The 121896-nt window shown below is 52.3% G+C and overlaps 4 protein-coding genes across 5 annotated transcripts; 2 read left to right on the top strand and 2 right to left on the bottom strand.

Moving 5' to 3' along the window:
• Window positions 1-5056: 5056 nt before the first annotated feature.
• On the top strand, window positions 5057-10977 carry Tmem119 (transmembrane protein 119). The gene is made up of 2 exons (XM_026409228.2): window positions 5057-5122; window positions 8924-10977. The coding sequence occupies exon 2, from the start codon at window positions 8938-8940 to the stop codon at window positions 9775-9777; it is 840 nt and encodes a 279-aa protein (XP_026265013.2). The 5' UTR covers window positions 5057-5122; window positions 8924-8937; the 3' UTR covers window positions 9778-10977.
• A 15360-nt stretch (window positions 10978-26337) lies between these two features.
• Iscu (iron-sulfur cluster assembly enzyme) lies at window positions 26338-32709 on the bottom strand. The gene is made up of 5 exons (XM_026409195.2): window positions 32538-32709; window positions 31209-31322; window positions 30100-30210; window positions 28283-28361; window positions 26338-26856 (listed from the first exon to the last, which is right to left on the bottom strand). Exons 1-5 carry the CDS (start codon window positions 32649-32651, stop codon window positions 26774-26776), a joined length of 501 nt encoding a protein of 166 aa, XP_026264980.1. The 5' UTR covers window positions 32652-32709; the 3' UTR covers window positions 26338-26773.
• A 1264-nt stretch (window positions 32710-33973) lies between these two features.
• Sart3 (spliceosome associated factor 3, U4/U6 recycling protein) lies at window positions 33974-73547 on the top strand. The gene is made up of 19 exons (XM_026409225.2): window positions 33974-34350; window positions 41808-41934; window positions 43492-43596; window positions 49452-49636; window positions 50969-51020; window positions 52232-52356; window positions 56144-56299; window positions 57548-57686; window positions 58130-58237; window positions 58901-58978; window positions 59135-59193; window positions 60223-60332; window positions 63803-63915; window positions 64819-64895; window positions 65448-65613; window positions 68211-68665; window positions 69046-69198; window positions 70405-70595; window positions 72657-73547. Exons 1-19 carry the CDS (start codon window positions 34036-34038, stop codon window positions 72832-72834), a joined length of 2892 nt encoding a protein of 963 aa, XP_026265010.2. The 5' UTR covers window positions 33974-34035; the 3' UTR covers window positions 72835-73547.
• A 1739-nt stretch (window positions 73548-75286) lies between these two features.
• Ficd (FIC domain protein adenylyltransferase) lies at window positions 75287-80545 on the bottom strand. Of its 2 annotated transcripts, none has more exons than XM_026409206.2 (3): window positions 80459-80545; window positions 78705-79063; window positions 75287-77868 (listed from the first exon to the last, which is right to left on the bottom strand). In XM_026409206.2, exons 2-3 carry the CDS (start codon window positions 79003-79005, stop codon window positions 76793-76795), a joined length of 1377 nt encoding a protein of 458 aa, XP_026264991.1. In that variant the 5' UTR covers window positions 79006-79063; window positions 80459-80545; the 3' UTR covers window positions 75287-76792. The 2 variants fall into 2 exon arrangements, with proteins under 2 accessions (XP_026264991.1, XP_026264992.1); XM_026409207.2 differs by having other exon boundaries at window positions 80426-80494.
• Between the last annotated feature and the right edge of the window lie 41351 nt (window positions 80546-121896).

Here is a 121896-nt window from a genome sequence, read left to right as displayed (position 1 = left end):
AGTCTTTGCTAAATTACCCAGGCTGGCCTTGAACTTGAGATGCTCCTGCTTCAGCCTCCCGGAGGAGCGGGGATTAGAGGTGTGTGTCACAGTCCAGCCCTGCTAATTGACCTTATTTTTTGGGGGGAGGGGGGTACCAGGGATTGAACCCAGGGGCACTCAACCACTGAGCCCCATCCCCAGCCCTATTTTATATTTTATTTAGAGACAGGGTCTCCCTGAGTTGCTTAGGGCCTCGCTGTTGCTGAGGCTGGCTTTGAACTCGCCATCCTCCTGCCTCAGCCTCCTGAGCTGCTGGGATGACAGGCCTGTGCCACCGTGCCGTGTCTGGCTTAAGGGACCTTTTTCTTTTCTGACAGTCTCTCCTCTCACTAGAGCCAAGGGTCACAGGATGGGCGTCTCTATTTGGGCTGGGCTCTGCCTTGTCCCAGTGCCTGGAAAGCGTCTGGTCCCTGCTGAGCGCTGAGTGTTTGGAAAGTGAGAGAGGAGAGAGGGAGGGAGGGGAGGCCAGGGGAAGAAGGAGGCTGCGGGGAGGGTCACAGTGGGAAGCAGGGGACCTGCAAGATGGCTTCCTGAGAGTCTGGTAACTTGGGGCCCCTGGAGTGTAGCCCCGAGCGCTCCCCACTTCTCGCTCTGGGCCGGCCTCTCCCTGCTCAGAGGCCGCGGGGCCCTGGTTTCCAACCCTGTTCCTTTCAACAGCGGGGGAGGGAGGCCCGGGCTTGTGCGGGGGCAGAGGGAAACTGAGGCCAGGCCTGCAGTGTGGCCCCGGCTGTTTACAGTCTGGCTTCCCCTGGGGGCTCACACCGCCCTGGGGAAGGTGAATGTTTCCCAGGGAGAGTGCAGCCACCAGTCGACGCTGACACTCAGCCTGCGGGTGCGCCCCCAAGGCAGGAGGATGCAGGGCTCTTTTTAATTTTGTTTTTTAAACCTGGGCTTAACCACTCAGCCACACCCCTCGCCCTTTTATTGTCTTATTTTGGGACAGGGTCTTGGGTCTTGCGAAGTGGCTGAGGCTGGCCTCGAACTTGTGATCCTCCTGCCTCAGCCTCCGAATCTTGTAAACTTTTAATTGAGTCATAAACGAGGCGAAGGGCACAAGTCTGAAGTGAACAGCTCCGTTTCCCCCCACGTGTGCCTCCCCGGGTCACGACCCAGGTCTGGGCATCACGTGCTTCCAGTACCAGAAGGTTCCTTGGGCCCTCCCCAGCTGGTTCCCCAGGGGTCACTACTCCTCTGACTCCTGACCCCCTCGCTGAGCTGGGCCTTTGTTGGAGAACTTCGGGGACATCCCTCGCTCAGCGCTGTGGGACTCAGCCACGTGCCACCTTTCCACGGCGGGTCGTGGGCCACGCTGAGGACGTGGGGACCTCCATCAGTCCTCCTGCCGATGGCTGAGTGGGCTGTGTGGGGTCTGGGGCTATAGGGACTAAAGCCACGAGGGACAGGTCTGTTTGGGTGGGGACGCGTGCTTTCCCTTCTCTTGAGGAGGGAGTCAGCGGGGTCAGACGGGAAGGGTAGGGGTGACTTTATAAAAGCCACCAACCCGTTTTCCAAGTGACATCAGCGCGTGGAGGAGCCGCCTCTGACCCTTCCCCTTGTCGACTGGGAAACTGAGGCTCAGGTCACGTGGTGTGTGAGGGGCCGAGTCTGGAGCTAAGGTGAGGCCCCCAATTTACAGGTGAGAACCGGTCAGCGCCCAGTCTTCCTTCCCCAGAGGAGGTCTCCAGCGAAGCCCGTCCCTGCCCCAGGGCCTTTGCACATACTGCACCCTTGGCCTGGGAGCTCCTCATCCACCTTTGTACCCCTGCCTCCCCTTATCCCGCTGCTGTCCTGGTTCCTTTCCGGAGAGGCTGCTCCTGACCACAGTTGCAGAAATAGCTGCCCCTGCCCCTGCCCTCGTCCAAGCTGTCCTGTTTCACCCTCTTCTCCCCTGACGGCAGTTTGCAGTGTTGGGTGGTCCTCCCTGTGGGCTGGTTGACTTGTTCCCCTCTGTCCCCCCTGACAGCGGCCCCTGAGGCAGGGCCTGGTACCTTGTCCCCTCATTCTCCAGTGTCCATGCCGGAGATGGTGCAGAGCACGTGCCCAGGAAATATCCATCACGGGGACCCAGGGACAAGGCCATAGGCATCACCATATCCCAGTCCGTCCCGGCCTCCTGGCCTCCGTCCACCCCCCCACCCTGTGCCGTGGCCAGGTTGCCCGGCAGCCAGGGGTGGCACTTACTGAGCACCTACTGCACCCTGGGCCCAGGCGCCGGGGACGCTGGAAAGGCCTGGTTCTGTCCTGAGAGGCTCCGTCTGGAGACACCGAGGCCACAAGAGGCCAGCCAGGTGCTCAGGCCTCAGGTGGGGAGCCCAGGGCTGCGGGGCATGTTGGGGGGCTGCCTGGCTCCCTCCCTGGGGCTCCTGAGGGCTTCCTGGAGGTGGTGCCAAGTGGGAGGCAGGCCACCCCAGGGTGTCCCTCTGAAGGCCAGGCCTGCGCTGTGACGGGGCCAGGCCTCTCCAGCCACATGAAAGGCTCCGGCTATTTTTGCTCAGAGGGCAGGTCGCGGTGGCCTTGGGCGCTGTGTAATTAGAGGTGGCCCTGGGCCCTCGGGGGGCGGAGCGGGGCTGTGGTGGGCCAGGCGGCCGCAGGCTCGGCTCGGGAGGGTCCTGGCAGGGTCCCAAGCCGGGGTGGGCGCTCCCAGCCAGGCTGCCTGCAGGCTTGGGCTGCTCCTCGCTGCACAGTGGGGACAGGGTGGGGTCCCACAGTGGCTCCTGGGCTGGGCAGAGGGCCTGGCCCTGTCCTAGGCCTCGAAATGACAGGTTGTAGGACATCGGTCCAGCCCGCTCCAGGCCACAGGCCGCCACGCCCCTGGGAGCCACGGTGGTGCGGACCCGGGAGTGACCAGGCCGGGCCCCCACGTGCCCCAGAACCAGGAACACGGACCGTGAGACTCGTGGGACTCCTGGGAGGCCCGAGGCACGGCTGGAATGACCCCTCTGTGTTCGCTGGGCAAAGCCACGTGGAAATCACAGGGCCATTCACTGTCATCAAGCTTTAACGGAGCCCCGATTGCATGGTGCTCCCCGCCAGTGTTGGGAGAGCGCACAAGGCCAGCAAGACTCCTGAAGAACCGTCCACGGACCTGGCTCAGGGACTGGAGCAGGACAGTGATCTTTAGGAGCTGCCCTGAAGGTGTGGCCTTCCATGCACCTCAGGCCCTTTGCATCTGCCGTCTTTCTGCTGGAAGCTCTCCTGCATCTTTGTGTTCCTAAATACCTCCTCTTCACCAAGGGCAGCTGGACGGTCACTTCCTTCTGGAGGCCCCCCGTGAGGCCTGAGTTCACACCAACCGCCTTGGCCAGGGCTCCCGGCCCTGAGCTACCCTCCCGACTCGAAGCCCAGTGTGCAATGAGAGATTCATCTGTTTGTTTAGGGGCTTGTCACAGGTCCCCCACCTGTGCTGTGAGCTCCCGGCTCGTCACTGTCTCCCAGGGCCTGACTGTAGGCTGGGTGCAGAGCAAGGGCTCAAGAAATATTTGTAGAATGAATGAAATTCAGAGTGTTTCTGGGTAGGAGCCTGAGGGCTGGCCGGCTGGTGGCGAGTGTCCAGCCTGACCCCACGTTCAGCTGCGACCCAGAGACGGGCAGGGACGTGGGTCGGCAGTTTGTGCAGCTGCCCACAGCTGGTGCTTGAGCCGGGTGGGGACATGGGGCTCCTTTCGACAGGGTTGCTGTTCTGTCCCCGAATTGTTGGGGGCGGGGTGTGCAATTTAACAGGAAGCATCTGTGTGTGCGTGTCTTTGTGTGCGTGTGTAAGTATGTGGGTGAGCATGTCCGTGTGAGCCATGTATGTGCGGACACGTGTATGGGTGCATGCATCTGTGTGCGCGTGTGTAAGTGCATGTGTGTGCGCGTGTGTAAGTGCATGTGTGTGTGCGTGTGAGTACATCTGCGTGTGCGTGTGTTGCTGGGTCTGATGGCCTTCTAACCAGGCAGAGGGAGGCAGGACAGGGCCTCTACTTGCATCTGGGAGCCAGCGTGCCCACCAGTGAGTGGCCTGTCCATAGGTGGACGGTCCCCAGGGACCGCCCTTCCAGGGTCTCCATTAGCTCAGATCTGCTTCTCGCAGGGAGGTCATCTGGGACAATGTCCCCATGGACCAGCCTCTCTGCCTGGGTCCCCAAGCACTTGGTCAGGCCTCTGTCCTCCTGCACAGCCCCTTCTGTTTTGTGAAACAATTCACGAGGCTGAGGCGGGAGGATCGTGTTCAAAGCCAGCCTCTGCCACATAGTGAGGCCCCAAGCAACTCAGCAAGACCATGTCTCAAAATAAAATACGAAAAGAAAGAAAAAAGAAAGAGAGAAAGCATTTCACGCAGGAAGATTCTCCTGTGATCAGCAGGTGGGGGTCTGGGTGCCGGGTCCCCCAGGGCTGGATTGTGTCGGATCCTCTGGACCCCGGGGCGCAGGGCCTGGCGCTCTGTGGTGGTGCGCTGAGCTGGGCCGGCGAGGGCGTGAATGGAGGCTGCCTGCAGGGGCTGCGAGCTCAGGTCAGCGGACGTCCTGGTCCAGGGCCCTGGTGACCATTTGAACTCATCGGGCCTCTCGCTCCCCTCCGTGAAGTGGGTCCAGGACTCCTGCTCAAGCTGCCCTCATTGGGGTGTTGTGAGGTCACCGTTTCCAGAAGATCAGGGTCAGAGGGAGCTCAGGGGCTCCCCTCCCAAGCCCTATGAGGGGGCAACTGAGGCCCCGGGAGAGGATGGGGCGGCCCTGAGCAGGTGGTGGGCCTGGCTCCCCCGTGGGGGCCTGGACGGGCCATCGGGGCCTCCCCCCCAGTCACAGCTGGGATCCGGGAGGGGGTCTGCTGGCTCCTGCCCTGGGCCCTGGGAGCTGGGGACAGCGGGACCCGCTCTCAGTTCCCGGGCAGTGCTGCCTGTCCATCCGTCTGTCTGTCAGTCCGTCCGTCGAGGAAGGCGCCAGAGGCCTCCCTGAGCCCGGGCGGGGTGGGCCGTGTGTGGCCCGCGGCGGCCCCGCCCCTCCCTGTCCCCACCCCAACCTCCTAATGAAACCAAGCTGCCCGCGGCCAGCCGGAGGCGGAGGCGACGCGGCGGCAGAGCGGAGCGCCAGGCCGCGGGACGGTGAGCGCGGGGCTGGCGTCCTGCGGGTCCTGGGTCGGCGGGTCCCCGTCAGCGGCCGGGTGGTGACCGGGCGCCTGTCCTACGGGGCGCATCTGGGCTCTGAGGTCGCGCGGGCGCCTGGCGGGTCGCAGGGATGGCCAGGGGACGGGCCTGGGGTGTCCCGGGGGGTGGCGACCAGGATCGGGGCAGTGGAGGTGGTGGGGACAGTCCTGCGGGGCCCAGCACGCATGCGGTGGCCCGGTGGCCCGGCCGGGAGCCCTGGGGACGCCCCTGAGCGTCTGGGTTGTGTCTGGGCTGCGTGGCCGCGTCCTGTGTCCCCGCTGCTGTGCCCCCAGGAACTCCTTTTCATTCCAGGGGTCCCCTCTGCGGGGTCCAGGTCCTTGTCCTCGGCTGGCCCCGGGCAGAAGGGACTCGGTGCTTCAGCCCGACCCTCCCCCCCAGGGCCACTAATTGAAGCCAGGTTTCCCAGGGCCGCCCCTCCCCCTGGACCACGGGAGTCTGGATGGGGGTGGGGTGGCAGCAGCCCCTCGCCTCAAGCCTCGGGGTCCCCAGGCCCAGGGCTGAGTCTGCAGCATCCGCACATCCGTGGCCGCGTGTGGATCCCCTCGTTGTTTTAAAACAGCTAAGTCTGGGTGAGAGGGTCCCCAAGTGGGGGACTGGACAGTCTTGTGGCACGCTCTTGCTGACACCTACTGAGTGACGGGCACTGCCAGGTCTTATGCAGAGGGTGGCCCTTATCCCCACTGCACACGGGTGGAAACTGCAGCCCAGAGAGGTGATCTGCCTGGCCCTGGGTCACACAGCTGGGCAGTGCCTCCTGGCTCTTCTGAGCTGCCTCTCTGTTCAGGGCTGCCCAGGTCTTGGCCCTGACTTGCTGCGCCACCCTGGGGAGATCACTGCTAGAGCCTGGGCCCAGGTTTCCTCTTAGCTGAAAGGAGAGGCGTTGGGCCTGACCCCAGCTCCTAACGGCTTGAGATTCTGAGCCCCCAACAAGCAGGACCCACGAGGGTAGGCCCAGGTTCCCAGGAGATGAGGGGCAGCTGGTGGGCAGAGGGGTCATTTCAAAGCCAGTTCTTCCATTCCACAGACCAGAAATCAAGGCCCAGAGAGGGCAGGGGACCCACCCAGGGTCACACAGCCGTCTCCTGCAGAGCTGCTGGCTTCACACTGCTGTCCCCTTTATTAGAGAGCTGGGAGAAGTGGAGGTGGACACTGAGAGCCAGGGATAGTTTTGTGGCCTCCCTCCTTGTCCTCTGCGCCTAGCTCCAAGGCCCCGGGGGTGGGGTGGGGGGGGAGCCAGCCTTTCCTCTGTCTGGCTGCTGCCTGTGTGCGCATGTGCGTGCGCGTGAATGTGCGTCTGTGTCTTTGGTTCTGCATTCCTCTGTGGCCACAGCTGAGGAACTCTCACTTAAGGGTGTTAAAAACAAAAGTTGGGTCTTTTCCTGCGTGGCAGAGACCCTGAGCAAATGCCCGCATCAGGAGAGGACAGTCCTGTGTAGGCAGGAGAAGAATTCCACCTTTCCTGGGTGAGCAGCCCTCCAGGGCCAGGTGCTGTAAGAGTGTTCTCTCAGCCTCCTGACAGCTCTGCGAGGCTCCACCCATTTACAGATGGGGAGAGCGAGGCCAGAGGCTGGACACCATGGAGCCAGATGGCCACCCCTGACCAGCAGGTTTCCCAGCTGATGTCCTCGGCCTCAGTTAGGGGCTGCCTGGGGATTTCCTGGGTGCTCAGCCACCCGTGGTCACAGCACCCTCTGCAGCGAGAAGCTTGGCACCTTTACAAGTCTCTCCTTTTAAAGGGGCTTGAGGGAGGTGGGAGGGACGGAGGGGGCTGGTAGGACGAAGACCCCCGCCCGAGCTCAGGGGCCTGGAGGGACCTCCGTTGGCCAGCGAGGAGGGCTCCTGGTGACCTGCTGAGCAGCTCCACTCCTCAGCCAGGTTGGGAAGTGACACTTCCAGGGTAGGTTCCCGGGGCAGAGCAGGTGTGCGGGGCGTGGGGGCTCCAGGGTGGGACAGAGGAGGGTCCAAATCCCAGCCCCAGCACTGTGTGACCCTGGGTGGGTCTCTGTGTCCTGGGGCAAGTCATTGTTCTGCTGGAACCCAGTGAAGTGGCTTCTGTAGGGTGGACTTGGGACCACCAGCTGTTTTACAGGGGTCCTGAGGTTGGGACGAGTTAGGTTAGAGTTTTTGCGGGAGGCCCCACTCCATCCCCGGCCCTGCAGGAAAAAAAAAAAGAGAGAGTGGTTTTGCTTTTTTTAATAACTGGAATTATTAGCATGAGCATTATTCATTGCATTATTATTTATGCCATCTGAGCTGGTTTGACCAGATTTGTGTCAGGGCCCTGGCCTGGGTATCCTTGGGTCCTCCAGCTGTGGATTCCACCAACCGCAGATGGAAAATATTAAAACAAAACAAAAAACCCCACAAACACCGACAGCGACTTAAAACAGTCCAGTCCACGTAGATGGCGTTCCCAGGGCTCAGGGGCCGTCCGTCATGGGGATTCTAGGGTGTGGGAGGAGGTGGGCCGCCCCGTGGAAGCCCTGTGTCCCCTCATGGAAGGGCCTTGGGTGCACTACGTGGTTTTGGTGTCTGTGGGGACAGCAGTCCTGGGACTAAGCCCCCGGGGATACTGGGGGACACCCAGCCTCCTCCCTACCCCATCTCCTAAATTCGCAGTCCCCTCGGGGCAGGCAGGGTCCCTTGCTTTTAACAATGGCTGATCTGGACATGTGACCTGCAGCCAGGCTGCACCCCACCAGCCCCGGGAGCTTGCTGTGGGGGCTCAGGTCCACCCCTCACCCTCTCTGGGCCTCTTTTTCCTAAGAGAGGCCCTCAGCTGGGATCTCGGCCCAGGGCTCCCGGGACCTGCGCTGCCCACTGGTGGGAAGGCCTGGGGTTTGCCTGGAGCCAGGCCCCGATCACAGGGGCTGGGAAGCGGCTCGGCATGAGGAAAGCATTAATCAGTCGGGCTGTCTGGCCGAGGGGTCTGGGGGTTCAGCGGGAGCAGCAGTGGGAGGGAGGCCCGCTCATCTGGTTCCCATCTAGTGGTGGCCGTGGGGCGGGCGGGGCTCCAGCTTTGTCTCAGGCCCCGGGGTCCCCCAGGGCCCTGCAGCCCTGCTGGAGCCTCTGGTGTGGGGCAGTGGGTGACCCAGCGTCCAGCCTCCTCAGAGCTCAGAGACCCAGAGGCTTCCAAACAGAACCTTCTAGAGAAGGAGGAGGAGCTGAGCCGGAGGGTGAGGAAGACTCTGGCTGAGCTGCCAGCATGAGGCTGCAGAGCCACCCTGCCCAGGGATGAGCCCCAGGGCACCCAGGTCCTGGGGGGCTCTAGGTGGCCCTGGGCAGGGGTGTCCCTCGGCCCACCCCATCACTTCTCCTGCACGCCTGGATCCAAACCCCAGGTTTTTTGAACAAATCAGATCCCTCTGGGCCTCAGTTTCCTCACCTGGGAAATGGGGATGACCACAAGTACCTCCCCCACTAGGACTCGGCAGGATCCCGTGAGAAGTTCCCTGGAAGTAACTTAGCAATAAGCACCCGGCATCTAGCCAGCCATGGAAGTGCAAGTTATTAATTCACCCACGTCGTTTGGTTGCCTTTATTGAGCACTTACTGTATACCAGACATGGTGCTAACCCTGAGAATGCTGCGGTCAAGAAGACTCAGCCCTGCCCCCAGAAGGGCGTATCCCTCATGTGATCAGCCAGGTCCCTGGTGCAGTGGGGTGCAGGCCCCGGGGAGGAAGGTGACTTGCCAGGAGTCGCGCCCTGACCCCTTTCCTTCCTCCTTCCCCTGCAGGTCCCAGGGCCAACATGGCCTCCTCAGTGGCCCCCAGCTTCCTCCTGTGTCTGCTGCTGCTCCTGAGGCCGGTGCCCGCGGTGACCCACTCCGTGTCCCTGGCGGCCGCCTTCCTGGAGGACGTGGCGGGCAGCGGGGAGGCCGAGGGCTCATCGGCCTCCTCCCCGAGCCTCCCTCCGCCCCAGGCCCCAGCCCCCAGCGCCACGTCGGCTGCGGGAGCCCGGCCCACAGCCCGCGGGGCCCGGCCGCCCCCGACCAGCCTCCTGGAGGGGCTCGCGGACTTCTTCCGGCAGCACGCCATGCTGCTGGCCGTGGTGGGCTCGCTGACCTTCCTGCTGCTCTTCATCGTCTGCGCGGCGCTCATCACCCGCCAGAAGCACCAGGCCACCGCCTACTACCCCTCGGCCTTCCCCAGGAAGAAGTACGTGGACCAGAGCGACCGCGCCGGCGGCCCCCGGGGCTTCAGCGAGCTCCCCGACAGGGCCCCCGACGGCCGGCCCCAGGACGCCCTGGACTCCTCCCAGCAGCTGCGGGCCGACATCCTGGCGGCCACCCAGAACCTCAAGTCCCCCGCCAGGGCGGCCCCGGGCAGCGGGGAGGGGGCCGGGCCGGGGGACAGCGAGCCCGGGGCGGAGGCCGGCAGCCTGCAGGTGGCCGCGGTGGCCCAGGAGGTCCCTGCAGAGAGGCCCCAGGCCCCCGCGGAGCCGCGCCCCGCCCAGGCCGAGGGGACCCTGGCCGCCAGCGAGGGCCCAGGGCAGCCCGAGGGGCCCGTCTCCCCCGCCCGGGAGGCCCCGGGGCCAGCAGGTCCCCCCGAAGGTCCCTGCGCCTGCAGCAGCGTCTCCCCCAGCGACTGAGTCTCCATGGAGGCTGGCCCTGGCCTCGGACCGAGGTCACTTCCGCGGGCATCAAAGGCCATCAGCCCCGACGTCCCCATCCCCTTCCTGGCCACCCCCAGTGCCGACCTGCAGGCCCTGCCCTGCGGGGGGGCGGGGTGCTGACCCCTAGTCCCCCAGGAGCCTCACCAGGTCCCAGGTGCCACCCCGGGCTCCACCCCAAAGCATAGTTCCTGGGGAACATGGAGGACGTCTGTGTCCAGTTAGGAGTCATGAGAACACAGCCCAGAGTTCAGCGCCTTGGGCTGGGACCAGGTCCCAGGTCCCAGGTCCCAGGTCCCCTACCAGGGAGCCACTGCTGCCTTCCTCCCAGGGTAGCAAAGAAGAGGCCACGGAGAAGCTTCCGGAGAGGCTGACGGGGAGCAGGAGGCACTGGGGCTGGGAAAGGGGTACCCACTGCCACTGAGTGGCAGAGGGGCCAGTTGGTGGCACCTCCTCAGCCCTGAGCATTTTTAGCGTCCCTGTGGTGACCCAGGTGGCCCTGGTGGCCCTGAGAACCAGGCAACTCCTGGGAGGGAGCCCTGCGTCCATCAGGACAGTGCCTTAAGTGAGCGTTTCCCAAACAGGGTTCCCTGGGGTACTCCTTGGAAAGGAGAGTTCAAGGTCAGACGTGTTGAGGAAACTCTACCCCGGTCCCCCAGCCCCACCTGAGGGTCCCCAGTGTGAGCCCCACAGCACACAGCTCCTACGGGGTTATTAAACTGGGTTTGGGGTTGGCCTTGACCTTGGCTTGGTTCCCACTTTTTTTAATAGCTACAGAGTCAAATCCTGTGGCACCCACCCTGGAAAGACTGTAATGTCCCCAAAGGTCCCCCCCTGCCGTCCCATTTCTAGTTGGTCCATGGTTGGGGACACAGGGTGTGGGGACTGAGGTCCTCTGAAGAGTTGCCACACAACCTCAGCTGGGGGGGGGTCTCTCCTGTGGCGCTGATGGGCTCTGGTCCCCGAGCCCCCCTGCCAGACCCCCAGGGTGGCCTGGAAACTGAGGACCGCGTCCTGGTCCCGACGCCCAGCCCGGAGCAGGGCCCACAGCCCCGCTCCCCGTGGCCTGGCAGCCTGTCCCTCAGCTCTCCCAGGGCCCTGCCAGGAGCCGGCTCTGTCCTGCCCGGGGCCCTGGGTCCCCTCCCTCGTCCCCGGCTCCAGCCTCTGCCTGGGGCCCCGGGTGCGAGGTGACGCACACCAGCTAATAAACCCTGATTCTGGCCTGAGTTGTGCTGGCTTTTTGGGGACCGGGTGACTCTGCCAGGCAGGGGCTGCTCACGGGCTGCGGGGAGTCGGGTGGGGACACGGTGGCAGGCACCCGGGGCTGGAGGCAGGTTGGGGTGAGAAAGAGGGAGAATGGGGTCCTCGGGTGGGGGGACTCATGTCCCCTGAAGCGGAGCCGGGGCTGGGCGCACCTAGGTACTGTGCCTTGCTCTGTCGTGGGGACAGTCACCCACCATTTCCCCAGGACCAGGGAGCAGTCCCGGGAGCCTTGTGCCCTGCAGGGGTTGAGCCCTGGAGCAGGTCTCGGGGACAGGGCCACCCTGGCCACGCCCTCTGCAGGCCCCTGGGCTGGACACAGCCTGGCCCTGCAGCTGGCCTCGGCCTCTGTGTCCTTACCACAGGCTCCTTCCGCCCTGGGATGGCAAGGTCCTTGGGGACTTGTGCCCCTGCCAGCTGGAATCCAGATGTGGCTGGTCCCCAGGGGGCAGGTCAGGGAGGCTGAACCCTGTGCCCCTACCCCCGCCCGCCCCCCCCCAGCCAGCAGGAGCGGCCTGGTTTGGGTTCTGTCACACACAGTGGCTTCTGTCTGTCCCTCCCTCCCTCCCAACCCAGCCCCAGCCGAGGTTAGGGTCCAGCCGCCTGTGCGTGACCCAAGTACCTGTGTGCTGTGTGGCTCCGGCCAAGTGGCTCAGCTTCTCTGAACCTTGGGGGCTCCCTCCTTGTCCCTGTGCTCCTGTGGCGGGGAGGGCATTGGCTTCCTTGTGACAGACAGAAGCCAATGTTGGAGTCTTGGCCCCCCCATCTCTGGGCTTTTCTGGCCACTGTCCCTCCTGTCCTCTGACCCCTCACCAACGCCCCTTCCACCTTGGTCTAGATGTCCCCTCCGGGCTTCCTTCCCTGACAGTCCCCAGCTCTCTTCCCCGTCCCTGGACTCTGATGACGTGGTCACCGTGACCAGGCTCTGTCGTGGGCCAGGTCCTGTTTTAAGCACTGGACGTCAGAACTCACCGAGTTCACAACTCTCGAGCTGCGGTCCTTATTCCCCCTCCAGATGGGGACACTGGGGCCCAGAGTGGGGCCGTCGGGTGCCCAGGTCTCACAGCCAGGACGCTGGCTGGCAGCCAAGGGCAGCGTCTGGGTTCACACTTGAGGGGGAGCGGCGGGCTCTGCTGCTGCTCGGTGCCCCTCTCACATCTGCAGGGTCACCCACGGGAGGCCTTTCTGGGTCCACATCTGGGGGGCACGAGCCTCCAGAGGGCTGGGAAGGGTGACCCGGCTGGTGGGTGTGGGCTGGGCTGACCAGGGGCAGAGGGGGCTTGAGGGTAGGGGAGGTGGTGCCCCTGCTCCGGGGCCAGAGTCTGCCAGGGCTTGCCAAACCGCCCCTAGTCTGGAACTGGGTGAAGTCCACTAGGAGAGGGGCCTGGGATCTGTCCCCCGTGCCTCCCTGGCACTCACCACAGAGCCTGCCCACAGCCACGCCCAAGGGCTAAGGCTCCCCATGCTCCTGCAGAGACCCAAGCAACACCATTATACTCATGTATGGTGAGGAAACAGGCTCAGAGGGGTTCAGTGACTTGCCTGAGGTCACACAGCCCAGCAGAGATGGGATTTGAACCCAGGGCTGAGCCTACTGCCTCATCTTAGACCATGTCTGTGGAGGGGGTGGGGTCTGCAGTGTCCACTACATCCCATGGCCTGTCTCCCCTCCCTCAGGGTGACCACTGTGCCTCGGTGGGACCCTGGTTCTCATTCATACAGGTTTGGAGTCATCGAATCGTCCCCAGTTGGGCTTAATTAACCCCTGGGTTCTGAGGTGGCCCAGGAGAAAGGAGCGCGTTCATCGACTGTTCACCAAGCACACATTTAATGAGCACCTACTATGTGCCAGATGTGGAGGACGCATTGCAAGCAGACCCAAGGCTGTGTGCTGGGGCAGGGGATGACAGAGAGTCCAAGAATCGTCCAGAGGCCACCCGTGGTCGGTGACAGGAATAAATGCCATTTATAGATTGCCGGTGCTCCACGGAGTGATCTGCACTGCTTCAGCGAGAGGCGCCCCACACGCCGCGACAGGCACAGTCCCCAGCGTATGAGCTGGTGATCTGGGGACGTGGCTCAGTTGGCAGAGCACTTGCCTCCCATGCACAAGGCCCCGGGCTCAACCCCAGCACCCCCGAACAAAGAACCCAGACCCCAAACCGTCACCACGAGATGACCAACACACCTGTCGCCGCCAGCGTTTCTTGGGAACCCTCCTCACTCTTCCTACCCGACAGCCTCCCTCCTCTAACCTCCCTCTGCCAGCCTCCCCCTCTAACCTCCCTCCCAAGCCCCCGCAATCTTTTCTTTTTTAAATATTTATTTTTTGTAGTTGTACACAATAACTTTTATTTTATTTTTATGTGGTGCTGAGGATCAAACCCAGGGGTGCTTAACCACTGAGTCCTTTTAAAATATCTTATTTTTAAAAATATTGTATTTAGAGACAGGGTCTCACCAAGTTGCTTAGGGCCTCATTAAGTTGCTGAGGCTGGCTTTGAACTCACAATCTTCCTGCCTCAGCCTCCTGAGCTGCTGGGATTATAGGGGTGTGCCACTGTGCCCTGCTTTACTTCTATTCTTTGGGCTTTTAGATAAATGGAGGCAAACAGCATGTACACATTTTTTTTCTGGCTTCTCTCACTCCACATACATATTTTGGTATTTATTTTTGTTATCATATGTATCGGTATCTCACTCCCTTTTCATTGCTGAGTAGTATTTCACTGTGTGATTACTATGATTTTGTTCACCTTAATGGACATTTGGGTGGCTCCCACTTTGGGGCTATTGAAAACAAACCTGCTATTAACTATTGGCATTGTTTTGTTTCTTCCTCGAATAGTCCTTTTTTTTTTTTTTCTTTAAAAGGGGCTGGGGATGAGTCGGGCTTGGTGGCACACACCTGTCATCCCAGCTACTTGGGAGGCTGAGGCAGGAGGATTGCATCTTCAAAGCCAGCCTCAGCAACAGCAAGGCCCTAAGCAACTCAGTGAGACCCTGTCTCTAGATAAACCATAAGAAAGTGGCTGGGATGTGGCTCAGTGGTTAAGGGCCCTGGGTTCAATCCCTGGTTAAAAAATAAATAAATAAAAGTGCTGGGGGTGGAACCCGGGGTCTCACCCACGCCAGGCAGGCTCCGTCCCTGAGCGACGTCCTTGGCCCCCCACGACCTTGTTAATGAGATGGTTGGTATTCAGCCCATTTTATGGGAGGGGGAAATGGGGATTCAGAGAGGTAAAGGAATCTGTCCAGGTCACTGAGCAGACACATGTTAGCTCACGCTGGGCATCTGGGGCAGCCGGAGCTGGGCGGAGCCGGGCAGGGGGTCCCTGGTGGGCCATCTTGGTCTGCCCCTGGCTCTGTCTGGCTTAGGGGTGAGGCTGGGGCCTCCTGCTGGGGCAGGGATCTTCTGGGTTTTCGGGAGCCCCCTGCTGCTCAGAAATAGCAGGGAGGATTGGCGCCGGCTCCGGGTGGCGGGGTGGGGGCCGTCACAGCTGCCCGCTGCCCAGGGCCCAGGTTTCATGGTGGCAGCTGCAGGGTCCAAAATAGGCTGCTCTAACCCTCCAGGCGGGACGGCCACCCGCACAGGAGCCACCCCCGGGCAGTTGGGGGGCAGGGCTTGGGGCGGCCACCTGCGCTTTCTCTTAGGATTTCAGGAGCCGGGCCGCAGGGGAGGACAGACTGGGGACAGAGGAAGGAAAGAGGAAATATGGAGAAGCTTCAGGGCCAGGAGACCAGTGAGTCTCAGAACTCTGAGGTGTTTCCTGGGGTCAGAGCAGAGCGCCTGGGTCACAGAGGGGACATCTGAACAGGGCCCACAGCCAGGAGACCCCCCAGGGGTGGGGGACCCCCCAGAGAGGCGAGACAGCCTTGTGCCACTCTCCAGATGGTGACCAGGGTCCTCGCATCTGGACACCCCTCCGCAGGGGGCTTAGTGACTGGTGGGGTCAGAGGTCGGGGTCAGGGGTCAGGTGACATCTCAGCTGCTCCTTGGTTCCCCTGGGCTGTGGTGACCATAACCAGGACGTAGACGGTGACCGGGTCCGCGTGGCTGGGGACAGGGTCAGGGAGCCCAGAGGCCAGGGCTGCTCTGGGCAGCAGGGGCTGGCCTGATCTCCAGGGGACCCTGATGTGCCCGTCCACCTGGACTTCGCAGCAGGGCCCTGGGTGGGAACACCCTCCAGGCACAGTGGCGGGAGAGCCTCGGGGTCCAGGGACCGGGTTTGAATCCCCGTGTAGGCTGTGTGGCCTCAGGCAGCTTCTGCCCCTCTGAGAGCCTCAGCGCCTCACCTCGGACACCACGCAGGTCCGGCCCGGGGACAGTGCTCCAGGAGCCCCGTGGCTTATCTTTGAAGAGCTGCTGCTGAGGGTTTGCTGTCAGGGATTCGCTGCTCCTCCAGACCCTGCTGGTCAGATCCTAGTCAGAACCGGCACCCAGTAAGTGCTCAATAAATGCTGAGAAGGGAGCCCAAAGCTCCCTGCAAGGCTGGGCCCTTCGATGAGAGGGGAGGGGAAATGTGACCCTGGGGACGTGTGACACCCGTCTGCACCTGCCCAGGTGAGCTTATGACACGAGAGTCTCCAGGGAACCCCCTCAGCCCTCCAAGTCTCTCCTCAGTGTCTGACTCTCACCATGAGGGGGTTACCGCTTCTTGAGCACCACTGTGTACCAGGCACAGCACTAAGTGGTTTCTTTACATGGGTTCCTTGCAAAGCCGGGGGGAGGAACTGATATGACCCCCTGCTTCAAGGAGAGACTCAAGAGAAGCTCAGAGAGGTCAAGTGACTTGTCCCAGGTCACACAGCCAGAAGGTATCTGAGCTGAGCTTTGACCTCCTGGGCGATTGGACTCTGTGGCCAGTGCCCCACACTGGCTGTGCCCCCCCCAGCAAACGAACACACGCAGAGTGCACGGGGGTAAGGGACCCAAGGCCAGAGCATGCGGACTTCCCCAGGGCCCCATGGCTCAGCTGGGGACAGCCGGTGTCTCACAGCTGCTGGTGCAGCGTCTGTCCCCGGAGGTCTGCAGGAGGAAGGGAGCAGAGAGGCCCTGACCACAGCCAGCTGCCGGCCGGGCCCTTCCTGTCTGCCTACTCACTCGGCCTGTGCGTGCCCGCCCGCCCGCAGCCCCCGGGGGGAACACGGGTGGCGGCTCCCAGGGTCCCAGCCCTGCCCAGCCACCTGCGGGAGGGAGGCCTGCGGTGGCCGTCCGGGGCTGGACTCCCGTTGCCCTTTCTCCGGAGCTCCTGTGGGGAGATGCTGGGCTCCGGGGCTGGAGTCCCCAGGCTGGGATTCTCCAGGGACATGGAGGTGGGCCCCTGGGCAGTCTCTGGCCCTGCGCTGGGAGCCCCGGGAGGTCTGGCTTGGTCTTGGCCTCTTCCCCGCTGGGCCACCTGGGGCAGGCTGCTTGCCCTTTCTGGGCCTCAGCTTGCGTCTCTGACAAAATCCTTTGGCCCCCTTTCTCCATTATCCAACAGTCCTACCTTCCCAGGAAGTCCTTTTGTGTGTCTGACCTAGGTCAAGCACAGTGGACCGCAGGGCCAGTTCCCCACAGCTTGGGCACACACCATCAGATTTGGTTGGAAACACTCGGAGTCCTTCCTGAGAGACCCTCCAACAGCAGGCTGCCTCCAGCCTGATTCTTGGCACTGTCAGGCCTGGGTGGACTTAGAGGGTACTAAGGTGGCCTCTGCCAATGTCATTGTCCTTGGTTTTTTTTTTTTTGTACTGGGGATTGAACTCAGGGGCACTGACCACTGAGCCCCATCCCCAGCCCTACTTTGTATTTTATTTAGAGACAGGGTCTCCCTGAGTTGCTTGCTTCCTCGCCATTGATGAGGCTGGCTTTGAACTCCATCCTCCTGCCTCAGCCTCCCGAGTCTCTGGGGTGACAGGCGTGGGCCGCCATGCCTGGCTGTCCTTGCTTTGTTTTGAATTTCTTTCTGCGGTTCAGATGGACAGATGCCTTTATTTATTTTTCCCCCGTGCTGAGGACTGACCCAGTGCCTCGGGCATGTGGGGCCAGTGCTCTGCCTCTGAGCCCAGCCCAGCCCCTGTCCCTGCTTTTTGATCCAGATTTTTTTTTTCCTTCCTGGAAGGAGCCCATAGCAATACCTGTGTGTGGGCGCCAAAGTGGACGGAGAAGGATGTTGCTGTCAGGATTATTTAGAATAAGAGGAGCACAGGAAACCGCTCTGCGCTTGGTGTGGGGTGTTAAAGGAACAGTGGGCCCACAGGAAGCTCAGGGCTTTAACCCTTGAATCAGGAGATTCAGAGAGAATTTGTTTGGGGTTAAGGGTCTGGAAGGGAAATACACTGATAGTTCACAATTTTCTCCTCCCCCCCCCCCTTCTCTTTCTCCTTCTCTTTCCAGGGCTTGAACTCAGGGACGCTTAACCCCTGAGCCCCATCCCCAGCCCTATTTTGTATTTTACTTACAGCAGGGTCTCACTGAGTTGCTTAGCACTAAGTTGCTGAGGCTGGCTTTGAACTTGGGATCCTCCTGCCTCAGCCTCCCACACAATCCACTTTTCACATTAATGATCTCATGTGAAAATTGCTGTAAGCCAGGTGCGGTAGTGGCCGGTCATCCCAGCGGCTTGGGAGGCTGAGGCAGGAGGATGGAGAGTTCAAAGCCAGCCTCAGCAACTTAGCGAGGACCTCAGCCAGTCAGCTACACTATGCCTCCAAACAAAATATTAAAAGAGGCTGGGGATGCGGCTCAGTGGTAAAGCAACCGGGGGTTCAATCCCCAGCACCCCCCAAAGAAAAATCTGCGAGGTTGATTCCATCAGTTTCATGGGGCCAGCGAGGAACCGGTGATGGCTCAGCACGTTGTTGCTGAACACAGCGGACGAAGGGAGGCCAGGCGACTAGCCCAAGGTGACAGGCAGGGCTGGGGTGTGGGGAGGAGGTCTCGGGTGCTAGGTGTGGGGCAGCCCCGCCTCCTTGTGGGAGGGGTCTGTCTCACCCAGGGGCGGAGCCGCAAGCTCCACCCTGCAGCCTTGGAGCGCTCAGGAGGTGTTAGCACGTGGCCTTTGGGGGTCCCCGGCAGGGGGCCAGTTGGGGTCCCTCGGGGTCAGGTGCGGCAGCCAGGGCAGGGTGTGCTCACCGAGGAGGCCGCAGGCGGCAGAGCGCAGGTCCCTCTGCCCTCGCCTGGTGGCACCCCTCGGAGTCCTGCCCGGGGCGTGGCCAGGTCGCGGGGGACCCGCCCGGCCGGCGGAGGTGCTGTCAGGTGACGGGGCACGGTGGTCACCCTGAGCGCGCTCTGCCATCCTCGCGTGTCTTCTGGCGGCGCTGCGCGCGGGCTGCTGGCGACACGGGGCCTTTGGTCTCCCGTGAATCCCGTGAGCCCGTCTGGGGTGGCGAGTCCTGAAGCGGCAGCGCCCTCCGCTGGGACTGGGCCCTCCCGTGCACGCGGAATGGAAGCAGAGTGTCTCCCCTGGGAGGGCGGGAGGCCACCCGGGCGGGGACAGGGCCCAGGAGCCAGGTTTGCAGACCACAGGTCTAGTCCTGTCACTTAAGGTGTCCAGTGCCTAATGAAACAGAGGTGTCCAGGAAGGTGGTCGCCCAGAAGGGCTGCAGCCAGGTCGCCCGACTCTTCACCCAAAGAGAACCGCAGGTGGCTTCACCGCCTCCGTGCGCCTCACCTGGTGTATGTGGGACTCGGTGGGCAATTGCCAGAGGCCTGACTGCATAAGGAGAGTTGGCCGGTGGTGGGATGGTGCAGGTGGTGGTGATGGCGATGGTTATGATGTGGGGGAGGCGACAGCAATGAAGGAGGTGATAGTAGTGGAAAAGTGACGGAGATAATGGTGATGATGGCGATGGAGGGGATGATGGTGGAGGTGGAGGTGACAGTGGTGGTGGAGATGACAGTGGTGGTTGTAGGGATTGTGGTGGAGGTGAAGGTGCCAATGATGGTGGTGGTGGAGGTGACAGTAGTGGAGGTAGGTGATGGTGATGGAGAGGACAACCCTGCACTGTGGTGATGTTGGAGGTGACAGTGGAAGAGGTGACAACCCTGCACTATAGTGCACTGTGGTGATGATAGAGGTGACAGTAGAGGAAGTGACAACCCTGCACTATAATGCACTGTGGTGATGGTGGAGGTGACAATGGTGGAGGAGGTGAAGGTGGAGGAGGTGATGATGGTGGAGATGAAGGTGGCAGAGGTGATGGTAGTGAAGGTGACAGTGGAGGAGGTGGCAGTAGAGGAGGTGATATGATGGAGGTGACGGTGGTGGAGGTGACAGTGGAGGAGGTAATGGTGGCAGAGGTGATAGTGGTGGAAGTGATGGTGGAGGAAATGGCAGTAGAGGAGGTGATGGTGGTGGAGGTGGCAGTGGAGGAGGTGACAGTGGAGGAGGTGATGGTGGCAGAGGTGATAGTGGTGGAAGTGATGGTGGAGGAAATGGCAATGGAGGAGGTGATAGTGGAGGAGGTGGCAGTGGAGGAGGTGATAATGGAGGAGGTGGCAGTGGAGGAGGTGATGTGGTGGAGGTGATGTGGAGGAGGTGATGGTGGCAGAGGTGGTCGTGGTGGTCGTGGAAAGTGAAGGTCATGGAGGTCTTCCTGGTGGCGCTGGCTCATCAGCGTCCTTGATCCTGATGTTAATGAGAATATTTCCAAGGTTTTGTCCAGGGCAGGATGTTTGCTGGGGTTTTCTGGTAAAGGTCCTTCATCAAGTTAAGGAAACCTCTTTCTGTTCTGAGATCGCCAGGACTCTGTGTCACCCACGGGCACTGGAGTTCCCCCACTGCTTTCCAGGATCCACTAGAACGGAACCGGAACCGTTCAGGCCGCAGCATGGACCCTCCCCTGCCGGCGGCTCCCTCCCTCCCTGAGATGCAGGCGCGCGGCCTGGAGCTGGGCAGAGCAGGCTGCGTGGCATCAAGTAGAGCCACCTCCCTTTCTGTGCTGGGTCAGCACTTTTGCGGGCTGTCTTCTGCTGCTGTTTCCGGTCCTAATCCCAGGGGGACACGGCTTCCCCCAGTTGTTCCAGACAGAGCCGGAGACATTCTGAGGTTGGGTTAAAATGCTGGTGGCGGATAGTCAGGAGGGGACCTTGAAGCCTCACAGTCCTCCAGGCGCAGGGTGGCTGGAGGGCGCAGTGGGCCGTGGGGGAGGGGTTTTCTGAGGGGGTGGCTTGGGCAGAGGGGAGAAGGGCTGGCTGCAGGCAGCCTCGGCACCGATGAATCATGGTCTGGCTTCAGGGTCTGGCGTGGCCTGTGGCTGGCCACAGTGGGAGGTCCCAAGCCTGTGGAATCTTTTTGTTTGAGCTGGAAGGCAGAGGGCTCCGGCTCCCAGGCTCCCGGGGTCCAAGTGCCTCGTTCTGCAGACAACTGCAAGTGACAGGGAGAGGGAGTGGCCCAGGGGCTGCGAAGGGGTCTCTTGCCTCTGTGCCGCCAAGGGCCCTGAGAGCCGATGGCAAGCAGGACCCCCTCCAGAGGGCGGCTCCTCTGTTTTTATCCTGTGTCCCCACTACATCATGCTTCAGAGACACCTGGTGTCGATGCTCAGATGTGCTCTCCCAGAGAGAGCTATATCCAGAGTGACGTGCATGTGAAGTAGACGCCTAGTGACTGGTGTCTCACCTTGGCTGAGTTGACTCTGAAACCTGTCTGGGAGATGACATTAGGTGAGACCCAGTTGGAGGGGGCAGCCTTGTGAAGCTCTGGGGAAGAGGGTTCTAGAGAGTGTGAAAAGCAAGTGCAAAGGCCCTGAGGTAGGAATGAGCCGGGTGAGTCTCAGGGACAGCAGGGAGGCCGGTGGGACAGGTATGGACCGAGTGAGCCCAGAGGTGGGCAGAGCCCAGATTAGGTCAGACCTTGGAGGCCAGAGAGACAGATTGGGATGGAGATGGAAGCTGTTGCTCAGTGTAAGAGGCCAACCCTGCTCTTGACTTCTCCCTTTGCCCTGTGGCCAGGGCTTGTCCTGTGGAGGGGTGAGCATTTAGTAAGCACCTACTGTGTGCCTGGTTGCCCTGGGCACTTTCTCCATGGGATCTCATTTGAATCCGACAAGAAAACTCTGGGGTTTTCCAATAAGAGGACAAATGAGAGGCCTGAGGCTGCCCGTGTCCCTCAGAGCAGCCTCCCTGCGCCATGCTCTCCCTTGAGCTCAGTGCTGGATGGCGCAGGCCCTTGTTTAAGCTCCCTTGAGAACAGAGTGAGAAAGGTCGAAGGAGACGTGGATGTGGCGGCTGCCCAAGCGGCTCTGCTAGGAAGCTGGGCCACGCCGTCCAAGTGGATGCTCACCCTCTGGGTGGGGACTGTCCCCAGGGGCCTGCTGCTGTGGGAAAGTGAGCAAGATTCTGGGGCCGAAGGGCCAAGGGCACAGTGGGAGGCGCCCCCGTAAAGCCCTCTGGCCTGAGACAGCACGCCCCGGGATGCCTGGGATGCCGGGATCTGCTCCGTGGACGAGTTGCCCTGGCTCCTCCCCTGGACGCTGCGAATCTGTGGGAAAAGGGCGAGAAGATAAGGTCCTGAACCCAAGGGGGTGTGCTTTACAGATGGCGAGGGACGAGGTGCCTGCAGGGAGGGGAGTCAATTTTCCAGCTCCTCATCTGGTCGGCTGGACCTTCGTCGGGCTGTGGTGCCACTCCCCCTCTGCCCAGCCCTGCTGTTTTAGCCCCTTTCACAGACGGGGTGTCGGCGCACTCTCAAGGGGACGCCCTGCCTGCTGACCATCTCAGGGGTGACCTCCTGGGGAAGTCCATCTGTGACGGTCATGATGATCATGACAGTGATAGTGATGGTGATGGTGATGATGGTGGTGGTGATGACGGTGGTGGAGGTGGTGGTGGTGATGGTGGTGATGGTGGAGGTGATGGTGGTGGTGATGACGGTGGTGGAGGTGGTGATGGTGATGGTGGTGATGGTGGAGGTGATGGTGGTGGTAATGATGGTGGTGGTGGTGGTGGTGGTGATGATGGTAACTGGATCACGTTCGGCTGCCATGGTAAAATCCCAGACCGTGTGGCTTACTCGGTAGAGATTTACTTTCTCACAGTTTTGGAAGTTGGAAGTTCAAGGTCAAGGTTCCTGCAGGCTCTGTTTCTGATGAGGCTCTTTGCTGGGTGTCACTGGCTGCGTGGTCCCACTTGGCCTCCTATGAGTGTGTCTGAGAGGCTGCAGTCCTGTTGGATCTGGGTCACTCTTACCTCATCTCACCTTCATCACCTCTCACAGACCCTGTCTCTAAATCCGGCTGCATTGTGGGTTACGGAGCTGACACATGGATTTTGGGGGAACACAGTGCGTGACAGTGACCGATGACAACAATGACAGCTGCAACATGTTGACGATGACTGTGGTGATGAGGATGGCGGTGACACTGACGGGTGACGATGATCAAGGTGGTGGCTGTGGAGGTGGTGATGGCTGATGTGTGTCCTGTGCTCCCTTCCTGGGGTGATCAGCAAACCCTCACAGCAACCCTGTGACTGGGCAGTGGGTATTCCCCTGAGTTTTCAGAGGGGGTAGCCGCGACTCAGGAGGTCCGTGTCCCCAGAGGGCTTCCTTAGACCACTGGCCGGAGACCCTCGGGCAGGAGGGAAGGTGAGGTGCCAGACCTGCTCTGCACCCTGGCCCCAGGGCGGTGGGCTACTCTCCCTTGGGGGCCTTTTGGGGTCCTTCTGGGAGTTGGGTTTTGCTGAAATGTGACCAGAGTCTTCATCTCCAAAGAGAGCTGGTGGCGGCCGTGGTGGTGATAGCCTGGGTCTGGGGCCTGACTGTACCCTGTGGATACTTGCTTGTCACGCCCTGAGTGACAGAAGTCACCTTAGCGTGTCTCCTGCATGGGGGCAGCAGGCCAAGGTTTTGTGTGACTTTGGAGACCTTACCGTGAACACTGGTTCCATGCTAAAGACACCCACGGTTGGAAACCTCGTGGTGATAGTATTTAAAAATAGTAATAAAGATGATGGACACAGTGGAGGTCACTGTCACCACTAGTCACCATCTGTAATGGCAGGACTCCTTCCAGGGCTCACAGTAATAGTGAGGGACAGCAGGGATGACAGGGACATCCCCAGTCCAGGGTGTGGGCTCTGGATCTGCAGCCTTGGGCTAGAACCCACCCCCACTGCTTCCTGACTGTGTGACCTTGATCTTGGACCCAGTGCTCAGCACTTGAGTTTCTTGGGATACTTGTAGCCTCTAGAGTTTCTGCAAAGAGGAAATGAAGTGGTCTATATAAAGCACCCAGCAGGCCTGCAGTGCCACCCATGATAATGGCAGCCGCCATAGGACAATGAACTCTTTTGATGGGCACGTGCTGTATCTGCATTATCTCATCTAATAGTCGACTCCACCAGGCTGGGAGTGACTTCTGTCAGTCCTACTGGGCACCGGGAGGCTGTCTCTGGTTCAAGGTCACAGTGGCAGCCGGCCTCTGGTCCAGTACTCCACACTCACTGCCCAGCTGTTGCCTCTCTGTGGAAATGGTTGTCTGGTGGGGGAAGGATGGACTTCAAGAGGTTGGCTAATGTCACCTCGGAGGGTGGAGAAAGCAAGCACAGGCCACCCAGAGCCCCTGGAGGGGGATGTGCTCCACAGCCTTCTCCTGGGTGGGGTCAGAGCCCCTTTGCAGGGTCCCCTAACTCCATCAAGACACAGCCAGGGGTCTTCTCTCCTGTCCTGAGGATGGACACAGCATCTGGGCTTTTGCCTCAAGTTCAGGGGCCTAAAAGGTCAACAAGTGGTGCCTTGTTTGCTTGGATTTTTAACCCACCATAGACAGGTGGCTTTCACAGGACAAGGGACTGAACTCAGGGGCACTCAGCCACTGAGTCCATCCTAGCCCTATTTTATATTTCATTTAGAGACAGGGTCTCCCTGAGTTGCTTAGGGCCTAAGTTGCTGAGGCGGCTTTGAACTTGCAAGATCCTGCCTCAGGCTCCGGAGCTGCTGGGATGGCAGGTGTGCGCCACTGTGCCTGGCTAAAACTGTACATTTTGATGTGGTTACAAGAGACCCAAATCCAGGAATAACCATTAGGAGAGTCTAGAGGAGAGAGGAGGGGGTCCTGGCTGTGGTGCCGTATTTTGAAGCAGGTGGGAGGTAGATAGAGAGCTTTTGCCAGTGGCCCTCACCCATCACCTCCCTGCTGTGTGTCCTGAGTAAGTCATCTGGCCTCTGAGCCTGTTTTCCTACCACCCCCCATGAGCCTGGGTGATGCCAGGGCCCAGACCCCACCTCCAAAGCATGGTAGTCAGGCTCCTGGATGACTGAATTGCAGCCAGGGTGGGGTGAGGGCTGTGGTGCAGGCAGCGAGCACAGGGCTCACTGTGTTGATGAGCAGAAGAGTCCCCTAGCTGCCCTGGGTGTCCGGCCAGGAGGGAGTGGGCAGAAGCTTGGGCTTTGGGCCACCCAGCCCAATCCAGCTGCTTGAGAGAGTTGGTTGACCTCTCTTTTTCATTAGTGCATTATAGTAACAGTGGGGTTCTTATGACACACCCGTGTGCATGGAATATAATTTGCTGTTTCAGTCCTCTGTACTTCAACTTTCCCCCAATTGGCCACTTGAGACAGTGTCCTTGTTTGAAGGAATGTCCACCTCAGAGGGTTAAAGAGCATTATTGCAGGGGGGTGCGTGCCTATGATCTCAACTTGAAGCCAGGTGTGGTGGCGAGGTGCCTGTAATCCCAGTGAGTCAGGAGGCTGAGGCAAGAGAATGGAAAGTTTGAGGTCAACATGGGCCACACAGTGAGACCAGTCTCAAAAAGGGCTGGAGATGCAGCTCAGAGGTAGAGCACTCCTGGGTTCAGTCCCCTGTGCTTACGGAATCCCAGCTTGAGCTCAAGGAAAGGCACAGGATGCCCTCGTGTGGCTCAAAATAGACTTGTCTGGGAAAAGGGCCCTTTAGTGATACCAGTTAAAGGGATCACCCATTTCTTTGAGGTGCACCGCCATGTTGTAGGTGCTGGGCTGCTTCTGATGTGCAGATGCAGTTCTGATTTTTTGGAGATGTTACATGGAACACAGATGTCTCATTTTAAAACTCCTTATATGGGCTGGGTGCAGTGGTGTGGGCCTGTCATCCCAGCAGCTCAGGAGGCTGAGGCAGGAGGATTCTGAGTTCAATGCCAGACTTAGCAACGGTGAGGTGCTAAACAACTCAGTGAGACCCTGTTTCTAAAGAAAATACAAAGTAGGGCTGGGATGTGGCTCTATTTCCTGGACCAAAAAAAAAAAAAAAAAAAAAAAAAAAAAAGAAAACACAATCACGAAGAGGTGGGAAGCTGTGGCCTTGCCACATGTCACAGAGGGGCGAGGCCGGCCAGCGAGGGGGGCCTGAGTCACACAGCAGAGCAGCCGCAGGGCTCCACTGGGGTTCTGATGGGAGGTCTTGCGGGCCTGGGCCTGGGCTCTTTCAGACCCTTGAGGGAGCAGTCTTTGAAGTTCTGTGCGCTCCACCAGAACCTTGAGCATTTCAAATATTTGTTGTTGTTGTTTTTTAAGTAAAGGAGGTGTATTTAAAGGCGGCCAGACTGTTTCTGAAGGAGAAGGCAGACTCATCTACTTCAGGGGTTCACTATGGAAGCCCTTCAGTGAGTTCTCCCTGGAAGCTGAGCCTCCTTGGGGATTCATGACTTTGGGTAGCTCGGGATGGAGGGAGCTCCGGGCAGGGGACGGCTGCGGCCAGAAGGCCGGGTACCAGGCTGAGCCAGGATAACTGTTTTCAGGCGCAGCGCCCAGTGACAGCTCAGAGCGCACCGCCTCAGCATCGCACCCCAGCAGGACAGAGCGGGCAGAGGGGTCCTCCCTGTGGCCAGACTTGCCTGCCACCACTACCCGGAGGCTCTGGAGTCCGGGGCACCACGGTCCCTGCCTAGAGCCACACAGAGCCTGGCCTGGAGACCTGTGTCTTAGCCTTGTCCCCCCTCGTCCCCCAGGGGCTCTTCACAAATTTGGTCCCCAGGTTAATGTTGCTGCCTCAGCCAATGTTTCTCAGATTTCCCTTTTTCGGTGGTGCCGGCGATGGAACCAGGGCCCTGGCAAGCCAGGCAGGTGCTGTCCCACTTGGCCCTGCTTCCCAGACACCAGAAACAGGTAACAGGAGAACTGCCAAGACTCAGGAGCCATCACCTGGCCCAGAGCAAGGAAAACTACCATTTCTTTTCACCTGTTCATAAAGCACTGCGGCTGCGGGAGAACCTGCCACAGCCCACGTCACTGCCCGATGGCGAGAGGGCTGCGCGTCCTCGTGGTCCAGGCTGTGGGCAGTGCCCAGGGTAAGGGTCCAAGAGACGAGGCTCGCCACAGAAACCATCGTCCTGCATTGTTTATTTGTTTTATATACACACACATAAGTGCATACACGGCTGCATAGCTGCAGATCTGCTTTACGTACAATCGGCTCTACCAAACAGTCAGACCAAGACATTCCACGGGTAAATTGTCTCCAAAATAGATTTAGATACAATTAAGTCTTGATGCACAGCACAGGTGTCAGAACCTAAGACTGCGCTGCTGAGCTCCGTCCTGCGGCCATACACAGTTCAAAGCACACACTGAGCGCTAAGGCAACACGAGCGAGCTGAAAGAAACCATAGGACTCAGAACGGTTAAAGGGTGTATTTTGCTTGCCTCAGTCACACTGTGAATGGCAAATGCTGTGCGGCTTTCCTGCGGCCTGGGAAGCTTCTGGACGTCTCTAGTGCGTGCACGGCGGCGGGTAGACATCTCTGGAGCGGCACCGAGGCTCACTGCTCTGCCTCTCCTTTCTTGGGATCCTGTTTCAGTTTGTAATCGGCCAGGGCGGCCTTGATGGCGTCTTCGGCCAGCACTGCAAGGCATGGAAGGAAGAGCCTGTTCACAGACCCGAAGGGCACAGGTGCGGGGTGGGGGCTAGACAGAGTGACCCAGGTAGGTGGCCAGTCGCTTCCCACTCAGTGGCCCCCGTGGGGCTCTGCAGACAGGCTGGGGCTGACTTGCCTGGGACTGGAGTCTACCTCCTCCTCTACACTGGGACAGCCATGCTCTCCCTGAGGTGGAGACATGTCTGACATGTCTGACACTTAGGGACACAACACATGCTGCTTTCTGCCTATGCCCATGAGGTCTGGATTAAACGTGGCAGAGGCTGGTGAAGTCCAGCTGACTGGAACTGAGTCACGCTGGGCTGTGGATGGTGTGGCACCTGCACGTCACCCTTTTCTGATGCCGAGTTTGAAAGCCTTTATTCAAGAACTGATATTAAAAGACACGGGGAGGACGTGACAGTGACAGCAGAGCACGGCTGAGGGTCTTGGTAGCTAAAAGGCCAAACAAAAGGCCGAGGTCAGGCTGGGGCTGGGCTCATGGTGGTGCACTTGCCTGGCACGGGGGAGGCCCTGGGTTGGATTCTCAGCACCACAGCTGAATAAATAAAAAAATAAAGGTCCATCGACAACTTAAAAAAACAGGCTGAGTCTCGCTGAGGCCGTGACTGTTTACAAGTAACGACCTTCTCTGTGAGTACTTAAAATTCCAGCTCAAGTGGGAAGAACCCGGCTCTCAGCAGGCTTCCTGCCCCCCACCCCTGGCCCCCAGCACCTGGCCTAGGCAGCGGCTCTCTGCTAAGTTTTAACTGCTTTGGTCAGAAACCTTGATGGTGCGTCAGGGCCACTCACTGCTCCTCATTCCCTCCTTCCTGAGGAGGTCAGGACGGGACGGGACAAGCACTGGATCTGACCTAGCAACTGAACTGGAAAGCCAAGTGTCAACCTGAAGGCGTGTGCTTTCTCTCAGGACAGTGGAGGGGACGTGGCCCAGCTGGGTTTAAGTCCCTCCACACAGCCAGATGCAGACCTGACGGGGTGGGCGCTAGACGGGAAGGGATGAGACACGCAAGGAGCGGGATGTGGCTTACAGCTGAGTTTTCTCCTCTGTTGGTCCTACTGCTACCACATGATGGGGACAGCACAGTGATCAAGGACTGGGCTGAAATCGTGGTTCTCCCACTTACTAGCTGTGTGACATGGGTGGCTCCACCTGAGGGGTGGGCTTGGAACGATGCCCAGCGGGTGCCTGGCACGGCTCCCAGCGCACAGCACCTCCTGTGGGACTCAGGGCCTGGCTGAGGGACCCGGCTCGACCCTCTGAACTACACAGACTGACTGAGCTCTGACTGTCTGACGGCTGTACAGAGGGACTCCTACAAGGACTCTGTCACAAACGCGAGTTGAAATGAGTGCCACGTGTCCCTGCTGTGCAGGGGAGAGCAGACTCACTGGAGCAGTGCAGCTTCACGGGGGGGAGGCAGAGCTCCTTGGCGATGTCCGTGTTTTTGATGGTCAGGGCCTCTTCCACCTGAGGCGGGGGAAAGACAAGCAGTTTCAGTGACTGTTTTGAGGGTAGACAATAAAAAAGGAAGGTCTCCAAGGCCCTCAAGACAGGTTGGTGGGGGCAGTTTCTGCTTAACAACTCAGAACAGGGCTGCGGCCTCCTTAGAACTCCACACGTGTGCCAGAGCTGCAGTGGGGCCTCTCTAGTCCACGTACACATACCTGCGCTGCTGGCTGGTGAGCACAGACACCAAGACCCCACAGCCAGCAGACCCCATGAGACATCTCCGAGGGATCTGCTCAAGGTCTGCAGAGGCATCTTTTTTAAAAGGAGGTCATTTCTATGCTGCTTATGCAGGTCCTTGGGTGAGAGCTCAGGTTAGACTCATGCTCTGCCTGAAATAGAGAATCTCCTCCAGACAGGTGAAGAAGGTGCCTGTGGTCTGGGCGGGAGCCCTGGGGGAGACTGGAGGCAGACAGGTCCTGCTCAAGAGGAACAGAGCAGGCGGGTGTGGCAGCGCACGCCTGTCATCCCTGCTGCTGGGAGGCTGAGACAGGAGGATCTTGAGTTCAAAGCCAGCCTCAGCAACAGCGAGGTACTAAGCAACTCAGTGAGACCCTGACTCTAAATAGGATACAAAATAGGGCTGGGGATGGGGCTCAGTGGTTGAGTGCCCGAGTTCAATCGCTGGTACTCCTCTACCGCCAGTACCCACACTCCCCCCAAAAAAAAGAACAGACAGGTCCACTGCAGAAAGAGAAACCAGACGTCCCCAGCAGCCAGTGTCTCTGGCTAGTCCTAGAAACGCAGATGGGAAGATCTCAAAGTTAAAGGAAGCCCCTCGAGGCCAGGGACTCGGATCACATTTGCCTTGTCTCATTTCCCCTTTCCCTGAAGACAGTTCCTGACCAACCTCTTCAGAGTCATCTCCCACTAGAATGGACCTGGCCTGTGCCCTCCTGGCCTACAGGAGCCTGCCAGCCAGAAGGCCCTGAAGCACAGGAGCAGGCGGCCCAGGCCCTGCTCTGCTGGGGAGCTGGCCAGCGTGTCCAATGTCTCCTCCATGACTCAGCTCCCGGAACCAGGCCCCTGGTGCACACTGCTGGTTGGTTTCGACACAGCAGCTTTAATGGCAACTGGACTTAGAAAGTCCAGCCCTTCACAGAGAAAAGTATGCAAAAGATGTCTGGCCCTTTCTTGTCTTTAGAGGGCCTGCAGACCAGCCACCGATTCGTCACTGGGCCTGAACCCTTGCTGTGTTCTTGATTCTTTAAAACCCCTTTTAACACATACTAGTTTAGCTCACCAATCTTTGTAAGGACTCTCAGAGTCCTTCCTAAAACAGGATGGGAGGAAATAAACAAGAAAATAACTACTTCACAACACCCTCTTGACCTTAGACTCCTAAGAAACTATGAGAACATCAGCGACCTTTGATAGAGTCAAAGATTTCTTTGCAATTCTATTTTGTCAGATGGACAGTGAGGAACTTTTTTTTTTTCCTACAAAATTAACAAAACACCATCAAACCCCCAAATAAAAATGATCATCAACTACAAAATACTCCCAAACACTACTTCACAAAATAGTCCATTAATGTGAGGAATATAAGCAACATCTGGACAGGGAGAAACTAAAATAAAAATTTTTGGGTATTTTGAAGAAATCAAAAAATTTACTTCTTTTTTTGACCCACTGGACCTCTGAGAGCCAAGGGTGCAGAGAACATGATTTGATCTAATAGGTCAGCAAACAGCTTTACCGTCTTTCCTTTCACCCACTCAGTGGCTAATGAGCTGGAGGCGATTGCAGAACCGCAGCCAAATGTTTTAAACCTGGCGTCCACGATCTTCCCCTTTTCATCCACTTGAATCTAGAAAAGAGACAAGAATTACGTAGTGAACCTGGCGGCCACCTTCTAGAAACCCAGGAGCTGGTACTCATAAGGTTCACGGGGACCTTCCTTACAAGCTGGGCTTGCTGTATAGGCTGGAATCAGTGACTTTGCTTGTTACAAAGAGCTCAGAGATAAGGATGGTGGAAAGAGGCAGACATTACTCCTCTACAGACAGGCATGACCACACTATGGTGTGACTCTGCACCAGGCATAGCCAGAGGAAGGAGAAGCTGTGCTCCTTTTGTGTACAATGTGTCACAGTGCATTCTACTGTCAGGCCCTGCAGTACCTGTCACCTGGGAAACTAAGCCCCTCTCTCCTAGTTTTCTTTGCAATCCTGCAACCCCAGCCCGTTTTTCCTTCTTGTTTCTTTTTTTAAAGCTATGAAGTCCTATGTGAGGACACCTGCTCACAGGTGCTGGGTACTCTGTTTCCTTAAACGTGGGAGAGTCTGCAACCAAGGTCTCTGGTTAATATTTTTTTCTTGGGCATGAAATTATACTTAAAGATTTTCTCCTAAGTATTTTTCTGTTTTCCAAGACAGGTGTGAAGACCTCTGGCAAGTCTACCCACTATAAAGAAGGAGACTGGATAAAGCTATGGTGTACCCAAACTGCAATCCACTACCTTCATGTTACTTTCGGTATGGGGAGATGTTTGGTTTACTGCACTTATTATCTCACTGGGGACTGCAAAATCCACACAATACTTCACCCAGCTGAAGGTGGAATTTAAATTAACACAGTGATTAGAAAAGTGAGATTAGTTTCCTACTTCAGAAAAGGTCTGCATACATGAGTAGCAGAACTAGATTAAGTCCCTGTTCTAATCATTCGTAACACCAACTCCTCCCATCTCAATGGAAGGAAGGAGATGAAACGAAATACTGTATGTACAAATGCTTTATCAGCTATGAAACACTGTGTAAGCCAAGGGATTCCTAGTATTGCCATCAGAGACCAATCAGCTGGTACCTGTAATTTCATAACATCACCACACGCTGGCGCACCCACCAATCCAGTTCCAACGTTTTTTGATGTCTTGTCAAGGGATCCCACATTTCTAGGATTTTCATAATGATCCACAACCTGAAATGACAGGGTTGAGAGGAGTCATGATGGCGCTCTTCTACTGGTCTACCTTGATGTCAGCAACCTGTACCTGAAAGAAGAAGAAGGCCAACACTCATGTCAATGCCATTTGTGACCCAAACTCTTTTTGTATGTCCTCTCCAACTTTAGAGATTAGAGATACTGTAGGAGATACTGCCAAAATCAATCAATCAATCAATCAAGTCATGTCTTAGTTCCATAGGGTTTTCAACCACAAATAATCACTTGACTTTTGCACATCTGTATCACCAGATTGGGGCCCAAACAGTGTTCAAATAAAACCCATCCTTAAAGGATAATGCTTATTTAAAAATTCAGGAAATAACTGTGGGAATGAAAGATTTGCTTGGAACATCAAGGAATGAACCCGTTGGTGTACATTTAAAACTGCGCCATCGGGGCAGGTCAGGGCAGAGAACCCGCAGGTCGCAGCGCACCCTGGTGCCCAGAGCTGGCGACCTGCGATGTGAATGCGACACGCCCCCCGGGTGGGGAGGAGCGAGGTCCTTGCAAAAGTGCCGAAGCAAAGGTCCAGCACAAATGAGCCTTCCAAACGGGCACAGCCGATCCTCAGGTGACCTTGAGGGGTTGCTTGCCAGATGGCAATAAGTACCCCATCTTCTAGTCGCCCCCACTGTCCCCTGGATCAAGGATCTGGACTGCAGGTCCCGAGGACCCTCGAGGCGTTCTTCCCGGGGTATCTAGCGCCTCGTGGACTCCGCAGCACTTCTCCAAGGGGGTCTCTGGTTACGGGGACTTGACGCCCCGGAAAGCAGGGGGCTGCAAACGGGGCACCCAGCCCTCCTCCCCGCACTGAAAAGCCAAAATTAACCCCAAACAACAGGAAGCGCAGTGCTCCTGGGCCGCCGGCCGACGCCCTCGGAGGCCGGGGGCCCCCTACGCAGCATCACCGCGGACGGTCCCCGCGTCGGGCCGGCGGCGCCCCCTCGGCGCCCAGGACCTCTCCCTCCCCTCTGGGAAGCGGGTGCAGCCAGAGGCCGTTGCTCGCCAGGGTCACGGAGCCGGGGCAGCGGCAGCTGTTATTCGCACGGGAGCCGCGGACAGTGTCACTGCGCGGCCGGGGCAGGGCGTCCAGGCAGCGGCACCGGAGCGGGCCGCCCTTCCCGGCCCAGTGACCCGTCGGGCGCCCGGGTCCGTTCAGTGGTCCGCGCAGCCCCCGCCCACCCATACCTTCTTGTGATAGAGCCGAGCCGGAGCTGACAGCTCCCGGGCCGGCAGGCGCGGGCTCCGGAGCAGCAGGGCCGAAGCCGCTCGCCTCAGACGGCCTGCTCCAGCCGACGCCATCTTGCCGGCTTGCGCCTGCGCCGGCCCCAAACTACTCCGACCGGAGGGCTCGCCCGCGAGTCGCTCTGACGTCACCGACTTTGAGCCTGCGCCCTCCCGCTCTGCGTTTTGGCCCCGCCTTGACCACGCCTCTGGGCGGACGCAGACAGGTTGCAACGCGAAGGTGTGCAGTCGCTGGAGGCTGGTCTTGGACACTGGATTCTGCATGGGAATTCTCAGGCTGCTGTAGCACCGGACCCACGTCCACGTTCAAAAAACCCACCGCCGGAACGCGGCGCAGAGGATCACCCAGTCCGCCTTCCTAACCCTACTTTGCAGTGAAAGAAGCTGAAGTTCAGAGCTGTTTAGTAACTTGTCCAAGGTCGTTCAAAGTGTTAGGTTCGCTTGGGATTTGAACTTGTATAATCCTAGGTTAGAATCCGGGTTCAGCTCCTTCCTAGTTATGTGACCCTAGGTGAATGACGTCGGTTCGCTAAGCCTCGATCTTCTCTTTTGTATCAATTCAAGGACTGTGTTTTCTTCCATCATCGCAAATACGAGTACCTACTGTGTGTCAAGGCTCTTCTTTCTCCATTAAGTTTGATAATGAGGAATAAAGGCAATAAATAAACACCAGTACTTTCCTACTTAAAAAAAATGGGAAGTTTAATTAAGTAGAAAACGAACACCGTGCGTTGATTAAAAGAAAAGGTCTATGTGTTTAATATCCCTATAAAATAACAGCAACCAGTCACGATTTATACGACAGTGCACGGCAATTAACATTTTCTAAAGCAATGCTTATTAATGTAATTTATTAGTATTGTCTTGCAGAATATGGTCTTATAAAACCAGAAAATTCACATACATATTTAACGCCTACTAGGTACCAGGCGTTACATAAAGGAGAGGAATCTCTTTGGAAAATGGATTTTTCTCATGAAAAGGGCAGCCGATCCTTCCCTAAGGACTTGGACTTTTTCTCTGCATTTGAGGCTGGGACTGAATCACACTCCAGGGCTCACTAGGCATTAAATAAAGCATTTGTTCCAAGAATCATTTTGACCTTCTCAAGATGGTGTAAAACCCTTAACGACATACATCACTCTCCCCCTGTAACTTCCTCTATGACCTCCACTTCCTGTCCAAAGACCCAACTTCTGTCCGGGGTTGTGACGGCACACATGGCTGCGTTAGTCGATTATTTTCTGACAGGGACCTTTAGCGATACATAAAAGTAATATGAATTTCATGTATTTAGTAATTTTCCTGTCATCCAAGGCTCTCAGTTTCTCATTCGGTGGCAAGAAAGCGGGGTTTTAGTCAGGCGGACGCCTTAGGCAGCTTCTATTTCCGCGGGTCTTCGGCGGCCGAGGGAAGACCCGAGAGTCACTGGAAACGCAAGATGGCGACAGCGGCCGCAGCTTCGGCTTCGGAGCCGGAGGCTGAGCCCCCGGCTGGGCCCAAGGCTGAGGGAGAGGAAGATGAAGTTAAGGCAGCTAGGACGAGGCGGAAAGTGCTTTCGCGGGCTGTAGCCGCTGCGACGTACAAGACCATGGGGCCAGGGTGGGAGCAGCAGGAGGAAGGTGTGAGCGAGAGCGATGGGGATGAGGAGTACGCCATGGCTTCCTCGGCGGACAGCTCCGCCGGGGACTACGAGTGGGAGTACGACGAGGAGGAGGAGAAGAACCAGCTGGAGATCGAGCGGCTGGAGGAGCAGGTGGGCTGCTCCCCTCCCGCCCCAGGCCCAGGCCCGGGCCCGAGGCCGCGTCCCGCCTCCTTGGTCCTGGGGCGGCAGTAAAACCCGCCAAGGCCGCGAAACCGCTGCCGGCCACCGAGGCGCGTGTGGCTCGGGCTTAGAGCGTGTCCGGTGCTTGGCCAGCGCGATCCCACCGAGTCCTCGGCAGCACCCGATGAGGAGTGGGGTCAGCCCGGGTTTACGGGATCGGACGGGGGCTCGGGAGTCTGGCTGGGGGCAGCGCCTCCTGCACGCTTTGCTTGGGCTCTTAAGACGACCCGAACTCGAGTCTCTGCCACGCGGTTGCCCCGGGCTCGACAGTCGAAATAAAGCTAGTTCCTAAGAGGTGGATTCCCTGTAGGATCTACGACGGGGACGCAGTACGGTGTCGGAGGAGAAATAGCGACCGAGGTCATAGTAGGAAGGGAAAGCGGTTTCCGAGTCTGGAAGCTCAAGGCCCCTCCACGCCTGCGCGTCCTGGGGCCAGTTCCTTAAGCTCTGCAGGTCGGGAGCCACCGTTTCTGCATTGTGTAGTGGTCACTTGGTACCGAGCAGCAGGATGGTTTCTGACCTGTGACCTTGCAAGGTGGTGAATTCTCCTGTGTAATCCTGGATCCTGGGAGAAATTAGCTTGATTTGAGAGCAATAAAGGGACGACTGTGCTTATGAAGGAGTGGGCAGGGGAACCCGGAGTGAAGGCTCGATACACCAAGCCTGGTAGCAGGAGGACCTCTCCCCTCTTTCAGGCCTGAAGAGGTGAAGGGAATGATTGGTTACCCAAGTACTTGAGTGGAGAGGGCACCTTGAGAGCTGTTGATGCCTTGGTCGGGGTAGAAATGCCATAAATTCTCTGTTTTCCTCCTTCCAAACCTTTGCTGGTGTCTCCTGTAAGGCAAACCCAACCCGGAGCCAGAGAGCCAAGAAGCCCAAAATGTATTGAACTTCTGGGGTCACAGAACAGGGATGAGAGGAAAGAGCAGGTTTGGAGGTATTGAACCCAAAGAGATTGGAGCACATTCTCATTTTGCAGATGAAGAAATAACGTAAGGAATGATGAGATGATTAAAGTCACTCATAACGGGATTTGAAATCTTCAAAGGACCTGAGGACCAAATGCCACACTGGGTGTGCCTTCATTCAGTGGTGTGTAGTTGTGACTAACCTAGGCTACTCACTTCACCTTGCTGGGTGAGAGGCAGTGATAGTTTTGTTAAGTTATGCAACAGTGACATCCATTGTTATAGTTGGTCCCACTTGTCATCTCATCTGATTGTTAAAGGAACCAGCTGGGGCAGGCATGTGGCCATGGCCTCTACTTTTTTTTTGGTAAATAAGCATGGTGAAGCACATTTGGTTTTATTCATTCATCAAATATAGTGACATGGGGTGACAGACTGACTGTGTCCCTGTCCTTACTGAAATAATTGCCTTTCTGTGAGGAGGAGAAATAGGATCACTTGTTTCAGAAGGAAGGGGAAGTTGGAACCAGAGAAGTCCTTGGTGATGCTACTTGGTCACAGGAAGAAGGATGGATCAGAGCAGAGGTCTCTTGGCTACTGGTGCCCTGTAGTTCCTGCCCCCCTCAGCTCTCTGAGGCTGGCAAGGGGCTCAGAAGTGACCACACAAGATGGGATGTAGCAAGTGATGGTGAATTAGTCTTGGACCTAATCCTCTTGTGCTGGGGTTTAGAAATGGGCTTTTCCAATGTTTCTCAACCCCCTCCCACTTTATCCTAATCCTGTGCCCTCCTGGAGCCTCCAGTCCAGCTGTCACTGCCCTGAGGGTGAAGCCTAATCAATAACTTCCAAATAGAGCTCTGAAAAACTCGGCCAGCCCTGTCGTGTTGGGGAGTCCTGCTTCTCGCCCCTGACTGTGCTTTGTGAGAGCTGTCTCTTGAAATATATCTGTCCACTGACAAAGGCACAGGTTTCCCATTATTCGTGTGCAAACTAAAAATGGCATCTCATGGTGCCTTAGGTGGATTTATCTGAGCAGCCTGGTGAAGGACAAAGATAAGGCTTCGCAACCATCTGTGAATCCAGGCCTTCCCTGCAGGAGTGGGAAGGCCAGTTGGACACGCTGTTTCCGCTGTCTGAACCTGCTGTGAGTGTCCTAGTTGGTAAAGTGAATGAATATTTTATCTTCCTTACAGGGTGGTTTGGGAGCTTGAGTGACACTGCCTCTAAGGCTCTGACACAGTTGGGCACCTAGTAGGTGTTGCACTAGTCCTGTCCTTTCCACCAGGCCTCTCCTCCCCCTCCCCCCTTCTAGGTGCAGGTGGGCGTGGCATCTTTTCCCACTGGTGGGAGCTGGAAATCAGCAGATTATTTTGTGCATTGATTGGCTAAGCTCTTCTTTTTTTAAAGCATCTTATGTCGTTAATGATGTTCTGAGCCTGGAATAGACCAGCATGTACACTCTTTTGTTAGTATTGATTGAACTAAGAGAAGGTGTTTCTTGTAAGTGCATTTTAGTAGATACTTAACACACATGCTTCCAAAATACTTCTCCCTTCCCCTATAGGCAGTGTCCTCAGTTTGGCCTAAAACTAAGTTGTTCAGACAAAAGCCACTGTAAAGGCAGTTTCTCTAGTGACCTTTCTTCTGCCAGCCTGCTCATGGTACTGATGTGAGGGGCACGTTTGCAGACATTCCTGACACTGACTAGTAAGGATTGTCCTCTCCTGTTCCCCGTCAAAAGCCCATTTAGGCCCAGGTGCCGTGACAGTGCTGATAGTGGGGAAAGCATATCTTCACCAGCCTCACACCGCTGGTTTTGTGTGACACTCCTGACACTTGGTAAGACCCGTAAGAACTAGAGCTTGACTCTGCTCCTTCATGGCACAGGGGAGGAAGCTGAGGACCTGTGGCCTGGGCCAGAGCCTTTTCAAGCCATCACGTGGTCATGGGATGGGTTGAGCTTGTCAGGACTTGTGAATCCTGAGCAGAACACCATTGCCTCAAGTCTCAGATTTTTTAAATTATTGACCATGTTCTTATCTATTACTGATTCTTCTTTATTGATACCTTCTTGAATATTATCTGTTAATTATGTTATCAGCGTCCCCTCACTTGTAAGTGTTTCTCTAACTCTTTTTCACACTGGGGTCAGTGTTGTGGGTCCTGGATGCACCTCAGCAGATACAAATGGTCACCTCTGTTATGTGTTATTTGTCTGTATAATTCTGTTTCTGGGCTCTTGCTGCTCTTCAGTGGGTCGTTTATCTTGTGCAGTTCCAGTCTAACTTCTTGTAGCTGAGACTCACTACCTCATATAAGGTATCCTCCTACCTGATTTTTTTCTTGAGATGTGTTTTGTTTTTCCCACATGATTTTAGATATATGTGCCAAGGTCTGTTGGGCTATTTATTTGCATTGTGTTGAATTTATGGATTATTTACCATAAGTTGCTATATTGATTCTTGAATCTAGGAATGGTGTATAACTTCATTTATCTAGGTCTTTATAATGGTATTTTTCAATAAGATCTAAAAACATTTCTCAGTATGGATCTCAGACATCTCTCATTAGATGTAGAGCTAGGTGATTTGTGATATGCTAGACTTTCAAATTATATTTTAAAACTTGCTGTTTTATACGAGTGTGATTGATTATTTTATTGTAGTAGAGAACAAACATTTTAAAAGGTACAATTTGATTGTGTTAAATACATTCATGTTGTAAATCAGATTTCCAGAGCTGTTTCATCTTACAGATCTCTAGCCCAATACTCATTAAGCAGCTACGCCCTCTTTCCCTCCCTCCGCTCCTGGGAACACCACCCTGTCCTGTTTCTACGAGTTTGGCTTCATTAGACACTCACATGGGATCAGACATATTTGTCTTTATGTGTAATTGATTTTTATACATTGCTCTCAATGTCGCGGTGCTAATCATTATTATAATTTCGAATGGTTTATTCGTAGATTAACTTTAGTTTATTCTTCAGTCATATCATGTATAATTCTTATCCTTTTCTCTTTTGTGATTAATTTTTCTTCATCGTTTGTTTGAGCCTCAGACCTCTAGCTAGGGTTGAATAAAAGGTGGATACTGGTATCTTTGTTGTTTTTAAAAGAATTTCTTCTAATGTTTCTTCATTAGTTATGTTTATTGTAGATTTTTGTAAATATTTTGACAGATTAAGGAGGTGCTTTTCTGTTTCTGGTTTGTCATTTAAACATTTTAATCATGAATGGGCATTTTTATCAAATGCCTTTTTTGCATTGAGATCATCATATTTTTTCTGTCAAACCTGGTAGCATGGAAGTCACAGTGCTTGCCTCTCATGCAGACTCACCGTGTCATCTCAAGAGTGTTATGCAGACAGAATCAGAGCAGTGGTGGGTGACCTTTGGGATTAGCTTTTTTCACCCAGCAGGATTCCCTCCTGATTCCTCAGAGTCCTGTGTGTGTCACTAGCTTGTTCCCTCTATGACTGAGGATGTTCCAGGACGCAGATGGACCACAGCCAGCTCAACAGCCACCTTTGAAAGACGCCCAGTTGTTTCTGGTTTGGATTTTTTTAAAAAATATATATATTTTTAGTTTTTTAGTTTTTTTTTAGTTGTCATGGCACAGTACCTTTTATTTTATTTTATTTGTGTGCAGGTGTTGGTGTGAGCGTGCTTTTTATTTCCCTGGGGAAATAGCCAAGTGTGTGCTTGGAGTTGTCCTTTGAGTTTCACAGGAGCTGCTAAACCCTTTGCCTGTTTTATTTTACAAGCAGTGTGTGAGGTTATGAGCAGGTTTTTTGTCGTCTTCGCTGGCATTTGGTGTTGTCCCTGTGTATTAGCCACTCTCGCGGCTGCCTTGCCTAGTGGCTGTGCTGTCGTGCCCTGGCGCTCGGTGTGCTTATTTGCTCTCTGCACGGCCTCTTTGGTGAAATGCTGTCTTGCCTGTTTTCTAATTGCAATACTAAAAGTTTGTTTCTAAATTGTTGAGTTCAGAGTTATAGCTATAGATATTCTTAGTTCATTTGCAGCTATTTCCCTTCTGTAGCTCGTCTTCTCCTCCTCTTAAGGATGCCTTTTACAGAGGAGAAGTTTTGATTTTGAAGAGGGCCAGTATATCAGTTCATCCTTTCATGCATTCTGTGTTTGATGTCAAGTCTAGGAACTCTGCTTGGCTGTAGGTTAGAAGGTTTTCTTCGGTATTCTTTTTGCAGATTTTATAATTTTATGTTTTCCATTTAAATCCATGGGAGTGAATGTAAATGATGTTTTTAAAGTTTCTACACGTTCCTCATTTTAGGTGTATTTATATGTTGCTTGATGGTGTGGAGTTCTTGGGTCTTCCTGCTGATTTTCTGTCTGGTAGTTGCTGGAAGGGTGTTGAAAAGTCCTCAGATGAAATTGTGGCTGTTTCTCCTCTTTGGGCTGCACCAGTTTGACTTCGTGTATTTTAAGTTGTTGGTGTTTGTTACATACACATTTAGGATTGGTGTCTTTCTGGTAGCTTGATAGAAAACTATGTTGTTCCTTTTATCATTATGTACTGTCCCTTTTTGTCTCTATTTTTTTTGGGCGGGAGGTCCGAAGTCTTTTTTCCCCTAATGGTACTGGGGATTAAACCCACGGGTACTCTACTGCTGAGCTCCATCCCCAGAACTTTTTGAGAAAGGGTCTCACTAAGTTGCTGAGGCTGGCCCCAGACATGGAGATCTTCCTGCCTCAGCCTCTTGAGTCCTTGGGAATTCAGGCATGTACCATGGCATCTGATCATTTTCTGCCCTTTAATTAATGTGTATGGATGATTGGTTTATTGATATGCTAGCTCTAAAACCTACTTTAAAAATTTTCTGTTTGCTTCTTCTGGGTCTCATTCTTGTTTCTTTTCTTCCTGTGGGTTATAGGAATGTTCGTAGAATACCGTATTGATTCAGTTACAGTGATTTTGATGTGTTTGGTGGTTTTCTCAGTGGTTGCTTGGTTGGAACATGCACGGTTCCGACTGCCTGGTGTAGTGTGGACTTCGGTGAGGTGTGGGAATCACCCCTCCTGTGTCTGTTACTTACTAACTAGTTTGTCTCCTCCTCACATACCATTCACAAGACTTCAGGGAGGACCCAGACACCTTTGTGCTCTCTCCTGTTTCTGTTCCTCCTCCCCTTCTGAGCTCCAGGTTCCTTCTTTTCCCATTTCCTTCCTATTTTAAGACCCTCATTGGCTGCTCTTTAAGGTTAGGTCTGCTAAAAATTTGTTTACGTCTTTCCTTTGTCTCGGATGTATGCTAGCTTTAAAAAGTTTTGTTTAAACTTTTGAAAAGTTTCAGATGTGAAAATAGATCTTCACGTATCTATCACTCGGCTTCAACAGACAGCAGCTTTTTGGACAAACCCAGTCCTGGTGTGTGGGAACTGACTGCTCAAGGTGGGAGGGCCAGGATGCTGAAGAAAGAGCCACACAGATCCAGGGTTGCAGTTTATCGAGGACTTATGGACAGAAGGGTTTCTTGGTAGTTGGATCCCTGTACCCCAAGGCAGGAGGAAGGTGTTTATATGCTAAGCCAGATAAAGGTGGTTGGTGGCCAACCCGAGTGTACCTGGCCTCTCACAAACTATTAACGTGTCTGATATGAGTTGAGAAACAGGCCAGGCGTGAATGGCTGGCACAGTACGCTTGCCCTCTGCCTTAACATCTTTGCTAGGGTTGGTGGGGCAAAATGACCAAGGTGGATCTCCACACCAGCCTCTTGTCATTTTTATTTCTTTAACAGGAATTTCCATCTTTTTTTGTTGTTGTTGTTGTTTATTAAAATAAAAGAGCCCTTATAATGCAGTTTACATGTGCTAAATTGCCTTTTTAAATCTCCAGAACAGGCTTCTGAGCTAAAAACTAACAGTATGCCCATTTTATAGATGAGGAAATGGAGGCTTAGGGAAGTTAATTACTTGCTAAGGATACACACTTTTGTTTGTTTCATTAGAATGTCTCCTTTATCTCAGCAAGAACCCAAGTGTCTTCCTTTTTTTTTTTTTTTTTGAGTGAGAGAGGGGAGAGAGAGAGAGAGAGAGAGAGAGAGAGAGAGAGAATTTTTAATATTTATTTTTAAGTTCTCGGCGGACACAACATCTTGTTGGTATGTGGTGCTGAGGATCGAACCCGGGCCGCACGCATGCCAGGCGAGCGCGCTACCGCTTGAGCCACATCCCCAGCCCAAGTGTCTTCCTTTTTTAAAAAAATTTTTAGTTGAAGATGGACACTGACCTATTTTCTATTAATTTATTTTTATGTGGGGCTGAGGATGGACCCAGAGCCTCCCACATGCCAGGCAAGCGCGCTCACTGAGCCCAGCCCCCGGTCTTCTCAGAATGGGAGGGCTGTGTCGGTTACAGAAGTGCCTCCTGTTTTGTCCTGTCTTCTGAGGGCACCCACGTGGAGACAAGCTTTTGTCCTGAGGGGAGCACTTTGAGTTTCAGCGGGTCCCTTTTCCTTCTAGCTGTCCATCAACGTGTATGACTACAACTGCCACGTGGACCTCATCAGGCTGCTGCGCCTGGAGGGGGAACTTACCAAAGTGAGGGTGGCCCGCGAGAAGATGAGCGAGATCTTTCCCCTGACTGAAGGTAGGCTGCTGTGGGGCGGGGGCTGCTCTGGAGCAGGGAGAGCCGGGGACTGCTGTGAGTGCTGAAAGTGGGCCGTGCTCCTCACAGGAAGCTTGGCGCTGTCGCACAGGGAAAGGAAGAAAGCCCGCCCTCAGGGTCGGCTAGTTTTGGCTGGTTGTCTTGTAGTTTTTGTAAAACATGGTGTGATCACACACTGCAGATTCACATTTTCAATCTCGATTTATTTATCCCAATATTGTGATACAATTTTTCTATGTGATTGAACTTTACCCTGGTCTCTTTCCCATTCCAGTATGTGTTTAACCTATTCTCTAAGAACCAGAAATTATCAATGTAATTCAGCTTTTATAGTGTTTCATGCAAATGTGTCATTCTTAACTGTTCACCGTAGTTGCGGGTGTAGGTGATTTCTGCATATTTGTTTATTAGAAACATGGTTACGCTGAGCCACTTTGGAGTTAACTCTTCATGCACATTCATAAGTGCTCATTTGGGCAGAAGTCAGAAAGCCCTGGCCCAAGATCTAGCTCTGTCTTCCTGTTGCAGTGTAACTGTTGGGTGTGGATGCCCAGAGGCCTTCCTAATGAGATCTGAGCAAATCACTTGAACAACCTCGCACTCAGTTTAAGTCTCCCTTTACTTGCAGCAGAGAGAGGGTAGCAGTAGTTTCCATCTTGCAGCATGTAACACAAGATGAGCCAGTCTGTGTTCACCATTTAACCCATGGTCGTACATCACTAGGTAGTGCCATTATTATTAATGTACTGTCACCTACTTTATAGGATTGAGATGAATATTGAATGAGAAAATACATATGTGTGTGTATGTGTGTGTGTGTGTATTTTGCAAAATACAAAATGCCCAACAGGTATGGGCAGTTATGATTTTTTTGAGGGGGGCGGGGACCAAGGATTGAACTCAGGGGCACTGACCCCTGAGCCCCATCCCCAGTCCTATTTGTATTTTATTTAAAGACAGAGTCTCACTGAGTTGCCTAGCACCTTGCTGTTACTTAGGCTGACTTTGAACTCAATCCTCTTGTCTCACCTCCCGAGCCACTGGGATTGTAGGCATGCACCATTGCACAGCCAGTTATGACTTTGATGACTATCTTATTTGAAAGAATAAAACAGGTGTGCTTGGTTCAGCTTTTAAGAATTGAATTTCTGGCTGCGTGCCATGCATATGCCTCAATCCCTGCAATTTAGGAAGCTGAGGTAGAAAGATTGCAAATTTGAGGGCAGCCTGGGCAACTTAAGTAGACCCTGTCTCAAAATAAAACATAAATAAAAAGTTCAAAAACTTTTTTTTTAAAGAATTGAACGTCTCTGGGCTGGGGATGTGGCTCAAGCGGTAGTGCGCTCGCCTGGCATGCGTGCGGCCCGGGTTCGATCCTCAGCACCACATACCAACAAAAAAAAAAAAAAAAAGAATTGAACGTCTCTGAAGTGGTTCAGGTTGTGTAATTAAAGTGGATAAGATGTTTGTCCCTGAATTAAAGTCCCCTCCCAGCCCTCCTTGGTGGAGGTGGTAACGCGGCGCTGTGTTGTCTTCTAGAACTCTGGTTGGAGTGGCTGCACGATGAGATCAGCATGGCCCTGGACGGCCTGGACCGCGAGCACGTCTATGAGCTCTTTGAGAAAGCCGTGAAGGACTACATCTGTGAGTTCCCCGGGCGCTGTCATTTGTCTTGGGTTGTGTCATGACATGTTGCTACCCGGGAAGGAGAGACTGTCTAGCAAGGAGAAGATCTCAGTTCAGTTTTCCTTGTCCCTGTCTTTGGTGTTCAGATGAGGATATTTGGTTTTAAAACAAGGGCAGAAGAAACGTTTATAGTAGAATAAATAAGCTTAACACTCAGCGTTTATCTGCAGGGTTATCTTTTACACATCAAGTAGCTTTTCAGAGGTTTTGGACAAAACACCTTTTTAAAAAACGTTAAAACATTAAAAAATCTTTTTGGAGTGAATATAGATTCATTGGAAGTTGCATCATAGAGATGGCCTGTGCGGGCACTCCATCAGCGCCTACCCAAAACCAGGAAATTTGACTTTGGTACAATGTGTGTGTAGCTCTGTCATATTTCATCATGTGTCCAGGTACAGAGGCACTCCGTCTCCACAGAGACTCTTGATTTCTCTCTTTCTTTCTTTTTTTTTTTTTTATTGGACTCTTGATTTCTTTATCCCAGTACTATGACAAATTTTTCTATATAATTAAACTTTACCTTGGTCTCTGTTTCCCTTCCCAATATGTATGTGTTTAACCCATTTGCTAAAGGTGGGTGGACATTTTAGCAGAAGCCTTTCTCTCTCTGAGAGCTTATACCCTCCCTTATTTATTTTATAATTGTCTTTGGTATTTGACGTGCGTGTGTTAAGGACCATATCAGACAGTGTTTGGACAAAATGTATTTAAAAAGCATTCAAAGGTGCTGGGTGGTGGCTCAGTGGTGGAGTGCTTGCCTAGCATGTGTGAGGCACTGGGTTCAATTCTCAGCACTGCATATAAATAAATAAGTAAGTAAATATGTGTGTGTGGGGCTGGGGATGTGGCTCAAGCGGTAGCGCGCTTGCCTGGCACGCGTGCGGCCTGGGTCTGATCCTCAGCACCACATACAAAAATGTTGTGTCCGCCGAAAACTAAAAAATAAATATTAAAAAAAAAAGTGTGTGTGTGTGTGTGTGTGTGTGTGTGTGTGTGTATATATATATAAATATATATATAAAAGCATTTAAAAATAGTCCCTCTTTTAATTAAAAATCCTTCTTCCTGTTCTGATTACTCTGCCTCACTCTTGTGGGCATCCCCCCTGTGAGAAGCAGTGATAGAAATAGACTGCCCTGGGCTGGAGATTTTTTTTTTAACAAACCTAGAAGAATCTATAATTTTCTACTTTTTATCATCTTATGAAAATAGTAGTTACCTCCTGAATATAAAGTCATACTAAATGTGCTTTTAGAAGTTGTCCTTGAGCCTCTGCCTCCAGGTTGCCCACAGGTCCTCTTAGACTTCCTGGTAGAGTGCATGTTTGATGTGCCCATGTTCCCTGCGGCCTTGTCCCCTCTCTCTGGATGTCTCAGAGTCGCCGTTAACAGCACTGCTTGTCTTTCTCTGCAGTCGATGGCCCTGTCCAGACTCTGATGGTTGTCGGTCCCTCGTGATTTGGCAGTTGTCGCTGCTGTCAGACCTTCCCTGTCACTCAGTGCTGATAGCCATGTGCCTTCCTTTCCGCCACCGCATTCAGACCTGTTGTGGGCCAGGAAGCCAGATACATAAGCCTCTTAGATTATGCCTCATAAGTAATTTTCTTCCTCTCTTTCCACATTCTTTATTGGTGCATTATGGTCGTACATGATGACTGGATTTGTTGTCTATTTGAACAGGCACAGTGTCATTGGCCAGTGTCACTACCCACACTTCCCCTTTCCCTCTCTAAGTGATTTTAGATGAGACCCTGAGGCGTCCCGTCATTTTCAGGAGCTTTGTGCATGGAAATTGTGTCAGTTGCTTTAAACATTCAGAAGCCACTTTTGCCTGCTTCTTAGTTTTCAGCTGTTGGAGACATTCGAAGGTGTCAGCCGTGGACCTCCAGATCTTGGTGTGTGCTCATTAGTGATTTTCAGGCTGCTGAGAGGGCTGTCTGGGCCCTGGATAGGATATGGCTATGGCCCTTTGGCTCTTTAAAGGTTTTGATAATCGGTTTCTTTGACCTTTGGAGGAGTCTCAGGCAGAGGCTATGTAGCTATTTTGGGGCCTGGAATCTAGTGATTTTTCTTTTCTCTTTTTTTGCTAGTGATTTTTTTTTTTTTTTTTTTTTTGTTTCCTTGCATCGTTGTATCATTAGGTTTTCTGAGTTTAAAATACTATTAATTTGGGGCTAGAGCTTTGAGTCAGTGGTTGAGCGCTTACTTAGCATGGTAATGCACTGGGTTCAATCCTCAGCATCACATTAAAAAAAAATAAAAGTATTGTGTCCATCTACAACTAAAACAAATATTTTAGTTTTTTCCTTTTTTTTTGTGGTGCTGGGGATTGAACCCGGAACCTTTTGCATGCCAGGCAAGCACTCTACCAACTGAGCTACATCTCCAACTCTAAAACAAATATTTAAAAAAATATTATTAATTCAGGAACGAGGCAAGGATATCACTTGTCACCAGCTCTCTTTTCAGCATTATACTGGGATTCACTAATGCAAGATAAGACCTGGAAGTGAAAGGGTACAAATTGGAAAGGAAGAAGTGAATAATCTTTGTTTTCAGATGACAAGATGTTAAAAATCCAAAAGAATTGACAAAAAATCCCTCTAGGAACATTAGTTCTAAAGCAATTGTAGAAGGGCTGTAGGCTGCAAGGCCAGTATGCAAAAATCAGTTGCTTTTCATGTACCCGCAATGGAATTTGAAGTTATAAATGTATTAACATTTACATTAGCATCTGCAAAACAAAATACTTAAGTATGAGGCTAACGGATTTGTAGAAGTTCTATAGGAGGAAGATTTAAAACCGATAAAACTAAAGAACCAAATAAATGAAGAGAAATCCCTTCTCATGGAGAGGAAGGCTGAGTGTTGTCCTGTCCTTTGTTCCCAGTGGGCTACAGAGATGCAGCCCAAACGCAGGGAATCTCAGCAGTTGATTTTGTGAACATTGATGTACTGATTCTAAAGTTTTTATCAAGAGACAAAAGGCCCAGAATGGCCAACAGCCAGGGGAAGGACAAAGTTGAAAGACTGACACTACTCTACTTGAAGACTTTCCATGATTCTGTGGTAATCAAGAAAGTGTGGAGTTGCCAAAATAATAGGCCAGTAGATCAGTGGAATAGTATACAGAGTTCAGAAAGAGATCCACATAAATATAGTCAGCTGATCTTTGCCAGGAGCAATGGTAATACAGTAGAGAAAGATAGTTCTGTTCTTATTGGTTCATGTTAGTTGTGCATATATTAGGATTCATTTTGACTTAAATGCATCAATATAATTGGTTCATATTCAGTCCCCAGAACCTACCCTCCTGCCTCCCTTCCCTTGTTTCCTTTCCACTACTGAAGAAGAGAATTCTTTCAACAAGTGGTCCTAGAACAACTGGACGCCACATGGTCTAAATGAATCTAGATATAGCTCTTAGACCCTCATAAAACTTAACTCAAGATGAATCACACGCTTCAGTGTAAAATCATGAAATTATAAAACTCCTAAAAAGATAACTTGGAAAATATGACCCAAGATGACGTTGGATTTGGTGACAGCTTTTTAGAGTCAACACAAGAGTCATGATCCACAAAAGAAAGAATCGATAAACTGGATCTTATTCAGATGAAGCATTTTTGCTCTGTGAAAGATATTGTCAAGAAAGTAAAAAGAGAAGCCACGGACTGGGGAAAACACATACCTGATAATGACTGTTATTCAAAATATGAAAGAACTCTGAAAATTTAACAATAAGAAAACCAATAACTTGATTTAAAAAGTGGTCCAAGGATCTTAATTGATTCCTCAGCAGAGAAGATACATTTTTGAGCACTTGAAAAACTCTCGACATTATGTCAACAGGAAATGCAGATTCAAACAGCACGAGCCCGCTGTGCTCCTGTTAGAAGGGCCAGGAACACTGGCAGCAGCAAATGCTGCTTTGGTTTATTGCTGGTGAAAAATGCAAAATGGTATGGCCATTGGGAGGGTGGTGTGGCGTTTCCTTTAAAACTAAACATACTCTGATCCATCCAGCCTGGAACTCCTTGGTGTGCGCTCGGAGGAGTTGAAAACTTCAGTCCATAAGAGCTGCCGCATGGATGGATATAGCAGCTTTATTCTTAACTGCCAAAGCTTCAGAACAACCACGATGTCCTTAAGGGGTGGGCTGGTAAACAGCCGGGTATGTCCAGGTAGTGACGCACTGTTCAGCCCTCAGAAGAAATGAGCTGTGCACCGTAGAAGGATGTGGAGGAGACCCAAGTGCAGCTTACTAAGTGGAGAAGCCAGTTGGAAGGCTCCATCCTATGAGTCCAACTAGGTGACATTGTGGAGAAGGCAGAACCACGGGGACAGTAAAAAGATGTGGGGTGAGGGAGAGGGAGAGGGAAGGATTCGTGAGTGGGACTGTCTACCACGCGGCCTGCGCAGTGGTTTCATTAATGAGGTTCTAGGCATAAAGTTAGTTAGACGAGATCGAAATAAAAACACAAGACTCAATTACCTTAATTCTATTGCTAGGTCCGAGACGGCTCCCCTCTCTGGTTCGCTCCTCTAGCCGCCCAGCAGGGCAGCAAGGATTACTCAGGGCTAGCAGGAGAGAGAGAGCGAGCACGCCGGGGAGTAGCCTTTTATTAGGGAACCAGAGATTCAGGGGAGAATTCCATCCAATGAAGGTTGAGGGGGGGCTGCACTCCAAGGTCAGGGTCAGCGATTGGGTCCCCGGGGTCAGTGGTCAGGCACACCCCCACACGGATGGGCTCTCTCATCAGGAGAGGGCCGGGAAAAACTTCGACTTATGCCAAAGTGCCTCAGACCCTCAACGGGAGGCACCCGATCACGTGTGAGAATGGCTTCCCACAGGACTGCGCTGGGTGATGTTGCAGTGGGAAACACGGGTCTTCAGAACATTTGTCCCAACCCACAGAGTGGATGACGCCAGGAGTGGACCTGATGCAAACTGGGGCCTGAGTGACAAAGTTTCCGTGTGGGGTCCTCCATGGTAGCGGGTGCACCTCTGCCTCAGACCTGGCAGCTGGCTCACTTCCGCTTTGGTTCTGTAGCCCCGGGGCATCTCTGCTGGTGAGCGGGAGCAGGGCGGCTAACAGGCTTTGGCCGCCTTGTTTGACATAGGTCTCCCTGTGAAGCAGCAGCCTCGGGCACATGTAGTGATCGTCAAATTGGCTTCTACATCCTTTTAGCATTTTTATTTTAACGTTAGCGGATAGGCCTCTGAAATTATTTCAGGTCCCTAAGAAGTGACCTAATAGGCAAAGTGTAGTATAAGCAGTGATGATTCATGCAGTTTTAATTCGTCTGTCTGGTCTTAAAGAAGGGTCAACAAGAAAGTGGAAAAACAAAACAAAACAGGGCAACCAAGTTGTTTTGTTTCAACACCATTAAGAAGGAGACTTAAAATAGAGATTTCTAGTAAAAGGATTAGTGCTTTTAATTTTAGTCTTTCACTTTAAACTAGAAGACTTAGGAATTCTTAGGGTTCAAAAGTTGAAAATTCTAGGCTTTGAAATTTTTCTGAAGACCGACTGGGCTTCCTAACTATTTTCACTGAAATCCATTTCCAGGTTCTTTCAGTTTTAATAAATAAATGTTGTAAGCACAATCAAACTGCACAGTACCACTCGGCATGTCCTGTTTATACAGTAAATTTTTAATGGTTGTACTTAGAAATATATTTTAAAATAGTTGATGGTGGCCCTTTTTTGTGTTTTGCATGAATGAGGACACATTTCTTTTGTTATGCGTCAGTTTTGATATTGGGTGTTGTACGTCTGGAGCTAATTGAACACTTCTCATTTTTAGGTCCTAACATTTGGCTGGAGTATGGTCAGTACTCCGTTGGTGGGATTGGTCAGAAAGGTGGCCTTGAGAAGGTTCGCTCTGTGTTTGAAAGGGCTCTCTCATCTGTCGGTTTGCACATGACCAAAGGACTGGCCATCTGGGAGGCCTACCGAGAGTTTGAAAGTGCCATTGTGGAAGCTGCTCGGGTGAGTGTCCAGGTCTCCAAGGCCCATGCTTCCCTCTTAATGGTCAGGGGTGGTCTTTCTGAGTCTTGGAAGTATCATTTTGAGACAAGGGTTCAGGATAGGTCTTACAGTAAACATAGTTAACAAAATAGTCCTTGCTAATCTGTTTGTGGATGGACAATAAAATAAATAAAATTAGTAGTATTTATGGAATAGCAAGAATGGTTTATTTGACTTAAAAGCAGATGGCTATTATTTTTTTTTCTGATATTTTAAAACACTGCTTTAGTTACAGGTGAATGCAAGAACAGCATAGCATTTCACTAGGGAAAATGTTGGGGAGGGAGGTTTGACCTCGTACTCCATAATAATTCATTTTTTAAGATTACGATTTATGGAATTCTATAGCCGAGTCCCCTCTGTGCTGCGTGTGGCACATGCACAGTTGTCAGTGATGCATCGTGGGGCCCCTGACAGGCCGTGGTAGGTTGAGCATCCCTTATTCAAAAATTTAAAATCTGAAAAATGTTTCAAAATTTGTCACAAGTTGAAAATTCCACACCTAGTGTCATGTGATGCTGGGTCATAGTCAGGTGCACTGAAAATCTTGTATAAAATTTCCCTCAGACTGTGTGTATAAAGTGTCTGTGAACACACAGCCCTCCCCCCCAGGCTCACTCGCTGTGTATGTGCAGATATTCTAAAAACTAAAAGAGTCCAGACTCAGCGCCCCGTCCCCTCAGCACGCATGGCCCAACAGCCGCGGGGGCTTCTGGGTTACTCCACCGCTTCAGAGGCTGGCGTGGTGCCTTCGCCTCACCCTGCGTGACGCTTGCGACTCTAGAGTCAGACTTGATCCCTGCAGGTCTGTGCTCCCACTGTGCCCCGAACAGCCTTGCCACTGTCCTTTATTGAAGTGGAAGTCTCTGAGCCTGCAGTGCGCCCCAGGGCCCCTTCTCTGGGATCCGCCTCATTGCCCCGTCTCTGACGGCAGGGCCCTCATGGGTCTCACCAAGCATGCCCCGTAACGCGGTGGCCCTCGTCGTGCTTTGCTCTTATGAGACTGAAGCACTGTGGCCATTTGGATGCATTTCTTGCATTATTCTTGGCTCCTCCTGTCGCAGACCCTTACAGGCAGGGGTGGCGTTTACTTCTGAGCACCCCCAGGCATTTGCTCGGATGCCATCTGTGTAAGAGGAGGTAGAAAAGTTTTTCTAACTTGAACCGAAAATTTGATGAGATGTTTTTTGAAGTAGAAAGAACCAAAGTGTGCCATTTACTACTGATTTGCTTCTTTAGCCCATGGCTGGCTTCCTTTCCCCTTTTGACCGGGAACAAACCTTTGATTCACAGCTTGAGAAAGTCCACAGTCTTTTCCGGCGACAGCTGGCGATCCCCCTCTACGGTAAGAGAAACGGCTCACAGCCTGCTGTGCTTTAAAATGCTTCCTTCTGACTGTCCTGAGCTAGACCTTCTCTGTCCTGTGCGGAGCTGGGCCTGGGGTTCTCATCCTTACTGGACAGTGTCACCTGGATGAGGTCCTTAGTAAAACCTGTGTTGAGTTGGAATGCCCAGGAGGGTCCTCTGAGTCCGCAGGACGGGCAGCTGGCCCCTCCGCCCCGTGGAGCTCTCCTCCCTACTTCAGCATGTGGGTGGGAAGGGGAGATGGTCTCTGAAAAGAATAGGAAGATGGACACCTGCATTTCCTGGGGAGACTATTGAATAAAAATTTTGTTAAAAGCATTTTCTTTTCATGAGTAGCCTCATGGGCACTGGGGGGGTCATTCCTCTCTGGAGGCGCTTTGGTTCAGAAGTACAGTTGGCTGGCTAGACTCAGGTTTGAATTTAAGAGTCTCCCTTTTGGCTGAATACATTTTGGTGAGGTGAGCCTTTGGCACTAGAACTCTGAGCAGGGGCAGCACTGGAGGACTTTCCAGTGTGGGAAGCATTTGGCCCTGTCCTCTCATCTGTCCCCAGCGCACGGTTACACACTCAGAGCCTCTGGGCAGCTCTGCTTGAGCCCAGCTCTCTTCGCCTTTGAACTTCACGGTTTATTTGGATTGTATTGAACGTACTAGAAGGAGGCTGTCTAATTGGGTGACATGCGGCAGAGGTCAGAACTGAACTGGTTTGTAGCTTTCATCTCGCACACCACTGGGAGACAGCCTGGCTTAGTGATTAGAGTGTGAACTTGGACCTGACTGTCCTGTTCAAAGCCTTGTTCTGCTGTTACCTGTGGAGAAGTCACTTAACTTTCTGCTTCAGTTTCTCCATTTGCAAAATGAGGATTATGATAGCGCCCGCCTTGTAGAGTTGCAAGTGCTGATGAGGGGATGGGTGTGTGGTGTTAGAATCAGCCCTGACGCCCTAGGTAAGTGTCGCCCACAGCTTCAGTGACTGATGAGTTGACTGGTAGAGTTATCTGGCATGTCACTTTGACACAGATTCTAAGGCCAAACCTGGGCTCAGCAAAAGAGCTCAGAATGTGATCTATAGAGCTGCCGTGGCCATGGATATGGGAGGGGCCTAGTGGCACTTGAGTCCATGACATTTTCTATGTTTGGGTTGATAACACCGAGTGGCAAGATCCATGGGGCTGAATTCGTCTTTTGGTAGATATGGAGGCCACATTCGCAGAGTATGAAGAATGGTCAGAAGACCCAATACCAGAGTCGGTCGTTCAGAGCTATAACAAGGCGCTGCAGCAATTGGAGAAGTACAAGCCCTATGAAGAAGCTCTGGTGAGTGTCCTGCTTTTATGGGGAACTTCTCTCTGCACACATTTCCCTGATGGATAGTTGCAAGTTAACAGTATCTTGAAAAGTATGTTTTAGTGTGCAGTATGTAGAGTATTATAATGTGTACCTACAGTTTATATCTTATAATAAAGCGAACATCCATGTACCCACCACCCAGGTTAAGAAATAGAACATTGCCAGTACCTTAGAAGTCTCCTATGTGCCCCTCTCCGATTGCCTCCTCCTCCCTCTCCCGAGAGGTAATCACTTTCCTGACTTTTGTGATAATCATTCTCTTGCTTTTCTTTATAGTTTTACAATCTATGAATGCATCCTTAATTAATATATTGTTTAATTTTGCTTGTGTTTAAACTTATAACGTATTCTTGCTGTATATCTTCTTTCATCCAACACTTTTTGGGGCTTCATGTAGAGGAGTAGAGTGACAGTCCATTCGTTGTCATTGCTAGGAGGTTGTCTGTGTGTGCCACAGTTGGTGTGTCCGTGTGGCTGGTGGGCAGTTGGGTGGTTCCAGGTTTTTGGTAGGAGGGTCGCTGTTGCTTGAACACCCTGTTCGTGTCTTGTGGTGGACACGTGGGAGGTTTGAGGTCTGTATTGGGCATGAAGGTGCTGGATGGTCAGGCGATGCCCGTGTCTCAGTGGTCTGTTTGCACTCCAGCCAGCGGCATCTGAATTGCTTGCTCTGGCCACTCTTGCACACTTAAATTGTAGCCAAACTCTGGTAAGTTTGAAATCATAATTCTAATTTGCATTTTCCTTGATTACTAATGCAGTCGGACATCTTTTTATGTTCACTGGCCTTTTTCTGAATTTCCCTTTCTGTGAAGTGCCCATAAAATTTTGACCTCCCACCCGTTTGTCTCCCCCAGTTGTGCTGGGGTTGGCTGCGCCCCAGTCCTTCCTGTTTTTGTCTGTTTCTGGTGGGTTCTTGGGAGCGCTTATTCTTGGCTGTATATGGTACTGTCCTCCACCCCCGCTCGTGGCTCCTCTTTTTAGTGTCCTGTTTAGTGGTGTCTTTGGATGAACACGTCGTGACTTTACTCTGGCCAGGCTTGTCTTTCTTTCCCTTTGGGTCGTGCTGCCTCTGTGGTCACACCAGGCCTCTCCTGTCTTTACATCTGTCTCCAGCTCTCTTCTCCTCGTGGTCGCCTCGTCTTTGTCTCATGTTTGGGTCCCTCACTCACCATATTGGTCTGTGGTGGTGTGAGGCCGGCTGGCTGCTCTCGGTTCCCAAGTGGAGACGGGTGTCAGCCCCGGCTCCTGTAACCCCCCCCCCCCCCCCGGTGGTGTGCAGTGGCACTTCTGTCACAGGTTAACAGTCCATAGTCCATGGCAGCGGGGATGGGACCCAGGGCCTGCCGCCGTGCTGGGCCAGTGTTGTGGTTTCAGGATGTGTTGGGCCGGGTGAGTCCTCCCCGCCTCGTTCCTTTTCAGAGGGACTTGGCTTTCTTTAGTTGTTGGTGATTCCATTAAACCTAAGAGTTAGCTTTTAAAATTCTGTGGAGTTTTCTTTGGAATCATATTGAATCTGTAGATTAGTTGGAGGAAAAATCCATGTCTTCCAATCTGTGACCATTTTATAGGTCTCTGAAGTTAGGTCTTTCTGAAAAGCTTTCTAATAATTTTACAAGTTAATCTAATGTTTTAAACATTTTTAGATGTATTTGTTTTTTGAAGGTACTTCTAAATGATGTTTTCAGAGATTTTTATTTTCTAGTTTTCTTGGTGTATAAAATGCAATCAATATTTTATATTAATTTTTTTAGTCAACCAACGTGTTGAATTATTTTGTTAATGTGTGTGTTGGGTAGAACAGGGATTGATGCAGGGGTGCTTCACAAACACTGAGCTCCATCCCCAGTCCTTGGTGTTTTTTGTTTTGAGAGGGTCTTTCTAGGTTGCTGAGGCTGGCTGCGAGCTTGTGACTCTCCTGCCTCATCCTCCTGAGCTGCTGGGATTGCATGTACCCCTGCCCTGCTGGCTTCTTATTATCAGGCTCTGGGGGCTTCGGGATAGTGGCGCTGACAATATTATTTGTGAGTGGCACCCCGCCCCTGCTCCGGCGGACGGACGCCCCCCCCCCCCCCCCCCCCCCCCCCCGCCTTGCCTTTTGCTCTGAGCTGGCGTCACAATTAGCAGTGCGCTTTACGCTTCCAGTTCGTTTGCGAATGCCCTCGTGCTTTCTTTGCCTTCCTTCCGTCTTGGATCCTGGAGTCTCAGCTGAGATCCCAGCTGGAGTGTCGTCTGGGAGGTCTGGCTTCCCTGGTCACTCTCAGGCTGCAGGCGGTGCCCGGCAGCTGTGTGCTCAGTGGCTGGCCAGCAGCAGGCCGGCTCTGGCTTCTGGGCTTGCCGTCGGGAAGGTAACTGCCTGCCTCCGGCCTCTGGCCTCCTGCTCGTTGCTCCTGCTCGTTGAGGTCGTCGTGTTTCTTCTTCCTCTTCCTCCTCCCTCTTTGTCTACTTTGCTTTGCTGCTGCTGCTGCTGCAGGCAGCGGGATGGAACCCAGAGCCTCGCACATTCTGGGCAAGTGCTCGGCCCGGCCAGCCTTGTTGTCCTGCTGGCTGACTTTAAGTCCTCCTTGGTTGGCTGGATGTCCGCAGCGTCCTTACCACAGGTCCAGAGGAGACTGTCTCTTTGTTGGTCCTGTTGGAGGTTCGTGGGCTTCTGGATTCTGTTTTAGTCCTTCTTGGCACAGCGAGTGGAGCACCGACTGCGAGTTAGGCTGCCTAGGTGAGCCCTGGTCCTGTCACTCACTCTGACTCTGGTGAGGAGTGAGCCCCTGTGTCTCGGCTTCCCTGAAGGCAAGATGTGGATGGCAGTGAGACTCGCAGTGTGACAGTTGTGAGATCAGATCTTACTGTCTGCTGAGCCATCGGAAGCTCAACCTCCCCTCAGCAGCTTAGCCTGCTGCCCTCCGTTAGATTTTCTCCATAGTATTTCCTGTTCCTTTGTCAGTTTGTTAATTTTTTAGGAAGATTTAAAACTATTGAATCCAGCAGTTTTTGCTGTTCTCAGTGGCACACTTTGGGTGGTTCACACAGGAGGCAGGTGCTATAGCATCGTGTCTCTGTGCAGAAAGGGCGTGCCCTCTGCCCAGCCTGCAGGTGCCCCCTCTGCTCAGCCTGCAGGTGCCCCCCTCCCTTTACCTGTAAAGGTTGGTTGTACGTGTGCGTCACGAACCTTGTTAAGGAGTAGTGCTCACCAGCTGAGTTTTGTCATGGCCATCAGTGCAGTGTGGCTGAAGAAAAAACAAGTTGAATCAGAGGATGCTGTCTAAAAAGAGTTTTGCTCCTGTGTCGCTGGGTGCGCCTAGCCCAGCTTCCCTGTCTTTTCCCTGGGCCTGTGCCCCGTGGGAGCCGGTGTTTGGAGTGAGCTACCTGCTACAGCACAGGCACGGGGTTTTTCCAGTTGGGTTGCCCTTATGCGGCTCAGTGAGTTCTGTGGTGAAGGATGATGGGCAGCGGTCATTGCTCTTTCATTCACTTTCTGACTGGTGACCACTTTAAATTCCCCGTGGTCCAGGAATGTATTCAGTTTTGGAGCCTTTGTAACTGTTGCCGGGAGAGGGCACTTTGGACCAGAGGAGAAAACTAGGGCTGTGCTCATCAAAGTACCCACCTGTCTTGGAGTAGCCCCGAGAGGGAGGATTTGGTGATTCTTCTCCTGGCATAGCCACTCTTGCCAACGTTTATTTTATTTGGAGATGTTTTGTGTTTCCTGACAGTGTCCAGTAACTGAATTAAACCTATGTACAATCTCCCTGGTCTCCAGCTGCAAGCAGAGGCACCGAGGTTGGCAGAATATCAAGCGTACATCGATTTCGAGATGAAGGTGGGCGACCCTGCTCGCATTCAGTTGATCTTTGAGCGGGCCCTTGTGGAGAACTGCCTCGTCCCAGACTTATGGATCCGTTACAGTCAGTACCTAGTAAGATAACCATTCTGCCTTGTTTTGTTTTTGCCAGAATATGATTATAGGGCATCATTAAGACGGCCAGAAGTTAGTTGCATGTGCCGGGTGCAGTGGCACATGCACACCTGTAATCCCAGCGACTTGGGAGGCCGAAGCAGGAGGATCATAAGTTGGAGGCCAGCCTAGGAAAGTTTGTGAAACCTTGTCTCAGAAAATAAAAAGGGCTGAATATGTAGCTCAGTGATAGAACTCTGTTAGGTTCAATCCCCATCTCCTCAAAAAAATAAAAGAAACCTGCTGCCTTTGTCCCCCTTCTCTATCCTTCTGTTCTCAGACTCTTTGTTACTTTGCTCAGGGATTTCTTCTCGTGTTTGAAGGTAATTTTTATCTTATTTTTTGTTACTGGAGATGGAAGCCAGGGGTGCTGTGGGTTCAACTCAAGGTATTAGATTACATTCCCAATCCTTTTTATTATTTTGAGACAGGGTCTTGCTAAGTTGCAGAGGCTAACCTTATACTTTTGATCCTCCTGCCTTGACTTCCTGAGTCGCTGAGATTATAGGTGTGTACCAATGTGCCTGGCTTGAAGTTATTTTAAATTGATCACTAACTGTGTAAAAAAAATGTGCTTGTATCCCTACTCTTGAGGACTTAATAATGGATTGTTTTTTTCTTTTAACTTTTGGTTATAGAAAAAATATAAACAAAAGTAGACAGACTAGGAAAATGAAGGCTTATATATCCGTCTTCATCTTCAACAGTGGTTAACTATTATGGCTGTATTCTGGGTTCATCTTTAATTTTACTACTTTCCCCTTTTGTGTTATATTGAAGCATATTCAAAAATGATATTTCATTGAGAAATATTTCTGTATGTACATACAAAAGATCCTTTTTATATAAAAGGATCCAGACATGGTTCACATGTTAGGATTGGTTGATGTCTTTTTAGCCTCTCTTACCTAGGTTCTCCCCACCCACTCCTCTCTTATCTACTTCCCTGGCAAAAGAGACATAATAATGGAAATTTCTCTTGTCACTTGATTGTGCTGACAGTGTCTAGTTGATGATGAAGTTTTTTTTTTTATTGTTGTTGCTGGACCTTGTATTTTATTTATTTATATATAGTGATGAGACTTGAACCCAGTGCCTCACATGTGCTAGGCAAGCGCTCCGTAGCTGAGCCCCAGCCCCAGCCCCAGCCCGATGATGAAGTCTCAACAAGAACATTTTGTCTTCTCACCCTGGACTTCTTTCTCCTAGGATCGGCAGCTGAAAGTGAAGGATCTGGTTTTGTCTGCACACAGCCGTGCTGTTAGGAACTGCCCCTGGACTGTTGCCCTGTGGAGCCGCTACCTCCTGGCCATGGAGAGGCATGGAGTTGAGCATCGAGTGATTTCTGGTGCGTGTGTTTTTGTGGGAAGATTTTCTGAGCTTTTTGTCCCAACTGAGAAATGGAACTGGGAAAAGTCATGAAGTCAGCATTCCCTAGGGTTTTCTTGGAATATTGAGTACTAGTGACCAAAGGGGCTCTGAGTGGAGGTAAGCTGGCTGTGTTGGTGGCTCCTAGATCTTTCCAACATGCTAAGACTAATTGGGATCATTTGTAAAGAAGTGGTGGTCTATTCTCCATCCGGGACTCTCCTTGCAGGGCGTCTGTGGAGTGAGGCCTGCCAGAGCACTGTCTGCGGTGTCGTGTGAGCCTCCCTTTGGAGCATTTTTCTCCAGCTTATTTCACTTCTGTTTTCTAAGTCATGAGGTGCTCTGTAGTCAGCAGAGCTTATTAAGTTTATATGAGCATCTTTTTGAATTGGCACTAAATCCTGACCTTTTCTCCAACTTCAGTGACCTTTGAGAGGGCTTTGAATGCTGGCTTCATCCAGGCCACCGATTACGTGGAGATCTGGCAGGCGTACCTGGATTACCTGAGGAGGAGGGTGGACTTCAAGCAAGGTACCGCAGCACCCGCTCTCCCTGGAATTGGGCTTCTCCCGACACCTCCTGGGTGCCATGGTTTAGTTCCCCAGGCCAGGCCTTGGCACCCCCCACCCCCGGGCATCAGTGCGCTGTGGAGAGGTGCCCAAGGTTCCTGTGGCTCCTGCCAGCCTGCAGCCTCCTCTCTCAGTTTTCATTTCTTCTTCTCTCTTTTTTTTTTTTTTTCAATAAGTTCCAGATAGTTTTTAGAATAAGGCTGATGATGTCCTTTGGCTGTTTGGCTCTCTGCAGGACCCCTGCTTGATGCCCAGCTCCAACCCTGCTCCCCCAAAAGAAAAGAGGAACCCCAATGTGTGCGTGGGCACCTCACGGTGGTTATTTTGTGCAGGTGGCCTTCAGCCGTGCTCCTTCTGGCCTCCAGCTCATTTGGGGAGACCCCCTCCTGCTGTGGTTCCCCACGTCCCCTGTGCGCACCTCTGGCTCTGCCCTCTGTCCCCACTGTGTCCTTCCCCTATCTCATTCTTCCCTTTTATGAGAAGAGCGGGGATGGGGCTGTTGTTTCTGGTCTTCTGCCTGATGCCAGGCGCAGGTTGGGTTTCCAGGCAGGTATAGGATTAAATGACAATAAAAAAAGTGGCAGCCTGGGTGACTCTGTACGACCCTTTTTGCAATTTCCAACAGACTCCAGCAAGGAGCTGGAGGAGCTGCGGTCGGCGTTCACGCGCGCTCTGGAGCACCTGCAGCAGGAGGTCGAGGAGAGTGAGTCCGGCCCGCCTGCCCCCTTCCCCGCCCCCCTATCCTCCTACCCCCCTGCCCTCCTGCCCTCCTGCCCTCCTGCCCTCTTTGCCCTGCCTGCCCAGCCAACAGGGTTTGCCTCGGACTCCTTTCTGATTTGCACTAATTCCATTCTTAAAGGGTTCAATGAGAGTGGAGATCCGAGCTGCGTGATCATGCAAAACTGGGCTAGGATCGAGGTAAATCTGTGGACATTTCTTGAGTTTCATTCACCTCTGAAGGGTCCTTATTAATAGTGTTGTGGAATACAGTTAGAATCCCGGGGTGTTCTAGAGTCTTAAGGATTTGTGTTATTTACCTAGCATGGTGGACATTTATTTGTTTTTTTTTTTTTTTTAAGCTGTCAGTGGATCTTTTATTTTGTTTATTTATATGTGGTGCTGAGGTTCGAACCTAGGGCCTCACATAAGCCAGGCGAGGGCTTTCCCACTGAGCCCAAGCTCCAGCCCCACCCTGAACATTTGTTTTTGTCTTGGTGGGGACAGCCTCTGGGCCGTGTGGCTAGGTCCTCTAGTGCTAGGTCCCCCTCCCTTGTTGCTTCCTGTGCGGGAGCGGGCTGCGTGTGGTTGTCGCACAGAGGCTGTCTGTGCTGCTCAGGTCTTAATCCAGGCAGAAGAGGATGATTTGGCAAAAATATGAGTGGATATAGGGAATGTTATTCCGATCCAGGGACATCAAACTGATTGAGCCATGGAGTACTCTCTGAGCGAGTCAGGCCAAAGCAGCTCACACTTGTCAGGTAGTTTCCGTATAGGTGGTCTGGCTTGTGGGTACTTTAAGGACGAGGATCCCAGGCTCAGAGAGGTTGGGCAACATGCTCAGGCTAGGGGCCTTAGGTCAGGGGGCTTATTAACTGGTGTCTAATGCCAGATCAGTCGTTCTGTCTGTGCATTGCTCTGAACTTGAACCCTTGCAATGAAGCTCAGTAGAAACAGAAAGCAAATGACCCTCCTCCCATGCTGTTGAGGGGGCGCTGGAGTGTGCCGCTCTGTTCACAAGAGGCCTCGGCAGGTCCTCTGAGGCTTGCCGCAGCAGAGGGTACCAGTGGTTGGCCTGTTGTCACAGGGGGAAGCCTGGAACCCTCCGGAGTGCATGCGAGGCTGGTAGCAGTGGGGGGCTCCTCAGGCATGTCTGTGAGCAGGCTTTGTGACAGTGCTGATGTCGGGATGGCCGGGTCCTTCCTCACTGGGCTTGCTGCTGCCTCGCAGGCACGACTGTGCAATAACATGCAGAAAGCTCGGGAGCTCTGGGACAACATCATGACCAAAGGAAACGCCAAGTACGCCAACATGTGGCTGGAGTACTACAACCTGGAAAGGTAACCGCCTCCTGCTGCCTTGGCCGTCCTTATCCCTGTCTGACCAGTGGGCGGAGCTGGAGAAGCTAACAGCATTTTGTGGGGGACTCTTCAGGCCATGGGGCTCTTTTTTTTTTTTTTTTAATTCTTTGTTCTTTTATTTGGACATGAATATTTTGTTTGACTCTTTTGGGATCTTTTAAAAAAATCATATTTGATTTTATAAGAAAATAGCACTAAAAAGCAAAGAGAAGGAAATTCAAAGTAATTGAAAACTTGTGACTCATACTTAACCAGGGTCAGTTCATGTTTATTTTTGTGGCAGTAGGGACACAGCCCAGGACCTCGCCATGCCAGACAAGCTCTCTGTCACTGAGCTACATCTCTAGCTTGTTTGTTAGGGTTTTGGGGTGTATTTTTTGAGACTTTTTGGTGCTCAGATTTCTTTAAAATGGAAAGGCAGTTGTAGCATACATAATTTTCAAACCTTTAAAACTTGGAATTAGACGATCTGTCCACTAATATTTATCACATGGGGAAGGGACAGAGAATGTGACTGGCTATTCTGTTCAGTATGTCTTGGATATTACATGTCATATGTATTTCTATACTACTATGTTCCTTTTTTGAGTGTTTTATTATTTCCCTTATTTAAAAAAGCAACTGTGCTCAAGTTGAAAAAGCACAGAGACAAAAATATATGATAGAAAAATCTGTGATGGACATTCTTACCCTGACCCCAGAGAGGGCCACTTTTGGAGCTTTCTCTAGATTAGCGGTTCTCACGCCTTTTGGTCGCAGCATCCCCTTACTCTGTTAAAACTGGGAGGCCCCAAAGAGCTTTCATCTGTGTGGATTATATCAATATCCATCCAATTAGAAAAACAGAAATTTAAAATATTTTTTGTTAATTCTTTAAAAATAATGTCCATTACATTTAACATAAACAACATTTCTTGGAGAAATGATTGTTTTCCAAACTCTAAAACAGTTTAATGAGAAAAGTGGTACGGTCTTCTCTTTTTGCTGTCTCTTCAGTTCGCTTAATGGAAGACAGCTGAATTTTTCTGTTTCTTCATCTGCTATGATTATTCTCATTGGAAAGTATAAAGAGAATTTGGCCTCACACCGATGAGGTTAGGAAAGAAAGGGCTGTTTAGTAGTCTTTCAGTTAATGGTAGATATTCTCCTTCCAGACTTGGCTGAATGCAACAAGTAATAGTTTTTTTTTTTTTTTTTTTTTTAAATCAGGGATTGAACCTCTAAGCCACACCCCCAGCCCTTTTTCATTTTATATTTTGAGACAGCCTTGCTAGGTTGCTGAGGCTTTGGATTTGTAATCCTCCTGTCTCAGCCTCTGGAGCTGCTGGGATTATAAGAGTGTGCCACCATGCCTGGTTTAAGTAATTACTTAAGTTCTTTTTTTTTTTTTTTTTTTTTAATTAAAGATCATAGGCTGGGAATATAGCTCAGTTGGTAGAGACCTTGCATGCACAGTGTCCAGCACCACAAAATAAATAAGCAAATAAACAAATCAATGTAAATAAATATAAATATGTGAAACACAGATCTCAGTATTTATAAATAATAAAATAAATATCATTTTTATGTACAAATAATGAAATAAATATGTAGTATCTATTTGTTTATTTTTTATGGTGGTGCTGGGGATTGAACCCGGGGCCTTATGCATGTGAGGCATGGCAAGTGCTCTACCAACTGAGCTGTATCCCCAGCCAAGAAATAGGTTCTTAAATGTCATTTAGAATGTATAGTTGAAACCACGTTAATGAATATTCCCTAATTAGTTACATTAATATCTATGTGTCTAGTTTGCACTTAGGTTTTTTTTTTTTTTTTGGTGGGGTGGTGGTGGGTGGGGAGAGTTGCTATGGTGCCCAGGTTGCTTTCAAACTCTTGGACTCAAGTGATCCTCCTGCCTCAGCCTCAGTGCTGGGATCACAGGCACATGATGCCACGCCTGGCTTTAATTCACACTTTGAATGGACTTTTTAAAAAAAATTGTTCTTTAGTTGTAGATGAAATCTACCTTTATTTTATGTATTTATTTGTATGTGGTGCTGAGGATCAAACCCAGCGCCTCACAAGTGCTAGGCAAGCGCTCTCCCGCTGAGCCCCAGCCCAGCCCAGCATGGACTTGTACCCGGTGCTGAGATTCTGGACATCGTGCCTGATGATCATGCAGCTTTCCACGTGTTGACACATTTCATTCTACAGTATAAAAACACTGTATTTGTTCACATCCTTACTGCACTTGGTAGAAAAGTCTTTTAAGTAGGGATGTTTCAGACTCACAGTGGCACATGCAGATTTTCCCAAACTCTAATTTTCACCTAGAAGCTCTGATTGTTTTTGGTTCCAGGATTAAATCCTGGGGCAGTGAGCCACTGAGCCACATCCCCAGCCCTTTTTATTTAGAGTCAGGGTCTTGCTAAATGCTTAGGGCCTCTTGAAGTGGCTGAGGCTGGCTTTGAATTTACGCTCCTCTTGCCTCAGCCTCGAGGTGCTGGGGTGACGGCGTGCCGAGCTTGCCCAGCTAGCAGCTCAGATTTTATCACTGGCAACAAGTGGCATGAGTGGTTTTCTCTGGTGTGGCAGACTGACTTCATTAATTTTCGGAAGTAACATGAGAAACACAGTCTCAGTGCCCATAGCTTGTCGTTCAGCTGTTCTTTCAAGTAAAAACTGTTCTGTGAAAAAAAAAGTGACCAATTCAGGTCGCGACTCAAATAATGCCACACGCTTTTCTTTGCAACACTTTTCTTTGTCCTTCAGTGTCAGCAGAGGTGCTTTATGTGTACTTCCCAGTGTGTCTCACATAATGTTAAACAGGTGTGTCTGCCTTACTTTGTATGAAGAGCCACCATGCAAATGTCACACAGTGAACAAATCCAGTGACATTTTGGTCCTCTGACTTTGCAGACCCCCTGGAGCCTAGAGATCTTGGGGTACATGGGTCATACTTTGGGAACCACACTCTGAATTTTTTCTGAGTGTCTTAATCCATTTTCACAATATTTGTGTACTTTGGTACTTTTAAAAAAACAAATGGGAACATAACTGAGGTTAAAGGCTTGTTTCGTGTGTCGCGACTGGTGGCGTCTTTCCACGTCACCACCAAATGCTCTGACTGAAGGCGTGGCGGGTGCGTCCCCCTGGTTGGACTGCGTGGGATTTCTCTTGTCAAGTGACTAGACCTGCTGGGCCTCTGCCCCACGTGTTGCACCTCCATGTGCTACAGAGACGGACACCCTGGCTGCTGACTGCACCCTGGGGACATTGTCCAGGGGTACCTGCAGGGCGGTCCCGAGAATGCCTCCCTGGGCGGCTGAGGGGACTGGTGGAGGCAGGAGGAAAGCGGGGTCCCCTGGGAAACTAGTGTCTGGGGAACCCACCGTGGAAGCAGCCCTCCCTTCCTGTGCACTTTGCTTTACACCCTGGTGGCAGCAACTCTCTGCTTCTTGTCCTAGGGCGCACGGCGACACACAGCATTGCCGCAAGGCTCTGCACCGGGCCGTGCAGTGCACCAGCGACTACCCCGAGCACGTGTGTGAGGTGCTGCTCACCATGGAGAGGATGGAAGGTGCGACCTCGGCCCCGACGGGCTTGGATTCCACCTGTTTGTGGCTCTGTCTCCAGTGGGAGCATCTTTATGGTCTGTAAGGACCAACTGTGGCCCTGTGGCAGTGGCCATGACACAGCCTGGCAGGTGGTGCTGTCGTGAGGCCTTACGGAGGGAGTAAGCCCTGGGACTCTGCTCAGTCTCCAGCTGCCAGGCTCTGAGGTGTGGCCCCAGCTCAGGGCTTCTTGTGGCGCTCTGTGCTGTCCTGTATGTTATGGGACACTTAGCCACATTCTGGCCTGTGCCTGTTAGAAGCTTTAGCAGCCCTCGCCCCAGCCAACCATGACAGTCAAACATGCCTGCCCACGCTGTCAGATGTCCCTTGGTGGAGAGCTCTGCTCTAGCGAGCGTGTTGTGTGCAGTGCCAGGGTGCTCAGAGCGGCAGCAGCCCCTGAGTTCTGGCGTCACGCCCGTGTCCTTTGTGGAGATGAACGAGAGCCAGGAGGGACCAACGAGAATTTATCTGCGGGCATTTGTGTGGTTTGGGGGTGTGAGCCTCAGTCTTGGAGATCAGACCCCCAGACAGCAACAGGAACAGCTCTGCAACATTTGGTCACTCTTAACATTGTTCAGTCTTAGTGCAAATGTCTCGTGACCTTTCATATCCGAGTATTTTCATGATCTTTGCCATAAGAGGTCAGATCCTGGCTTTCAAGTCATAAAAGGGGCAATTGAAGCATATCTGGGACGATTTGAATTCTAAACTTGAAGCCTACGTGAATTAAATTTTTTAAAATGAGGAACTCTCCAGTTCTTGTGATTAGGGAGAGGTGGCTTCTGGAGGTGTGGGAAAATCAGACAAATGTTTGTTTTTAAGTCCTTCAAAAACAGAAGGAGTCAACTTTTGCTTCTCTTCCCATCAAGGTACTTTAGAAGACTGGGACATAGCTGTTCAGAAAACTGAGACCCGGTTGGCGCGCGTGACCGAGCAGAGGGTGAAGGTAACGGGGTCTCTGGAGCCCCTCGAGCTCTTGCCTGTTTGGTGTGGGTGTTTCTCTTCAAAACCTTTAGGCCTTCATAAGAGATGCACGTGAGCCATAGGCCTGTGAGGTATAAAATACTGAATCAGTGTTTCAGCTGTATCTTTTTACATTCACTGAACACTTTGGCTTTAACAATGTACTGGGGGAATTTTGGCCCCCAAACTCATGGGGATAGATGGGAAAGAATGAGAAGGAGCTTCTGTCGGCCTTGCTAGGGACCCTGGTCCTGTGGACCAATTTCTCTTTCCTCTTGGGGACAGGCTGAGGGCGTTGTGAGCATGGGTTTGAGGTCCAGACCCTGCGGGCCTTGGGTGCCGGGGTGGGGCTGCTGGCAGCGCCTGCCCACCTGTCTGCCCTTCCCCTTCCCTGTCCCCTCCTCTCACAAGCCGAGGCAGGGCAAGTGCTCTACCAACTGAGCTGTATCCCCAGCCAAGAAATAGGTTCTTAAATATTCTTTAAAAATAATGTCCATTACGTTTAACATAGACAACATTGCCCCTTCCCTTCCAGGCTGCAGAGAAGGAGGCGGCCCTGGCGCAGCAGGAAGAGGAGAAGGCGGAGCAGCGCAAGAGGGTGCGAGCGGAGAAGAAAGCCTTGAGAAAGAAGCAGCAGCCGGGCGGCGGCGGGGACAAGCGCAAGGCCGAGGAGGGCAAGGAGTGGGGCGAGGACGGCGAAGGTAGAGGGCTGCTCAGAGGCTTTACCTTGACACCCCCAAACCTCCAGAGAATTCGCAAAAAGGGTACAAAGACTTTCTCCCCAGCCCACTTGAGGCCATGTGTCCGCACGCTGCCCACCGCCTGTGGACTTCTCAGAGCGTGTCCCGCAAACCTGGCCGCCATCGGGGCCCAGCTGGGCATGGTGCTGCCCGTCTGTAATCCCAGCGACTCGGGAGGCCGAGGCAGGGGGCACAGATTTTGAATAGAAAGCAAAAAGAGCTGAGGTGTGGCTTAGTGGTTAAGCACCCCTGGGCTCAGTCCCTGGTACTCCAACCCCCCAAACCAAGAGCCAGGAGCAGCTCACCTCCATTCCTGCCTGTGGATCCTCAGACCCCCCAGTGCCTGCCTTTGGTGCTGCTGGTGTCCTTTCAATATGAGGATCTAGTTTTGTGTTGAGCTGTCCCGTGTCTCGAGGCTCCTCCAGTCTGCAATGTCCCTTTGGCTCTCTTGACCAGGACACTTGAAGTCAGGCCAGTTACTTGGAGAAGGTTCCTCCGTGTGGGTTTCCTGATGGCCCTCATGCCCAGTCAGGTCACGCCTCTTCGGCAGGAATAGCACCTTCCCATCGAATCCCTTCCGGTGGCATGTGATTTGGGTCACCTTGGTGATGTGACTGAGGTGGCGCCTGCTGGCTTGCTCTTTTCTTCTGACGGGCCTCTGCCTTATTGAGAGGAGATAAGATCCGGTTCTCTTCACTTCTGAGTCCTCCTCCGTGTCACAGGGATCATGGACCCCGGTTTCCTTGGTTACAGTCTGTTAGTGTGGTCATTTATGTTGAAGCTCTTGTCCCAGTTTGGCTCCAGGAGCTCCTGCTAGCGGGCCTCCATGTCCTTGGACCTGCTCTTGCGGTCTCACCCCTTGTGTCCTTTCAGGCAGTGCTTCCCCTTGTGGCCCAGCCTAGGGTCCCTGTTCTCCAGGGACACTGCGTGGCACTTGGCAGGTGCCAGATGTCCTCACTGCTGTTGGGGATTGTGCTCCCAGACCTCTGAGTGCTCGTGCTGGGGACACCTGTTTGCGTGGAACTTGTGTAACGCGGGTCCTGGGAACCCCGAGTCCACACCACAGGGTTCCTTCCGGTTCTCTGCCGTCTAGTGCTCACCGTGCCCTTCTCTCACCTGAGAAACCTGCTCCTGTCACCCTCAGCATGCTCACCTGCGCTGTCTGTCCCCTGGCTGTGTGCCCGGCTCCTGGCCTGCTGCTCCCCTCGCCTCTGGGCCTCCCGTGCCCGCTCTGGGTGCTGCCCTCCACAGCCGGTGTGCCCAGCACTTGGGCTTCATGTCCTGTCAGGCCATGCCCAGGGCCCTCCTGCCTGGGTGTCTTCCTCTCCCTCCCATCCTGACTGCTTTATCCCAAGCTGTGCCCCTGTCACCAACCCATGTACCTAAGTCCCCCTCCCACTGGGCTCCAGTGCCAGCACCAGCCGCTGTGCCCCACAGGCGCCTCCTGGCCCAGCCCCTGGTGGTGTTGAGGCCGGGCGCCCAGCTGGTCTTTCCTGGCAGGTGAGGTCTGAATTGATCCAGGGCAGTCCTGTCACAGTGAAGAATCGTCTTGGGACATTAGGGCCTCTGAGTGTTTCCCTAGCGTAGCTGTGGCCACAGAGGGAGGTGCAGACGTAGCCTCCATTCCGTTGGCGTTTCTTGCACACCTATTTGGGCCTTCAGAAGTGACTGACTGTGGCCACTGCCCTCAGAGCCCCCAAGTTACAGGGTAAGGTGGATGGACTTGGGAGCAGTCAGGACTGTGGGGAGGTTGAGATCCAGGTGGAGGCCAGAGGCGCCAGGCTCAGTTCCCTGCCAGGAGGCTTTGTGGGAGAAGGGATGCAGCTTCTGGGCCAGGACAGGGAGGAGGAGCCCCGGCCAGAGAGCTGCGAGGGAACATGGCTGCATGGACAGCTCTGCTCTGAGAGCGCAGGATTGGGTGTGATCCCAGATGCTGGCAGAGGGGCCGAGGCAGTGGTGGGGACAGGCCAGCCATGCAGCTGGGGGAGCTGTTGAATGCAGCTCGAGGGCCCAGGTGCCTTCAGGGAGCAGCAGGGGGACCGATGGGAGGGCTGCGTGGAGACGAGGCCTGTTGGCCCTCTGCAGGGCCGTGGGGAGGGTCTGTTGCAGGACACGAGGCAGCGCCTAGAGTGTCGTGGGAAGAAGGCCCGAGGCTGTGCTTTCCAGGTGTCTCTGTGGCACCTGCACGTCCTTTACCGGGTGTGGTTTCTGTGTGGCTTTTAGGTCTGCCCTTGTGCTGCCCGGGCTCTGTGGGAGGGTAGAGGGACCCTGCTGACCCGAGGCGGGCCTCTGACCACCCCTGCAATTAATAAGAGTGTAGGTGGGGATTTGTCATTACTTCCCCATGATGTGGCCCATGCACTGCATTGTAATGGGGGCTCAGAAAATTGCGGGGCAGGTCAGCAGGGTCATGGAAGACCTCCAGGGGCTGGGGCCGGCCACCCTGGTGTCTGCTGCAGACTCCTGTCTGTGGCGGGAGAGGGGTCCCCGAGCTGCGTGCTGAAGGCGGGCAGCCGATGGACAGCCAACCATCGCCGCTTGTCTTTTGCCACCTGCAGAGCAGCCTTCCAAGCGAAGGAGGGTGGAGAACAGCGTGGCCTCGGCCGGGCCAGAGCCAGACGCGGGCCAGGAGAAGGGGCTCCCCGAGAAGCCTGCCCCTGTGGACGTCGGCCCCCCCTCCAAGCAGAAGGAGAAGGCCGCTGCCCTGAGGCGGGAGGTGCCCAAGGTGCTGCACGACAGCAGCAAGGACAGCGTCACCGTCTTTGTCAGCAACCTGCCCTACAGCATGGGGGAGCCCGCTGCCAAGCTCCGGCCTCTCTTCGAGGCCTGCGGGGAGGTGGTGGAGATCCGGCCCGTGTTCAGCAACCGCGGGGACTTTCGAGGCTACTGCTACGTGGAGTTCAAAGAAGAGCAGTCTGCCCGGAAGGCCCTGGAGCTGGATCGGAAGAACATGGAAGGGAGGCCGATGTTCGTGTCCCCCTGTGTGGATAAGAGCAAGAACCCCGATTTTAAGGTCTGCTATGGAGGGTTGCGCTCCGCATGCTCCCCCGTGCTCGGGTTCCACCCGCCGCCCCGCAGGGAGCTGGTCTATGTGGGCACCGACGCAGGGCCCGGTGTCCTGAGCTGGACCAGCTGACTAGGTGGTGGTGACGATGGGTGCTGAGTGGCAGGAGACTGTGCTGCTGTGGCTGCTCACCCGTCCTCTGCAAATGGCTGCTCTTATTCTTGCCATTTTTTGGAGGAAAAATTGAGGCCTGAAGTGACTTGCCAGGCGACTCGGTTACTAGGTTCCAATCCCAGGTCCGGCTCTGGGCTGCCTGGCGGGGCGTGCCCCCGGTGACCAAGTCGCGCTGCCTGGCCTGACGGGTGTCCTCCCTTCCCGCCCTCCCCCAGGTGTTCCGGTACAGCACTGCCCTGGAGAAACACAAGCTCTTCATCTCCGGCCTGCCCTTCTCCTGCACTAAAGAGGAACTGGAGGACATCTGTAAGGCCCATGGCACTGTGAAGGACCTCAGGCTGGTCACCAACCGGGCTGGCAAACCAAAGGTCTGTGTTGGCGCAGATGACGCCTAGCCTTCTGAGCTGAGGGGCTCCTGGCTTGTCTCCTAAGACAGGGTGGGGATATGGTGGGAGGAGGAGCTCGCTTGGCTGCACTTCCATGTGGATTGGACTAACTTTAAGTAACAAATGTACCAAAAATGAAAAAGGCATTTGGAAAGTAAGTTTTAGCTTTCGTAGAAGCCACAGTGTGGCCCCTGGCTGCAGTGTCACCCCCCCACACTCTTCTCCTTCCCGGGCCTCCAGCCAGTGCCCGTAGTCCCTCCACTGGTCTGCTCTTCCCCCCTCCCTCCTGTCCCTCCACATCCTGTTAATTTCTCTTGCACCATGTGCGTGTGTGTATGCACACCTACATGTATATACAGGCATATGTGTGTATATGTGCGTATTTTTTTTTTAATGATACATGTGTTTTTTCACATAATACCTTTATTTTTAAATTTATTTTTATGTGGTGCTGAGGATGGAACCCAGTGCCTCACCTGTGCTAGGCAAGTGCTCTCCCTCTGAGCCCCAGCCCAGCCCACGGGTGTGTTTCTTTGAGTCGGGGTCTTGGTGTGTCATCTAGGCTGGTCTCCAATTATTGTGCTTGAGTGATCCTCCTGCCTCAGCCTTTCAAGTGGCTAGGGCCTCAGGCGTGTGCCTCTGCCCTTGGCCCTTTTGCACCACATTTCAAGTAGTGTTTTTTTTTTTTTAAATATATTTTTTTGGTGTGGTTGGACATAATACCTTTATTTTGTCTGTTTATTTTTATGTGGTGCTGAGGATCGAACCCAGAGCCTCGCACGTGCTGAGCCACAATCCCAGCCTCTCAAGTCGTGTTTTTAAGCATGATTTTGGATTTCTTTTCAAACCTCACCCCCAGTCAGGTTGAGAACTGAAGACACTGAGGGCACTGAAGAGGACCCCCGCGCCCTCTGATTCTCCTCCTCGGGGTTTCGCCCATCTCTTTTTCTTCTGAGCAAGCCCAGGGTGTGCCGATCCCAGAAAGGTTTTTCTGGTGTGAAAATCAGGAGGGTCGTAGTGAAGCCGAGTGGGGCCTGGAGTGAACTGTGGACAGTGGGTGTCAGCAGTGGGGAGGGGACCAGCTGATGGGCTGTCTGCTGCTTTCCCGAGGACGCCAGGCTCCCTGGCCCTGGGAGGACGTTGCGTCCTGGGTCTGTGCGCCTGACAGCCCTGGTCTCTTCCCCCCAGGGTCTGGCCTACGTGGAATATGAAAATGAGTCCCAGGCTTCGCAGGCTGTGATGAAGATGGACGGCATGACAGTCAAAGAGAATGTCATCAAAGTGGCCATCAGTAACCCCCCTCAGAGGAAAGTTCCAGAGAAGCCAGAGGCCAGGAGAGCACCAGGTGGCCCCATGGTGCCACGGCAGATATATGGAGCGTAAGTGTCCCTTGCCAGTCTGGTGGGGCTTGTGCTGGCAGCATGCGGCAGGGGGCCTCCAGGGCTGGGAGGTCTGGGGAGTCAGGACGGGAGTGTTACCGCTGTTGACCGGTGACGAGTTCTTGCTCCCTGATGTTGAAGAATAACACCAAAGAAGCACGCCGAGGCAAGGTCAGAGTAGAGATTAGAAATTTATTAAAGGACAGAAGAAAAGACTTCTCCCAGAGGAAGAAGGGGACCCAGAAGGTGGAATCCGTGGAAGTGCAGTTGTCTCCCCTTTTTATAGTTCTTTCAGGAATGTAGGTTGGAGGGGTGGGACACAGGTGAGCCAAAGAAGTAATCTAGGCATTTCCGAGTCAAGTTTGCTGTTCATTAACATTTCTTTGGGATGGGCTATCTCCAAATCTGTTGGGGGCTGTATCCTGGGCTTCATTAACATTTCTTTGGGATGGGCTGTCTTCAAATCTGTTGGGGGCTGCTCATTAACATTTCTTCCAGGTGGACTTTGGCCTAGGGCCTTTTCGGAACTTTATTAACATTCCATGAGTTGTCCTGTTTTCCCTGAGTCATTCCCAGCATGGCCTCCATTTTAGATTTCACTCGGTATTAGACCCGATTTACCTAACTACACTGACTACCTAACTTTAAATCTGGCTTCAGGAGGCCAGGCCCCGCTGCTCCTCCAGTGATCCTGGGGTTTTTCTGCTAGAGCACGGGCTCCCCAGCGAGTCCCAGAGGGCGTGGGCCTGGGAGGCAGGCCTGCTGCTGTTTGCCAGTTTACATGTGTCGTTCATTCTGAAGTGAAAAGCGCTGAGGCAGGAGTTATTTTGAAGTCCCCTTTGCTGATTAGCCTGAAGATAAAACCCGATGACTGTCCTGCTTGCTGTTCCTGGGTTGTAGCTGTCATTTCCACAGGAGCTGGGCTTTTCTCTTCTCCTCGTGGGGCTGACAGGATGGCATGGTCACACAGTAGCGTCCAAGAGATGGCAGCCTTGGGTTTTTTTTTTTTTTTTTTTTATAAACAAAAAGGAGAACAACTTTATTTGACAAAAGACAAAGTTATTTATGGTAGTTTTTTGCTCAGATAATGCAGTGGACAGCTGTGCTTTATCCTCCAGGTTTGTCTCAACCAAACCCAGCTCCTGGCCTGTCTTTTGGCCCAGTAACAATGTTATTCAGAACAAAAACATTTTGGCTAATAAAAATTTAGGGTGAGCGTTTGTTAAGTTACATGAAGATGGGGTGGGGCACTGTCAGCAATGACACAGCAAAATAGAGGGGGCGTGGAGGACCCAGTGATGTTTCACTGGGGGAGGTGCAGCAGAGACGCCGCCTCCAGCCCCACAGCAGGGAATCCCCTGCCTCCTCCTACTCCTAGAACCTGCCTGTTCTAGGGCTACCTGTCCAGCAGATGGCCCGCTGCTCCCCCAGTGTGGATGCTGGGAGCTTCTGACAGTCCCATCCCAAGTTCCTAAAGGAACTCGGACTACATGGCAAGACTTCGAGAAAAAATGGGGAGAAAAAAAGGGAAAAATATTAAAGCCAGAAGCCCATTGATCCAGCCCGGCTGACCCACCCCACCCCAGAACACAGTCAAACGGAAATCTCTGGCCGTCACCCTTCCCTGCTCTTGGTCTAGGTTGAGTTGGTTCTGCTGGACTCCCCCTTGGCTGTGGCCATGCCCTTCTGTGCCCAATACAGAAGAGCCAATGAGATGGCGGCATTTCTTCCCACCAGTGTGTCGCACCCGGCTGGTCTCCGTCTGAATTGTGGACAGGCAGAGTTTGTCGAGTACATTTCCTTTACTAGCCAGGATACAAGGCTCATCTCATCAGCCTTGTTTTTATATTTCATCTCTTAATTCTGGCTAATTTAGACAGCTCTTTTTTTAATTAAATTTGTGTTTTGCGGTAGTGGGGCTGGAACCCGGGAGGCGGATACTAGAAGCCACCCCGTCCCTATCCTTAACTTGGGGTGCTTGGGGCTCCCCTGGCTTGTTTCATGATTCAGTCTGGAGCCACGAGCCCTTGTTCAGGGTGCGTTCTGTGTCTGTCCTTGCAGGCGGGGGAAGGGAAGGACCCAGCTCGCTCTGCTGCCGCGTGCCCTGCAACGCCCGGGTGCTGCTGCCGGTCAGACCGAGAACGGCCCTGCCCCGCGCCCAGCAGTCCCCACCTCTGAGGCCGCTGAGGCGCCCAAGATGTCCAATGCTGATTTTGCCAAGTTGCTTCTGAGAAAGTGAAAGCGACGCTGTGAAGGACAGGAAATGCCTTACTTCCCGCTGGTCAGGCAGCCCACCCAGCACCCAGCACCCAGCACCCAGCAGCGCCTGGGCCAAGGAGGGGCTGTGCACACCCCTGCACCCCTGGACTCCGCGGGGCTCAGACGGGGCAGTGTCCAGGGGAAGAGGCGCCCAGTGCTCCCTCACATTGAGGGCAGTGGAGCAGGGCACGGCCGGCAGGGCGCCTGTCCCTACGGACTTTTGTGTCCTGAAGAATGAGGAGCAGAAGTGACACTGGAACATGGCTCTTGAGACCCACTTGTCCCAATGCTCCGGGCCACCTCTGGCCCTTTTTGTAAGACATTTCTCTCCCATCCTGCACAGCACACGTGCCCGTCACTTTTAATTTTTAAAAGATGAGAAACGGCGGATGCTGGCGACTCACCAGGACGGCCTATTTTAGTAAGGGGCGGGGGGCGGGGGCCCCACACCCAGCACTTGGTGGGCTTTTGTTCACAGGGGTTGTTTTTTTTCTATTATGTATTTGTAAACCACACGTCAACTGTTGTTTTATGTTTCCTAAAAGCAAAATATTTGCGACATGTGTTTTCTATAGGAATCCCGCGTGGACCATTTTCTTTGCTAGTGACTAGTCATTCTGGGTCTAGAGATTGGGGTTCAGCCTTGGGTTTTGTTTAAATACTTCAGTTCTCCCAGTTAGCTTTGTTGATTAAACGGAGTTTTCTTGAGTCACCTTGCCGTGGTCCTCAGCTGTGCATCACAGACGGGCGTTTGGTCACGGGTCGCAGGTGTAAACTGGAGTTTTCTAAGTCAGACCTCCCGGGACTTTCCTCCAGCAGCGATGCGTCTTCAGTCTTGGACTGGAGTTCATGGCGGTTTGACACTTGGCGTTTTTACCTCTCACCTCACCAGACACTTAGCAAGTGGCCTGAAAGCAGCCTGGCCCGCTGGGGGACCTGCCCTGACCCAGGCCCCCGGGAGCAGGGTGGGGGCCCTTCCCTGCAGTGGAGACCAGCTCCTCAAGTGTTTGTTTTGTGAAGCTGCTTCTGTGCGTCAGCCACGCTTTCCTGCATTTTTTGTAACTTTACATTTTTTTTTTAATATCTTTATTCTATTTATGTGGTGCTGAGGATCGAACCCGGTGCCTCACGCATGCTAGGTGAGCACCGTACCTCCGAGCCACAACCCCAGCCCCATAACTTGACATTTTTTAACAGGAAGCTTTGAACAGGCAGAACCATGAAACTAGATAGACCTGCTTGCCTATCTCCGAGTGCCAGCTCTCCTGCGCCCGGTTGGGCCCTCACCTCACTGTCCCTTCCACCTCCTGCTGTTACCTTGAGGCCTGCCCAGATAGCAGCTCATGCGTCTAACCTGAGAGAGAAGGACCTAAGGGCCAGTTGGTTTTCACCCTGAGAAACGTTAGCAGTGAGACCTTAAGGTCACTGGCGACCCAGAGTGTCTAGTCAGCGTCCGTGTCTCCTTGTAAATGATCGCCGGTTGATCATGTCTTAGGACCTTCGAGATGCAGGGTCCCTTTGGTCTTTCTCTTTACACAAAACAAACTCCCTTTTCTTGGCATTACCTCTGGAAGCAGCTCGGGCAGCCGCTGTCGGCAGTAGGAGCCTTGCATGGCCCTGGTACCTCCTGGGTCTGTCCCTTTTCTGGTCACTGTGAGGCCTGCTGGTGGCTAGGTGATTGGGGGCTCTGAGGGAACCTGTGCCTGCCTGAGCATCCTCCCCACTGCAGGGCCTAGGGGCCCACCTCTGGCTGTGTCCCAGGCCCTGCCCTGATCCCTGCTGTTGGCCAGGGCCCGACCTCACTTCCGCTGTCCACGTGGGCTGGTGATGGAGGAGCCTTTGGACACTCAGCAGGACCGTGGAGAAGCTGGCTGCTGTAGCGTGGGTTTCTGAGAATGTGAGGGGGCTTTTGTGATTTCCTCAGAAATCAAGAACTGGTGGTAAAGACAGACACGAAAAATCATTTTGAATCAGTTAAAAAAAATCAATATTTCCTGCGCATTAGCCTGGGAAGGCAGTTCATGCAACCAGCTCTGTCCTGCCTCCTGACACCACCATCCTAGGTCTGCTGTCCCAGGATGATGTAAGAGCAGGGTGGCCTTTCACAGCGCCCTCTCCTTTTTTCTTTCTTTCTTTTCTTTTTTTTTTTTACTAAAGAGAGAGTGAGTGAGAGAGAGAGAGAGAATTTTTTAATATTTATTTTTTAGTTTTTGGCAGACACAACATCTTTGTTTGTATGTGGTGCTGAGGATCGAACCCGGGCCACACGCATGCGAGGTGAGCGCGCTACCGCTTGAGCCACATCCCCAGCCACGCGCCCTCTCCTTCTGATCACTGGAAATAAACCCTTTGAGTAAGGCGGCAGAGTCTGACCTTTATGTAATAAAATACTTTATTAGAATCAGTAATTTGTTAAAATAACATCCTTCACATGTAGCTAAAGTGCAAATTCTAAAGGACAAAGCACACACTCCTGCCACGCTTCCTTGTCACCAGTTACAAACCAAGACAGCAGAAGATACCACCTGGGTGGACGGGCAGAAGGACCACTGCATACGCCTTTGCACTTATTTTTCTTAACCTTCCAGAAAACCACTCTGTGCCATTGTGAATGACTATAGACATTTGCTGCTGTCTGAGCAGTGACCGCATGGCTGTAAGGAACTCAATCCTAAAAGCAAAGGTAGGACAGCACGTTGTGATTCTCGACCATGACAAAGTGCAGTGCAGTGTCACGCTGCAGGCTCTGTCCCTGGGCAAGGACGCTAGTGAGTTTTGGCCATTCTGACACTAACTAGCAGCAGTCCAATTGGAAGTTGTGCCACCTGTGATTGGAAGAGAAGATTCTATTTCTGTGAGATGACAGGTTGGAAACCTGGCCATATTATTTATGACACTGTGTCATTTTGCAGGTTGCTAGAAAAATACAGCCACTCGGAGGCAACCTCTCCTGCTTCCTCGATGGGAGGCTGGACAGCAGAGGGGCTATGTGAGGTGAGGCCAGGGCTGTGAGGGGCAAAACTACCCCACAGGGACTCTCCTGGCTGTGGCAGGGCTCTAGCTCAGTATCAGAAATGCTTAATGGGCTGATGGGGCATCTTTCTTGGATATGCCCTAAGATCAACAGGGAGCTTGCAGGGGGAGGGAGGGCTGGCCTCCTGGGCAGCCGGCTGCAGGGGGTGGCTGACCCAGGGACGCTGAGCCCCAGAGAAAGCTCTGGGCCCCGCTGCTGCGAGTGGAGTGCAAGGAGAAGCTGATGCACTAAGAAGCCAGGCTGGCCGCCCTCCCCTCCTGAACTAGAAAAATAGTCTCCATATGAAAAACAGCTTCTGGCACTCAAGTCTGCAAATTAACGGTGCTCAAAGAGCCTTCCCCGAGACGAGCAAGGAGTCCCACTAGAAATGTCACATTCATTTCCTACCTCAAATGGTGGCGCTCCTAGGGAAAGCCACTCCGCTTGTCTCTTGGGAGGGGAGCCAAACTCCAAGAAGATGCTCTCTCTCCCAAGAACTGGGATGGCTTCTTCCCGGGACTGCTGACTCCCCTTAGAGCCACACACTGCTCACAGCCAGTTTCAGAGAAAGGCTTGGCCTCTCTCCCTGGCCTTAGTGCAAATTCTGCTCCAGAACCCGGGTTCTGGTCACACAGGAGCATCAGTGCTCCTGCGGTGGGGGGACCACTGATCAGAGCAGCCACCAGCAGAGCCACAGTGGACACCACCCACGACTGGCTTGCTCAAAAGAAGAAAATAAATAACTGTTGAATTATAAATTATCTTAAAGAGACTAAGGCTTAATAATTTAGTTTCTTTTTTTTTTAAACCAGGAAAAAAAAAAAAAGAGGTAAAGACTTCAAAGGTCTGTTCTGCTTCTGGAGATGCGAGGTTTCTAGAAATGCTGTCTCTTTGATCCCTTCCCTACCTTGCCTTGTCACCGGGGCTAGGGCTTCACAGGAAGGGTCTCCTTGAACCCAGAATGGTTGGGGTTGGCTTCCGGCAGCGCCACGGAGTACTCGGTGGTGGCTAAGAGCAGGGTGTCCAGGGTGGTCTCGGTGCACTTGGCGATGAAGCGGATGAAGGGCCTCACGTCGCCCTCGTTGGCGGCCTCCAGCACGTGGTAGTACTCGGCCCGCTGCTCCTTGCGGATGGTGACGGGCGGGTAGCCGGCCTGCATGAGGATGAGGTTCATGAGCAGGCGAGACGTCCTCCCGTTGCCGTCGATGAAGGGGTGGATGTAGACGAGTTTGTAGTGGGCCAGGGCTGCGAACTCCACGGGGTGCAGGTGCATGGCGTCCTCCGAGTTGAGCCACTGGATGAACTCGTGCATCTGCTTCTCCACGTCCTGGGGATGCGGGGGGATGTGGTGTCCCACCAGGACCTGGGTCGTCCGGAACCTGCCGGCCTCCACGGGGTCCACGTAGCCCAGCACCCGCCTGTGGATCTCCAGCACGTCGCTGGTGGTGACGGAGCCGATGCGGGACAGCAGGGTGGCGTTGATGTACTTCATGGCGGCGTGCATGCCGATGACCTCGTTCTGCTCCTCCAGGCTCTTGCCCGGCACGGCGTAGCGGGTCTCCAGGATGTGCCGGATCTCCGAGAGCGTCAGGGTGTTGCCCTCGATGGCCACCGTGTGGTAGATGTGGTGGTAGTAGGTCTCCTCCATGACCCTGCGCAGCGCCGAGTTGCCCTTGGGGATGGACATGACCTTCTTGACCTTGCTGTCGATGATGCTGAAGTAGCGCTGGTCAATCTCCTCCACCAGCGGCAGCGTCCGGTCCCGGTAGACGAGCGCCTTCTCGTGGAAGGGTGAGATGGTCAGCGCCCTGGTGAACAGGTAGTCGGCGCGGATGATGTCCTTGTCTTCTTCCGAGAAGATGCCGAACTCGGTGAGCGCATCCGCGAAGTCCGGGTCCATCTTGAGGGCGTGCAGGAAGAGCTTGTGCGCCTTGCCCCGCTTGCCCTGGCGCTTCATCTCCAGGGCCTGGTTCAGGGCCGCTCTGGCCTCCAGCTTACCTGCTGGAGAGAGCCGAGGCCCGGTCCCCGTCAGGTCTGTCACCGCGCCCAGCGCCCCTGCTGTCCCCAGCCCTATGGGGTGGGGGCTGTCGTCTCTGCTGCCCTAGGTCTGCACCCAGGAGGCACCAGCTGGGCCCCCTAGCCCTCCCAGGTCTGCTGCTGCCATGGCCAGTGGCTTCCCCTCAGCCACGACTCCGGACAGGTGGCCTCCTGCCCCTTCCACAGCTCAGCCATCTCTGAGGCTGGTCCTGGCCTCCGTCCCTCAGGCCTGGGGCATCAGTGGCTCCCACTCCCACTAGACCCTGTGGCCTTGGCCATCTTTTATCTCACAGGTTCGCTCATACTCCCCTGGGAGACATCTGGCAATGTTTGGATGCATGTTTGGCTGTCACAGCTGGGGCACCTGGTGGCAGAGGCAGGCTTGCTGTTCCACCTTGGTGCATGAGGGACCCTGGTGGAGGCGCAGAGCCCCACTCTGGACCTGGCCCTCCTTTCCCAGCCCTGTCCTGGTGACAGGTGTCAGCCATAGGTACTCCACTTCTCTGGGTCCCTCCGTGTCCCCGGGCTCTCTTCCCCTGTGGTCTCTGCCGCTCACCTCTTCTCCTTGGACCACACCTGCTTAGCGTCAGCTCAGGACTGGGCTCAGGCACTCCCTCCCCCAGGGAGCCTTTCCGTGTGCTTCCCGGTCACCACCCCGTGACACGGTCTCGGTCACCCATCAGCTTGCCTAGGCTGGTGCTCAGGGCTGACCTGCTCACCCCCACCCCACGCCCTGCAGGTGTTCTAGAAATAACTCTTGGATGAACAAGCACTGTGAAGAGGCTGCCTGTCTGTCTTACCTGGAGACGCCTTGGTCTTGACCACCAGCAGCTCCGCGTCCTGGGAGGTGACACTGAGCTCTGTGGATGGGCTGGTGCACTTGGTGACAGCATGCTGTGCCCTGTCCAGTTTGCTCCTGAGCAGGTAGAAGCCTTTAAGCACAGCTAAGCACTGTTCTTCCATGGTCCCCAGTGGCAGCAGTAGGGCCAACAGTGACCCCAGTGCCATGCTCAGCAATGTCACCCATAGGAAACGGCCCCAAACTGGGACCCATTTCGGTTCAGTCACCGCCATCACTGTAGCCATTGGCATGAGCGTCATCTGGACTTGGGGGTTGGCTCCATGCACGTGTCAACAGTTGGTGGAGAGAGAGCAGGATCTGTGAGCAACCAAGAATTGCAGGAGATGAGGCAGGGGAGTGGACATGTCCCAGACACTGTGTGACCCTGGATAGGGCGACAGGCTTGGTGACTCCCTGAACCTTCAAGTTCAGAAGGGACCAGGAGTGGGGTAAGGCAGAGTGGATCTCTGAGGGGGAGGGCCCAGGCTGGGAGGACTGGTGCCCGCTTTCAGGGCAGTGTGACAGGCAAGCCATGCTGCTATTGCTGCCCATTGTTTATTGAGCATTTACTATATGCCAGGCTTAGCACCTGACACATATTATCTCCTGCAATTTTCATCAGCAACCCGAGGAACTGATGTCTGTCTCCCACTGATGGGAGGTGAAGTGAAAAGCTGACAGCCCTATGACTTCAATTCAGGAACTTCCCAGATCTAAGGGACCCCCTTTCATCACAAATCTCTGTGGCCTCTGAACACCCAGTGTTGGAGAGACACACACACACACACACACACACACAGACTGGCCATGGCAGTTCTGAGGTCCATTCTTTGATGAGCATAAGTGACTAGTGGCCTAATATAATGCCATATGTGTGTCTGCCTCCTCCTACCAGCACCCTGATATTCAGCCACAGAGCCCACAATGCTGTCCCCCTCTCTGGCCTTCCTTTTCTGTCCTGCAGGGATCCCACCAAATGGTTGGGCAGAGGAACATCTCAAGGGGAACCAAGGTCCTGGGCCAGAGTGGGTGACTACTACACTTCAGTGACAGTGGCTGGTAGTGGGAGTAAAAGGGCCAGGCACGCAAACTAACAATAAGCATTTATTTGGCAACTATGGTGTGCTGGGGACTGAGCTAGATGCTACACAGCAGTATCTCATTTAATCCTCAAACCACCCTATAAAGGAAGAGCTAGCTACCTATAGCTCCATTTTACAGATGAAAGAAACCAAGGCACAGATAGGGCAAGTTGAGTTTCTGAAAGTCCACAGGGCCTTTCACCTTCAGTTATTACTAACAGGGGCTTGGGCTCTGCTCTGGGGTGCCCGGGCGCGGACAGGCTTGACTGATCCCGGGACTCGGGGGCTGAGGGGGACACCCTACTTATGGCCACTGACATCTGAAACGGCTTGGTGTGCTGTGCGGGTACCGGTGGTCTGGGTGGCCTTCCCACCACGAAGGACAGGCTCCTCGACCCAGCTGTAAAGGCAAATTAGAGGTCGCCGGTACCAGGGGTGTGTGCGACAAGGGGCTGCGTTGCGGGGGGCACAATCTCTCGGCGCCCACTTTCCCAGAAGCGGGAAACTGAGACCCGGAGAGATAAAGGGACCGCTGTAGGGTCACTCTGCAGACTCGGCCCTTTGAGAATCCCGCCCAGAGCTCGCGGCCCTGACGCACCCTCAGAGCCCCTCGGGCATGCCCCCTCCTCACCGCGCGAGGTGGCCGGGCCTTCCTGCCACCTTCCCGGCGCTCGCAGACTCGGCGGCTGCTGTTTCCCGAGACATCCTTCGCCGCCGGCCCTTGGCCCCGCCCTCTGAAGCTCGCCATTGGACGACCCGCCGCTCTCATCGCGACGGATTGGCTTTCTTCACTTGTCCGTCCCTCGCATTTCCGGGTTTCCGCATCGGCGTCTGCTTCCCTGGCAAAGGCGCGCCGTGGGCCACTCCCATTGGCTGGCCCTTGTATTGGTCTCGTGCCGCCAACGGCCAATAAGCAGCGGAGGGGGCGGAGCCTAGGTCGCTGGCGGGAGGAGCAGGCGCTGCTGAGAAGTGACTGCGGATGGGCATTTGGGGCGCGCTGCGTGTGAGGTCCACAAACTCGCGTCCGCGTCCGCTGAGAACCGCTGCCCTTCGCCCGGGTCTCCTCGTCCCGGGGCCGCCCTCTGGTGGGTGTCCCTTCGGGTGCAAGTGAGGCTCGCCTCTCTGTTAGTCTTGACTTCGTGGCCCGTTTTAGCCCCCCTCCGGGCTGCGCCTTCTGCCCCTTTCCCTGTCTGTGACTCTTCCTTCTTGACTTTAATCTGCATCGTCAGGAGAACGGCCAGGCTGTTCTTTGGCTTCCAGGGAGATGGATTTTCCCCTGAAGCAGAGATCGGAAAACTCCATCTTAACCCACAAACAGTGAGAACCGAACATCTAGGGACGCGCCCCAGAAACGCTTGACTTACTGAGATGTCTGGAGTCAGCTCAGATCCAGACTCTAGCTATTTACTCTGTGACCTTGAGCAGGTTGCTTTCAACCTCAATTTCCCCATCTGTAAAATGGGACAAACAGCCCACTTTACCTTTTCCCACCAATGTGGGATTTGCAGGAGAATTGATGCTTTAAGATCCGATCCCCTCAGTGACACAGATTCCCCTCGGAGGCATCTTTGGTGCCACACAGCCCAGGGTTCACATCCCAGCTCTGTTGCTTGCAAACTGGGTTACACTCAGCAAATGGTTTGACCTCGCTGATCCCCTGTTTGCTTTCCTGTAAACTGGGGACAAGGTGATGACAGAACCTCTTCTAGGATTTTGTTTGAGATTCTGTGCATCTGGCACTGAGCAAATGCTTGGCAAATGTCAGCACTGGTAATTATTCTTAGGAAAAACACCAGATCCTTGCTGCTGCTTACCCAAAGAAGAAGGTGCTAGAGCTGCAGGATGTTCCAGGCACAGGAGGAGACTGTGCACTTGTGTAGGCTTCATCCCGATCCTAGTTTAAGAAAGCTGCTGACCCACAGCACAAAACAAAGTGTCCAGGCCCACGCCAGCCTGGGGGAACATTGTGAAGTGAGTGGCCAAAAGGCTTCCACCATTCCTGTTGGACTCCCTCTTTATGTTGTGCCCCTGGCCCCCATTTTCTGTAGTTCCCAGCCCTCAAGATGGAGGATGGCACTTAGTAGATGCTCAAGAAACGTTCCCTTGGAATCTGAAGGATGTGGGGCAAACGATAGGGTTATTAAGAATAAAATCAGAATGGTGGTTATTTTGGTGACTTCTTATTTTTAATTTTTGGAACATGGGTCTTGAATATTGTTTTCTCAGAGTTCTCCAAATTTCATTTCTGATATAGCCCAAGTAGTAATATCACTGGAAAAACCTTCCCCATAGGAGGGTCTGCTGTGTAACTAGCCAATGGGAGACAGTGTAGTGAAGACAGGGAGGCTCTGGAGCCAGACAGGTGTCTGTCCAAGTGCAAGGCTTACCACTTTGAGCAAGTCACCCTCTCAGAGCCCGGTATTATGGGGCTGTGAAGCTCTGCGTGTACATCAGGCATAAAGAGTTATAATTACCACCTTCAAAGGCACCCTCCTTTCTCCACTCCTTGGGGTGCCAGGGTAACTTCTTTGATGAGCTTAGCCAGGCAGCAAACCCAGAAGCTCTGCAGGAACTGGTAAGGAGTAGGACTGCCTGGGTGTGAGACAGTAGGGAGAGAGGGGGAGTGCGGTGAGTCTGAGAGCACAGGCTTTATGAAAAGTGGGCAGCAGCTTCTCAGTTGTAGCCAACAGTTTACCACATTTATTATTTTGAGCTGTGGTCCAGCAATTGACAGATTTTCCAGTTTCTTACAAGAAATGTCAGGTCTAGATTCTTGAACAAATCTCCAGATTTTTAAAAAGTGGGCGTGTCTTCCTGCTGGCTACAGGGGGCTGCCAGATTGCAACCCTTGTTGTGGGCTGTTAAGATGGGGTGGAGGAGGTGGCAGGGAGGGACACAGGAAGAAACCCCACAAGCGACCATCTCAGCTGTGGACACCAGGGGGCAGTAGCTCACCTGTTAGCGCTGTTTTTATTCAACCTTGTTAGGAGATTTTACACTCCATTTTTTGTTGAATGCACAAAATATAGTCCCTGAAATGGAATTGAAACCTGGATTTCCCCATCTTGAGCATGCCGTATTAGGTGGAAATGACCTCTCTGTGGCTCTTGGAGGAATGTAGCTGCATGGGACTCACATGAAACAAACCAAATCCTCCCTGTGTCTTTAAGAAGAGCTGCCAAGCACTCCTTGCTAGCAGAGGCAGATCCTATGGCTTAGGAAAAAGCCAGACTCCCCAGCTTGAGGCTCTGTTGCATGGGGTTGGCTCCAAAATGTCTCAACTTTGTTAAAAGGAAATAAACCATACCTGCTCTTGCTCCACTGCCCCTAGCTTCCGCTCCTCCCCCAGCCGGCCTGGGTTCTCTTCCCTCCCTGTAACTTAGTGCTGCTAGAGAAGGGCCCCCACCCCAGCTGCCCCTCCCTGACGAGTTCTCCTTCTATCTGCTGGGGTTGGGCCTGGTTTCTGAGGCATTCCCAAGAGACAGGATTTTAGGGACCCAAGGTGAGTGTCCCTGGGCTGATGACCCCATACTCTGACCTCAGGATGTTGTGTGTCGCGTGGTGTCAAGTTCATCTGCACTAATGTTTTAGAACTCAGATGTGCGGGCGTTTTCGGAGCAGGCTGTTTAAAAAATTGTCCTTGCGTACTTTTTTATTGTTAAATAGCCAACTAATTTATTTCTTAACAGCAAGAGTGGATCACTATAGACACACTAGGAGACACATGCAAACATAAAACAGGAAGAAAAACACCCACCTACAGTTCTACTGGAAAATTTTCTATGCCCGTGTATTTTTTGGGGGTGGGTACCAGGGATTGAACTCAGGGGCACTTGACCACTGAGCCACATCCCCAGCCCTATTTTGTATTTTATTTAGAGACAGGGTCTCACTGAGTTGCTTAGGGCCTCACTTTTGCTGAGGCTGCCTTTGAACCCATGATCCTCCTGCCTCAGCCTCCTGAGCCGTTAGGATGACAGGTGTGCACCACCACGCCCAGCTCTATGCACATGTATTTTTAAATGGGGAAATATTTCAGGCATACAAAAATCTTAGGTATTCCATGGGCACCTGTGTGCTGCAGCCAGTTTAAGAATAATTATCATCAGTGCGCTGAAGCTCCAGAGAGCTCCACCCCACCCCTCCCTCTTGTCCAGAGGTTCCATCTTGGAATTTAATGCTTTTATTCCCAAGTATGGCCTTCTAGCAATATATGTACATTTCTAAATAACAACATGAGAATGTTCTACATGTTTGAACACATTATATATACTATATGTGTGTTTCGGCATTTTGGGAGCTCAGAATAGTATTTTAGAGATTTATGTTCATGTGGCACCATAGTGTTGGATCGTGCCACTTTGCTGTGTAAGTCTCCGTGACACACATCCTGCTTAGTGGCTGGTGGGCATTTGGATCATTTGTAATCTTCCTCTATTACAGACATTTATTGCAGTGAAATTCCTGTAGGATTCTGGGGCTCATGTTGGAAATTTCTCTAGGGCGGAGAGTCTCCAAGAATCACCTGGGGAGTTTTTAAAAGACCCTCACCCTGGGGCCCGCGCACCAGTCCCATGAAGTCCTCAGTCTCTGATCCCCCTGCAACTGAGTTTTAAGTGGATGTCACCGTAACTACCATGCTGTCTCATTATCGAGCGTTTACTGTGTGATTTCTTATAATAATGCTATAAATCGATATTATTAAATTTACTTTGTGGAAGGCAAAGCTGAGGCTCAGAAAAATTAGGTAGTGAGCATCAAGTTCCCCAGGGACAGAGCCTGTGTCACAACCAGTCTCCCTGACTCCAAGTTAGGGTTGCAACCATCATACCACCCTAAGATTCTGGAGATGACAGGTAACATTTTAACTCTTCGGTTACATGGGTGGGAAAACAGGCCAGTAGAAGGTAAGGACCACGGGAGGCTACAGGTCTCTCTCTGGACTCCAGAGCCATCTTATGTCATATGCTTAGGGAGCTGGAGGTGGGGACAGGGAGGGAAATCCTGGCAAAGTCATCTTCTCATGACAGGTTCCGGACCTCCAAGGGCATCTGCATTGCTCTATAACAAACCAAGCCAACAGTTTGCATCTTCAAACAAAAGCATTTATTACCTTCCATATTTTGAATCAAGAATCCAGAAGCAGCTCAGCCCACCTGTCCTGGCTGGGGGTCTCTCCCCAGATTGCAGTCAGGAGGTCGTAGTGACTGGAGGTGTGGCAGAGGCTCAGCACCATACACAAGGTGGCCAGGGCTTTGGTGCCTCTCCATGTGGGTGACTGCTCAGTGTCCTCCCAACATGGTGGCCGACCGGAAGGAGTGATCCACGAGTGACAGATCTCGTGTGACTGAGCTTTGGAAATCACCCACTGTCCCCTTTCCTATTTTCTATTGGCTACCACACAGATGAACCTTGGCACAAGGTGGGCGGGGGCCCCATGAGGCTCCTCAGGAGATGAGAGTCCCTGGGGACCATCTTGGAGGCTCCTCCCCTTCCACCGCTGCCCCTGCCCTCTTAGTCCCAAAGGTTCTAACTGCCCGGGGACAGAAGCTTCCTGAGCCCCCTTTGGCTGAGTCTCCAGGGTCCTTGAGCCAGGGAGTGTGTGCAGGTGGGGGGCGTCTGTGGGAATCATGGATCCCTCTTGCCCCCTGCCCTGCCCAGGTGTGCGGTGAAGAGCTTCTAGCTCAGCGACACCCGCTGGTCAGAGAAGCCACCTCCTCCTGTCCAGAGCCGTGGTCGTGTTGACCTGGACGCCAGCGCGAGTACTCACCATGCCGCTTTAGATCACAGCCTCAGAACAGTGTGGCTGAGACCTTCTCTTCCTCCTGCATGGGGACGGTGACTTGGATGGGCTCCTGGGCCAGGATGGAGTGGGGTCCCCCCTTCTCTCCACTTATGCCTCCCCTCGACTCCAGGCAGCCAGGGTCTGGGTTGCTGGGCCGAGGGGCGACCCACTGGCCTGGGTCCAGCCGCATCCCGAAAGTGCTTGGTGGCAGCTCTCTGTTGTCATAGTAACGCGCGGCCCAGGAGAAGAACTGGGTGCCTGGCTGGCCGGGGACCAGGCTTTAGTACTCATCTCCTCCTCTCCTGCTTTTAAAGAGGTAAGAATCCCTCCTGGGTTTTGGCCAGGTGCTGAGGAAACGGCCTTTAAGAAACCACTGTGCAGCAGCGCAGCCCCAGTCGGCATGGGGGCAGCTTTGGGCTGGTGAGGAGCCACAGAGATAAGTTTAGAGCCAGGGAAACTTTCTTTCTTTCTTTCTTTTTTAATAACAGCTTTATTGAAATGTGATCCACATAACCACTCAATTCGGCCATTTAAAGTACATGATTCAGTGTTTTTTTAGAATCTTCACTGAATTGTGAAACCATAGCCGGAATCAATTTTAGAGCATTTCATTACCCCAGAAAGAGACCCAGGGCCCTGCAGCGGCCATCCCCCCCCCCCCCCACGAGGCCCCTCCAGCCCCCCCCCAGCAAGCACCTCTCTGTCTCTGTAGATTCTGGATTTTCCTCTGAATAGAATCAACGACGGTCTTTAGTGACAGCATCTTTCAGCATTTTTCTTTCTTTCTTTTTTTAGTAAAAGGAAAAAAGAACAGCATTTTTTATTGAGCATTTTAAGGCTCTAGAGATTCTCAGTCCAGGGTATTTCCGCTCTGCTGGAAAACGGTTCCTGGGCTGGGGTGAGGCTGCAGAGTCAGCCCTCAGGCTCCCTCCCACCACCCTGGCCCGCCTTGGTCCTTCCTGAGCCTCCTGCTGTTCCCAGGTGCTGCTGGGGAAGGTGACCCTTTAGGAGTGAGGCTGGAGGGAGGTCACCCTGGCGCTGAGCTGAGATGCTTTTGGCAACTTCCTTTTTGTTGGGTGCTGGGGATTGAACCCAGGGGCACTCGGCCACTGAGCCACTTCCCCAGCCCTATTTTGTACTTTATTTAGAGACAGGCTCTCGCAGATGGGCTTAGGGCCTCGCTTTTGCTGAGGCTAGTTTTGAACTTGCAATCCTCCTGCCTCAGCCTCCCAAGTCGCTGGGATGACAGGTGTGCACCACCAGGTGCAGGTGCTGTGGAGGGAGCACCCAAAGGTTAAGATGAGCTCACTGTGAGCCTACAGAATGGGAGATCGTCTCTGCCACCTGCACCTCAGATGGGGCATTAATCTCCAGGATATACGAAGAACTCAAAAAACTTAACACACACACACACACACACACACACACACACACAAAGAAACAAACAAAAAAAAAAAACAACCCGATCAATAAGTGGACAAAGGAACAGAACAGGCACTTCACAGAAGGATGATTGGTCAACAAATATCTGAAAAAATGTTCAACTTCTTTAGCAAAGAAATGCAAATCAAAACTACTCTAAGATTTCATCTCACTCCAGTCAGAATGGCAGCTATTATGAAGACAAACAACAATAAGTGTTGGCGAGGATGTGGGGGAAAGGCACACTCACACACTGCTGGTGGGACTGCACATTGGTGCAACCTCTCTGCAAAGCAGTGTGGAGATTCCTCAGAAAACCTGGAATGGAGCCACCATTTGACCCACTATGCCTCTCCTCAGCTTATACCCAAAGGACTTAAAATCAGCACACTGTAGTGACACAGCCACATCAGTGTTTATAGCAGCTCAGTTCACATTAGTTAAACCATGGAACCAACCCGAGGTGCCCTTCAGCACATGAATAGTTAAAGAAAATGTGGTAAATGTACACAATAGAATATAGCCATAAAGAAGAATGATATTATGGCATTTGCTAGTGAATGGAGACCATCGTGCTAAGTGAAATAAGCCATCCCAAAAACCCAAAGGCCGAATGTTCTCTTTGATATGTGGATGCTGACTCACAATAGGTGTGTGTGGGGACCGAAGTTCACTGGATCAGACAAGGGGAATGGAGGAAGGCGAGGGTGGATGAGATCAGGAAAGATAGTAGAAGGAGTTGGACATGACTTTCCTGTATTCTTATATGAATACCTGGCCAGTGAAACTCCTCCTCACGCACAATAACAAGAATGGGCTCTTATGTAGAATAAGTTATACTCCATGTATGTATAATATGTCAGTGCACTCTATTGTCATGTATATTTATTTATTTAATTTTTTTCTTTAATTTTTTTTTAGTTATAGTTGGGCACAATACCTTTATTTGTTTGTTGTTATGTGGTGCTGAGCATCGAATCCAGCTCCTTGCTCATGATAGGCGAGCGCTCTACCGCTAAGCCACAACCCCAGCCCATATTATCATTTATATTTAAAAAGAACAAATAAAAAAAAGACTCTGGCTTCTCTAAGCACCTCATCTGCCTGGACTCTTTGCTCTTTTGGGAATGGCTTATTTACTGAATGTAATGTCCTCAGAGTTCACCTGTGCTGTAGCAAACGTGAGATTGTCCCTCCATTTTAAGGCTGAATACTGTTCCTGGTGCTTCCTAAACGTGTCCTTAGTAGAGCAGAGAGGCCACTCCGGGGTCTGGTGGGTAAGTCGAAAAAAAAATTTGATTAGAATAGAGAAACAGGAAACTTTATATTCTAATTCTATCTCATCTTTTATTTTAACTCATACACGCAGGTATCCTGCATGTTAATTTCTATTCTGTGTGTTCATTTTCCAGTATTAATTTTGAGTGAATCTAAACCAATGTATATTGTTCCTCATGAGTAAAACACTCAGGGTCACTCCAGGGGAACTGGGCTACATGAAATAATCACACAAGGGACAGATACCTTTTTCTTTGGGGTCCTGTGACGGCTCCTCTGGCCTTAAGGGTTCACAGAAAGAGAGCTGGCGCGTGCTGAACCCTTTTATTGAGGAGAAGCTATTCAAATGAGGCCAGGGGTCAGGTTTCGGGGGTTGGGTCTAGCTTCGTGATGTCTGCTGTCAGCAGGTGACTGACATCTAGGAAGGCCACACCCAAAGGCAAGAGAAGGGACACACAAAGGGCGCTTCCATGGAACGTTCTATCCCAAACAGGGCAAAAGAGTAATGTCACAAAGGAACAGGTGAGCGTAGCTCAATCCATGGGCGACACGTCTACATTTAAGACACATCCTGCTACTTTGAGGATTGGGACCATATCCAGGTCACTATGAAGTGACAGACAGAGCCTCTCCTATCACAGGAAGGAGTAGGCGAATTCATTCAGCCTGGCTGCCCACAGGATATTAGATTAATTGATCATGAATAATGGAATGATTGATTGAACTCTGATATCACCTTTCCTGCAAAGATCAGGTCTCACTTCCTCTTTTGATCCGTTTTAAATGTAAAGAGGATTTAAAGACACTGGCAAAGCAGAATACAGAATTCTTCCAGATTTTCGTAACCTCCTTCCCTGCCTCTCTCTTGCGGTTACAATTAATTCCTCACCAGTTTCTGCTTAGGAACCGGCTGTTCTCTAGGCTTTCCAAAACACTCAAATTAGTTTTCATAGAAACAATGATTTCCCCTTGTATTTCACCCCACTGTATCCTACTTAACCGACATCTGTAAACATAGGGCATGTGCGACTGACTCGTCAGGTTTGGGGGTGCAGGTCTGATTTTGGCGAGCACACGGTTCAGTGGCTGGTGGTGTATCTGTCTCTGGGGACGAGGGTTCAGTGGCTCAGTCTAATCACAAGAAGACGTCAGACGGATCCAAATGAACCCATTAGTCCTTTCAGCCATGAAAATCATAAAAGACAAAGCAGGATCGAGGGCACGGAGGATGACCCAAAGTGGCTGAGTCTAAATTTTATCCTTTTCCTAGAAAGGACTTCTGGGGACAAGAGGTGAGACTTACCTGTGGTCCGAGGATCGCATCGTAATGATATATCAGTGTCATTTCCTGGTTTCGATGGCTGTGTTGTGGCGCTGTCGGGGAACTACATGTGACGCGGGATCTTATTGGATTCTGGGCCAGAAAAAGGACATCAGTGGGAAAACCGGTGGAATTGGACTGTCCGTGGTGAGTTCATCTCCTGGTTGGACGGCTGTACTCTCCAGACTACACGAGCGGGTTGTGTGAGATGCTCCCCAGGGGAGCTGGGTGAAAGACAGGGGAACTTCCCATATTCATTCAGTTTTACATCTAAATCATTTCAAAAGGAGAAGTTTTGAAAATCACAGATTTCTGGGCTTCAACCCCAAGACGCTTGGATCCCGCGGCTCAGGGCAGGGTCTGAGACTCTGCATTTCCTACGGGCTCCCGGGTGGTGGCTTTGCTGCGCTGGCCCCTAGCCTGCTTTGGAACCCCGCGCGGTGGCCTGGGTTCATAATGTCTTCATTTTCTGGGCTGCAGGTCACCCGCGTCCACAGCCCAGGGGTCAGAGGCACGCAGAAGGTGGTCGGAGTGAGGGTCCCCTTGGCTTCTGTCTTCCGCCCAGGGAACCTCAGTTGGGAGCTCTCCTGGTGCTGGGCTAAGGCTGAGGGGCTCTGGTTGGAGGGCATTGGGAGGCCCTGGGGCTTGCCTTGGTGGAGAGGCAGCAGATGTCCCCAGAGGTCATTCGGCTCCCACAGTGAGGACCTCGGAGTCCCCACCTGCCCGCCACAGCCACCCCTCCGGGGCTCTGTGGGGGGAGGAGGAGCAGGACTGGGACCCTGCCTGGATCCTCAGTTCCCTGCCGTCTCGGGGATGGGTCGAGATGCCACAATTGGGGGGGGGGCACTGGAAGCAGCTCTGAGCCCTGGGACTTCTAAGATTCTTCCAGAAACCCTGGGTCTGGGGTGAATCTGTGGGTTTTCCCAGATGAGAAACACAGAGGCAGGAGGCGCAGGACGGTTCAGTGGGCCCCTATGATAGCAGGAAAGGCTGGGCCATGCTCGCAGACTGGCCTTGGGGCGGGTCCCTCTAACTGCAAGGCACAGCCTGCTTGGCCACCCCAGCGCCTCACCCTGGTAAGTGGGCTGGACGGCGCCTCTTGTCCCTTCTTGGCTCATCTAAGTCCTTGTTCCCGTTTCCCCTCCGGGTTGGCTTCCTGCCTGGCCTCCAAGAAACCCTTGCCAGACTTGAGCCAGTGTGTCTGTGGCTCGAGGGAGGGTGATTTGGGATGTCACCAGCCCTGAACCGGCATCCGAGCAGACCAGGAGACCCTCCTAGGCGCCAGGCACTGTCCCAGCCCCGGGGGATTCAGCGGTGGACAAAGCGAACTCCATTCCTGGCCTGAGCGAGCTCACTTTCAGTGCCGGGAGACAATAAACAGATGAAGTTCACCAGCTGCAATTTGGATGTCGACGAAGGCTACGGGGAAAAAAAATAAAGTAGGGAAGGGAGAAGGAATAGTTTGCAACCTGAGATGGTGAATTTTGCGGTTGTCTGGAGGGAAGGGTGTGGCAGGCAAGGGAACAGCGTGTGCTAGGGTCCTGAGGCGGGAACTCACTGGTGTAGTTAGGACTGGCCAGGAGGCCCCGGCTCCCGGAGATGGAGGAAGTGGGAGATGTGTAGAGAGAGAGAGAGAGAGAGAGAGTCCAGGTTGGGGCAGGTTAGGGTCTTGTTGGCCCATTGCAAGGGTCTGGCTTTTGTCCCGAGTCAGACGGGCAATTTTTGGAGGAGTGATGTGAGTGGAACTGTCTGTGATGAAACTCTGCAACTTCCTGACCTTGGCCTTGGGTGAGAGCTGTGGCCTTTCTGGGCCTCTAGGGGCACCCCCTCCTCCACAGAAAACCTTAATTAAGCTTCTCCAGAAATTTCTGCCATAACTGGTCTTAGGACTACCAGCAAAAGGATCTCAACGTGGTCAAGCTTCCTGTTTCCTGTGGCTGCACCAGCCTGGAAGAGATCAGCACTCCAGGTGCTGGACACCTCTTTGCTAGTTTTCCCACAAACATTTATGGACTGTCCAGGATAAGTGACAATATACATGTGACAGTTTGTAGAAGTGCGTTTGCAAATGCAAAGTGTGATCAGAAAAACAGATTCTTTGAACCAGGCCTTTGGCCTTGAGCTGAGCTCACAGCCATGATTCCATTTCAAGGATAAGAGGTGGTGCTGACTGGGCTCCATGGTAACAGCTGGCAGGAGGGGAGGAGGGAGGGGAGAAGAAGCTCCCCCCCCAGGTGCTGTCCTTGAAGGGTTAACTCGACCAGGACCGAGAAGAAAAAGCCTCTGTGGGAACTTCTGAGCCCCTCCCCCACACCCTGTGCCCTCTGAACCTGGCAGCAGCCAATGAAAACTGTCCCCTGCCATCTCCGGTGTCCAGCATCCGTGTCCAGCGTCGGTGTCCCCTCCTCTAGGCCCTCTCAGCCTTCCCTGATATGGAGCAATAACAGGACCCGTCAAGGCTCCTGAGTCGTCATGAGTGCTCCTCAAGTCTCAGCAGTTGTCCTCTGGTCATTATTCTCCGTGTCCGGAATGACACAGGCCTAGGGCTCTTCCACGCCCTCTTCCAGCTCAGACTCTGGGAGAAGCAAAGGCCATTGTTACCGCTGTTGGCCGGTGACGAGTCCTTGCTTCCCCGATGTTGAAGAATAACACCAGAGAAGCACGCCGAGGCAAGGTCAGAGTAGAGATTAGAAATTTATTAAAGGACAGAAGAAAAGACTTCTCCGGAGGAAGAAGGGGACCCAGGAGGTGGAATCCGTGGAAGTGCAGTTGTCTCCCCTTTTTATAGTTCTTTCAGTGATGGAATGTAGGTGGGAAGGCCCGAGGGGTGGGACACAGGTGGGCCAAAGAAGTGGTCTGAGAAGGAAGGACTTCATTATCACTCCTTTGTGATGGGCTATCTTCAAATCTGCTGGGGGCTATTCATTAATACTTCTTCCAGGTGGACTTTGGCCTAGGTCCTCTTCAGGACTTCATTAACATTCCATGAGTTGTCCTGTTTTCCCTGAGTCATCCCCAGCATGGCCTCCATTTTAGATTTCACTCCATATTAGACCCGATTTACCTAACTACACTGACTACCTAACTTTAAATCTGCTTCATTCCCCCCTCTAATTTGGGAACTCCTTACTGCTGTAAGGAAAGGGGGCGAAGAAGATCTTTCTGGCTTCTTCAGGCTGACAAAAGGGGCGATGTTGGGGCAAGCAGTTTGGAGTCCCCTTTAAAAATCGGGTCTATCGAGTGGTCCATGATAGGCTGGAGGGCCATTTGAGAGATGGGTGGTCTATAAGAGAAACAAGAATTCATTAGTACTGGAACCAGATGGATGCAGCAATAAATGCCATAGCACAGGAATATGCCAATGAGTATGATGGCAAAGACAAAGACTAACAATGTTTACCACCAGGAAGTACCAAGAACCAGGAGCTAAGATATTGTTTCCATGACAAAGTTGCTGAGGACATGGCTTCTATCTGAGCATGTAAATCTTTAAGGATATTTGTCACATTGTCAGAAATGTCAGGGATGTAAACACAACTTTTAACTTTTAGGGTTACAGATGTCCTTTTCCTTAAGGGATAGTTTAATAAGTTAATATCATCTGATCTTGCAAAATCCTCTTAGACCTCTATGTATAAGAGAAATCTTTAATTCTGTTACTTAGGGCTGGATACTCACACTAGCAAACACCAAGCCTACCTGTGTAGGTTAGGAATATCTGTGGGCCTTAAACTAAAAACTACTCTGGCAGTTCCTTTTGATAGTTATCAGGCATTCCTACCTAAGAATCTCTTTTTTTTCCTCCAGTCTACTTATTTGTGGAAGTTACATTTAACTATTATTATCATTTAAAATGCCCAGGAATATCTGTGTTTTGGCTTTGACTGTCTTTGCTAAGTGTTTAAGATGAAGCAAGTCAAACTGACTTTGTTTCCATCTATTGTTAACAGTCAGCTGGGGGCTGGGGATGTGGCTCAAGCGGTAGCACGCTCGCCTGGCATGCGTGCGGCCTGGGTTCGATCCTCGGCACCACATACCAACAAAGATGTTGTGTCTGCCGAGAACTAAAAAATAAATATTAAAAATTCTCTCTAAAAAAAAAAAAAGAAAAAAAAAACAGTCAGCTGAATTACCCTGGGAGTCCTCGGGAACTTCACAGCAGCTTCTCAGTTCTGCTAGTGCCATTTGCGCTAGGATGGGTCCAGGCCTTGCTTGACTACGTGGCTTCCCTCAGAAGCATCAGGGATGTCTCCCTTTTCTGATGACCCTCCTCTTCACAGCAAATGCACTGATTGGCTTCTGTCCTCCAGTGGTCTCATTAATCTCCCTGATCGGGAGGTTATGTGGCCTAGAGTTGCAAAGCTCTTTGGAGAAGTCCCCTATTCCCTGATTCAGACTGACTCAGAGGGCAAGAGCCAAATATTGGTTTTCTTGGCCCTTTAATTTAACTTTAATTTTAAAACTTAATCTTAAACATCCAGCAAATAAGTTTCAACAGCCTTATACTAAGAGTACTGGGCTTTAATGTCTATCTCTCTCCTGTAGGTGATAACTCATTATCTTAAGTTAACCCAGGTTGTGAGTTCTTAGAGCAGTACCTCTTTAAAACATTAACAGGCAATCCTTAGACCATCTAAAAGCAAACTACAAAACAAAACTAACTAGGATAAAAACATATTTAGTTTACGTAATAGCTACCTTGAATTCTGGCAGAGTTATACATTATAATCCCCTGTTTGAGGTCCTGGCAATCGTGACAAAAACCATCTTTTGAACACAACTTTAAATGTTCTGAAATCTGGCCTACTTCTTTCATAGTCACTTTCACATGAGATGGGACATAGAGCCTTATCTCAAGTAAGGCGGGGCCCTTCATAAATCTTAAATACTATAGTTCTGAAGCTGATCTTTGCTTTTTAGACAACATTTTACAAATCCTACATAAATTGTTGCTCAAGTTTACATGAATATTAGCTAACACAACATAATATCACATCTAAAACAAGAATTAAAGAAAGGCTGAAAGCTTTTAACCTTTTGTAGAAAAGTAGCAAAGTACTTCTGTGTTTTGCAATAAAACCTTTACATAGATTAGGCTCTCATTAACTTAAAAATACATTTAAATTCTATCTCGGTGTAAAAAGTAACATGGAACTTTACATAACTTATTGATAATAAGTACAGTTATAGAACACAAATGATATAAATAAATTTCCAACATGTTTTTCTTTTAAGCCTAAATTACCATACAATTTTAGAACACCAGCTTGATATAATGCTCTTTCTAAAGCTTCTACCTTACAGACTTGTATTCCTGGAAGATATGAACACATTAATAGCACCACAATTACATTGATGATTTTATATTAACCAAGTTTAGCTTTTAAAGAAATAACATAGCACAATTCTCTAAAACAACAGCACTTGTTTAACCAGCTGTTTAATTTCTTTAAGATTACTTTCTCAAAAACTTACAACTTGCACAGACCTTCTTTATATCACTTACTTAAACCCTCTTAATTACTTAATATCCAGAAACACACTTTCCCTCTATTAAATCCATACCTAGAACCTTCTAGTTTCTCTTTTTATCTGTTAACCTCCTTCTGTTCACATTTTGAAACAATACCTGTAAACTTTTGAATCTAAGCAGATTACTTCATAAACATCAACATTTTATTAGGGCCTTTCTGAACACCTAGAAAAACTTATAAGCTTAATTTAAGACCTCCTTTTTATCTATTTACCAAATTTAAATTGAGCCATTTGAATCATGTGAATCAAAGATATTTGGATCCATTTTTAATTTTTCATGAGCGCTCCTCATCTGTCATTTGTCTGTCAATCACTGCATGATATATGGACATACACATACAGACATATCGACATACAACACGTAACACAAGTGTAACACATAACACAATGGTGAAGGCCTTGTAGATTTCTCAGGTGAAATCTCATTGCAATGTTTAAAAAAAACTCCAGTTGATCAAAAATAGAACTTATCAGAAAAACATTAACTTGTCTGTAGGAACAAAATCATGAGCTCAAAAAAATACAGAATCTAAGAAAAAAGCAAAAGTCCTAAAAAATTGACCGGCCAGTAATTAGTAAATGCCATACAATTTACTTCTTGATTTGGTCTAGTTTGAGTTCAGGTAAAAAAGACACTTTTACCCTTTTTTTTCCCCTTGGGCCTGAGCTCCAAGCTGCTTCTGTTTGCATACCAGCTTAAGTCCTGGCTGAGGTCTGGAAGGACCTGGGAAAACCGGAATTCTGACCAGAAACCACATGCCTGAGGCACTTTAACCATAAATCACAATTTATCTTCCTATGCTAGAAAAACTTGCTCACACAAAACTGAAAATAGGATCTTTCTTGATAATACAAAAGCCAACATCAGAAGAAGTTCCTTCAGGATCATTAAGCTACTTTCTTTGTTCTGAAGTTCCTAAAGTAGTATTAAGTTACATTAAATCACCTGAAATAATCCACACACTACCATGTATATCCAAAATTAAGCTTTGAAAATTCCCAAGACTGTTGCTAGTTAATGTCATTTCAATAAGCCACACCAACGTTTTAATTCAACACTTTTTCCTAAATCCTACACACTGAGAGAAACAGATACCAAATCATAATTTACTATCCTTGCCCAAATCAATGCACTGTACACCTAGTGAAATCTCCTTAGGCTACCCAGCTCAAAAATTGATGAAAAAATAAAACTGAATGACTGGGAGTTACTTGCCAACTTGGAAGTAGAATTCTTTTAATTTTCTATCCTAAGTATCTAAGTTCTCTGGCATGAATTATCTGAAATCACAAACTAAACAGTTACTTAACCCTAACTTTTAACTGCAAGATTATGCAATGCTTCAAACTCATTTAGATACCAGATGAAACATCTTTTAGACACACATTTAGCCTAGATTATCCCCAAGAAACAATCTATAATAACCTTTAAAACAGACCAGATAAGAAAATATCTCTCCAGGTTTTGAACTTCCATTTAATTATGACTCTTATCAGTGGCACCTTAGATTTCCCATGAGTGGACCAGATGTTCTCACATAGGGGCAACTATAGGTGTAAAATCAAGGGTCTCAGTGTGACTGATTTTACTGCATTCAGGTGGAGTAATCCTTACAGTGCAGGGAAAGAATGAGGAAATTCCCCAAAGCGAAAATAGCTTTGGCAACTGCTGGGAATTCCTCAGTTTCTCTCTCACTTACAGGATTAGCTCCTTTGGATAGATGCAATCCCAGGCAATCTGGCATATCTCCTAACCTTCCAGTAGAGTCAGTTTTATCTGCCTTAGGTCTTGAAGGGGGAAGGGGGTATGTACTTTGATCAGCCCAAATTTTTCTCTGATTCTTTTTCCTCAGTGAGTCCAAGATTTTTTCTCTTCATGGCAGATATCATAGGTAAGTCTACTTTACACTGTTGGCATAATTTAGGATTTTCCCTTAGAGCAAAAAAATCTGAACATACAGCACCTCACACCATTTCCTTTTTGTAAAATTTTATCAAACTGTAAAAAGATATTTTCCTCTGGTGGCCAGGTTTCTCCATCAGAGAGTTTGTATTGAGGCCAGGCCAAGAAAATGAGGTGCTTTTTCTTGAGCGTTTGAGGGTCAAATTTATCCCAATTTTTCAATACGCAGGCTAGTGGTGCACCAGGCGTATTGGAGAGAGAGAAGCTCCTGTCTGAGTGAGAAGAAAACAGGATTCAGGCGCCCACACTGCACCAGAGAAAACTGTTCTCATTAGGGACGTCTCCCTAACCTTGAGCTTCCTAAACGGTCCAGAAAACCCATCTCTCACCTTGCTTTTGCCAAGGGGTTTCTGGTCCCCTTTAGCAAATTGCTAGGGTCTCAGTTTGCCCTATGCCAGAGACCCGGGAGGATTCAGACTTAAGGGCCTTACTGCTTTCCTCCCGACCACTAAAAACCCATTCGTGTGCTCTTTTGTTGTTGTCTTTGCTCTGTAGACTAGCAGATTACTGGAGGAGTTGATTCTAAAAATGCCTCTCTTGGTAGCTTAAAGAACACAGCACATTTTAAACATTGAGCGGTAAAACAGACGATTGAAAGTTACCTATGCACCTTAGGGAACCTGGGCACATCTTACTAATTATCTCATGCCTTTTTCTCAGTCCTACAACCTGAATTGCTAACATTTCTGACCTGCGAAGGAAGGGGAGCATCCAGGAGGAATGGATGCGGGGTTGGGAGTGTTGCATAGCCCATACGGAGGCAAATGTGATTGGGGCTTTCTCTCAGTGCCATTCATCTACCGATCACCCTAGATACCCCTGAGGGCTGTCAGGAGGGGGCTCAAGAGAAAGGAACCTTAAGAATGCGTCTGAGGGTAGCCCAGACCGGGATTCCGCAGTTGTTCCAAACTCCTTCCTCTACCTCCACGCATCTGAGGCAGATCGGGATTCCGGACACTGTGTACTCACGCTAATTGCTCTCCAGGCCCAGACAGAAAAGTTGGAAACAGCTTTGGCAGAACCCAACATGCCTGCTCTGTACCGAACAGGTGATTGAGAGCTGCCTAGGCAGGGAAACCTCTCACCCGAGTCTTGAAGAGTGGCGGCTGCACTAATTGCCTTTAAGTAGCCGTCGGGTGTCCACCTTACCTCCAGAAAGAAAGAGGGAAAGATGCACCTCAAACAGACATGGGGTGCATGCACTTACCTCGGTGTAGAATCTCGGTGGAACCTCCAATAATATGTTACCGCTGTTGACCGGTGATGAGTCCTTGCTCCCTGATGTTGAAGAATAACACCAGAGAGCACGCCGAGGCAAGGTCAGAGTAGAGATTAGAAGTTTATTAAAGGACAGCAGAAAAGACTTCTCCCAGAGGAAGAAGGGGACCCAGGAGGTGGAATCCGTGGAAGTGCGGTTGTCTCCCCTTTTTATAGTTCTTTCAGTGATGGAATGTAGGTTGGAAGGCCCGAGGGGTAGACACAGGTGGGCCAAAGAAGTGGTCTGAGCAGGAAGGACTTCATTATCACTCCTTTGTGATGGGCTATCTTCAAATCTGCTGGGGGCTATTCATTAGTACTTCTTCCAGGTGGACTTTGGCCTAGGTCCTCTTCAGGACTTCATTAACATTCCATGAGTTGTCCTGTTTTCCCTGAGTCATCCCCAGCATGGCCTCCATTTTAGATTTCACTCCGTATTAGACCCGATTTACTTAACTACACTGACTACCTAACTTTAAATCTGGCTTCACCATCGGCCTGGGTACTCCTCTTCATCTCCAGAAGTGCCATGTGGGCATCTGCCCTGTGCCCCAGGATGCTGCCAGATGGGGACAGAACCCATGGGAGAGCTCAGGGGTCACGTGCACCTCAGGGACCCTCCAGCCAGGCACAGTGGCACACGCCTGTAACCCCAGCTCCTCTAGAGGCAGAGACAGGAGGATCCCAAGTTCAAGGTCAACCTGGGCAACTTAGCAAGACCCAGTCTCAAAATTAAAAATAAGTAAATAGATAAAAGGGCTGGGGATGGAACTCAGTGTAGAGCGCTTGCCCAGCAGGGGAATGGCCCTGGGCTCCGGCTCCTGTAGGGGGGTAGAGGTGGAGGTGTGGAGGGGGGGCAGAGGACATCTTTCTGGAATGTTCTTTCCCCCGTCCCTGCTTCCTACAGCAAGGTCCTCCTCTCCCCAGAGGTCTCCGTCTGCTCCTTCTTGTGATGCTCGCCCGACATTAGCCGAGGGTCCCCCTGTGCAGTGAGGATTCCCTCCTTTCCCATCGACAAAGGTCCCCCAGGGCTTCTCCCAGCGGCTCCCAGCCAGTTTCCTAGGCACTGACCCCTCTCCTCCGGAGCTCTCCCACTGAACGTGGAGGTCCACAGAGAGAAACCCCCGGTGTGGACAAGCAAGCGGTTGTCTGGTGGCTGGACTCTCGTGCTGTCGCCCCAGCAGAGAATCAGGTACAGTAACAGCCGTTCACGTGGCTCCTGGAGGGCAGCCCAGCCCCCGAGGGGCCCCAGGGTGGCTGCCAGCGTTGTGCAGGGCTCGGATTATGACTCCCTTCCCCCCAATCGCAGCCCGAGCTGCGTCCCAGGGAACTCCAGGGACGTGTGTGGGTTTGCGCTCTCCTCTCTGCACCAGGCAGGGTCCCACTCACAGCAGAGACAGAGACGGTGTGGCCACGTGATGTCCTCGGGGGCCCACACCTCCCCCAGACTTCAAGTCCACTGTGTTTGTGTCCACTTCCTTTCCTGTGGTACAGACCCGGTGGGTGTGACCCAGGAGGACCCCAGGAGAGTCCTGCTTGGGAAGCTCAGCTCTGCTGCTCAGCGCTAGACGAGCAGGCAGCTGCTGGCCCAGTCCCCTTCCACTGATTTTATAAATAAAGTTGTTTTTTTGGTACCAGGGATTGAATTCAGGGGCAGTTGACCACTGAGCCCCATCCCCAGCCCTATTTGGTATTTTATTTAGAGACAGGGTCTCACTGAGTTGCTTAGGGCCTTGCTTTTGCTGAGACTGGCTGTTGAGAGCCACAGCCCAAGGAGCCCCAGCAAACTTCCAGCTGCCAGCAAACTTCCAGCTGCCAGCAAACTTCCAGCTGCCGGCTGATGATTGGCTCACAGCGGCCCCAGCAACTTCTAGCTGCCTACTGATTGGCTCCTCTGCGGTGATGCTCATTGGGCTGTTTCCCCGCCCTTTCAGACCACGGAGCTGCTCATTGGGGGACTTTTTTGGCTCCGCCCACATGACCCAGCCAATCGGCCTCAAGAGCAGGAGGAGTGAGGGAGGTGGAGAGGCTTGTGGGAAGCCGGTGGTGGCAGTTGGGCTCTGAAGGTTTTTCCTGAGGAGCTGTTTTGTTTGGCGTGTGTGGTTCTAAGTTCGTTTCTTTTGACAAGTGGCTCCTGAATTGTGCCCAGCCAGACTTCGGCAAGTGGCTTTGAACTGGAGATCCTCCAGCCTTAGCCTCCCAAGTTGCTGGAATGACAGCTGTGTGCCGCCACACCTGTGCCTGGTGGAAATTTAATAGACAAGATAGAAGCCTCACTTGGTCCTGGAGGCTGTGGGCTCACCCATGGCCCCGAGATTCTGTGGCTCTATGGCACTGCTCATACGCTGTGTGCAAAGTGACCCTTGGTAGCTGGTGTCAAGGTCCCAAGTATCAGAATGCAGTGGGCTTCCTGATGTGCTGCCTGGATCCAGCCTGGTTAAAACATTGGCTCTGAAGACTGATCTGGGTTCAAATCTGAACTCCTCCATGTCTCAACTGTGTGACTTCAGACAAATGACTGTACCACTCTGAACCCCAGTCTCTAGCTGTAAAATAGGACTAACAATAATACCTCCAGCAGTTGAATGGGAGAACAACCCCCCCCCGCACGCTTTTAGCTCATCTGTGAATCACCTGCATTATTATTTACTTAATCCTTTTCTTTGAAGCAACTTCTAATCAGATAGCTTCATCCTAAGGTAAACAGGTGAAGTGACTGTTCCTATGTCACAACTGTACTTAAAAAGGCACCACCAGAAATTAAACTTCATGAGGCTGGAGGGTTTCTTTCTTTCTTTCTTTTTTTAAATGTGTGTGTGTGTATTCTGTTTGCCAGTATATCCCCAGCATAGTGCCGGCACATAGTAGGTGCTTAACAAATGCTTGTCGAATGAATGAGTGACTTTAAATCTTCCTTCTGGCTCTAGAAAAATGGAGATAATACGCAGAAAGCCCCTGGCCTGGGTTTGCTGTTGTCATCATCAGTGGGGACGGTCAGGAGTGTTAGGCAGACCCATACTGCGGAGCCTGAGACATCTTCTGGCTCTTTCTGAGCTCTCAGCCCAGGGTTGGACGGAGCTGATGTGGACAACTGGAGAAAGGCTGGGGGGCCTAGAGGGGGAGATCCACGGATGCAGAAGGTCAGGGCACGCAGTGGCCGGCTCTGTCCTCAGCCCACACTGGTCACCGCTGCAGGAGCTCCTCCCAGCTGAGCGCCATTGACGCTCTGACTCGCTGGCTTCCCGGGAACATAAAACCCGCCGTCAGTGACCTGCCCAGAGCCTGCGTGTGCTGAGTTTTGTCCTTGTTTAGTCATTCCATTTAGTCTCCTGTGATCACAGCGCTGACAGCTGGTGCCGACGCGCATATGGCATGGAATCAAGTTAGTTCATTTTAATGTCTGAGCCGAGCAGGGCGCGAGTTTGTGACACGGCCTCCCTATCTGTGTCTGCACATCTGCTTTCAGAGCTCACCTCCAACATCTTGCAGTTTGATCCCCGTCCTGCCCCCCACCCCCACTTTGCCCTACCTCTGGAAGCCCAGAAGGGACTCTGCCCTTGGGACATGCCCTCAGAGGTCACTTGTAGACACAGACTTCACACCCAAGGGGCGCTGGGAGGCTATCAGTGCTCTAGCCCCAGCTTCCTGATTTTCTTGCTGTTTTTTTCCTTGGGCAAGTCGCTTTCCCTCTCTGGGCCTCCATTTCCTCATCTGTTAGATGAGGGTTTGGAAGTAAGTGAGTGTTTCTTTGGGGTGGAACAGTTTTTCATTTGGCGAGGTATTGTACTATGTCAGACATCCCTGGACCCTGGGCATGAGGTGTCATCAGTGCCCACAGATAATGACAATGAAGACTCCCCTCCACACAGTCCTGTGCCTCCCAGAACATGCCCTCTTAGCCGCCAGGGCCCATGTGCTGTGTCCCTGTGGGTGGCCAACTGCAGTCTGCCACTCTCTGTGATTGAGTGTGGACAGCCCTTTCCCCGTGACCAAGAGATGTGAGTGGGGACAAGCACTCCACCTCCCTCTCCTCTCCCTGGTCTGCTCTCAGACCACACCTGCCCTGTCCCCAGGGGCCCCCTGGGGCACTTCACCCAGGCTGCCCTCTGCGGGACTTTGCTTTGGGCTGTCCTGGGAACAAGCCCTCAGAGGTCACTTGGATACACATTTTTATCTCCGGGGGGCCACGTGACACCCTGCCAGTGACCACCAGCCACGAGGTCATCTCACTGGCTTATCCCCTTACAAACCTTTGGTGTCTAATGAGTGCCAGGCTCTGAGCTGGGGGGGGACTGTTAATTTCATTGTCTTGGTTCCAGGAATTGAACCCAGAGGTGCCGTCCCACGAGCCACCGCCCCAGCTCCATTTATTCTGTGTTGGCAAACAGGGTCTTGCTCAGCTGCTTAGGCCTCACTAAGGTGCGGGGGCTGGCTTTGAACTCGCCGTCCGTCCTCCTGCCTCAGGATCCAGAACCCTGGGGCTGCAGGGGATGGCAGGCGGGCACCTCGGGCGCCTGGCGGTGATGGCTGATTTTAGATGTCAGCGTGCCTGGGCTAAGAGGTGCCCTGAGGGCTGGCGTTGTTCCTGGCCACGTCTGCCAGGGTGTTTCCAGGAGAGATCAGCGTTGGACTTTGTGGACTGGTTAAGGAAGACCTGGTGTCCCCAGCCAGGCGGACGTCACCAACCCACAAGGACCCGAATAGAACACAAAGGTGGAGGGGAAGGCGCTCTGCCTCTTCCTGAGCTAAGAAACCCGTCTTCTGTCCTCGGACGTCAGAGCTGCTGATTCCCAGGCCCTGGCCTGGGACTGGCTCTGCTTGGCTTTGTGTGTTAGTTTTCTTCTTTCAGGTTTCTTCTGAACAGCAGGAACCTGTGGTTGGTAGACCTAGATTCCAGCACTGTGACTCAAGAGGCAATATACAGTTTTCCTCATGTTCTAGAAGATTACCAAGGAAGAGTTCCGATCGGTCCTGCTTGAACCAGCCTGGTCTGGGGGTGGGAGCTCTATGAGACCCTGCCGGCTGCTGGATGGAAGGTGCTTAGATGCAATTCACAGACTCCTTTAAAGATCCCAAGGATCGAGCATCCCTTTATAGGTGGCTGGAGCCAGCTGGATACCCCACACCCTCATTCCTGCTCCCAAGATTGCGTCCCTAAACCAACAATCTGCACCAAATACACACTTTCAGGGACATTGCTTCTGGATTGCACTCTCATGCACAGTGCTGCAATGAACATCTTTATGCGTAAAACTTTTTAGGTTGTGAAAATAATTCTGGGGAATAAATTCCCCAAAGTGTAATTGCTGGGTTAAAGGCTCTGCCCATTTCCTGGTTTGATAGCTCTTGCCAAATTGCTCTCCAAAGCCGCTACGGGAATTTGCATTTCGTGTCTTCCCTGATGGTGAATATTATTAACCTTTAAAAATTTTGACAAGTGAATGAGGGAAAAAATACCACGTCGTGGCTTTAATTTATAGATCTTAGATTATTAGTTTAGAGGCCATTTGTATCCTTCTGAAATTGCCTGTTTAGGTCTTTTCCTCAAATTTTTTATTTTTTCCTGCCGTGTCTCTGAATTTTGTCTTAGGGACTGTAGGAACTCTTTCTTTTTAAAAAATCTTGGTCATGCAGGTTGCAGATTTTTCTTCTCAGTGTGTCACTTGCATTATTTTTATGGTTTGTATGTGAAGTGTCCCCCAGTAAACTCATGCAACAGACAATGCAGGAATGCTCAGAGGTGAAATGGTTAGATCATGAGAGTTAGAACTGAATCTGTGGACTAGTGCATTTGATGGCTTCATGATTTAAAGGAATTACTGGTTGGTAACTGAAGACAGGTAGGGCATGATTGGGGGAAGCTAGGTATCTTGGTCACAGTGATGGAAAGCCAACTAGCACAGAAATCGGTACCAGGAGTAGGGTCAATGCTGTGACACCTGACCATAGGTCTCAGAAGCCCTGGGAACTGGACTGTAGGAGAAGTTTGGAAGAGTTTCAAGATGCAGACTGGAGAGACAGTGTCGTAAGTCAGTAGAGCTTAACTAACGGGTGGTTCTAGAGCTCAGGAGACCAGAATGCCGATAGGAATGCGGACAGTAAGACTGTGCTCATGAGGCTTCCGATGAGGAGGAGGACTCAACCAGAAACTGGATGAGAAGCCCGATGAGTTACATTCTGGCCAAGCACTTGTCTACATTTTGCCCATTTTTGAGACTTTCTGTGGAGCTGAACTTATTTAAGGCGGTGGACTCATTAATCTGGTAGAGGAGATTTCAAGGGCACACAGCATTCAGACAGTGGTAGGGGCATGGCTGGCAGTCTTACACCAGGCTTACTGTGAGAATTGGGAGCAGAAATCAGGAAGGAAAAATCTGAAGAATTTTCTCTTTGACCAGAGAAGAAGTACATGTCCAATTGGGGCAAAGGAAGATGCAGCTGCTAAAGAGATTGACACCACTAAAGAGAAACTAAGTAGTTTGTACAGAGATAATAGAAAAGATGCCTCGAAAGACATCTCAGGAATTTGCAAGACTACACTCCTCACAAGCTCAATGGTGTAAAAGAGGAGGCTCCTTTGAGAAGAGACCCGGGGAGCACCCTGCTTGCACACAGGGTGGCGAGGGAGTGGGTCCCTCAGGTTTGTTTCACCGTGCTCAGCTGCCCGGGCATTCAGAGGATGCTGCGGCCATGGTCCAAGGGGGCTGGGCTCCTGCTCAAGGTGGCAGCAGACCTCGGCATCGTCCACGTGGTGCAGGTCTGCAGGTGTGCAGGGTGCTGGGGTTGGGGGTCACGGAGGCTTCCAACGAGGTTTCCAAGGAGGGGGAGGGCCATGTTTTCTGGAGCATCTCCCCCTTCTGGTCTGATTCCGTCACTTCTGACCTCCTGTCCTCTGAGGGTGATACTCTGTGTACACATGGAAGTAGAGAGCCAGATTCTGGCCTCTCACTTTTCCCGTTTGGAGAGCAAGGTCAGGTGACTCTTGTTTCCCGTTATTTTTCCCCCTGGGCTTCACATCACTGAACATGAACACGGGGCTGGGGGGAGGGTGGGCTGGTGGGGGTTGGGTTTTGCTTCTGTGGTGGGCTGGCTGCGTTCATGGCCCCAGTGTCCTCCCTGTCTGAACGTCCTCTGTCCTACAACTCTTCATCCTTTCCCATTCTGGTTCTGGGCATGACCCTGTGACTTGCTTTGGCCAATGAAATTTAGCAAACACCATGCAGGTGGAGGCTGGGAAAAGGGCTGCACATCGCCACTTGTTTTCTTGGAGCCCTGTGAGAGAGTGCCCACTCTATCCTGCTGGGGAATAGGAAAGACACGTGCATGTGAGAGACTGGAGCGAGAGAGCCCAATTGTCTCAGCGGGGGCCATTGGCCATCACCCAGCAGCCAGCAGACAGACACATGGTTGGTTAAACCCAGCTGGGCCAGATGAACTTCCAGAAAGCTTGTGAGCACTAGCAAAAAGAGCAGTTTTAGATCATTGAATTTTTGGAGTGTTTGTTACACAGCTATATTGTGGCAGTTGGTAACTGATACATTCACATTTTATATAGACTTTCTCTCTCCCTCCCTCTTTCCTGTTCTTTCTCCTTTACTTCCTCCCTTCCTTTCCCTTGTCTTCCTTTTTTGTTTTCTCTCTTCCTTCTTTCCTTCCCCTTCAACCCATACTTATTGAGCACCTACTAAGTTCCAGGGGTGCAATGGTGCATGGAACTAGATATAGATACTCTCTATCTTTAGGCTTTTTACAACATTGTCCTTAGTTTGGCCACACACCTTGGAAGATGGGACTTCAACAAGGAGGAGACAAATTTGTGATTAGAACAACTCACTCTACTCTCAGCAGAGCTGCAATAGGTCCCCCCCCCCCCCCAGCAGACTGCTGTGTTGCCATGTCTCTGTTTCCCGTTTTAATTATTCCCTCAACCACTGCAACAGTTACTACTGGTAGAAACAGCTCTTCCCAGTCATGGAAGTCCTTTCAAAACGATCTGGAAACCCAGGGTGTCCTTAAGTAATTCATGTAGAGTGAGCAATACTTTGTATGCTTTTATAAGGTAGGGGAGTTTTATGTACTGTGAAGTTTGATATATTGTTATAAATTATGCTTTGGTCTCAGGCTTGTGCAAAAAAAAAAAAAGCACAGTATTTCTCTGAGTTTTGTGAAATACACTGTAAATAAAGCTGGTGTTTTATTTCTTGGCTGGGCATTTGCTCTAATGATGTAAAGTGGTGTCAACACCCATATCTTAAGCGCAAAATATGAGCTTCTCTCTCTTCCCGCCCCAGGAAAATTGGGCAGAGCTTGCTGGCTTCTCTGCAAGGAAGCGTGGCCTGGGCGGGGGCTGTGGCGAGGAGGATCTGTGGCCCTTGTGCTTCTGGATGGCCCATCTGAGTCGGGGGAATCGGGAGGAGTCAGCCTCATTTGACCTGGTGCCTCCCACCCCGTCTTTCCCTGGGGTGTCTTCCCCAAAGGCATGTGTTCAACTCAGGTTGCTATCACAAGACACCTGGGACCAGATGGCTTATCAACAGCAGAACTTCGTTGCTCATGTTCTGCAGGCTAGGAAGGCCCAGGCCAAATTTTTCATGAGGGCCTGTTCACAAAGGTCTCAGTCTTCTTTTAAAAAAAGATATTAGTGCAGACTCACTAAACAGAATAACGAGTTTCATCGTGGCGTATTTGTTCATGCATATGGTATATTTTGGTCATATCCACCCCCATTCACCTTCCTTGCCCTCCCCTCGCCTCCCCCGGATTCCCTTCTCTGGATTCCACGTAGGAGAGAAGACATGGCACTTGTGGTTTGGAGTCTGAATGACTTTGCATAACATGATGGTCTCCAGTTCCATCCATTTTTCTGCAAATGACATGACTTTCCTCTTCTTTATGGCCGGGCAATTCTGCATCTCAGGTGTACATCACGATTCCCGATCCATGCATCCACTGCTGGGCACCCGGGCTGATCCCAAAGCTTGACCATAGTGCACAGTGCCACAGTCAGCCTGGGTCTGTGGGTGTGTCTGGAGCATGCTGGCTTTCACTCCTCAGGATATGCACCCAGCAGAGGCGCGGCTGGTCATGGGGCAGTTCTATTTTTAGTTTACTGGGGGGTCGGTGGGTGGGCGCTATACTGGTTTCCACAATGGTGGCAGTTCTCATTTACATTGCCACCAACAGCATATAAGTGTTCCTCCCCCCACGTCGTCTCTAGCATTCCATCATTTTTATGTTCCTGATAACTCTTCCCTGGCAGGAGTGAGATGGAATTTCAATGTACTTTCTATTTGCGGTCCCCCCCATGGCTAAAGACGTGAACATTTTTTCATATAATTATTGGCCATTCATACTTCTTCTTTTGAGAAGTGTCTGTTCAGTTCTTTGGCCTATTTATTGATTTGGTAGTTTGTTTTTTGGTGATTTTTTTAGAAAAGTTCTTTTTTATTTTTATTTTTTTAAAGTTCTTTATATATTCTGGATATTAATCCTCAGTCAGAGAGGAGCTGGCGAAGATTTTCTCCCATTCTCTCTCTTCATGCTGCTAATTGTTGTTGTTGTTTTTTTTTTTTCGGCACAGAAAAATTTTAATTTGATGCTGTTCCATTTATCAAGTCTCACTATTATTTCCTGAGATATTGGAGTCCTATTTGGGAAGTCACGGCCTATGACTCTATCTTTTTTTTTTTTGGGGGGGGGTGCTGGGGATTAAGCTCAGGGGCACTGGATCCCTGAGCCCCGTCCCCAGCCCTATTTTGTATTTGATTTAGAGACAGGGTCTCACTGAGTTGCTTAGCACCTTGCTTTTGCTGAGGCTGGCTTTGAACTCGTGATCCTCCTGCCTCAGCCTCCCGAGCTGCTGCATGCGCTGCCGCTCCATGCCTAGATCTTTAAGTGGTTTTCCTGTTTTCTTCTGGTGATTTCAGTTTCAGGTCTTACATTTAGGTCTTTAATCCATTTTGAGTTGACTTTTGTGCAAGGTGAGATATAGGGATCCAGTCTCATTCTCTTATACCTGGACACCTATTCCCAGCACCAGGTGTGAAAGAAGCTGTTTTTTTTTTTTTTTTTTCTATAACATATGTTTTTGGCATCTTTGTGAAGAACCATTTGGCCATAGTGGCTTGGGGTTATTTCTGGGTCTTCTATTATTTTCCACCGGTCTACATGTCTGACATGAACCTCATCCATGGGGGCTCCTCCTCCATCACGTAAGAACTTCCCAGTGCCCCACCTCCTACTGCCATCAGGCTGGGGAGGAGCATTTCAACATGTGGATTTGGGAGTGACATCAACATTCACATCATAGCTGCATGTCCACTTGGCTTTCCGGCTGCTGTGGACACATCTCTCTGTGAAGGTGGAGAACTAGTCAAATCCCCTCTCCTGGCCTCAGTTTCCCGTCTGTGAAGTTGTCCAAGGAGCATTCACATCACTGTCCCCACAGGATTCCACCAATAAGCTTCAACCATAAATCCCTTCCTTGGGTCTATGCATTTGTCACCTGCACTTTGGTGACAGAAGGCAGCAAGGAATGGGTCTCTCATGGTGGAATTTCAGGCAGTGTGAGGGGGAGCAGGGAGGTCATTTTGGTCTGGTGTGTGGGGAGCAGCGTTTGATGTCCCTCCAGTGACACATAGACTGGGACTTGCTTGTTGCCTGCAAGTCACAGAGCCGGGTGCAGTCATGGGAAAGTCCACCACTCTCTCAGCCTCAGTTTCTTCCCCTGTCCTATAAGGAGGACTTTCCAGCTCTGCTATTCTAGAATTTACTGACGCCAATTTACTGACCTTGCCTATGGTCTCAGGGCCAAAGGGGATTTCCCTCCAATTCCTCGTCTTCATTTTGGAAGCAGGACCTGGAGTGTCTCAATCAAGACTTTGTTTTGGTGGAAAGCCCTGGAGCTCAGCTGAAAGGGTCAATTTTATGGCTCAGGGGGCTGAGAAACTGAGTTCTGGACTGAGGCGTGGAGGAGTCCAGGTGTCCTTCGGGTGACACTGGCATTCAGTCTTTGTCGCTCATCTCTGCTTTCCTGTCAGTTGACCCGCGCCATCAGGCAGCTTCTCCCCACACAGTGGCGACAATGACCGCCACCAGTTCCAGACCTCGATCCTGCCAGGTGAGGGAAGCTGGCGGAAAGGGAGCATTTGGTCCATGGATCAGCTAGAAAATGCCCAGGGCTGAATCTCATTGGCTTAGCTGGAGTCACGTGCTCACCTCTGACCCTCCATGATTGGCTAAGCCTGGGTCACGTGCTCACCAGGGGCTGGGGGCGGAGTCAGCCCCATTTGAACATCACCCATTGAAGCCAGAGGGAGTGGGAGGGGTCCTAAGTCGGCTCCACGAGGGATGTCCACCCCCAGGCAAGGCGGGGACTTACAGGTGGTCTAGTTAAGTAGTTATGTGCATTTTTCCTTCCTGGAGTTTTGGGACAACAGGGAGACATGAAGCCTCAGGCACTGCCAACGCAGTCCTCTTCCTCCCGCCCCGTATGCAGAGGAGAAAGTGGGGCTGAGGAGCCGGCCATCAGCCCAGCGCCCTCCAGGGCCAAGACTGGCGTCCCCTCCCTTGGCCACCGCAGGCCACCCACAGTTGATCTCCGTATCAGCTCCTCTCCCCCAAGCAGCTCAAACCCAGGGCCCCGCGGGAAGGACCTTGCCCAACAGTGACCCTGCTGAGCCTGGAGCACCCTGGAGAAGATTGTCTACCACTTGTCACTCAGATGTGGTCTGGAGACCAACAGCATCAGCACCGCCCAGGAGCTGGTGAGAGAGGAGAATTCTAGGCCCCGCCCGGGACTCACTAAATTGGATCCCGTAGGTGGACAGTCCAGGTGGTCGTCTCCGTGTGGACACTGGGGGAAGTGCCAGCTGCACTGTGGCCAGCAGGTTTCCAGGTGTCTTTGGCTAGAATGTCGATCAGCCCTGAAAAGAGATGTCCTCCCTTCAACCTTGCACAAGAGGCCTTGGCAGGCGACAGCCTCACCAGGGGAGACCGGCGAGTGTTGCAGAATATTCTGGTCAGGAAATCTTCCGGGAACTTGAACTACCTCCTTCTTGCTGCTGTGGCTACCATGGCGCTGTCCCCCGCACTAGAGGTCCTGAGACCTGGGTCCAGGTGTTTGATGCGCTGGCCTTCACTCCCCCATCCATTAGATGGAGTTGGCTCGTTTTGCTCCTCTCCTAGATCCAGGATCTGGCTGGGGGACGCAGGGCTGGGACCCTGACAAAACCCCTGCCCTATTTCTTATTCTGTAATGTGTTTGAAGACCGAAGCTGAGAGTCTCCTCTGTCTCTTCATCTCTGGACAGGACCTGTCAGCAGGCAGGCTGAGTGATCGTTGTCATTATTGGTTTGGCCACCAACAACTCAGGCCTTTGGAACAGACTCTACCAAACCTTAATTACGCGCTCAGTGAACCTCTCATGAGGGCTGGATGTGGCTTCCTCTTACATTTCTGGCCAACAGGAGGCCACATGGAGATCCACCAAACATTTATGGCTGTTGGTTTAGGAGGTGAGTTGACAGGGCTCGGCAGGCGCTGCGCTGGGAAATTAAATTGCTTGCATTTCGGCCCAGGCCTGATCACGCCGCCAGCCGCGGGATTTATGGGGCCATAAAGACTTGATCTCATTGCTTGCTGGAGGCCCTGCGATGGCTGCCCGCCTGCGTCCCTGACAAGAAGCATTTCCCAGGGCTCCAGGCTGAGGGGTTGGTTTGTTCAACCAGCACACAACAGGCGCCCACTGTGTGCGGGCAGCTGGGGGTGCAGTGGTGAGCAGCGCAGACACGGGGGCCTCGGGTCGTCTGCAGCTTCCAAAGGAGACAGGCAAATAACTTCACAAATAAATATGAAATGGCACACGGTGGTTAGGGGGTCACAGGAAGGTTCAAGATGCATGAGAAAGTGTGATGGGCTATGGTCCCCTCTCCCCACCAATGAAATAGTCCATGTCCTCACCCTGGAAACTCTGAAGATGGCCGACTTGGAAAAATAGTCTTTGCAGATGTAATTAAGTTAAGGATGATGAGGTGCGGTCATCCAGGACAGTGCAGGTGGCCCCGAGGGCAATGACACGTGTCTGTAAGGGAGCAGAGAAGTGAAGACGGGAACACATGTGCCAGAAGCCAAAGGACACGTGGCCACCAGAAGCTGGAAGGGGCAGGAAGGACTCTCACCTAGAGCCTCCAGGACTGCGAGAGAAGAAATGTTTGTTTTTAAAGCCACCGACTGTGTGATAATTTGCTATGCCAGCCCTAGGACACTGACATAGAAAGGAATGATGACCTTACCTGGGAAATCAAAGGAGGCTTTCCCGAGGAAGTGACGTTTGAGCAGCAAATAGAGGATATACAGAGTTCAGCTGGCAGAAGGGGCTGGGCTGGAGGAGAGGTGGAGACAAGAAGGAGGGAAGTGGTCCATGCAGAAACAGCATGTGCAAAGGCACTGAGGCAGCATCATCTGCCCTTGCTCCAAAAACTGGGGTCCCTCTCAACCATTCTTTTAATTTTGCAGGAGCATCAAGCTCCGTGCCACCCCAGGACTTTTGCACTCACCATTCCTATGGCCCAGGAAGCTCTCACCTCCTGCTCTTCTGCATGCCTGGATGCTTCCATCCTCCAGGTCTCAGTTGAAATGAGCTTTCTAGAGAAGCTTCTCATGCCCACCCTGACTAAATACATGCCCTGCCTCATTCTTTATCCCATCATCAGTTTTCGCTTCATGACATTATGATCCTAAGGGATGAGCTGTGGCTGGTTGAGGCTCAGTGTGTGCTGGGCCCTGTGCTGTGAGGCATCATCTCATTTGATCTGCACGGGCTTCCTGTGAGAGGGAAGCTATTGAGCTGTAGTTAAATCCCGTTTCTCAGATGGGGAAACTGAGGCATAGAGGTCTTAGGTAATTGACACGGAGAAGTGGAGCTGGGATTTGGGCCCAAACCGTCTGTGTCCAGAGCCATTCTCTTGAAAATAATGCTGTGTGGGGACATGGGGGACAGTGAGACTGGGAAGGGAGGGAAGCAGTGAGTATGTGTTGTCACATCTGTCAGCCCCTAGGGCAGTTGGGCTTGTGCCCCCGGAGAAGCTTGGGGTGGTAGGTGGAGCCGGCATCACCCTGGAGAGGAGAGCTGGGGGTGAGCTCCTGATGGTGCTGCCTGGGTGCTGGTTCCTCAGTACTCCTTCTGCTGAGAGTGTGGCAGGAGTGTCTTCTGGCACAGAAGCACAGATGGTGACCATTGGAGAGAGGTCTTCCCTACATACAGGGAACCACCTGCCACATACCATCAATTAAGGACCAGGGGTGGGCGCTGATTCCAGGCTGCGCCAGTCAGGGGTTGTCTCCCAGGAATTTGGATCTTGGGCACAAAGATAAACAACAGGTTCTTCTACCCCGAGTCGGCACCCGGAATGCCTCTGTTCCTCTCTCCCACCCGCCACCCCTCTCCTTCTCTCCACGCTGTCCCATGCTTGCTTTCTGGAGCCTGGAGCTTCGGTTTTTCTTCATGCCTTTATTCAACACAGACCTAACTGAGCACCTACTGTGTTCCCTGTCCATCCGTTGCCAGCCACCAAGGGTGCTTTGGACACAGTGTGACCTGTGACTGACTTTCCACCCCAGCATCCACCAGGTGGAAAGTGACTCATCTAAACATCAGGAGCAACCGTGGAGCGGCCCTCACACCAGGTCACGTGGCGTCTCACTTCCTCAGTTTCCTAAACCAAGGGTGACCCGACTCTGCTGCCCTGGGCCAAGAGACCAGGAGCTCGTCAGTGTCCCCAGATGACCCTTACTGGCCTTTCTCCTTGCTTGTCCTTGCAGTGTTCTGGCCTGTGCACCCGCAGCCTTTGTGGCTCCACTCAGTCACCTGCCCTTGAGCTCCGGGAGCCAGGCCTGGGCGGGTCTTGCCCATTTCTGACTTCACGGCTGTGCTCTGCGCATTGTGACTCTTTTCTTTTTGGCACCAGGGACTGATCTCAGGGGCCCTTGACCACTGAGCCCCACCCCCAGCCCTATTCTGTATTTTATTTAGAGACAGGGCCTCACTGAGTTGCTAGCACCTCGCTGTTGCTGAGGCTGGCTTTGAGCTTGCCATCCTCCTGCCTCAGCCTCCGAAGCCTCTGGGGTGACAGGCGTGGTCCATTGCACCCGGCACAGAGTCGACTCTTTAGAAATCTTTCCTGGATGGCTTCCCTGGTTGAGCAGAAGCTCCCTGTTTGCATCGCCCTGCTCTGTGCCCTCTCCTCTCCGGGCCTGTCTCCTGCTGACGGGAGGAGCAGCTGAGCTTGATCGTCCATCTGGCAGATCACTTCCGGGGCTGACCTTCCTCTTGCACTCAGGAAGGAGAGGCTTCCTCTTCCTTCCCTCTTGTCACTGGGTGGGGTCATGTGACCTTGGGCCAGTGAGTTGTGAGTGGACATGATGGATGTCCCTCCTGGGCTGGAGCATGGAATCCTTGGTGCACATAATCCAGAGCTCTTTCCCGCCCTCCTAGGCCAGGGTGACGTCCAGCGTTGAAGGCGGTGGCTGGGTCCGCAAGGGGGGCCACGGAGTAGATGTCCTAGTTGAAGGGAGCGTGAGCAACACCCTAGTTGTTGTAAGTTGCTCACTTTGGGGGATTGCTTGTTACTGCAGCATAACGAGGCCTGTGCTGCCTGATCCAGTCACTCTGGGTGGGTTTGTGGGTGGGGGACTTGTTGGAGGGCAAAATGGGGGCAAGGGGATCTTCAAGAAGGCCAGGTCATGGCTCTAGGTTAGAGACGATGGTGCCTCCTCACACCACGAGTTTATAAACATGAAAACTGAATAAAATGAAAAGTTAAATAAAATGAGAAAGTGTAGTCGCTTAGTTACACCAACCACGTTTTAGACTCCACGGCCCTACGCGGCTGGTGGCTACCAGTACACTTCTCTGTCACTGCGGGAAGCTCTGCTGGGCAGGCTGCGGTGGCCTTCTGGGGAGATGCCAGTGAAGATATTCAGACAGGAACCTGGGGGCTCCCTATGGCCCTAGTTCAAGGAGCTGATGTGTCTCTGACCTCTGTGCCCCACCAAGTGGCTGAACTGGGCAGAGGACCTAGATCTCACTGGATCCCAGAGCTGCCCCCTTTCCCTTAATCTCTGTGCAACATGGAACCCCCAAGGCCACTCTGAAGTAGCTCCTTTTGTTACGTATTTACTGAGCAAGGAAAACAATTCCCCCCCCTTGGGATTGACCCGCCCCTCCTGCCAGTCATCTGTCGGGGGAGGCTGCATGGCAGAGGCTGCATGGGATCTGGGCACGGCCAGGCTTCCTTGGGCACCAGGGATGGGCCATGGGCACCCTGGGGACCTGCTCCAGGTGAGAGAGTGAGGCCAGACAGATGTGGGGACACGGGGTCTACCACGGCTTGTTGGCCCCACGGCTTCTCTCCTGGCACCTCAAATCCCCCTGCACAGGCGGGGAGTTCCCAGGGCCTGTCCTTCCCCTGGAGGAGCCTGTCCCTGATTTCCCGCTGACTTAGAATAAAGGTGCAATCTCACAAAGACCCTCAGGGCTCACAGGACCTGGCCTCTCCTCTCCTCTGCAACACCATCCTCCTACTCGGCCTCTCCGGCCCTCAGCACCTCCTGAAACTGTTTCCTTTATTTTACTTTCCTCGCTATTGCTGTAGCCCTTCCTGGACTCCCACCTTCACGAAGGAAGGGCGTAGTCATTTTATTCTGTACTACATGCCCAGGGCCTGGCACAGTCTCCAGAGATGCAGCAAATACTGGTGGAATAAAATAAGCAATGACTTCGATTCATGATGCTTAATATCTCTGGACCTCAGTTTTCTCATCTGCAAAATGGGGCTACGTGAGAATGATTTTGCAAGGTTATTCTAAGGCAGAAATGGGGTTGTGAAAAGTACACCGCACACAGCCAACCCTCAGACTGGCTGCTATTATTGAAAAGTAGCAGGTTCAAAGGAGTCATTTTTCCCACCCAGAGACAACTGGAAGTTGTTAACCTGATGCCCCATCACCCCAGTACAGACACCTTGGAGTTCATCCTTAGGTTGATTGATTGCTGTCATGGTCCTTCCTGGGGGGACAGTAGAATTCACGGGGGGCTTCTCTCATGGAGACACTTCACCCTGGTCTAGCCAGAGGGGCTGGTCCTGGAGGCTCCCGGGCACTTGGTATTTATTGTCCTGAGGGTGCTTCTGCCCAGCCCCCTCTAAGAGGTCAAAGCAATTAAAAAATCCTTGACCGTGACCCGATGCTCACCATCAGCGATGGCTGAGTGCCTTTTCTCCGCTCACCTCCCCCGCAGAAGCGCAAGTGAGGAAGTTCAGCAGCAGCTGAAATGATCCCCACTCACTTCTATAAAGAGGAAAATTAGCAGCTCTAATAATCATGAATATTAATGTGTCGCCAATTTCACTCAATTACCGTGATGATCTATAATTTTGCCTCAGAACTTCGTGGAGTCCACTTCAATGACTGTGGGGTGGGGCTGGCACCTCTCCACACTCATGGGTTTGGCTTAACTCCCTCGTCCCCGTCACCAGGTTCCATTTGGGCCGGACCCCTAGTCCCTCCCTGAGCAAATGTCTCAGCCCTGAGAATGTGCCCGGTTTCTGACCCGGGGACTGGGGTATGTCAGCGCCAGGGTGAGAGTGAGACTCTGTGCAGCTCACGTGAAACTGCTCCCTCCCCTCCAACCCTGGTCCCCAGGGTCTCTGCCATTGTACCCAGGGCCATATCTGTCCAGTACAGTTCCACTCTCCCTGACCACAGCAAGCAGGCTAAAGGGGAAGCACCTTCCCTGTCTGTCTTTGCCCAGGGAATTTGGGATTGGGACCAAAAACTCCAGAGCGATGCTTTAGAACAAAAATGTTCGACTTAGTCCTGTGCCATGGCGCTCGTCTGTCATCCCAGCGGCTCAGGAGGCTGAGGCAGGAGGATCACCAGTTCAAAGCCAGCCTCAGCAATTTAGCGAGGCCAAGAACAACTCAGCGAGATCCTGTCTCTAAATAAAATGCAAAAAGGGCTGGGGATGTGGCTCAGTGGTTAAGTGTCCCTGGGTTCAATCCCTGGAACAACAAAAAAGTAAATAAAGAAACACAGGACTCAGGACAGTGGGTGACTATCTACTGTCATATAAATCAACCAGCCATGGCACAGAGAAACAGGCTGAAAAGACAAGAATCAGGGTCCTCAGAGTCTCCCGCCCCATCTGATCAGCTCTCTCCTGAGCCAGGGTTCCTTGAAACACTTCCATATCCTTATAACAAAGTCCCCTTTATTTCTAATGTGATTTGGGGGTGCTTTTGTGACCTGCATCCAGGGAGTCCCAACTAACACCGGGGTCTGTGGACAGGGGAGACAGTGTGTTCCTGCCCGCTGTTCACAGCCACAAAGTGTTGACAGGAGAAGGGCCCAGAATGGGCCTAGGAAGGGGGCGACAATCGCAGCCTCCAGCGCCCTGGTTCTTTTTCTATATTTCCATGGGAAATTCTATTCATTTTATTTTATTTTAATGAGACAACATAGATCAGCCCAGTGGAGAAAAGCACTCAGAAGTCTGGGTCGTTTCGATGCGAGCAGTGGCTGCCTTTTCCGTCGCTGGGGGCACCTGACAGCGCTGAGTCCCGTGTCCCGTGTCCCGTGGGTCCCGTGTCTTCTGACACGCCCTCGGCCCCCTCCCCCACCCGCCGTGCTCTTCTGCGCCCTGGCCACAGGCTGATGGCATCATATGGCTTTTCAAGGGCTGGGGATGGCCGGCGTGTCTCGCTGGGGCCGGCACCTGGGGTCCTGCTCTCTGCTGTCCCCCGCCTCTAGAGCGCGGTGGGCACAGCAGATAGGGCAGAGCCAGGGAGGGCTGAACAGACGAATGGGCCACTTAGCTCTTGTTGGTTAACCCCCAGGTGGGGTGGCTCTGCCTAGGCACAAGGTCAAGGGACGGAAGGCCCGTTTTGGACAGCTCTCCGGGTACACGGCCGCATGGAGAGGCACTTCCCCGGTTGTGCGCAGAGACGCGGTTTGGAAGTGGCCCCGGGGTTGGCAGACTGGGGCTGAACCTCAGCTGTGCCCCACCTACCAGCTGTGGTCCTGGGCCCATTAGTAACTCTCTCCATCTTGTGTCCCTTCATCCTCAGATTGGGGACAGTGGCTGTTTCTTGGTCGTTGGACAGTTGTGCAACTCAAAAAGCCAACAACTGGCCTATGATATTCGCTCCCAAAATAGGGGTTTTGGCGTCTGTTGGAGACGCAGCCTCTTGTTGAACCCTGGTCCCTCCGTGGTTCATTCCTTCATGAGTTGATGAGTCACTTCAGCCGATGCGTCTTGCGTGTGTGTGTGTGTGTGTGTGTGTGTGTGTGTGAGGTTCCAGGGTGTGAGAGGGGAGACACCTTGCCCTTCCTAGGAGCACCCAGAAAGACGACCCAAGCCGTGATGACAGGGGCTCCCCAAAGCCACCAGCCCAGGCCCTTGGGATATGGGAGGCGGGTCCTGGGAGCGCTGGGAGGTTTAGAGAAACGTGCCCTGGGAGGTTTGGATTTTGTCTCCCACGTGCTCTTTGAACGGGGGAAGTGAGTTCAGCTCCCTGAGCCTGTATTCCCACGGAGCATCTCGGGTGTGAACAGGTCCGCTGGCCCCAAGCCCGAGTGTGTGCCCATCAGAACTGCGTGGGGGACGTGTTCAGAGGTGGCCTTCAGGACTCTACCTCGAAGGGGAGGCTTAGCAGGTTCAATAGGGGGCAGAGGCGATTTTAGGAGGTCAGTGTCGATGGAGAGTTCCTCTTTGGTGCCTGAACTCTTAAACACAGCGCAGTCCCCACCTTTAGTCCTCTGTCCTCTATGTCAGTTCAGGATATGGCGTAGCCAGGACCCAGCTTTCCCTGTCCAGCCCCGCCCTCACCACCTGGGGCTCCCCGGGAGCTGTCCAGGGTCCTGAGGCCAGGCCTCTTGGCTGTGTGCAGAGGGAGGTCAGATGCGGTCTCCCCTCTCCACCTGGCGTCTCCCAGCCTTTCCTCTGCTTGGTAGAAGAAGAAAACCAAGCTTTTTTTTTTTTTTTTTAAATGTCACGTTGCCAGCACTGGTTTCCATGACAGCAGAGAGGGAGAATGAGAGCTGGCTCTCACCTACTGCGGAATTAAAAGCCACCCTCTTGGAGAACAAATAACCGTCCAGGAGGGCCCTGCGGAGCTGGAGAGCATGGGTCTGGATCCATTCATCCTCATCGTGGGAATTTGCAGGAAGGAGAAGGTGTGGGGGACCCCCCGGGGGTTCCTTAAAGGATTTTCATGGTGGGCGGGGTGCAGAATGATGACAATGACAGGAAGAGCCATGAGAGGACCCCACAGGGCCACTGCTGGCTCAAGTGTGGCAGCCGCTTTAGATCCTCCACGAAACCCGCTGTTTCTATGCAGAAGGGACTAGGAGCTCAGGTGGAGAAGCAGTCACCCGGTCACCACCTGCTGTCTCCGCAGGGCTGTGCCTGTCACTTGATTGGAACTTCTAAAGCAGTGCCTGAGCCAGGACTGTCCTCCTCCTTTCACTCCCCCACCCGTGATCACCACGGCACACACGGCTGGAGAGAGGGGTGGGCTACAGTCTCAGGTCGGGTTTACTTCTGGAGACCAAACTGGTGACTCCAATGGCCACAGAGGGCACACCTTTCCCCATCAGGGAGGGAAGGGGGTTTGAATACAGGTGACTGCCCCATTCTGTTTGGGGGGGGCAGGAGGCTAGTTTCATGCATCACAGATCCACAAGACCACCCTGAAGGGCGTCCACAGAGATCATCCACCTTTCATGGGGGAGAATACGAGGCCCAGTGGGGCTAAGTAACTTGTCAGGGTCCACGCTTCTAGAAACGGCCAGAGCTGGGATTTTAACCCCGGACACCAGCTGCTGTAGCTGGACGGTGTTCAGTTCAACAGACCAAGAGCCACAGTAAGCCTCCTAGGGCACGTGGCTAGCTTGAAGCCCAGGGCAGGACATTCTTGGGAAATTGCTATTGGTTAATTCATAGTCATTTCTTGATTCAAGAAGATGTTTGGATAACAGAAAGTTTCCTGGGGTGAAGGGCGTCGGGTTGGGTTCCTTTTGCAGGGGTGAACAGAGAAGCCTCATCATCACAGCAAAGCACTCAGTTCCATGCTTTGCCATTCTGGGAGGGCCTGACAGCGTCTTCAGACTCAGGTTCTCATGCTCCATTGCTGAATAGGACTTTAGAAACAGTCAAGTCTCATGTGTCCCAGAGTTTTATTGTGTGCACCACCAGGGATATGTATGGTGATATAGGACTTGTTTAGTCAGGATAAACTCATTTACGCTGCTGTAACAAGCAGGCCCAGAAATTGTGGTCCAACCCAACAAAGCTTTAGTTCTACAGGGTGACCCTCCAGGGAGATGATTCTCCAGGCAAAGCCTCAAGGACTCAGATTACTTTGGATTTTTTGATGCTGGCATCTCATTGTGTAGCTTCCAGATCATGAAGGCAGGAGGACAGAGACCTGAGGGATTGCACATGTTAAAAAAAAAAAAAGTGACCACAGATACAGAATTTAAAAGTCGTTTTTCTACAATTGGCTTACTTAGCTTTTTGTTATTGGTCAGACTGTAAAATATAAATATGGGTAAGTTTTCAAAAACTAAGATTATTTCACATTATTTATAGACCTAAAAGATGTGGCTATCCCAGGTCTGTGGAGGGCAATAACTACTGCATAGATAAACAAAGTTGGAATAAGCCTTTTGTAGCAATTTAAAAAGAATCTTTTCTTTCTTTCTTTTTTAAATTTTTTGGTACTGGGGATTGAACTCAGGGGCACTCAACCCCTGAGCCACATCCCCAGCCCTATCTTTTGTATTTTTATTTAGAAACAGGGTCTCACCTGGCTGTTGCTGAGACTGGCTTTGAACACTTGATCCTCCTGCCTCAGCCTCCTGAGCTGCTGGGATGAGGCGTGCACCACTGTGCCCGGCCAAAAGCTTTGCTTTAAATAAGAACCAATTTACAAGAAGGAGGGATGACAGTACCCGCCGTTATGGCTTGGGACTGCCCACCTCATTCTGTTAGCACATCATCACGATAGGCTTTTATTTATCCCTGAGTAGAAGCCAAGACCACGGCCAAAATTTGCTTCGTGGTCCACAGGGGAGAAGGTGCCTAGGGAAGGACGCAGGCACCGAGAGGTTCACAGAGAGAGGCTGATCTTGTAGAATCCCAACGGGCTCTTTGAAAGGGCTCCTGATGCCATGCACGGGAAAGATGTGGCCAAAGACACAAACAGCGCACACAAAGACACACAAGCGCACTGAGCCAGGCGGACCAGGAAACGCAGGCTCACTGTGTCCCGTCACGCCTGGGCACACCCACAAAGATGCCCCGACACTCGCCTCCCCTGTGTGTGTGACTTGACCAGAGAGACTGAAAGGGCCCAGGCCCCTGGGGACAATGCACTTCTTGCCCCATAAATGCACTTCTTGACCTCCATAAATCTCTCCCTGCCCCACCCCCACCCTGCAGCAGGCCTCCGGGCCATGTCCCCCAGCCAGGTTCATTAGATTTAGGTGCTGGGCTGGCTTGTTTTTCTCCAGCGCAGCAGAGCCTACTTGACAGGGGCCAATTTACCATCCAGGGAGATGCACAATCAATATCGTATTTTCCTTGGCAGAGACAGCTGAATTTGGGGAGGATCAGCCACGGTTGAACTGAACCAGGCCACTGTGACTTGCAGAGCAAGGGGAAGGGTTTCTGACGCCCAGTCAAACTGGCCCGCCCCAGCATCAGTGTGGGCTATCCAGTCTGCTAGGGCTATCTGTGCTGTGTGACCCTGAGCTGAAGGGACAGGAGTGACGATGGGTGGTGACATTGTAGCTGGGCCCGGGGAGGTGGAGGAGCCAGGTCTGCAGAGCCTGGAGGTGAGAATTCCAGGAGAGGACTGGGCAGGTGCAGTGGCCAAGGGGGAGGAGAGCCAGGCCGGAAGTCCCCCAGGGACAGGAAGGGGATGCCAGGGAGGGGCTTGCTGCAGGGGCGAGTTGGGAACGCAGACAGACGTGGGCTCAGCCAGCGGGCGAGGAGCGAGGGAGTGTGGCCAGAAGTCCCTCCTGAGGCCCAAGCTGGGAGGCAGGAGACCCAAGTCAGGGTCTAGGAGGCCAGTCCTCCCCGGGGCTGGGGGAGGGTCGGGGTGAGGCCTGGGGGTCGGGGAGCAGTGGCTACAAACCCCCTGGTGCCTGGGGTGGGTGGACAGAGCCGAGAGGAAGGCCTGGTGCCCAGGCTGGGCCGAAGGACCAGGCGGCAGATTGGGCTGGACTGGGCACAGGTGGCAGATGTGACCTTGTCTGTCCCAGCTTCGGTCCTTCTGCCTTCTGTGATGACTGAGTCATCAACGGACCAACGGTGACACAGACCCCCCCCTCCTCTGGAAATGAAGGGATGTCGGATGCCTGAGCTGTCCCCTGTCTCTGCCACCGGTTTGTTAAGTGACGTGGGCTGAGGCAGAGAAGGGATCGTCTCGTTCCTCCACCCAGGGG

Source organism: Urocitellus parryii, chromosome 3 (genome assembly GCF_045843805.1).
Source record: "Urocitellus parryii isolate mUroPar1 chromosome 3, mUroPar1.hap1, whole genome shotgun sequence".
In the NCBI taxonomy this organism is placed as follows: Eukaryota; Metazoa; Chordata; class Mammalia; order Rodentia; family Sciuridae; genus Urocitellus; species Urocitellus parryii.
This window is presented reverse-complemented; position numbering and strand designations above follow the sequence as displayed.

What these genes read in the sequence shown, in the direction of transcription:
- Tmem119 (XM_026409228.2), top strand. Translation starts at nt 8,938, where the DNA reads ATGGCCTCCTCAGTGGCCCCCAGCTTCCTCCTGTGTCTGCTGCTGCTC.
- Iscu (XM_026409195.2), bottom strand. Translation starts at nt 32,651, where the DNA reads ATGGCGTCGGCTGGAGCAGGCCGTCTGAGGCGAGCGGCTTCGGCCCTG. An exon ending in CTCGGCTCTATCACAAGAAG is followed by an intron (nt 31,323 to 32,537) that starts GTATGGGTGGGC and finishes CTGTCATTTCAG; the next exon opens with GTTGTGGATCATTATGAAAA. An exon ending in AGTGGGTGAAAGGAAAGACG is followed by an intron (nt 28,362 to 30,099) that starts GTAAAGCTGTTT and finishes CCCCCGCCTCAG; the next exon opens with GTGGAAGAGGCCCTGACCAT.
- Ficd (XM_026409206.2), bottom strand. Translation starts at nt 79,005, where the DNA reads ATGACGCTCATGCCAATGGCTACAGTGATGGCGGTGACTGAACCGAAA. An exon ending in CAAGACCAAGGCGTCTCCAG is followed by an intron (nt 77,869 to 78,704) that starts GTAAGACAGACA and finishes GGCTCTCTCCAG; the next exon opens with CAGGTAAGCTGGAGGCCAGA.
- Sart3 (XM_026409225.2), top strand. Translation starts at nt 34,036, where the DNA reads ATGGCGACAGCGGCCGCAGCTTCGGCTTCGGAGCCGGAGGCTGAGCCC. An exon ending in TCGAGCGGCTGGAGGAGCAG is followed by an intron (nt 34,351 to 41,807) that starts GTGGGCTGCTCC and finishes TTTTCCTTCTAG; the next exon opens with CTGTCCATCAACGTGTATGA. An exon ending in GCTGGCGATCCCCCTCTACG is followed by an intron (nt 51,021 to 52,231) that starts GTAAGAGAAACG and finishes GTCTTTTGGTAG; the next exon opens with ATATGGAGGCCACATTCGCA.